This window comes from Microchirus variegatus (assembly GCF_963457635.1).
Source record: "Microchirus variegatus genome assembly, chromosome: 10".
Lineage (NCBI taxonomy): Eukaryota > Metazoa > Chordata > Actinopteri > Pleuronectiformes > Soleidae > Microchirus > Microchirus variegatus.
In genome coordinates, this window is record NC_139811.1 from 4,658,357 (window position 1) to 4,802,535 (window position 144,179).

The 144,179-nt window shown below is 38.8% G+C and overlaps 4 protein-coding genes across 6 annotated transcripts; 1 reads left to right on the forward strand and 3 right to left on the reverse strand.

The window, feature by feature from the left end:
- Nucleotides 1–26,599: 26,599 nt before the first annotated feature.
- prr15la (proline rich 15 like a) lies at nt 26,600–26,944 on the forward strand (the record flags this gene model as incomplete). The annotated part of the gene is made up of 1 exon (XM_083896503.1): nt 26,600–26,944. The coding sequence occupies one exon, from the start codon at nt 26,600–26,602 to the stop codon at nt 26,942–26,944; it is 345 nt and encodes a 114-aa protein (XP_083752629.1).
- An 11,799-nt stretch (nt 26,945–38,743) lies between these two features.
- igf2bp1 (insulin-like growth factor 2 mRNA binding protein 1) lies at nt 38,744–94,189 on the reverse strand (the record flags this gene model as incomplete). Its single annotated transcript, XM_083897084.1, has 15 exons — nt 38,744–38,899; nt 40,155–40,268; nt 40,356–40,487; nt 40,594–40,668; nt 48,324–48,440; nt 49,313–49,432; nt 49,609–49,744; nt 50,160–50,282; nt 50,363–50,497; nt 51,459–51,752; nt 52,607–52,670; nt 53,034–53,085; nt 57,029–57,077; nt 91,950–92,010; nt 94,015–94,189. The coding sequence occupies 15 exons, from the start codon at nt 94,187–94,189 to the stop codon at nt 38,744–38,746; spliced, it is 1,803 nt and encodes a 600-aa protein (XP_083753210.1).
- A 16,198-nt stretch (nt 94,190–110,387) lies between these two features.
- LOC310933288 (uncharacterized protein) lies at nt 110,388–124,411 on the reverse strand. 3 transcript variants are annotated; one of them, XM_083896733.1, is made up of 6 exons: nt 124,217–124,411; nt 122,079–122,341; nt 120,488–120,737; nt 115,274–115,453; nt 113,808–113,990; nt 110,388–111,036 (listed from the first exon to the last, which is right to left on the reverse strand). In XM_083896733.1, exons 1-6 carry the CDS (start codon nt 124,349–124,351, stop codon nt 110,869–110,871), a joined length of 1,179 nt encoding a protein of 392 aa, XP_083752859.1. In that variant the 5' UTR covers nt 124,352–124,411; the 3' UTR covers nt 110,388–110,868. The 3 variants fall into 3 exon arrangements, with proteins under 3 accessions (XP_083752859.1, XP_083752860.1, XP_083752858.1); XM_083896734.1 differs by having other exon boundaries at nt 113,856–114,017; XM_083896732.1 differs by having other exon boundaries at nt 113,808–114,017.
- A 3,790-nt stretch (nt 124,412–128,201) lies between these two features.
- Nucleotides 128,202–143,893, reverse strand: rab11fip4a (RAB11 family interacting protein 4 (class II) a; the record flags this gene model as incomplete). The annotated part of the gene is made up of 15 exons (XM_083897083.1): nt 128,202–129,654; nt 130,500–130,643; nt 131,068–131,214; nt 131,314–131,451; nt 132,237–132,318; nt 132,482–132,622; nt 132,954–133,057; nt 133,486–133,594; nt 133,712–133,747; nt 134,951–135,085; nt 135,233–135,376; nt 135,485–135,642; nt 137,117–137,205; nt 138,796–138,883; nt 143,741–143,893. The coding sequence occupies 15 exons, from the start codon at nt 143,891–143,893 to the stop codon at nt 129,538–129,540; spliced, it is 1,785 nt and encodes a 594-aa protein (XP_083753209.1). The 3' UTR covers nt 128,202–129,537.
- Between the last annotated feature and the right edge of the window lie 286 nt (nt 143,894–144,179).

Consider the following 144,179-nt stretch of genomic DNA (forward strand, 5'->3'; position numbering starts at 1 on the left):
GCATCATTTAAACCAGTGTTTCCAAACCCTGGTCCTCAGGGAGCACAGCCGTGCCATGTTTTACATGTTGCTCTGCTCCAAAAACACCTGATTCAAATAAACCGTCAGCTCATCATCAAGCTCAACTTTCACTTTTTTTTTTTTTTTTCACATGTTATATTTCAACTTTTGTCATTCTTTTTTCCGAAAAATGTTGTGTTAACTTTTGTAAAACAGTGGGAAACACTGATTTAAACTAAATTAGGCCATATCACAAAGTATTTAACTGGTCATTAATAGTCATTTGATAATAGTCAGCTTGAGGTCTGTGTGAAATCCGTCTTATAAATAAATCTATTTCTATATTTATTTGAGCAGTGAAAGTGACGTCATGTTTCTGGCCCGATTTACAGCCAACTTTTTGAATAAACCTTAAGCACCACAACCTAAACCTTAGCATTTATATTTCATGACATGTTCCTTGTGAAGACGCCGTATTTTACTGTGTTATAAATGAAGAAAATGAAAGGCCACAAATAAAAAAATGTATGTATTAAAGAATAATAATCATTATACTCACTAAACTCATCATAGCATTCAAATTGTAAAATGTAAAAATGTTTAGCTGTGACATCATTATCAATAATTGTTGTGTGTGTTTGTGAAAAAATAACTAAAAATAACAAATTCTTATTCTAAATCTAATTCTAATGCAGCCTCACTGATACGTTTCCTTTCCTGTGACATTTCAAAATAAAAGCCTGCCCCGTGAAAACACAACATCGCAAAGCAACTTTTCATTTTTCTGACGATGTTAGCTCTGATGTTATCGACACAGCTGCTGTTATCACATCTGTTCATGTCACTGAGTGAACTGGTGAGGACTCTGAATTCAGTGATATTCATCGTGTGGTTGTTATATTTACAGCTCCCCCTCTCTGTCATAAATAACACTACACCCCGCACCTCTGTGCACTGTAATATATTATTACTTTGACATCTATACCTTTATTTTTGAGAGGCAAACGTGGCCTTTGACCCTCGCTGTCAGCTATATTTCCTCCTCTTCTTCTTCTTCTTCTTCTTCCCTCGCTCTGATTTACAACATCATTACTAATCCACTTATGTCTCTTATGTCAATTTCTCCTTCTCCCACTTGGAGGATTCTGAAGAGATGGTCATTGATCTGCAGCAGACGTCAATGCACAGGAAATGGTTCAATATTTTTCATAAGAACAGCCGGATGAGCGGGGGCGGGGGGGAGGGCGGACTGAGAGGCTTTTACGCTTTAAATCAATGTTTCAGATGAAAATATTACATTTTTGAATCTATACGTTTAAAAAAAATGTTTTGTACAAAAGTTGTAACATAACATTTTTTTTTTTAACAAAAGTTGAAATATTAATTTTTTTTTATTTTTTAACAAAAGTTGAAATATTAAATTTTTTTTATTTTTTAACAAAAGTTGAAATATTAAATTTTATTAAAATTGGCATTTTTTTAACAAAACTGAAACATTACATTTTTTAAAAATTTTTTAACAAAAGTTGAAATATTATTTTTTTTTTTTTTTTTAACAAAAGTTGAAATATAAAATTTTATTAAAATTGGCATTTTTTTTAACAAAACTGAAACATTACATTTTTTAATTTTTTTTTAACAAAAGTTGAAATATTAAATTTTTTTGAAAATTGACTTTTAAAAACAAAACAAAATTGAAACATTCATTTAAAAAAGAAATTCCTAAAAAAAAAAAGTTGAAAAACATTTTTTAACAAAAGTTGAAATATAAAAAAGAAAAAAATTATTTTTAATTTACAAAATGTTTTTTTCAGGTGTTTTTTGAGCAGGGCAACATGTAAAACATGGCAGGGCAGAGTTCCCTGAGGACCAGGGTTTGGAAACCCTGTTTTAAATGAGGGTTTCTATTATTATCTATTATCATGATTCTCTGTGTTTGCATGTTCCGTTCTATTTTGACTATCCATTGTCAACAGGTATATTTATTAGAGGTGTTTTTTCCTCACTGTCGTGGAGCTTTGACCATAATATTATTAGAACTTTGTAATCTGTCTTCCTTCTTAAGACGAAGGTTTTTTTTAGCTCCTGTGTCTTGTGATTTGTGATGTCTGAGCTCCTGTGATGCTCTGCTCTTACAGATGTTCTTCGTTCCATGAATTTACTCACGTTTTTATTTATTTACACTGTTGTAATAAGTATTATATCTTTTTTTACATATTCATATTTGATTGTGTGCGTTCGTTTTGTTGGAAAGAGCTCATCACGGTATCTATTCTGGATTCACAGCGTGAGCGATCTCCCTGGGTTAATATATATATTGATTGTGGGAATCAATAATAATAATAATAAAAAAAAGGGTAAGGAGGGGATTGTAAGAGAACATTCTAATCTTTAAATTAATGACTCAGATTATAGACCATGCTATAACAAACTCCCACTTCAAGGGCCAATTCCAATTCCTATCTTAACCCTCAAGCTCAACCCTTAATCTTAACTGGCCCTCAAAACCAAGTGTTGAGGGTTATTTTGTCACTTAGAAATGGGACACCCCTTAAATGCAGATACGTCTTCAGACTGTAGGGGGCAGAATAACGCGAAAGCTGCGTCCAGTCTGTCAACTCCAAAAAAGAAGAAGAAGAAGAAGAACACATTTACGTCAGGATTATTTATTACGATCCTTTTGTCAGTCAAGTTATTAGGTTGTCAGTTAGTTATAAGATGATACTCATACAAATATTCAGCTGACAGTTACCACACACCACGACTTATTGAAAAGTAAACCATAGCAAACCATCGCTTGTCCGCACCGGCCGACTATTGACAAAAGATCGGGAAATAAAAATAAATGTTACGCAACAATGACGTCAGTAATCCATAATATGGGCCTAAACTAAGATAATACAATGGTTTTCATCATTTTTATATTTCTATTAACAAAGAAAATACTTCATTTGTAGCGTACTCTTTGTTATGTGAAAACATGCAATTAATTCTGGGTAGCCCTTGCTCCCAAGGGTGGTCTCGGAAAATCTCAATATTGAGGGCGATACAGCCCTTAAACTTGGCCCTCAACTTAATTTTTCTGAGAATCGGGACAGCACTTTTGAGATTGAGGGTTAAGCAAGGAATTGGAATTCACCCCAAGTCTCTGTGTAACCTTGTTTTTCATAAATTCTCGACACAAAGATCTGAGAGGAAAGCACGTCACTTAGCTATACTTTAACGCTGCAGAATGCTTAGCTGTCAGCATCTCCAGAGACTTCATCATCGGTCATCTCTGATCATCAAAAACATTTAGTTTTCCACATCATGACCAAAAATCTAATCCTTTCCTCCTTGGGTCATAACCCGTCATCAAAATCCAAAGTTCTGCTGCGATCACAGACACCACTTCCTCTGTGAGAGTCATTAACAGAGACGTTTGTCTCTCATCGTGTCCTGCAGCTCTTTACTTCAGTAAGCCTGTTAGCTGTGGCTCGTGGAGCAGCTCTGCAGGAGTCCTGGTCCTGGTCCTGGTCCTGGTCCTGGCTGAAATATATAATAATATATTGTCATGGCTTTGGTGCCACCTCATCTTCACCAGCATCATCTTCACTGGAACAGTCGTCCAGAGGATCTTAGTGATACTGAAAATGTTGATGTTTTTAAAATCTCTCTAGTCTTTAAAGTTGACATTTTTAATGATTATTTATCTTATGGAAATATATGTTTATTGAACTTTTACGACAATTTAATTTCTTTTATTATTGACATTTTTTTGTATATTGTCTGTTAGTGATTGTTCTTGCATGCATTCGTCTCAAAATCGTTGTCAAACTTATTCCTTATTCAATATTTGTGTCAGTCACATTAGGAAAGGAAAGAAAATATATATTTAAATGAAGATCATGTGGATTTCTTCTTCTTTTGTCATGTTTTATGGCAGTTGGCATCTGTAATATAACATTCTAGCCTTCTTCTTCTGCTTCTTCTTCTTCTCTTTTTCTTCTTTCCTCATCATGCGAGGTTGAAGTTCTAGGTATTTTTAAAAAATCTGCAAAAGACTGCTAGAGTGTCAAAAATGTTGAAATAAGGTTCAAACGTTCGCGCTCCCATCAGAATTAAATGTAAACGTCTGTTGACGCGCGTTTCTCTTGCAGTGATCAGGTCCAAAAATCAATGTTTATGACTAAATTCTTGAAAAAGACAGTACTTTCAGTTCCCTGATTATTAAACGTTAATATCTAACATGCTCCAACAGCTAATGTTGGTCAATGTGAAGGCGTTTAACTCAAAGCAGTGCTGTGCTAACGCGTAGCCTCCAAGGTTCAACAGCACAGCTGTGACTCTTAGTCTTCTTTAATAAATAAATATATATATTATTATTTTTTTTACTGAATAATTCAGTGTGAAACATAAAATCATCACAGTGCATCATATTTTCCTCCGTCTCTCTTTGTCCGTCTTTGCTTCTCAGTGACGACGGCGTCTTCCCTGCAGGAAGTGGAGGGTGTTTCTGCAGCTAATGACTGGAGGCTCTTTATGTCTCTCAGTCTCTCTAGACTTTACTGCTTTTCTGCTGCACACACACACACACACACACACACACACACACACACACACACACACACATACACGGACAACTACACACACTACACCCAAATCTCCCTCTGACATCATGATGGAGTGTCAGGTGCTGCTGGATAATTTCTGCCTCAACGTGTGTGCACAGGAGGGGAAGAAAGGATGGCTATGAATACTAAACAGCAAGCTAATGATACCTTAGCGTGTGCGCGTGTGTGCATGTGTGTGTGTGTGTGTGAGTGTGTGTGTGTGTGTGTGTGTGTGTGTGTGGCACCTCACTAATGATATCTATTTTCTTAGTGAACAAGCCCACTGTGCATCTCTGCAGTGGCTTTCCCCCCTCTCTCCTGCTGACTGAACACACACACACACACACACACACACACACACACACACACACACACACACACACACACACACACACACACACACACACACACACACACACACACACACACACACAGAGTTGTATCTCTGTGAGGACGCGTTCACATTACAAAGCTGAAGTGACTCATATCCAATTGTTTGCGTTGATGTGACTCAGATCTGATTTTTTTCTTTCCCCCCCAGAGACGTGAGGACACAGAGATCTGATCGTCCTTTTCTGATTTTCAAATCACATTTTTATGACGTTATCCTCAGAAAACAGCGAAACAATCATTCACTCTCACACCTACGGCGTTTGACCTCCTACAGTCAATTTCAAGTCACCATTATACCGAATTCCCATATTGCATGTTTTTGGAGTGTGGGAAAACATGCAAACTCCATGCAGAAAGGCACTTGGCCCCAAACGGGGGGATCAAACCCTGGGTCTTCTTGCTGCAAAGGCAAGAACTCAAACCACTACACCGACCGCGTGGCACTGTTGAGGACACATGAAAAAGAGCATTCGTGCCATTTCAGAGGGCCGTGGTTTACTTTATATACGTATACGAGGTACGCGTCACATTGCTCGCTGCGTGTCGCGAAACCTTGGTTATACCCGTTAGGGTCCTGTAGTATCCAGCTTCACCATCGGGTGGCGGTGCAAGTGTGGAATCGGGGTGTCAGTCGGTTTTAGGGTTGCCAGGTCGAGGCTCGGATGACGATCCTTGGCGACGATTTCTTCTTAGGTTGTAGGATTTTTGTTCTGCTTGGTGAGCGGGGGATTAATTCTCCACCTACACTCTTAGAAATAAGGGTTCCAAAAGGGTTCTTCTGCAAGGGCTGAGGTTCTACCTGGAACCATTTGCCTCGCATTTTGCAAGGGTTCTTGGTAACACTAATGGTTCCAGTAAGAACCATTTTGATCCAGAGAACCCTTTAAAACCCCTTTTCTGAATGAAGGGTTTTAAAAGGGTTCTTGGTGGAACCCTCCAAAAGGGTTCTACACCACAGCTCAATGACTATAACTATTACAATATATTACATTATAGCTTCCATTACTGCTAACGTTACTATTACCCTCGTCCATTCTTCATCGTTGGTTTTGCCCTTCTTTGAGAGTCACATGATGATCTGGAGCCATTGGGTCAAACCTACTGTTATTATCCTTCAGATTATTATTATATCCGTGGATTTCTGGTCACTTTTGAGGCGGTTAACGTGCATAAAAACCCCTGAAACTTGACATGGAGGTCAGGTCTGGGCTAAAATGCGATATTACCATAGGTCCCAAACCTGTGCGTTGCTCAAGGGCTCTATAGCGCCCCCCCTAAGGTGAAAACATAGGCAAAATTGGTTTCACCAAATTACCCTTAACTTGGTGAGAAGGTGTTATCGACCGAGACGAACAAAAAAGTCGACCGTAACTATGGCCTCAACTCAACAGGAAGTGAGCAAAAAGCAAATCTTAAAACTATGACTTAAGACTATGATATTTCCCCTCAAATCATCAACATCATCTTCTCTATTAAAATCACACGTGAATGATCTCAATTAAAACAATCGTTTGTGAAAGTATTTGCTTTTTTCGTGACAGGAAACAGATCATTTAGCCGCCGCCGTCGACTCTGTCGCTCACTGTGCCTGCTGTTAGCTAATGTACAGGTGCAGCCGCTCTGTTTATGTGGTGGAGTTAATAACCGACTATAAACAACAACAACAACAACGACGACGACGCTGCTGCTGCTGCCGCTCATAAAACAAACACAACACGCAGAGCTGATAAACTTCTGCTAATCGTCTTCAACAATTAAGTTTATCACGGGTACAAAAGTGATTTTCATTAAAAAATAAATAAAAATTACACAAATTAAAAGCACATTATAATAAAAGTACAAGTAGTAAAAAACTAAATGTAGAACATAAGATAATAGGCTAAACCAGATATTCAAGAAACAGTTTTTAGCTGTTTGATTAACTGATCGATTCTGATGTCAGCCATAAAAATCTGACCTCTCATTGGACGATATCAGCTGTCAATCACACTGGCGTCCAAGCATACATTACGTGTCAAACTTTATCGCCTATTTTCCAGAAATGATACAGGAATTTTGCATCGCTGCCAAAAACGATGATGCAAAACAAGAAATGAGAGTTATCTGTTATCATTCAGGTTCTGTGTTCCTGCATCAATCCTGATCAGACGCAAAAACAACAGAAAACTGCATTTAAACCCACTTTAAATGGCTTTTTTCAACAATGGGAACATGATATGAGAGAATGTGTTTGGGCTCACTTAGAAATGTCCTTATTTTTTAAGGAAAAGCTCTTTTTTTTAACTATTCTAGCTGCAAATGTCTGGTTTTTAATGGAATATGTACATAGGTGTATAGAGAGTGTTTGCTAATGGTGTTAGAAGGCTATTGGATGATTAGAAAACCCTTGTGCAATGATGTTAGCACAGCTGTTATTATTTGGAATAAAAATCATTATTTCTAATCTTGTCAATGTCTTGACTATATTTTCTATTCATTTTGCAACTCTTTTGATGAATAAAATCTGACTTTTAATGGAAAACACCAAAAAAATTGTATAGATGAGCCCAAACCTTTTAACGGTAGTGTAGATTTATTTGATTTTCTATAATCTGTACATACAGCACTGTTGTCCTGTAGTTTGTTGACTTCTGATGTCATTCCTCTGGCCTTAGGACAAACCTAGAGGACATTATGGACACAAGGAGCCTCTGTTTCGACGCTTAAATGTGTGTCTCACATGTTCTGTTTGAGGTGTGTGTGTGTGTGTGTGTGTGTGTGTGTGTGTGTGTGTGTGTGTGTGTGTGTGTGTGTGTGTGTGTGTGTGTGTGTGTGTGTGTGTGTGTGTGTGTGTGTGTGCGTGTGTGTGCGTGCGTGTGTGTGTGTCTCTGTGTGCACACAGGAGCTGCCACTGTCCCATAATCACATTGCGACATTCCCAAAATCAAATTATCAGACTTCTATTACACATTATGACTAATGGAGAACAAAGTATCTCACACACACACACACACACACACTCCTCAGGATGCCGTTCAGCGCTGTGGCAACAGCAGTGAGGCTGGGAGGCTGTGACCTTTGACCCCTGGCAAAGGTCAGGTCAGCCTGGCAATCATGTCCATTGATTGAAAAGGATGACATGAGGACATCTGGTCTGAAACAAGCACTATGGAGGACCAAAAATTACAAAATAAATAAATACATAAAATATAATAGGTGTACAAATACAAGAATTTTTCATGATGAAAATGTATTGTTTTTTTTTATTTATTGATGCATTTAAATATTTATATCTGCATTTATTTATTTATTTATTGTTTTGTCATTTTCGGTCCTCCATAGTCCACATGTTGTGCGAACATAAAGATACACTCTAATATATATATACATATAAATAATATAAATGTATGTATGCATGTTTGCATGAATTGGCTGCGTTTTGCTCATTAGCAGCACCCGGTGGCCGAACAAGGCAACTGTCTGACCTCGGCAAAACTTCAAAAAACTTCTCATTTTTTAGGCAACAATCAAATAGTAATAATAATAAGTAGAAATCTGAGTCTCAGTAGAAGCCCTGACCTGTTTGGACACACACACACACACACACACACACACACACACACACACACACACAGAGATGAAGAGATGAGAGAAACAGAGAAAGAGTGACTTTTTTTTTTTTTTTTACCAAAATGGTGTCAGTGTAAGAAGTATCCATCAAAGTGACAGACACAAGTTATACAACACACACACACACACACACATACATAAATGCATACACAGACACACACTCTGTCTCTGTCTCTCTCTGTCATGCACCCATGCAGACATATAATCACTCCCACCACCTCCCAACTGCACAAGACACACACACACACACACACACACACTCTCTCTCTCCTCTCTCTCACATATATACACACACACTCTCTCACAGACACACACACACACACACACGTGGAGGCAGGCAGTGTGAGTATGAGTGATGGCCGCGGCTCGTGTCGATCCATTACGAGGGTCTGGCTGCAGACAGGTGAGCAGGCTGATACATGAGGAGGGTTTTATCTGCACTCACCGACTCCCCACGCCGTCTCATTCAGTGGCTCGTAGCATTAACAGCCCCTGACCACCTCCCACCCTCCTCACACACACACACACACACACACACACACACACACACACTTTCACCTCCACAAACAAAAGAGATTTTTTTTTTTTAAATGCTGCTACACTTTAAATATAATTTTATTGTCAGGATTTCATATTAATGGCAGCAGCGGGGGTGAAACATGAGGTGGGTGTTATCTGCGCTCCACACTGGTTCCCATCGCTCACCGCTTCTTTCTTTAAACTGGTAATTAAACGCAAGCGACAACAATATATATATATATATATATATATATATGTGTGTGTGTGTGTAACTAACTAAAAAGAAAAGTGTGTTTTAAAAAATCTATTTGTGTGTGTGTGTGTGTAGTTTGGAGGAGGGAAAAGAAATAAATTAAAAACGTATTAATTACCGTCATAATTCAAAGGAGAGTTGAGTGAATACGCTGCAGCTCACCTTCATACGTCAAAGAGGAAGAGGAGGACTTTTCATTACTTTAACAAACTTTCTTTCCACTGTTATTATTATTATTATTACTTTAATGAATAAATTAGTGAGGGATTAAAGGTGCCATATGTAAGAATGTGGCCAAAAACTACAGTTACTACATTCAAATTCAAAACACAGAGGTCTTTTAGGTTTCGTTTTCTGACGTAACTGGCAACCCGTGGTTGCTCGGCAGCAGAGACTCTACTGACTGCAATGACTGGTAGACGGCGGTAGGTGGCGCCACATGCCAAAACATGATTTTAAAACATAAACATGATTTGCAGTCTGCAAAAAAAAAATTTAATGCAAATATTTTATCTGTACTGTTGTTGTTGGTGAGTTCAGTTTGTTATATGAACATTATTCCTGAGTCTCTGTGACATATTAGGAGGATTTTATGGCCAGTTGATTTAGATTTATTACATAATGCACCTTTAAGTTTCAGGATATTTACATTTATTGCAGTTTTTGTGCAGGAGGAAGTCAGAGGCTAAAATAAAGGCACTTTTTGCAAATAACATTGTTTGTTTTTTTTAAAAAAATAACACACTAACATGTTATTAAGAAATTAATTAAGAAAAGTCTTTCAACTCGAAGGTGGTGGGTTCGATTCCCGGCTCGGGCAAGGCACTTAAAATAAAATATAATAACACATATATTATTCTCCATATTTACAGTACTTTACCAGTTCTACCTCATGTAAATGCTGCTGACGCACTTCCTTCCTGTCTGGTCTCCAACATCTACGTCTGTGATGAATACTTCTGTAACGACAGAAAGAAGATGCTGAACATTAAAGTAAGGCTATAAGATAATTAAGAAAAAGTTAAAAAGAAAATGTATCTAAACCTAAAATATTGAGAGAAAATCATTCAAATATTTCAAAATACTTTACTTCCTGTCATTTGTAGCTAACATTTTACCGATGTGACAAACTGCACCACATCCTATGCATTACAACACAAACTCTCAACTATAGCACCACATGTACGACATGTATTACACAGTATATGTGTATTATATGGGAAATAAACCCTGATGTCGTACATGTAAATTAATTATTTATTAAGACATAAAATCATTAGTTTCACTGATAAATTTGCAGGCCACAAGCTGTGTATATATATACAGGTTTTAATGTGGTGTTTAGGTTCACACCGAACCATCATCTACCACATGTTTATGCCAGCAGAGAGAGCAGAGAGAGGCCAATAATACCAGAATACTAAAAAGCCTCAGTACCCTGCTCATAATCATCTGGACCAAAGAGAATAAAAAAACTATGAACTGCAGCAGAAATGCATAAAAATGTGGACGACTGAAGTTAACACGTTTATTGTCATTACAGTCGTTTATTGTCTTGTGATAATTCTACGCTGACGTCACTGCCTGATGCTAACACGTGAAAAAACAACGGTGTATAAAAATAAAACAGTTATGTGTGCAGTATTATAGTGTTTGTGTTCCTGTGGCAACCACAGTCCTGCAACTCTTTTTAAACTGAGCTGCAGTAACTGTTTTAAAAGCTAAAGGTCGCTGTTTTACACATTTTACATAAATCACTTTAAAATAAATAACACAAGCATTTGCCATATAGTGTATTACACCCTAAATGCTACGGTTAAAGGTGCATAATGTAATAAATCTAAATCAACTGGCCATAAAATCCTCCTAATATGTCACAGAGACTCAGGAATAATGTTCATATAACAAACTGAACTCACAAACAACAACAGTACAGACAAAATATTTGCATTAAAAAAAATATTTTGCAGACTGCAAATCACGTTTTGGCATGTGGCGCCACCTACAGCCATCTACCAATCATTGCAGTCAGTAGAGTCTCAGCTGCCGAGTGACCACGGGTTGCCAGTAACGTCAGAAAATGAAACCTAAAAGACCTCGGGTATTTTGAATTTGAATGTAGTAACCGTTTTTTTGGCCACATTCTTACATATGGCACCTTTAACAATCCAGGCCTAATACAGCTTTAAAAACTTTCTTTAAATGAGCGGAGGAGCTGGAGGTTGATGGAGAGTCACACACACACACACACACAGGCAGGTAAAGCAGGTAAAGTAGGGGGCGCTGCTGAGGAAACAAGGAGAAACAGGGAAAGTTCAGTCACAGCAAACACTCATGGAGATAAAGTGTGCAGAGCGAGAGTTAAGATTAGCTGAGCTGTGCTAAAGTAGACAGAGTTTGTTTTATCAGAATCAACGCAGCTATTTCACATATTTACTGTTTTTGAACCATGAGAAATAAAGTTCTGTAGATTGTGTAGATTGTGTAGAGGACAAACAAGTCTTAGCAGATGTTTTAAGGCCGTGTCTCACATTGTGATTCACATTTGCAAACATAAATAAGGTCATTTTGGTGGAGAAACTGCTGTGATTTTTTTTTTTACGTCTCTCCAGGTTTGTAAAGCGTTAAGAGTTAAGAGGCTTCTTCACTTTAATCTTCATCACAGACACTAAAGAGGACTAATGACACTTCTCTTCCCTCCTCCCATCCCTCCTTCATCCCTTTGTCCTTCCTCATTTCCACACCCCCATCTTTAACCCCCAGACCCTTCTTTTCCTTAATGCTCATCCAACTCTCTCCTTCCTTCCTTCCTTCATTATCCACCTTGTTCCCTCCTTCCCTTCTTGCTTCACTTCCCTCCTTACTCTTATTCTACCTTTTTTCCCCATTTGCATTTATCATCCATTTTCTGTTTGGACACAGAGACAAATGAGTATGGAGCTAAATATTGTATGTACGTCTGTGCATCTATATCTATACAGGTGTGTGTGTGTGTGTGTTCTTGTATTTGCGGTATACTGAGGACCAGTGAGGGTTTTTAACCAACAAAGTGAGGTCATTTTTACAAAGTGAGTACATTTTAGCCGGTCTTCACTTTGTTTTCACTGAATTCACTTCCTTAGGTTGTAAACATGCTATACTCCTCAATTTGTTACAAAATCCCGTTTTCCAGCCCTGGTGTTTCACACACTTTTTTGCTCTGGGGCTCCACCTGCAGACATTTTATGGTACTGCACCCAGTAGGTCTTTTTAGATGTCATTCATGAAGTAGATATTTGTAATTGTGTTGATTTTATAAAGTGGAAATGCTGGTCCTCACTTTGTCAGCAATTTTACCCGGTCCTCAGTGTGCACCAAGTACAAGAATGTGCGTGTGTGTGCGTGTTCATATACTTGCGGCATACTGAGGACCAGTGAGGGTTTTTAACCAACAAAGTGAGGTCATTTTTACGGAGTGAGGACATTTTGGCCGGTCCTCACTTTGTTTTCACTGAAATCACTTCCTTAGGTTGTAAACATGCTATACTCTGTTTTTAACAGAGCTCCTCAATTTGGTACAAAATCCCATTTTCCAGCCCTGGTGTTTCACACACTTTTTTGCTCTGGGGCTCCACCTGCAGACATTTTATGGTACTGCACCCAGTAGGTCTTTTTAGATGTCATTCATGAAGTAGATATTTGTAATTGTGTTGGTTTTATAAAGTGGAAATGCTGGTCCTCACTTTGTCAGCACTTTTACCCGGTCCTCAGTATGCAGCAAGCACAAGGATGTGCGTGTGTGTGCGTGTTCTTGTACTTGCGGCATACTGAGGACCAGTGAGGGTTTTTAACCAACAAAGTGAGGACATTTTAAGCCGGTCCTCACTTTGTTTTCCCTGAAATCACTTCCTTAGGTTGTAAACATGCTGTACTCTGTTTTTAACAGAGCTCCTCAATTTGGTACAAAATCCAGTTTTCCAGCCCTAGTGTTTCACACACTTTTTTGCTCTGGGGCTCCACCTGCAGACAATTTATGGTACTGCACCCAGTAGTTCTTTATAGATGTCGTATATATAGATGAGGGAGATATTTGTAGTGGAAATGCTGGTCCTCACTTTGTCAGCTTTGTTACCCGGTCCTCAGTATGCAGCAAGTACAAGAGTGTGCATGTGTGTGTGTGTGTGAGGGCTGTAGCTCTGCGGCGACAGTGACTGATAGCCACTGGTGCTAAACGATGCAGAACTTTCCTTAATAGGACAAGAGGTGGTTAAAAATCCTAACGCCTAATGGAGAAATATGACGAGCAACACATGTGAGGGACATGAGCGGAGAAGGGAAGGACATTGAATCAAAGTCAAACGTCATTGAACAAGCAGCAGATTAAAAATTATAATCACTTATAATCTATGAAAACAACAACAAAAGTCACCAACAATGATGCGCTGCAGCTGTAAGCTATAGTGAGACATTTGACCAGACATTTGTTATTAAAATAAAAACCCTCACGTCTTATATCTCAGTGTTTCCCCAACAGAAGACTGTGTGACCTGTGTGAACTAACCTTAAGTCCACGGTAATAAATAATAAAAATGCATCACCTGGTTATCAGTGTGTGTGTGTGTGTGTGTGTGTGTGTGTGTGTGTGTGTGTGTGTGTGTGTGTGTGTGTGTGTGTGTCATCTTATCTGTGACCGTGTGAATCTTTTACTGTCAGACTTATTTAAATACAGGAAATAAAAGAGCAAAGAACAGAGAGAGGAAAACGAACCTTAAATGACCGTCAGTCATCTGGATTATATCAGATCATATGGATTAGGATCACAGCAGCGCTTTTGTTCTAGATTTGCATCATGCACTGGTGACACACACACACACACACACACACACACTTGTTTTTATATCTTAGTGAGGACACATCATAGATATACACTACCGTTCAAAGGTTTGGGCTCACCTATACAAATTTTGTGTGTGTTTTCCATTAAAAGTCACACTTTTATTCATCAAAAGAGTTGCAAAATGAAGAGAAAATATAGTCAAGACATTGACAAGATTAGAAATAATGATTTTCAGCTGTGCTAACATCATTGCACAAGGGTTTCCAAGGGTTTTCTAATCATCCAATAGTCTTCAAACACCATTAGCAAACACAATGTACCATTAGAACAGTGGAAATGGGCCTCTATACACCTATGTACATATTCCATTAAAAACCAGACGTTTGCAGCTAGAATAGTCGTTTACCACATTAACAATGTATAGAGTGTGTTTATGATTCATTTAATGTTATATTCATTGAGAAAAAAGTGCTTTTCCTTCAAAAATAAGGACATTTCTAAGTGAGCCCAAACTTCTGAACGCTAGTGTAGCCCCCGACACTAACCTTAACCATCACAACTGAATGTTTAACCCGAAAACCAAGTGCAGCGCAGACAAAAATGTCCCCACAAATATAGGTTTGTACGTGGTTTTTCTTGGTCCTCACAAAGATATAAAAACATACACACACACCTTTCCTATCAGCAGGTTCATTAGCTCCACCTGCAGCACAGATTCACACGGAATAAATGTTCTACTCAAAGCACAAAACACACACACTGTCTTCAGTACAATATATATATATATATATAAATATATATATATATATATATATATATTATAATATATAATATCATCAAAAATAGAAAATATCCAATAGAAATCCGTCTCTACGCCTTTAAGGGGCCCTAAGCTGAATTTGGAGCCCCCCTCCCACCACCTATTGACTATTATTGATAGAAATATAACTCTGTAAGTTGCATTAATTATATTATAGCTGCGTTATTTACTACTTTTTACTATTAGATGGCAGTAAAATCACAACAATGGCCATGTGTTAATTTGCTCTTTCATAGTCAAAGCTCTGCTTTTATTCTTTTCACAAACCTACAGACGATGATGTGTGTGATGTCACTCGTCTGATTACAGGTTATTTCTTTACAATGTCTTTATGTCTGCGACACAATAGTGTTGACGTTTTCTTCTTCCTCGTGAATCGGACACCGTGACGACCCAGACCTTTTTTTTTTTTCTTATTCACCAAAACTTTAAACAAAAGCTCTTTGTGTCAAACACAATGTGAGGGTGAATCACAGCCACACCACAAAACCACCGCTCTACTATAAAGTTACACACACACACACACACACACACACACACACACACACACACACACACACACTTTGGTGCTGATAAAGGTGTAAACCTCAGTGTTGGTGCGTGACGACAGGGCGGTAATAACAACAACAGTCGTGGTTTCAATGAGGTTTGAACTCTGGACTTTGATGGAAGTGAGACAGACACGAAGAGGAGGAGACTGTGTCAACGCAAATATTTACTAATATCTTTGTCTCCACAGAGATACAGAGGTTTTAAGGGTTAGGATTAGAGTTTTAGATTAAGGTTAGGATTAGAGTTCTAGGTTAGGGTTAGGATAAGAGTTCTAGGTTATGGTTAGGATAAGAGTTCTAGGTTAAGGTTAGGATTAGAGTTCTAGGTTATGGTTAGGATAAGAGTTCTAGGTTAAGGTTAGGATTAGAGTTCTAGGTTAGGGTTAGGATTAGAGTTCTAGGTTAAGGTTAGGATTAGAGTTCTAGGTTAGGGTTAGCATTAGAGTTCTAGGTTAAGGTTAAGATTAGAGTTCTAGGTTAGGGTTAGGATTAGAGTTTTAGATTAAGGTTAGGATTAGAGTTCTAGGTTAGGGTTAGGATCGTTTTTGTCAGAAAAATCACACATCAGTGCAGGAGAGTGACATTTTCTTGTTAAATCTCACCCACAGAATCACTGCCATCACATGACCGTCAGATGAAGACAGTTTCAGTTATTGAACATGAACTGTTGTTAAAGGTGCATTCTGTAATAAATCTAAAGCAACTGGCCATAAAATCCACCTACCGCCATCTACCAACCATCGCAGTCAGTAGAGTCTCAGCTGCCGAGCAACCACGGGTTGCCAGTTACGTCAGAAAAACGAAACCTATAAGACCTCGGTATTTTGAATTTGGATGTAGTAACCGTTTTTGGCCACATTCTTACATATGGCACCTTTAAAACTGATCGTAGTCCAACAACATGGCTGGAAATCTGAGACCTTCTTCTTCTTCTTCTTCTTCTTCCTCCTCCTTGTTGACACATAGAGAGCTTGTTTTTTTTAATTATTATTGTTCAATTGTGTTGTACATTGTTTATCAGACTATAGTTATATCGCTTTATTGTATATCATTGTTTGACTCTCCCTCGTGAAAGTAAAGTGGTCGTTTTCAAAGGTGACCACAATTAAAACATGTTATTGTTGTTGTTATTATGCTGTTGTGTATGAACAAAGGCAGAGGTGTGTGTGTGTGTGTGCGCGCGTGTGTGTGTGTTTGCATTTCTAGTTTTTCCAGTGAAGATCATAACTTAGTTACTCATTAACTCTTGTCCTCAATCGTGCAGCAGATATGAAAACTGTACAAAGAGCAACACTGTCATTCATTTACAGACACACAGTCACATGTCTTATCCATTATTATTATTATTGTTATTATTATTATTATGATTTATTTAAAAAAAAAAAAAAAAGATGATCAGTTGTTGAGGTTAAGTTGTATTTTTTATTATTATTATTATTGATGTGAACTTTATCTATTTATTTGGTCATCATGAACATATTAAACCATATTATAGCCATCTGCTAATGTATCTATGTTGTTACTAAGCATTTATAATAGAAAACAAAGTACATACATTAAAAAAAATGAAATGTTTAAGTTCGTATTACAGTGTAAAAATGATTTGCTAAGCGTTAAATAAACTTTATTCTGTAGAAATAAACATCAATATTCAGTGTGTGTTATGTATATACAGATAAAGCATAGGAATCAATAGCTACAGTATATACATATATATATATATATGTATATCTAAACAAGTATTAACATAATTATGGGATGGATCTTTCTGCTGATGGTGCAGTGTGTTTATTTTAACTGAAGTGAAAGTGTAATGACGGTCGTCTTGGCCGAACTCTCAGGGACATTCCTGCTTAAATAATCGCTCACTATAATAAAAACTAATCTTAGAATAAATGATCAAACTCATTTATTTCATCATTCTCTTATCTTTCAACTGTCTGTCAAAGACTTTTTTTTTAACCCTTAAAATGTGTTGTTATTACAAATGACTTGTTTGTCAATCTTCATACAAAAACTATGTCGACAAAAGGAAATGTGTTGCATTCTGATGACGTCAGAAGTCAGAACTATAAAAGCAGGGCCGGCCCAAGCCTTTACGGGGCCTTAAGTTGAATTTGTGAATTGAATGACTTTGGGTTTTTTAAGAAACTAGCAGATGTAAAGATGTGCACTGAATGAGCAAATTTTAGGCCGTAAAATAAAACCAAATAACTTAAGCTCTACACTTTTTTTAGATCTCTAAAAAGCCTCCGATACAGAAACACAAACGTGCTAACCTTCAATAACGACGCTATACAATGATATTTTTATTACACACAAACAGCGTAGAAAACACGGCTGCGGTTAAAACTGAAACAGAACTATGTGTACGTCTGATTTACTGTCATACACATATGCTATTGCTATGCTATGCTATTAACAGTAAAACTAGCAGTGTCTGTATCTGAGGGGCCCCTGTTACCTCAAAAATTCTAAGTTCCGACTACGAATGGAATGAAATCAACAGCTTTTTAAGTGTGTTTTATTTGGAAATGACCCATTGTCTCTGAATTTGGTAATGATTTATGATCATGGAATAAAAGTTAACAATTAATCACACCTGCAATATGATTGTCACACCATGAAACCTGGGCTTGTTTCCAAAAACTAAGGGTGTCTCAGTTTCAGCAACACTTAAGAAAAGGTTGTGGTTGAATGTGTGTCATTGCTGCTCTTAGTTTGGTTCAGAGAGACAAAAACACTGTGGTTTCAGTTTTTACAGTTTCAGACTGTAAAAAAAAAAAAGTTCATCCAAATCTAAACCCTTTAAAATCTGTGATTCCACATTTGTAAAAAGTTTCAAACGATAACCTCACACCGTTCTCGAGATATAATGATTTTTTTTTTTGTTATCAGTGATCTCGAATCTGTGCCAAATTAGAATCGACTCTCTGTTGACATTCTTCAGATAGATCACATGTTCACATGAAACCAGATAACGTCTCAAATCTCTCCCGTCATAAAAGACGTCTACGTCTGTTTCGCTTATCAAAAGCACCAACAGCCGTCAGTAAATACAAATGTTCCTTTTATTAACAGGAATATGTATCTGACAGAACTACAGATGAGCGGCATCTGCCTCAAGATAGATAGATAGATAGATAGATAGATAGATAGATAGATAGATAGATAGATAGATAGATAGATAGATAGATAGATAGATAGATAGATAGATAGATAGATAGATAGATAGATACTTGTTAGATAGATAGATAGATAGATAGATAGATAGATAGATAGATAGATAGATAGATAGATAGATAGATAGATAGATAGATAGATAGATAGATAGATAGATAGATAGATAGATAGATAGATAGATAGATAGATAGATAGATAGATAGATAGAACACCTGGAGGTCTCCTTACCACCTCAACAGGCTTCTTTCCCCACAAAGGAGCAGCGGCTCTACACTCTTAGAAATAAGGGTTCTTCTACAAGGGCTGAGGTTCTACTTGGAACCATTTGCTTCTGAAAAACCCTTTTCCGAAGAAAGGGTTTTTCAAGGGTTCTTGGTAACACTAATGGTTCCAGTAAGAACTATTTTGATCCAGAGAACCCTTTAAAACCCTCTCCTGAATAAAGGGTTCCAGGTGGAAAGGTTCTAACTAGAGCCAAAAAGGGTTCTCCTATGAGCCAAAGAACCTTATATGGTTCTACTTACTCAGTCCACCCTCCTGCGAGAACCCGTGATCTTGTTCTTTTGGTCATGGCCCATCACTCCTGACCATAGTTGAGGGTAGAGACGAAGATCAACCCTTTTGGTCTACAACACAGTGTGGAGTAGGAAACACAATATCGCTCCTGGTTCTCTGAATTATTCTCCAGCTCAGTGAAGCTTAACTTAAAGTCCTTCACTTTGGGGGAAAGAGTCATTCCTCACCAGGAGAAGTCCTCTCCATTGGCGACTGAGAACCATGTCCTCCTGACCTGATCTAGAGGTGATGATTCTCATCTCTGCTGCTTCACAGAGTTGTAGATGATGCGGTCGTAGTATTTTTGCATTTCCACTTCCAAAAGAGTTGTAGTGGAGGCTCTTGGATGGATGGAGGTTTTGAAGTAGACAATAACATGATGACTCTCTGTTATTATGGAGGACGTTTCATCACTTCTGTTGTCTATATCTGCTGCTGAGAGTGACATTTCTGGATTGAACCAATCCCAGAAAGCTGCTGAGGAGGAAAAACCATAGTCTGAGGCCTCAGGTTGAGTCTAAACATCTGAACATCTGAACATCTGAACATCTGAACATCTAAACATCTAAACATCTAAACATCTAAACATCTGAACATCTGAACATCTAAACATCTGAACATCTTAACATCTAAACATCTAAACATCTAAACATCTGAACATCTTAACATCTAAACATCTAAACATCTAAACATCTGAACATCTGAACAGTATCAGGTCAGGTTTGGTGAGGCATTGAAATTTCATTGAAAGAATCACGCAGCGCTTGATTGGACGTAATCTTATAATCTTATTTACTCCCCCGCGTCCACGCTGAGTCATCACAAATCTCAAAGCCGATTTTTTTGGAGCAAAGTGAAACCTGATCTTGATCTGCTGTGTTCACAGTTAACCTTTTAACAATCCGCTCTGAGCTTGTAAAAAAAAAAAAGAAAAAAACACGACTTTCCACCCACTTGTTCTATATTTTAAACACACTTTTATGACTCAACACACACACTATAAGACTCTACGTGCTCTGCTTTGACAGGTGAAAGTGCCTGTGATTGATAACACGCTGAATGAACCATATTCATAGGGTTTTTTGAATCATTGTTTGTCCAGGGCGAGTCTCCGATTGTAAAAAAAAACGCTCCTCACAACTATCAGTGTTTCTCTTCTGTGTGTTTGAATGAGGCTGCGCTCAGATCTGACCGAGCTACAGAAGTGACAATGGAGAGCGAGGGTGGAGTCAGCGGTTGCTATGAAGGGTTAGAGATAAGAAAGTGAGGGAATTGTAGTCAGTGAGTTGAATCAGGAGCTTCGCCATCACAGGGTGTGTGTGTGCGTGTGTGTGTGTGTGTGTGTGTTCTTGTACTTGCGGCATACTGAGGACCAGTGAGGGTTTTTAACCAACAAAGTGAGGTCATTGTTACGGGATGAGGACATTTTGGCCGGTCCTCACTTTGTTTTCATTGAAATCACTTCCTTAGGTTGCTATAACATGCTATACTCAATTAAAAAAAAAAAAAAAAAAAATTTGGACGACATAGTATAGTTTGACGTTTTTGTCAAATTTTGGACCAAAAATTGCTGGTTACATTTTTTTTTTACTTTTGGACCAAAAATTTTGGGTCAATTTTTTTTTTTTTTTGGATGACATAGATATAGTATGACGTTTTTTTGTCAAATTTTGGACCCAAAATTTTTTTTTCCCAACTTTTGGAGGACAGTATAATATGAGTTTTTGTAAAATTTTGGACCAAAAATTTTGGGTAAACAATTTTTTTTTTTATTATTTGGACGACATAGTATAATATGACGGTTTTGTCAAATTTTGGACCAAAAATGATTTGGGTTTTTTTTGTTCAACTTTTGGATGACATAGTATACTATGACTTTTTTTGTAAAATTTTGGACCACAAAGTATAGTATGACGTTTTTGTCAAATTTTGGACCAAAAATTTTGGGTCAAATTTTTTTTTCAAATTTCGGACGACAGTATAATATGAGTTTTTGTCAAATTTTGGACCAAAAATTCTGGGGTCCAATTTTTTTTTTCACATTTTGGACGACAGTATAATATGACGGTTTTGTCAAATTTTGGACCAAAAATGATTTGGGTTTTTTTTGTTCAACTTTTGGATGACATAGTATACTATGACTTTTTTTGTCAAATTTTGGACCACAAAGTATAGTATGACGTTTTTGTCAAATTTTGGACCAAAAATTTTGGGTCAAATTTTTTTTTCAAATTTCGGACGACAGTATAATATGACGGTTTTGTCAAATTTTTGACCAAAAATGTTTGGTCAAATTTTTTTTTTTTTTCTTTCAACTTTTGGACGACAGTATAATATGAGTTTTTGTCAAATTTTGGACCAAAAATTCTGGGGTCCAATTTTTTTTTTCACATTTTGGACGACAGTATAATATGACGGTTTTGTCAAATTTTGGACCAAAAATGATTTGGGTTTTTTTTGTTCAACTTTTGGATGACATAGTATACTATGACTTTTTTTGTCAAATTTTGGACCACAAAGTATAGTATGACGTTTTTGTCAAATTTTGGACCAAAAATTTTGGGTCAAATTTTTTTTTCAAATTTCGGACGACAGTATAATATGACGGTTATGTCAAATTTTTGACCAAAAATGTTTGGTCAAATTTTTTTTTTTTTTCTTTCAACTTTTGGACGACAGTATAATATGAGTTTTTGTCAAATTTTGGACCAAAAATTCTGGGGTCCAATTTTTTTTTTCACATTTTGGACGACAGTATAATATGACGGTTTTGTCAAATTTTGGATGACATAGTATACTATGACTTTTTTTGTCACATTTTGGACCACATAGTATAATATGACGTTTTTGTCAAATTTTGTACCAAAAATTAAAAAAAATCCAGTCCATTAAAAAAAACAGTTTTGGATTGGGGCTCCACCTGCAGACATGTTATGGTACTGCACCCAGTAGTTCTTTGTAGATGTCATTCATGAAGTAGATATGCTTGTTTGTAGATATTTAGATAATTGTGTTGATTTATAAAGTGGAAATGCTGGTCCTCACTTTGTCAGCACTTTTACCCGGTCCTCAGTATGCAGCAAGCACAAGAGTGTGTGTGTGTGCGTGCGTGCGTGTGTGTGCGTGCGTGATTGCGTGTGTGTGTGTGTGGGAAGGGCTAACCGCTGCACCTGTAACACACAACACTCACTGGCGGAGACGGAGAGCGGCCGTACACTCAGAGGATGAGGAAATATTGAAAAGTGAGGATGCACCAGATTAAAGGATAACAGAGGCCTCACTTTCACTGCTGAGGGTTTTCGTGCGTTTAAAGGCACGCTGAAATTTGCCGGAGATTAGAGCTGAAATCAATCCGGCCGGGAAAGGAGACGCTTAGGAGCTGCTCCTAATCTATATTACACAGGTGAGTCGAGCTCAGCAGGTACTGCACTGTTTATGTATTACCGTGACCCTGTGCTGTTTTTATACACCAGATTAGGATTATTTACACCACAGAACATGTACGCGTGTAAATGCAAAGCTTCGTTGAAGATTAAACCACCTGCTCGAGAATTTTAATCTGCAGTAGTTCGGGCCTCAGAGTCGTGAAAATAGCTATTCAAGGCCCCATATAATTAAAGGTGCCATATGTAAGAATGTGGCCAAAAACGGTTACTACATTCAAATTCAAAATACCGAGGTCTTTTAGGTTTTCTGACGTAACTGGCAACCCGTGGTTGCTCGGCAGCTGAGACTCTACTGACTGCAATGATTGGTAGACGGCGGTAGGTGGCGCCACATGAAGCCAAAACATGATTTCAAAACATAAACATGATTTGCAGTCTGCAATATATATTTTTTAATGCAAATATTTTGTCTGTACTGTTGTTGTTGGTGAGTTCAGTTTGTTATATGAACATTATTCCTGAGTCTCTGTGACATATTAGGAGGATTTTATGGCCAGTTGATTTAGATTTAATACATAATGCACCTTTAAAAAATAATATCCCAAACACTCTGTCACTGATCTGAGTTGTTTTAACCGCGTTCCACAATTATTATCTTCTGTAACTTATAAACTACATTTAATGGTCAACCACAGCAAAGACATGTTTGTCATCGTTGAGCTCCCATGGAGACAAAAATGCTGATGAAACGCCATTTTTATTCGACTTTATCATCTGGAGTCTTCTTTATTTCCCTATAATCATGGAATTAACGTAGTTTAAACTGCCGTCTACCAATCATTGCAGTCAGTAGAGTCTCAGCTGCCGAGCAACCACGGGTTGCCAGTTACGTCAGAAAACGAAACCTAAAAGACCTCGGTATTTTGAATTTGAGTGTAGTAACCGTTTTGGGCCACATTCTTACATATGGCGCCTTTAAAGTGACCTGTGCTGAAGTGGTGAAGTCATAAAGAGTTAAGAACGTTGGAACCTTTCTGTGTAAAGGTGTAATATATTCAAAGTTAATATGTGAGCGTACAGTGAACTCATTATAGTCAGAGATGGTCACAGTTTTCCCTCACTTTTAAAACAGCATCAGGTGACTACAAGTGCGACTGTATATGTAAACACATAAATATATAAAAGTATATTACAATAATTACCCCCATGTCCCTGACACGTGGAACTGTCCCGGTCAGCAGGTGATCATCATTCTGTATGAAAGCACCACACCTGTTAGATTACATCAAGATAATGTGTTGTAGTAGATTAGATAGATAGATATACAGATATATAGATATACATATATCTATATATATAGATATATAGATATATAGATATATAGATATTATAGATATGACCGCAGATATGTCGAAGTATTCAGTTCAGTTTAAAAGTGATTTTAAAAAGTTTAAGATGCATTTTAAAAGGGGCTTTGAGTTATATACACCTCATCTGCATAAAAGTGTTTAAAACTGAGTATATATATATATGTATATATATATTAGGGCTGTCAAAAGATTAACATTTTTAATCAGATTAATCACAGGGTAGCTGTGGATTAATTACCATTCGTAAATGAAAAATTCAAATTTTCTCTTTATATTGTTGTAGGAACAGAGAGATAAATAAAGTATGTGAAAATATAAATGTAAAGAACAATAAAATACTGTAAATAACTATTTTTTAAAACCTATACAAACTTAGTAAAAAATAAACATTGAAGAACCCACATTATATGATAATATAAATATATAGAAAAAATCAAATACTGTAAATAACTAAAAAAAAAAAAAAAACTTTAAAAAAAGTATACAATGCACTGTGAATAACTCACATTATAAAGAAAATATAAAGTATAGAAGTTAAACAGTTTTCTTACTAAACCCACAGCAGGAAATTCCTCATCAGCACCTTTGAAGCACTGCTTCTACGAGTTAGCGTTAGCGTCAGCTAGCATTCTGACGCTAATGTTAGCTGCTGTTCAAGTCAGCAGCTAACATTGCTGTGTCCCCGTATTATGACACGTGATTAGTGATTGCAATAGGATTGACGATATCAGAGGTGTAATGGTCGTGTTTGTGCAGATCTGTGAGAAACAAAACTTCAGTCTGGAGAAAAAGAATAAGTGTACGGACCAAGACAATAATTCATTTTTCACCTCCTGTGATAAGAAAACTTCAGTAAAGGCCACGTATTGTGATTTTGTTAAGATTTCAATGAATCGTTCAAACTGTACACAAACGCAGAGCTGGCTCAGCTACTGTCCTGCTCTCTGTCGCCCTCTCTGTCTATCAGTGGTACTGCAGCCTCACTGCAGTCTTCATAATCTTCAAATCGAGTTCTTCAGCTTCTTAAATGTGAATATTTTTTCCCTCTATTTAACAAAAAACACCATTTAAACTGAATATTGTAGAAAAAAAACATTATTTTTGAGGTTTTTGGGGAAACTGATCAACATTTTTCTGTCATTTTATGGACGAAAAAAAAACAAATAATCCCCAGAATAATCCCTGCTGTGATTTGACTGTGTTTTATCTCTCTGCACAAAGTGAAAACCACAAAGATGGCCGCCATCCGCACCACAATCCGTCGATACTGGACGACACTTTAAAGTCACACAGAGGCTACATTAAAAACAGACAAAGGCACTCACACAACAATAATAATCTGTTTAAACTGAGCGACAGATACATGTGTGTGTGTGTGTGTGTGTGTGTGTGTGTGTGTGTGTGTGTGTGTGTGTGTGGTTTAGTTTCTGTTTGCTCAGCTGCAGAATGAAGACTGTGACTGTGACTGTGACCTGTGGACACTTTTCAGAGCTCTTTAAAGGAGCTTTAACAGCTGCTGCTTTTATTGTAGTAGAGAGGAAATGATGATGCAGCAGCTTCTCCATTGAGTTCATTGGACATTTTTTAACTTACATCCATGCAGTTGTTCTCCTCGTGCTGCTGCCAAGCCCAGATAAACAGATCCTTCCCTGTATAAAAAAGAAAAAAATAAATAAAAGTTAGTATAGTATATATTAGAATAAAACGTTAATTTGAATGTTTTCTGTTCACAGTTCTGATGACGTTCTTCAACCAGGAGAGATGAGCGTGGAATTAAAGCTGCGCTCAGTGACACTCGTCACATACTCGTTAATAATCGATAATCAAAGCCTCCGTCTTCACAGATTTCCCTCCAAAAGCTTTACTTTAAGGGACTTTTCAATGACACTAAAACAACAAATGCTCAAAAAGTTCAAAATGACATAAAGTTAACTCAAACTATTCTCTGTCTTTTAACTTTTTTGACAAATTTTGGGATTTTTTTTTTTACCTTTTTGTCAAATTGGAGACTTTTTTTTTTTCAAATTTTGGAAACTTTTTTTGGTCAAAATTTGGAAACTATTTTTTTAACCTTTTTTCTCAAATTTCGGAGATTTTTTTTGTTACCTTTTTGTCAAATTTTGGAGACTTTTTTTTTTTTTTACCTTTTGTCAAATTTTGGAGACTTTTTAAAAAAAAACTTTTTTGTCCATTTTTGGAGGACATAATAACCTATGACTTTTATATTTTACTTTTTTTTTAACTCAAATTCAGGACAAATCTTTTTATAATCTTTTTGGATGACATGCTATAATATGACTTTTTTGTCAAATTTTGGACGACATACCAAAGTATGACAAAACAATTTTTGGGGGGGAAAAACTTAACTATTAACTCTAACTATAACTATAAGTCTTAACTATAACTATTGACAAACTGATTTTTAAGAGACAAGGCTACATTTTTACATGTGCACAGTTTTCATTCATTCAAACCTTGTTTAAAATCTCCTCTCCTTAGCCCTCCATCATCCATCCATCAGCCCTTCATCCATCCATCATCCATCATCCATCATGACAGATTCCTCGTCTTCCAGCTGGTGGAAGCTGACGTTCCTGAGGAGACAGAAATCCCAGCCCAAAGTCCTGTATGAAGACTTTGTTCAGCACGGCTCAGAGGCGGCGAGCGGCGCCGCTGCCCACGCAGAGGTCAGCGTTCACGGCTCGCAGCTGGACGCTCGGCTGGAGAGGATTGTGGACAAAACGGCGGCGTCCAGGGGACGACACGTCAAAGTGTCGAACTCCGGGAGGTTCAAGGAGAAGAAGAAGGTTCGCACCACGCTGGCGGAAAACCCAGAGATGTTTACGTCAGGAGCTCATCATCCTGACACGGACGAGAAGCAGAGGGTGAAGAAATGACACAGAGTTTTAAAAAAGTTTGGGATTATGGTGAAGAAGATGATGATGATGGTCGATTTATGGAGCATCAAATCCAAAGATCTGAGGGAAGGAAACTCCCGCAGATACGATGAAGATCTTATGAAGACGTGTGTTTAAAAGACGAAAGTGAATAAATCAATATTAGCCTTGGAAGACGGCCTTTTCTTACAATCTGACATTGTTGGGCTTTGTTTATTTGTTTGTTTGTTTTTTAAATGTTCGTCAACACAAACAGGAAGTGAAACACGTCAGCAGGTTGTGGTTATAGTTAGTTATCATTTATAAATTAACCTCAGGTGCATTAATGTGTATTTCTCATGTTTGGCTAATGCTACTTAGCCAGTATTAGCATGAAGCGCTAACTTGCTGCAGGAAATCATTCCGTATAGAAAATGAAAGCAACGATGACTGGACTGCTTCAGGACGGAGGTTCAGGAGGATCTGTTTTAATGTTTTTTGGGGAAGGTGCCATTTATTTCCTGTGCATATTGTGTTTTTTTTGAGTCTTTGTGAAAAGATATTTGTCTGGTTTAATATTAGCTCTGTGTTGGACATTACAAATTATATATACCATCCATCCAAATCCATACATCCAAAGCCGGGGTCACGACCATTCACTCTCACACCTACTACGGTCAATTTAAAGCATTGGTTCTCAAAGTGCGGCCCGGGGGCCAATGGGGGCCCGCAGGAAAATTTCTGGCGGCCCGCAATGAATTTACAGTTGATAGTTTTAATACAGGAGCAACTAAGCTTGTTAAATGTTTATTGGACATGACTGGATACAGACCAATAAGTGTAAACAAAAATACTGGGTATTTACCTGGTTTCTATATGGTGAATTTTAGTGTATTATTGTGTTATTAGCTGGTAATAAGCAGGTAGCTACAGCCCCCAAATACTAGCTATTTACCCAGTAAATATATAGTAACAGAAATGTGTTACTTGGTATTAACCTGTAATTAGAAGGTAAGAACAATGGCCAAAATACTGGGTAATTACCCAGTAAATTATAAAGCATTATTATATTAATGCTTAAATTACATTATATTACCACTTATATTACTTAACGCTAAACTGTAGAACTGCAATCTGGTCATTAAAATCATTACAAATGGGATTTCCTTTTTTTCCCTTTGGCGGCCCTCAGTCCAATGTTGGGTTCCTAAATGGGCCCTCAGGTATCAAAACTTTGAGAACCCCTGATTTAGAGCATCCAATTTAATCTAATCCCCACATTGCATGTGACATAAAGTACAGCTAATCCATAATCCAATAACTTTAAAAACAAAAAAAACAGCTGTACATCAAAAAGAAGATCCAAAAACAGTAAAAAAAAATACTTCCAGGAAACACTCGTAAAACCTTTAGTCCCACAATAAAAACATGTCAAATCAACGTCTCAATAAACATGGACAGTGAAGGGGCGTGTCTCAGATGAAGGGGCGTGTATCAGATGAAGGGGCGTGTATCAGATGAAGGGGCGTGTGGGTCTGCAATAATCCAGCCTGAGACGTTGGATTAGCATCTCATAAAGTATTGTACACATGCGTTTACAGACATTCTCGTCATGAACGGACACAATAATGGCTGAAGATTTGAAGGAGAGAAAACTCACATACAGCAGCTTTAATGAGCCTGGATTATTCCCTCGTCTCTTCAAATTAGGACATGTCTGTGCATGTCCACACTCTTCACTGCTGATATATAAAAAAAAAAAAAGCTGCAATGAGACTGAAGACTGTGGACACCACAGCACAAAGGTTCATCTCTGGATTCATTATAATAAAGTTTAGATTAAGCACGTATCGTCTGCTGAATGTGTGATAATCTCTCCTGAAATTAAAGTGTCTTTGTCATAAAATGTCAAAAGAAAGAAACATTGGTTTGTGTTGTGACTTTTGTGATTAGATCTTTTTTTTTTGTGCGTTAGTAAAGACTGATGTGGCTTTTCTAACACTGCACAGAGTCTACACGCTGTTGGCAGTAAAGTCCAGCAGAGGGCGACGTCCTCACTTCACATCACTGTTATAATGTGATAAATGACTGCGTCTTATTCATATTTTCTTTTCACTTTGTTTCATGACTTGATTTCACATTTTCAAATGACAGTATTTGGCTAAAAAACATTAAATATGACTTATAACAATTTCTGTTTGGATTATGTTTTAAATGAGTTAATAAATACATATATATATATACACGTATATATGTATACACACATATATATGTATACACACATATATATGTATACACACATATATGTATACACACGTATATACACACACGTATATACACACATATATATATATACAAATATATATATACACATGTATATATATACATATATATATATTATCTCGCTATAAATGCTGAAAAGCAGCAACTATACAGTATGTATTGTACGTGTTTTATTCATTCATTAATTGTGTAAATATGTCTTACATGAGAAGTCATCAGCAGCAGTGGTTCATTCAAACCACAAGGGGGAGTCCTCACTGTGTAAAACAGCTGCCATCTCACTGATGAGTCTTTACTAAAGGTCGCCATCTAGTGGTCAGATACAGATTTACACACAGGAAGCTTTTCAGGTCTATGGCGGCTGAAAACAAATGAAAGGAGAATAATAGGAAAGATAAACTTGTGGGTGAATAGACAGAGTCTAAAATAAATAGACAGTAAACGATTGAATATGATTAAATAGCAACTAATATCAACAGCTGCTTTTTTGTTCATCTTTTGGGCAAATGTTGAAATTGAGCAGGAAGTAAAATCAGATTCATAAGAAAACCTTTTTTTTCTGTCATCCTACAACAGCCCATATATAATATTTCTGCAGTAAAGGCACAAATCATAAATATAAGTGATCTCACCTTAGAATAAATAAATATGATGCATCACCAGGCCTGAAGTGAAAGGGAGGGTTTCTGTCAGGAAGGAAACAAAACATCTCTGCACACACTGTAAAACATGACATGTTAAAGTTAAACAGTTACAGAGAATAGTTAAGTTGATTCTGTTTCTGATTCTCACATTATATATATATATATATATATATATATATATATATATATATATATATATATATATATATATATATATATATATATATATATATATATATATATATATATATATATATATATATATATATATACTAAGATTTATTATACGTATATATATACACATGTGCATGTATATGTATGTATATATAGATACATATATACACATGTACATGTATATATACATATATATAGACTAAGATATATTATACATATGTGTATATATTATATACACATATATATATATATACACACACATATATATACACACATATATATATACACATATTTATACATATATACACATATATATACATACATATATATACGTATATATATATATATACATATATACACATACATATATATATATATATATATATATATATACACATATATACACACATACATATATACACATATATATACACATACACACATATATACACATATATATACACATACACACATATATATATACACATACACACATATATATACACATACATACATATATATATATATATATGTATATATTATATATATATATATACATATATATATATATGTATATATATAATATATATATATAGACTAAGATTTATGATCTCACCTGCACCATGTTGGTTGCTTTTTTGACCCTTAGTGCTCACGTGGCACAGATGCTAATTTACCATGGGAATAACACACAACTCCTTATATGGGCATCCTAACAGGCGTGTGTTTATAGGGCACATCGTCAGGCAAAGTTCTATCTTGACAGTCTATGATTTAAAACACATTTCTGTTTTGTGTTTTTTTCCTGTTTAGCTTCATGTTTATGTACAAAATGACTTGAAAACACATTAAAAAACAAACGCGACGCCAGGCTCCGTTTTCTCATCTTTTAATAACACATTCATATCTATGCTCTGTTTTGTTTACAAGGAGTTTTAAAACAAGTGTTGATGAGGACTAAAGGAATCAGGCAGGCAGAAGGTGAAAAGTCCATTTACAGTGAAGACCAGTGAAGGCGCCACCTGGTGGACGGAGGGAGGGATTGCAGGCTTCAGGTTCAGGTCGCATCTGGGACACAAAGAGCCTTTAACGGTCACTGCTGCGCTTTAAAAAACATGAAAATGTTGTTGTTGTTTTTGTTTTTCAGATCGAAATCATTCCCTCCTCCCGCCACAGGGCGGCGCCAGCGGTCAGATAAAAACAACAGGTCCTTTTTTTTTTTTTTGCTTTTTCAAACAAACTCATGAGAAGAGAAAATCGATGAGTGAAGCAGGTCCTCGCAGGGCGCTATAACTGTAGGCTTTTCACAGAGAGAAAGAAAAAATACGCTAAATGCACCCAAACACTATGGATACAATCTGCTGTCATCAACAAACAAACAAACAAATAAACAAACGGAAAAATAAAAAAAACAACAGAGAGAGAGAGAGAAATTAGAAAATGAAACATGAAGAGTATTGAGATTGTTTCATGAAACGAGGGGGAAATAAATTGGATGAAGAAATCGTGTTAATGTTGGGATTTTTTTTTATTATTATTATTATTATTATTATTATTATTAATCCATTTCATAATCTCTTCAAAAAAAGAATCAACTAAGAGTGGAGAAAGAAAAACAAATCATCTTTGGAAGAAGTAAAAGATTTCTCCTTTAATAGACTAATCCACTACAGTATATGGAGATGCCGCTACCCAAGTTATTCATTTACCTATACTTCTTTCGAGCAACTGTTTATTTCATTTTTTTTTTCAGCAATTTTGTTTTTTTTTAATATTTATTTTAAGCCTTTTTCACACACACACAAAAAAAAAAAAGATGCCTATTTTATTTCCTAAGAGGTAGATCAACAAAACAATGACGTGGTTACAGGGCGTCGCGTAATCACAGGGAGGGGGGTGAGAGCCGGAGAGGATTGTGGGTAATCGTAGCAGTCGGATTAGGAAGATTTAGAAGAAAAACGACGACGACGACGGTGTTAATTTGTGATACAGAGCGAGATTAACTGAGGACGATCAGCAGATTTGTGACACACATAGAAACTGCTCACACCTGCGTCTGGTGATTTCTTTAAAAAAACGTGATTAAAGTCCTCGTCGTCGCTCCCACCCTGCACCACCGTGTGTCCATATGGGTGGTTTATCTTATTTTTATTATTATTATCATTTTTTTTTTGTCATTTTATTTATTTAATTTACTCATTTTATTTATTTTTACAGTCCCACCTCTATAAGCTGGAGAGGTAAAAATAAAGACAAAAAAAAAAATAGCGGAAAATAAATTAAAAATTAGAGGAAGAAATAAAAAATAAAAATAAGAATAAAAATGAAGCGGACTGTAACAGAGACTGTGATCTGTGCGTTTTCTACATCAGTGACTGCTCTCGTCTGGTTTGTAACTGAGGAAAAAGATAAAATAAGGAAACAATCTTCTAGCTGAGTTTGCTTATGTTCTGAGGTAGCGTTCCTAGTTATGTGTCAAGAGGTTGTTGTTATTGTGTTGTTGTGTCTCTTTAGTGTGTGTGTGTGTGTGTGTGTGAGCTACAAGAAACTGAGCGTGATGGTTTTACCCTGAAGATTCTTCAAAACAAAAGGTCATATATAGATTTATCAGTGGGTTGTTGTCACACTGAGGCCGACCACCGTCTAAATCACTTCACTACAGTCGAGATTTTAAAGGGATAGTTCGGAAAATGCCATGCTAGCGTGTACCATTGACTTGCGCTAGCCATAGCACCAGCGAACTCAGAAACTAGAAGAACTGAATGAAATTCCTTGAAAACGTCTCCAGATGTCTCCATCACACCGGCTGAGTTGGAAAATAGGTCTTATGTCCAAAATTCCGAACTTTCCCTTTAAGAGCTGCTATTTCACATGACAGTAAAGTTGCCATTTTTAAGCTTCTGAAATGAGAACTACAACATTTTTCTGAAGCGATGGAGTGAGTTCACGTGGAGGTGAAGCTCACAATTGGCAACATTTGATCCTCAGCTCATATTTTCTTTTGCCATTTAAAAGTGGATCAATTAGCCTTATTAAAGGCGCCATATCTAAGAATGTGGCCAAAAACAGTTACTACATTCAAATTCAAAATACCGAGGTCTTTTAAGTTTAGTTTTCTGATGTAACTGGCAACCCCGTGGTTGCTCGGCAGCTGAGACTCTACTGACTGCAATGACTGGTAGATGGCGGTAGGTGGCGCCACATGCCAAAACATGATTTCCAAACATAAACATGATTTGCAGTCTGCAAAATATTTTTTTGAATGCAAATATTTTGCCTGTACTGTTGTTGTTGGTGAGTTCAGTTTGTTATATGAACATTATTCCTGAGTCTCTGTGACATATTAGGAGGATTTTATGGCCAGTTGATTTAGATTTATTACATAATGCACCTTTAAGTCACTAGAGAATAGAAGCTAGTAGTAAAATAGACGGAAACCAGCAAATAATTGTCACTGTGACATTTTTTAGAAAATGGTCGGCGAGTAAAACTAATGAGGGGTTAACTTGAATAAAATTGAATCTAGCATGTGGCAACGGTATATAAGTTTAATTGTTTTCATTTATATATATATATATGTATGTGTGTGTGTGTGTATTAGTACACTGTGTGGAACCACACACTGACAAGTGTGAAGTGTGTGTGTGTGTGTGTGTGTGTGTGGGGTGTGTGTGTGTGTGTGTGTGCCTCAGTTGCTTCTCATGTCACAACAAGCCTAAAACATGTGTTCTCTCTACTGTACATACAAACAAAAACAAGAGTTCAGTTCCAAGAGTAGATATTTAAGCCACCGACTGAATGTTGTAACTTAAGAAGTCGTCAAACGCTACTGAAATTATAATTAAAATTTTAAGACCTTAAAGTTCCGCAATTATCAGAATGGATCTACTGTTTTTATACTGCGGGGCTTATTTTCCTGTGTGTTTGGCACAGTTATGCTCATCGTACTGAAACGTAACGGCGTTTTTAATAGAGTTGTGCATTTAAAAAAAAACAAAAAAAAAAACATCATCTATTTTCAATTTTGTTTTGAAAATTAAAAAGACAAATGTAAATGATAGTATAAGGAGAGAGGGGGGAATAAAAAGGAAGGTTAAAGTAAAGAAATCAAAATAAAGGTCTTTGAACAGAAGTGAGCGAAACGAACACGGTGGAGACCAGCGCTAAGAGAGGGTGAGGGACCCTGGTGTTTCCCCCCCGCTCCACAAATGAAATTACTTTGTTTTTTTAAATCAACGAACACTTCTGTTCGAGTACAGAAGAGAAGAAATCTATATTTTTTTTTAAAAACCATGGTGGGAGACACACACTTCCCTCCATTCTTCTTTACCCTCCTTTAGCTGAAAAACTGGATTTTACACAGGAGGGGGTTTTGTTGTTGTTGTTGTTGTCGTTTTTCCGTAGTTTTTGCTGTCAACGACTGAGAACAGCACGTCCAAATAAAGCTCGCTGTATTATCATAACGAAAAAAATTAAAATAAAAAAAAAAACACATGAATCCTAACCAAAATCCAAAAGAATAGCGAATATATCCTTAAAAATAGGGGCCGAGTCGTATTTATCCACCAAAAAAGAGCCGCAAACTTCAGCGAGGCTTTCGCCGCGTTTGGTGTTAATCGCGATATCGGTGATTTCGCAAAACTCAAGTTTCCATAGTTACCATGATCAAAAAACACAAGGCCACATTACCAATGTGGACAGAGTGGAATCAAAACCCGGCACGGACTAGCGTGGATAAGTACGACCCCGGTCCCCGTCTTGGTGAACAGAGCTCTATGGTTCTGAAAAAGAGGTGGAAAAACGCGACGCGTGAAAACAAGCTAGCGGTTAGCTGCTGTGAACGATCTCGATCTCGACCTGGAAGCAGAAGACGAGGACAGAGTAGATATTTTTTCGACCTGTATGACGGCACCAACAGCTGCGGGGGATGGCGGTGTACTGTAGGTGGCGGTGGTGAGCAGGTGAGACAAGAGAAAGACTGATGTGAGTGATCTGGCAGTTGTGGCATCTTTGCTTTCTCTCTCTCTTTCTCTTTTTTTACCCATTCGTTTCGTACTTTTTTTTCGTCCAAAAATACAAAAAAAAAAGCATCGCGGTTACAGGTTTTTAGATCCATGTCAATCAGCTGACTTCCTGTTGTGTTTAAACTCTCTCTCTCTTCCGTTATTATCTATTTATTTTTTAAAAAACAGGGTTCAGAGGAGGAGGCCATAGGTTCTGCTCCTACTTTTTTTAAATCCTTTTTTTGTTTGTTTTGTTTTTCCTAATAAGTTTCACCCAGCGACATCACCTGACAAAAATGAACATTTGAAACCAGTGAACACGCACACACACACATACACACACACACGCACACATGTGCGCACACACACATAGCCAACAGGGAGCATCTGAGGTGTCATGGTCAGTGCACGGGTAATAAATATTCACATTCAGAGAAGTCAGAGCTAGTTCTGTGTGTGTGTGTGTGTGTGTGAATGTGTGTGTTCTTGTACTTGCGGCATACTGAGGACCAGTGAGGGTTTTTAACCAACAAAGTGAGGTCATTTTAATGAAGTGGGGACATTTTGGCCGGTCCTCACTTTGTTTTCAATTAAATCGTTTCCATAGGTCGTAAAACATGCTTTAGTCTGTTTTTTTTTTAAAAAAGAGGTCCTCAATTTTGTACAAAATCCGGTTCCACCTGCAGACATTTTATGGTACTGCACCCAGTAGTTCTTTATAGATGTCATTCATGAAATAGATGTTTGAAATTGTGTTGATTTATAAAGTGGAAATGCTGGTCCTCAGTATGCAGCAAGTACAAGAGTGTGTGTGTGTGTGTGTGTGGGTTCTTGTACTTGCGGCATACCGAGGACCAGTGAGGGTTTTTAACTAACAAAGTGAGGTAATTTTTACGAATTGTGGGCATTTTGGCCGGTCCTCCCTTTGTTTTCATTGAAATCACTTCCTTAGGTTGTAAACGAGCTATACTTTTTTTTTTTTAACACAGGTTCTCAATTTGGTACAAAAACCCGTTTTCCAGCCCAGGTGTTTCACACACGTTTTGCTCTGGGGCTCCACCTGCAGACATGTTATGGTACTGCATCCAGTAGTTCTTTATAGATGTCATTCATGAAGTAGATATTAGTAATTGTGTTGATTTATTAAGTTGAAATGCTGGTCCTCAGTATGCAGCAAGTACAAGAATGTGTGTGTGGGCTGTCTGTACAGTTACGCTGCTGCTGCTACGTTCAACACACAACTCTGAGATCTCGCGTCTCGTCTCGCGTCGTCGCGTTTGAACACTTAAAGCCTCGTTACGTACGTAATGTTTTGGCGCTTGATGATGATGATGTCATCACAGTAAGGCAGGAGAAGTGGGCCCCCCTCTATAGGTCAGAGACACGCGCAGTGACTTCATGCGTCCTGAGGATGCAGCGGTCTGAATGTGTCATAGCATAATAAGCTAAGTACCCAACCACCCCCCGCCCCCCCAAAGTGTGCACTTTAAGGACCCCGCCCATCCCTTCTCTAGAGTTAATACCACTCCCCATTGGCCGACTTCCTGTCTCAGGCAACAGTTGCACCAATCACACGTCAGGAAGACAGAGAGCGTGTTTTTCTCGCCTAATAAAACAACAACAAAAATCGCACTCTAACTCATTCAGCCTGTGCGTTTCTGTCTCCTCTAGGCTTTGAATTTCAAACAAAAACAAACAAAAAACATCGCCTCCTTGTCGTCCTGAGCTCATTCAACCAGCATCACACCAAACAAAAAAAAAAAAAACAAAAAAAAAAACAGAAAAAAATAACCAAAACAACGAGACAATACCTAAAAAAATTAATTTTTCCTTAAAAAAATAAAAATATTCAGGACTATCAGCTCTTATCTTCTTCTTTTTTTTTTCATCGTATATAAAACACCAGCAAGCGAAAAAAAGAAAAAAAAAAGGTTAGGAATACTGAGGTAAATTTACCCTGAGGTAGGTTTTTTTTTCTTTTTTCATTTCTTCTCTAATCTGTTCTAATCTTGGCGAGAGCGTCCAGGCGTAAACCCCGCCCCTCATTATCATACGTAGGCAGGGTTTGGAGGCTCCGCCCACAGGCCTTTGGCAGATCGGGAGAGAGAACGAGGAAGCTGCTTTCCCTTCGGTCTGATTTTACCTTCTCTGAGCTCAAGGCAGGGAGCTTTTGGAAGACTTCGCCTTTCTTTCTTTTTTTTCCACTTTTGTCTGTTTTTGGTTCTCGGGGCCAAAGCTAACAAAGACGAGAGCGCCACCCTGTGGCCTTTTGACTTCCAGCGTTTAGACGAAAGAAGAAGAAGGCGGCGATGAGCAGAAAGTCTCACAGACACACACCTCTGTCTGTCTCGCACCTGAACTCCCTGCCTTCAATACATTCACCAGAGGGGCCGGGTTAACTCACATATCATATATATATAATATATATAAAATATGCCATTTAGGGTGCAGGTCGCTGGTCAGCAAGCATAGCTGCTGCCTGTGTTTGTGCGGTTGTTCTTAGAAACGCCGTCACACACCTGTGTGTGTGTGTGTGTGTGTAAGCTAAGCCGCTGCAATAGAACTGCAGGACCAGCTGCAACCTCAGCTCCCCTGACTGTCTCTTGCTGCGTCTTCCGCCACACAGATAAATGTGGGAAGGGGGGGTGGGGGTTGGGGGGGGATCTCAGTGAACTCCCAGCATCCTTTGCTCGCTGTAGACGACATTGTGCTACATGTCATAGACAAAGTGTCTGGGAAATGTACATTAAGCCCCGTTTAAAGAAAGGCAAGACGGCCAGACGCAGCATTTTTTTTTTTTTTTTTTTTTTTTTACTTTTACATGAAGATTATATTTACAACCTCACATCTTCTTCCTCTCTTCTTTTTTTTTTTCTTCTTCTAATCTCTCCGCTATTCAGAGAGGTTTTTAAAAAGAGCAGTGTTAACATCTACGGCCCCTCTTCTAGACTCTCATTGGCTCAGAGGGAAAGGAGTGGGTGTGGCTTAAGTGCCAGCGCTGCGACCTCACCCTCTGTGCCGCCGCAGCAGTTTTCCCCGCTCCCTCTCGCCGAACGCTGCCCGACTGCATATTATCAATAATAGCTCTGAATAAAACATTTCTATACATATATCTCTATGTTTGTTTGTTTTTAAAAACCACCCCTAAAATATAAGACTGACTGCAGATGGCTGGAGAGGTCAGTAGAGGGCGACAGAGGGGCAAATGGGCCCCCCCGTGCTAGCATGTCCCCAAGGAAAACACAGATTGGCTGACGCCAGCTTTAGCCCCGCCCCCCCTGCCCAATGCACTGGATGTGAAACCATGCGGAACAGGTGTAAACAGTGTTGTTTACGTTTAAGATGCAGGAGCTGCTGAGGACGAGCTGGCTACAGCCCGACTAAGGCACACTAGGAGGACGTCACCCGTCCCTCTCTCCGTCCCTCTTTTCCTTTATCCATCCATCCTCAATCAGTGTCTCTTCTGGCCTGGCATCTGCTCTCAAGTTTTCTTTTACTCCTCTTTTTTATTCATTTCATCTTTTTTGATTTCATTAATCTCATCTCTCTCTCTCACTGGTTATCGGGCGTACTCCCTAACCCTAACACACCCCCCCAACCCCCCAACCCCCCGTCTATCGCTGGGTCCGTATGTCGCTCTCCTGTATCCGTCCGTCCGTCTATCCGTCCATGCACGTCTTTTGTCTGTCAGTCAGGTCAGGCAGAGGGTGGTGACCTCACTTCCTGCGTTGCTGGTGGTTCTGGGTCAGCCCCTCCGTGGGACTGTCCATCTCTGTGAAGCCCTGGGGATTAGGGTTGGGGTTCATGCCCATGCCGCCCTTCTGTTGCATTTTGACCTGGTTCAGGATGTCGCGGATCTTCCTCTGAGCCAACTGAACCACACAGGACACAGAGAAGGGGTTGAGTGGCGAGTGAGAAACAAACGAAGGAAAGCTGCATTTATTCATTTAAAAAAAGGTCAAATTTGTGACATTTTAGGACGTTTTATTAACAAACATGAGGCTTGTTGTTGGACGAAGCCTTTTCTATGTACTTTAGGAGGTCCAAAATCTTGGACAGAGCATTTTTGTGTTCACATAAATGTTTGAAGATCATCTAACGGTGGTTAGCGGCGCTAACGTCGTCAACGACCGGAAAAAGACACACGTGACTTCATGTTTTACGTGACTCCCATTTGATAAATTGAGTCTCTAACGCTAAACTAGAAAACTAAAGTTCAAATCTCCAGTTCGACTGTAGGCGCGCTAAAGGAGCTAACGGAGCTAACTGGTAAACGGTGCCTGGACTCCGGTGCCGCGGCACGTAAACATGATGTCATGCACGTCTTTTTCCGGTTAGTCGCACAAGGTGCCCAGCAATAGTTTATATCCTCTCTGATATGTAAAGGTATCGTCGCAGATTGTTGCATTCGTTGCAATCTGTAGCCTGACCATTAGGTGTCACTAATTCTTACACACTGGACATTAAGATTTCCAAGTAAAAAAAGTTGCTAACGCATAATAATAATAATATAGCTGTCAAATGTTAACGCGGCAACGTCGTTTAACGCAGTCAATTTTAACGCATGTTTCCATGAAAAAGACGCGCGTGATGTCATGTTTACGTGACTCCCGATTGTTAAAGCGAGTCTCTACAGTAACGCTAAACTTCAAAAACAGAGGCACACATGCGCAGTACACCATGTACGCTGGTTATTTGTAGCGCTGCTCTTTTCGTTTAATAAACAGACCGCTCCAGTTTGACTGTAGGCGCAGTAACGGCGCTAAAGGAGCTAACGCAGCTAACGCAGCTCACTGGTAAACGGTGCTTGGACTTCGGTGCCGCCGCACGTAAACATGACGTCACTGGCCTTAGAGTCGTCATGCTAATGTGTCGTGCGTTAACATTGACGCTAGATTATAATCTAGTACTCTCTGGTACGTAAAGATATCGCAGTAAAAGAAAGTTGACTCTTTATAGCAGTACCCGTAACTTTTCAAAGGATATGAACGCGTTTTTGCCCATCGTAGAAATGTGTGACGAAAGAGTACGAAGTGATTTTATCCACATAGGAAAATACACTAAGGCATAATAATAATAATAATAATAATAATAATAATAATAAAGAAATGAGAGTGGAGGGAGAACCTGGCTGGCGTAGAAATGTCCAATGATCTTGACGATGACTTGGTCATTTTCGTCGGGCGTCTGCTCTCTGGGGACGACCACCTCAGCTGCCGTCAGGTTCTGCAGATCGTTCACCTGCACACACACACACACAATAATGTCTTATTGATCGTCATGACGCTGACAGTCATTTGAGAGGTGTCGTCGGTGCACTGAACTCACAGTCTTGCCTCCTTTCCCAATGACTCTTCCCGCAGCGGCGGCGGCCATCTTGATGTGAGTCTCCAGCTTGACCTCCTCCTTTGGCCCGAAGAAGTTCTCCTCCTTGAGTTTGCCGTAGATTCTGCCCTGAGCCTGAACGACACAGAGATTAGAAGAGATTAACCGTAAAGTTTTTACTATTCACCCGAGACGAGACACCTGTTGAGCTCTTGTTAATAAAGTCTTTCTTCGTGTTTACCTTAAACTGAGCCTCAGGAGGACCGGTCAGGATCACCATCCTCTGTTTGGCATCTGGAGCTTCAGCTGGAGCAATCTGAGAGAGGAGAGATGGTTAAGAGAAGTTAATTCACCTGTGGATGTCCTAACATCACATAACAGAGAGGGAATTGTGGGTAGAAATGATCGACATCCTTATTGTTTTCAACAACACACACATGGTTTACTGAGCAGAGACTGACGAGAGTAGAGATCAGCGAAGAACAACACAGTGCTTTCATGTCTTAGAAGACCCGACCCATAATCCTTAGAACCTAGGATTATGGACTTCAAAATGTGATTGGGCACTTTGAACTATGGAGGTGCAGCGTTGGAAGAAGACCAACTTGAATTTAACTGCTTTGATAGAGTGCTTTATGGAACATCGAGTACTTCGCTGAAGGAACTTTTGAGGAACTTTGAACTGCAGACTGAAGACCAGAAGAACCCAGAGAAGAAGAAGAACCTATAAACAAACAATAAATAAAAAAGGGACCAAAATAGTACCAATTTAACCGGCTTCAGCCGTTCCATTTTTCAGTACTAGAGTAATGATGGAGTACTGATGGAGCTGGACCCACGTCAGTCAGCTGACCGGCGACGGAAAAGCTTCTTTACGACCAGTGTTTCTTCAACTGTTTTTTTTTTTTTTTTTATTACAAACAAATGCCAATAATGTTTAAAGCTGTAGAGTGTGATTTTTTAAACATAAACACAAGTGTCAAAATGAGTTAATGCACACACTCAGCTCTCGTGTTTTGTTTTCATGTCTGTGGAGACACAGAGTGATGGGTTTTTACATCATAACATATGGAGGGGAAGGTGGAAGCAGAACAGCGATGCTAGTAAAACAAACACAAACAGCGTTTCCATGATGACGGACAGGAAAAAGAACTTTAGGTTAAGGAACCATCCTGTGGGTCTCTGAAACATGAGTAACGGATAATATTCAGATGCATCCATGTTGGCATGGTAACCTGCATACAGATCAAAGGAAGGTGAGGCTCGCTCAGCGATAGATCCGTTTCATTTGTCATCCAAACGCCGCTTGTGACATTTAAGGACGTTTTATTAACAAACGTGAGGCTTGTTGTTGGAATAAGTCTTTTACATGTACTTTAGGAAGTCCAAAATCTTGGAAAGAGCATTTTTGTGTTCACATGAACTTTAGAAGATCATCCAACGGTGGTTAGCAGCGCTAACGTCGTCAACGTTAAAGCATGATGCATTTCCATGACAACTGGCGGGAAAAAGACGCACGTGACGTCATGTTTACGTGACTGCCAATTGTTAAAATGAGTAAAACAAAAAATGTAAAATGAATATAAATGAAAATTAAAGTAGAGTGTAGTCGAGTGTAGGCAGGCTAAAGGAGCTAATGCAGCTAACTGGTACACGGTGCTTGAACTCCGGTGCTGCGGCACGTAAACATGACGCCATGCACATATTTTTTCCGGTTAGTTGCCATGGAAACGTGCGTTAACATTGACGCAGTGTTAACGCACAACGTGCCCAGCAATAGTTTATATCCTCTCTGGTACGTAAAGGTATCGCAGTTTGTTGCAATCTGTAGCCTGACCATTAGGTGTCACTAATTCTTACACACTGGACATTAAGATTTCCGAGTAAAAAAAAGTTGCAGTTTTTTTGGACGAAAAGACTACGAATTATGATTTTATCATAGGCTATCATAGGCTCGCTCAGCGATAGATCTGTTTCATTTGTCATCCAAACTCAGCTTAAGTCTGCACTGCACATAAGACGTGAAAATAAAAGATAATACTAATGATTAGAATATTGCTAATAACAATAACAATTGAGGAACTTCAATAAAACCGATTATAATACAAGACTGATTCAGTCTCGTTAATATGGTTCTAAATTTGGATTACAGTTAACAAAACTTAATAATCGATAAGCCACATACATGTATGAAACATTTATTGAAGGGACATCAAAGTATATAACAACAATATCTACCAGTGTTACTATATACGGACGTCTGTGAGAGTGTGTGTGTCTGTGAGACCGTGGACCAGAGGTCAAGTCAGGTCGACGAAGGAATCTTTGACCACATACATGTCGGCTGCTGCTGCTGCTTATTTGGTTTGACCACTACGTGTAATAAGAAGGGACGTTCGGTGTGTAGAATTCTAGAGCTAAATGTGCATCTCTTAACATTTAAAAAAGGTGAAACAGCTTGTTGTGCTATGTTATGCTAGGCTATGCTAGGCCCTAGTGTCCTTGTGGGCTGAACTCTCAGGTCCAGATGCTGTCGTTTTGCCGTCAGTTGCTTGGTTCCCTTCCTCGCAGCCGATCGCTGACTTGACCTAACTTGGTTCTGGATTCTTTGACACTGAGAAAGTTCTCTTCTCTGTATCTTCGTGTTCTTTATTAAAAGTCAAAACGGAGGTGGTTTCGACCAACAGTTTGAAGGATCTTCAGTTTTATGGCCATCTGTCTTTGAACCAAGCTGCCATGTGGTCTCCATCCAGGAATAATTTTGACTCCAACAATAAAAAAAATCTATCTATGAATCTATCTATGATATATTTCTATTCTCTTCTATGATATATTCTTCTTTTCTATAAGCTATGCTTTGACAGGAACATAAAACTTCACGCAGTCTTTTTTTTTTTTATTTTAAAAAGGCACGTCTGCACGCCGTCGTATCAAATCTGGTGTTTTATCTGTACCTGCAGCCAGAAGTGATCTGGATTCTTATTATTACAACGTTTGGTGAGACGGTGCCAGAGAGAAGCCACGTCTTATATGAAGAACATGTCTACGAGGTCCTCGTCCTCCGCGCTTTTCCACGGATCCGACCCGAGGAGGAAACTCTCTCCTTCGTCGATGATGTCATAAGGGAGCGGATAACTGGACTTTTTCCTACTGGTGGACGCGTCGCCCTCGGGGCCCGACATGGTGCCCGCGTCGTCGTCCTGCGCCGACGGCTCGCTCGCCGCAGAATCTAGAGTTGCGTTACTGTCGGGTTGACACGGGTGCTCGGCGGCGTTCCTCGCCGCTGCGTTACCGTGCAGGACGCTCGGATGCTCCGGAGCGTTTCCCGCCCGAGCCTCTGCTGCTCTGTCGCTGCTCAGCTGACCCGGATTCTCTGAAATGTTTATCTGCTGAGCGTCTGCCGCTCTGTTGCTGTTCATATGATGCTCAGAGAACTCTCTGGTCTGCGGTTGCCTGTTTGCGTTCAGGTTACCCGGATGCTCCGAGACGTTTATTCCCTGCACTTCCGCCACTCGGCTGCAGCTCAGCTGACCCGGGTGCTCTGAAACGTTTCTGGCCAAAGCCTCTGCCACTTCTTTGCCGTTAAGTTGACTCTGATGGACATAGTTTCTGGCCAGAGCTTGTGCCGCAGCAGCCTCGTTGGTTTTGAATTTCTCCACCAGCTGCTGGACCTTTTGTTCGTACGACTGCTCTTTTATTGGCTTTTCTATGGGCGGCATCAGCGTGGAGAACGGGACCTGAGCGTTAACAGACGGGCAGATGTAGCCCTTATAGATGAGGTTACTGTTGGGTCCGTTGTTTGTGTAAACGGCGATACTGTTGGGATGTGACAGAGGCTTTGGACCGCGGTGTACGGGCAGGACTTCCCATTGTGTCGGCAGCTGACACAGCACAAATTTTTGTGGTTTAGCTTTAAAGAGAGGGGGGAAAAAAACAGAACGTGAGGCTCCAATTTCAGTGACAAAATAATAATAATAATAGTGGCTCAAAGTAGAGGGCAAGAACCCTACTAAACACTAGCAAATGTCACCGAGGGTTTTCGTAATCTATTCAAATCATATTAATACTTCACTTTAAGCATGTATGTCTGTATGTTTCCTGTAGGGGGCGATGTAGAGTCACAAGAGATATTTTAAAAAGTTGTGTTTTTTCTTTGACATCTATGCTTTCACTCGGAGGGTTTCTGTTAAAAAAAAAAAACCTGAATGGAAACAGAAAATCTGGAAAAAGGTTTTGAAGTTTAAAGAAGTTTGGAGCGTCGTTAAAAACGGATTCAGCGAACAGGACTTCTTTAAACGTGACCTAGACTTTGGAGGATCTGGATGTTGCGCCACAATTTTTGGCTACTTTGTTGTTGTTCTTAGTTAAAAGGAGAATTTATGTTGATGCTTTATGTCGAGTCTGTCAAAAAATAAAAGAGAATAGCAATTACACAACTTTAACATCAGTTGATCAGAACGGCCGGCAACTGTGACTCACTTATATCATTTTATACTAAAAGAGCTTGTTTTCAGGCTACGATCATTGAACTTTGAGAGAGACAGAGGGGAGAGGAGGGACTCTAAAGCTGCGGTGATTCTATCAAATCCATCTACTGGACCAGTTTTTACATTCATGTAGTAAATCCCACAGCTGTATGGTCATGAATTCACTTCACAGTAAATCTCAGCAGCTTTTTTTAGATGCTTTGACAGACTAATAACTAACTTGATGACTGTTATTTGCTCTGGAGTGCAGTTCCTTCATGGTGTCTGTAGAGAGGTAGGTCTACATGTGTGCTACATGTGTTCAGCTCAGTTCTGTTCTTGCTAACCTTTGGCCCATTCATTGCATTGGTTCATTGTTGTGATAAAGATTGGCTGCCAGGAGGTGCTCTTGCGCCATTGGGAAGTAGGAACGCTGCATACAGTAACGTTGCGTTACTACCACCTGGCGTCCATGAAAGGCTCGCGCCGACTCAGATGAAAGGCCTCAGCGGCTGATGTCACCTCTTCGACCGCGTTGTTACTGCTAAAGTCGTGTGGATGGAGTCAGATTGCGTGTGCTGTACTTTGGTTTATGGAAAGATTCCTCTGGTGTGATTCTGCTGCATGTCGGGCAGGATCAGGGGAGGGGAGACGGAGAAGGAAGGAGGAGGAACATGATAGATGCTAACTGCTGTGAGGTAGAGGACAACTATGGGCTATATACACTACCATTGAAGAGTTAGGGGTCGTTGAGAAATTTCCTTATTTTTGAAGGAAAAGCACTTTTTTTCAATGAATATAAAATTAAATGAATCAGAAACACACTCTATACATTATTAATGTGGTAAACGACTATTCTAGCTGCAAACGTCTGGTTTTTAATGGAATATGTACATAGGTGTATAGAGGCCCATTTCCAGTGTTCTAATGGTACATTGCGTTTGCTAATGGTGTTAGAAGACTATTGGATGATTAGAAAACCCTTGTGCAATGATGTTAGCACAGCTGAAAACAGTTTTGCTGGTTCTTTGACGAAAGGGTAAAATTATTATTTTGATTAAAAATCCTTATTTCTAATCTTGTCAATGTCTTGACTATATTTGCTATTCATTTTGCAACTCTTTTGATGAATGAAAGTGTGACTTTTAATGGAAGACACAACAAAAATTGTATAGGTGACTCCAAACTTTTGAACAGTTGTGTGTGAAAAATGGAGTATGTATATATACATACTCCATTTTTCACATACTTGTTTTGCAATATATAAAACAACAATATCAGTAGTTTATTTGTTTTAAAGGTGCCATATGTAAGATTGTGGCCAAAACAGTTACTACACTCAAATTCAAAATACCGAGGTCTTTTAGGTCAACCGAGGTCAACCCGTGGTTGCTCGGCAGCTGAGACTCTAATGACTGCAATGATTGTTAGACGGCGGTAGGTGGCGCCACATGCCAAAACATGATTTCAAAACATAAACATGATTGCAAAATATTTGCAGACTGCAAATATATATTCTTTTAATGCGAATATTTTGTCTGTACTGTTGTTGTTGGTGAATTCAGTTTGTTATATGAACATTATTCCTGAGTCTCTGTGACATATTAGGAGGATTTTATGGCCAGTTGATTTAGATTTATTACATAAGGCACCTTTAAAACTAAATTTAGTTTCCTTATCATGGGTTGGTAAAACACGGATCATATTTTCCGTAATTTTAAGGACCAGACACGTACTACTCCTTCAGATTAATCAAGAAAATATTCGACAGATTAATCGATAAAACTGCAAAACATTGTCTTAAGATCTGGTGTAAATTTACTAGACAAGCCTTTAGGTAAGTGGCTAAAATCTGATTGTTTTCCTTGGTTTCCATTCGCCTGTTTTAAGTACATTTATAAAAAACTGGATGTAAAGAAGCTAAATGTGAATAAGTGCATAAGGGGGATGTTCTCGTTTGTGATTGGGTGTAGGCACAGAGCAGAGCACTTTAGACTCCTCCCCTGCGTGAACACCTGTTCGTACGACAGTATCTGACATACTAGGAAGGATAACGACACGTTGCCGTGTATTTGTGAAACCTGCTGGCAAGAGATGAGGAAAATCCTAAAGGAAGAGGCAAATGAGACGTGACTACTACTGTGAACTAGAAGGAGAAGATACCAATTTGCAATTCTTGGGTGGTTTCTAAACTGAGAGTGTTGCAGTGATGCAGTGTGATAAACATCTAGACATCTGTGGATCTGACAGATAAAGAGCAGAAACTCACCTTGTGGGTCCCATACTCCATACTTTGTATTAGATTTAATAATCTCCATTCAGGTGAAAGGGCTCAGTATTGTCTTTCTTTTAATAAGGGCTCCAGGTGCTGGATGATGCCGTGTTGTTGTTGTTGTTTTTTGAATTGTTTTTATTATTGTTCTGAATACAGTGCAACGTCACATAAAAGGACAATGTCACATAAAAGTACTTTTAAGTGATGTTGCATTTGAAAATGCCGAGAAATATCAGGAGCTGAGAAATGTTCAGGGAGATGAGATGAAAGTGTAGGAGTCGTCTTGCGCCACAAGAGGGCGGTAATGCAACAATCAACCCATAGGAGAAGAAGGAGAAAAAGGGCCTTTCCTGTCATCCAGGGTTTAGTATTCACTCTAATTTTCATTTATATAATGTCAAATAAGATGTTCATTTTGATGATATCTTAGAGAGCTTACAGCCTTACATAAAAGGAGTAAATATCCTTCTAATATTATTATTTAGAGAAATATTTTTGTATTTTAAAGACAGTTCTGTGCATGTTCAGTGACTGATGCGAGACAATCACAATTTGTCAGCTGTTCTATTAAACTACAACAAAAGACTCCCCAAACGTGGCTCGATTTCTGCTACTTCCCTTGATATAGTTACTGGTGGTTCAAGCTGTAATGCATGACATTTAAATAATAATAATAATAATGTATAAACAAATGTCTGTTTCATTCAAATGGGTTCACACACAGAGTCTTCTTCATCTTCTAATAAGGTGAAAGGTAAAATAATTTTTAAAGAAAAACATGAAAGTCCCAGGGTCAGCTGTTGACCCCGGTTTTCCTGTAAACAAATAACCAGATAATCCACAATGCTCCAATCTCAATCTGGTTAGAACAACCTACCTTTGTGCGTCGCAATACAGTGAGACTGACGATGCATATAGTGCATATATTCATGCAGCAGTTGAAAACTAGGGCTAAAAACGGCAAAGAAACATCTATGAAGTGGATTCTACTGCAAAAAGAACAGGTAAAAAAATGAACCCGGAGCATAATATTCCTAAGAGAAAGTCTGAGGACCTCCAGCACCGCTGGTACACGATTACACAGTTTGGACAATCAACAAGTGGATTTAAATAGCCTCTTAGCGACTTAATATTTATGCAATCCTCCTGTAAATTCTGCAACAACAAAAACAGCAGAGAGGTGGTGTAGCACGTTACTGTTGTTGGGGTCTTAAGTGAACTCGTACAGACCTTGATGGAGGCCCCGGCGAAGCGGCTCAGCTGTTTGATGTGCTGTCCCTTCTTCCCGATCATGGCTCCCACTGCCTGTACTGGGATGTAGACATAAACCGTCTCCTGTTCTGGAGTCTGCACACACACACACAGAGAAAAAAGTTACTAGGGCTGTCAAAAGATAAACATTTTTAATCAGATTAATCACAGGGTAGCTGTGGATTAATCACGATTAATCAGGATTAATTACCAAAAACTTTAAAAAAATTAAACATTGCACTGTAAATAACTCACATGATAAGGGTTAGCGGACACAGACTTGAACAGCCGCTAACATTAGCTTCAGAACGCTAGCTGACGCTAACTGACGCTAACGCTAACCTGTGGGTTTAGTACCCCCAAGAAAACTATTTAACATCTATACTTTATATTTTGTTTATAAGTTTATAATGTGAGTTATTTACAGTGTAATGTATATATTTTTTACGAAATTTATATAGTTTTTTTAAAACCTAATTACAGTATTTTATTGTTATTTACATTTTCGCATACTTTATTTTCAAAATTACAAGGTTTTTTTTCCATGTTATTCATTTTTCGTCTGTCTTCCAGGTATTAGTTTATTTTCAGATAAAAGCAGTTGGAGAAAGGAGAAAAAAATACAGTTTTAAGAGACTGTTTAGTATTTATGTACATAGGTGTATAGAGGCCCATTTCCAGTGTTCTAATGGTACATTGTGTTTGCTAATGGCGTTAGAAGGCTATTGGATGATTAGAAAACCCTTGAAAACCCTTGTGCAATGATGTTAGCACAGTTGAAATCAGTTTTGCTGGTTCTTTGACGAAAGGGCAAAATTATTACTTGGAATAAAAATCATTATTTCTAATCCTGTGATTGTCTTGACTATATTTTCTAATCATTTTGCAACTCTTTTGATGATTAAATGTCTGACTTTTAATGGAAAACACCCAAACTTTTGAACGGTAATGTATCACAGTATTCTTACCCCAAAGCCATAGGGGGCGCCGGATCCAGAGTTTCCAGGCAGCGGTAGGGGCATGTTGGAGGAAGAGGGGAAGAGACCCAGAGCTCCCAGGTTGAGTCCAGGGATCAGGTGTGTCTGTTGCTGTGAAGAAGAAGAAGAAGAAGAAGAAGAACGTAGGTTAGACACCAAGACGTGTCAACAGGAAATAAACGCCATGCAAAGAGTGTCATCGTCATCTCATCGTCTTCTGCTTCATAAATCCAAAAGAATCCTTTTAACTTATTAAAGGTCACCGGGGAAGACGGTTTCAGACTTACGTTCATAGCAGCGACGTCGTTCTCGTAGGACTCTCTGAGCTTCTTCGTGATCTCAGTCTCGGCCTTGCAGGACTCTGTGACGGTGCCTTTCACCGAGATGATTCTCTCCAGGTTGTACACGGTCATATCTTGCAGACTGTGGCGACAGATCACACGAAGCATTAGTGTCAGTGGCAGTGCCAAGTGGACTTTCTCTGTTTCTTTTGTTTTTCTGTCTAGCGCAGGGATCGTTGTTCCGCACTGGCCGTTTTAGCAGACGCACACGCCGCACTGCCGGATTTTAGCTGACGCGATGGCGGAGACGGAGAGAGTGAAACAGCCCGTAAAAGGCAGGAAATGTCCAAAGTGTGGGACACTTTCACGCTTAAACAAGAAGCTAAGAAGGTGCAGTGTAACAACAGCACATCCTCAATGATTCAGCATCTGAGCCGATGGCATCCAGTTGCTAACGCTTCGGGCGCATGCTAACGTAAACATTGATGTTCGCTGATATGATGTAGCTTACTAGGGCTGCAGCTATGGAATATTGTGTGTGTGTGTGTGTGTCTTACGGGGAGATGGTGATCTTGGTGTTAGTGTCCTGCTCGATCTTCTTCAGGTTACGTCCCTCCTTCCCAATCAGGCGTCCGACTAAGTTGTTGTGAGCGAGAATCTTCAGCAGAATCTCTTCAATACTGCGAGCAAAAACAAAAAAAAAGTATGTCAGTATTTTTCGCTCAAAAGATCAAATAAAAAAAAATAATAAAAAACCTACGTCTTGATGTCTTTGGCCTCCTGGTGCATGATTTCTAGGATCATGCGGCAGGCAGACGAGCAGCCCTCTGGGGTGGAGTGGATGCTGATGGGCTTCTCTGCAGCACCGGCGTTCTCTTTACGGTGCACGTCGATCCTGCAGTGACGAGAAAGCAAGAGTATTTTTATTTTCAATCTTCTTCTTTATTTTACTGAAATTAAATCAATGTTGTGCGTTTTTCTTCCTGATCTTATCTTATATATATATATATATATATATATAATATATATATATATATTATATATGGGGAAAAGGAAAATCTGAGGAGCATATCCATTTTATGTCCAATTGTGGTTTTTGGACTGTGGAGCCCAATTTCAAACATTTTAACCAAAATTCAAGCACATTTTACAGAAAAAAAACCTTGAAAACACAAAATTAAAATTCAAGCATTTTTTAAGAAAGAAAAAAAACTTGAAAAAAACTGAATTAAAATTCAAGCAATTTTTTTTATGTTAAGAGAAAAATACTAAATCATAATATTCAAGCACTTAAAAAAAAAAAAAAGGAAAGAACTTGACCAAACAAAATAACAATTCAAGCATTTTTATTTTTTTTAAAGAGAAAAAAACTTGAAAAAACAAAATAAAAATGTAATCAATTTTTATTTTATTTTTTTCTAAAGAGAAAAAAACTTGAAAACACAAATTAAAATTCAAGCACTAGTATAAATATACTTGCACTAGTATACATATACATACACTCCTCCTGGAATTTTAACATCCTAACCACCCAAAGTAACTAAGACGCTGTTAGGACAGGACACTGCACTGAGTCTCACTCAAGTAGGCAGCCTTACCAAAGCAGTAAAAGCTTTTGTAACCACACTTCCCATCCTGACCTTGACATTGACCATCAGAAGTGAAGAAGTTAGGTTCTGCCTCATATCGCCTAAAAAGGGCAGTGTTTATACCAGAAAAGAACCCATAAAGAGGTAACTAATGCTGTGTTTCCTGATCATTTTGGTAACATTCCTAATGGAAACAAAAAATCAGCAGAATGCTGTGAAAACATGGCTAAAAACAAAGTACAAACACCAGATGAACTCCACACTCACTTGCTCTGCGTCTGCTTGGTGATGTTGCGAATGGTGGCGCCCTCTTTGCCGATAATGGCGCCGACGTACTGCGTGGGCACCAGCAGCCTCAGAGGGATGTCGTTGTGCGGAGGCTTGGAGGACATCCCCGAGCCTGGGGGGCCGCCGCCGCGAGGACTGCGAGGCCCGTAGCCGGAGCGCCGGCCGTTGTCGGGCCCCCGCTGGTCGCACTCCAGCTCTGAGTTCTCGTCGGGGATGTAGGAGACGTGCAGGGCGTTGTTCTCAAACTGGTAACCGTTCAGCTTCTGGATGGCTCTGAGGAGACACAGCAGACAACAGTGTTGGTGAGAGGAAGGTGGTGAACACGTGAAAATGAAAGGATTCATGTTTGAAAGATGGATATATTTATATTTATTGATCCTGAGGGGAATTCAAGCATCCAGGAGCAGTAACATACATTGAACATACATACATTCATACATACATTAGAATAACATAAATATAAATAAATATGTACTGACGTGTAAACATTTGCATCGTGTTAAGTTAACCCGTACACAAAAACTACATAAAAAGTAGAAAGTGACTAGAAATAAAAAAAGTTTTATACAACTATAAAAAGAGCATATAAGGTTATATTAGGCTGTCCAATATACATATTTTTAAATTCACGTTTGACTTAAAGAAGTATAAAATTCAACCCAAAGGCACTTGCACTTTCTTTAATTATATATATATATATATATATATATTTATTTTTTTTAAGCTCTGCAGCGCTTCATTTTAAAGTCTAATTGTACAATAAAACATAGTGAATAAATTATATTTTATGAAACAATAATACTTGTATAGATCTGCTTGAATTTACTCTGAGTTGAAGACTCGCTGAATCTTTTTTGTGCCCACATGAGAGGCACAGTGCAAGTTTTACATTGTAGTTCCTATAAATGTCCACTAGGTGTCAGTAATGGGGCAGAGAACTCACAACTTGCTGTTTCAGGGGCATCAAAGATGATTAAATCACCATCATTTATATTTTTCTGTACTTTTATACTGGGTCTTTTTTTCTACATACACCTTAAAAAATAATAATAATAATTAAAAATAAATAAATAATTATAGTTAGACATAATAGAGACATAATGTCAAAGGAGGACAGAGGAACTTACTGTCTGGCGTGCTCCTTGGATGCGTATGTGACGTTAACCACTGCAGTTTCACTGTCTGTATTCACTGAAAAAGAAAGAAATACAAGCACACGAGTAAGTTTCAAAATGGATTTTAAACAAAAAGACAAAGCTGTGGAATAACGACTTCATTTATACACTGAGTGAAACATACATATATTAAATTTTTGCATACAGAATCTGAGAAATCAACTTCCAAGAGTGAATATAGCAGTTGGACGTCTGCAGCCACACGGGGGCAGCAAACAGCCACATGTTGCTGCAGAGGATAATTAATCCATGCATCGATAACATTGCGCTGCACTGTTTCTTGGCATTTGCAGCCTCTACTTGACTTCTTTACTGTTGTTTTTGTAATGTAGAAAATTAGGTGGTAGGATCCTCAGACACGGGTTGGAGTTGTGTTTACCTTGTTCACAGTTCTCCACAGTTCCACACTGAGCCAACAGTCCGTCCAGCACCTGAGGAGGAGAAGAAGAGGATAGAAAAACAGTTAGTTCACAAGGAAGAGGACATAAGACTGGTGCAACAAGAAGATTAAATAAGAAAGTCTTCATTTTACACTACAGTGATGCATACAGATGAGGTTAGGATGGAAATTAAGGGCAAAAAAGACTTTAAATTTACTCGCATTAAAGAAACCAGAAAATATCCCCTTTCAAAATAAAATATCATCAAACTTTTACTTTATTATATAAATTAACTCTCAAATAATCGCTATTTCATTGAGTAATCAGTAACTCCATTGATTAATCATTATGTGTGAGCAGTTACACACGTTTATCAAATAAACGAATGCAGAGTTTCCTAAATATGGTCTGAGATCTTTCTCTTTGTTTTTCATTCATTCATTCACAACAAGAGTGGAATGAATGAAATATTCCCTACACTTGAACATTCACACAACACACACGTTGTAAGATGTAATAAGAGGTTGAAAATGCAGAAGAAAAGACGATCTACTGCTGACGGATCCAGAAAAATCACATGACAGGGAGGCCGTGTAACTCACTACTGAAGATCCTGTGTGGTAAAAAAAAATATAAAAACGTTTTTTTATTTTGAAGTAAGGGGAAAAAAATATATATATTTTTCTTTCCTGTCTATCCGTCTCCCTCACAGTGAAGACATCCCATCATATACACTCGTCCACTTGTCTTCACAATGGCCTGACACTTAACCCTCTTCATTAACTTCATTACTTTCTTTATTAGATTTGGTCGGGCGAGATGTCGCCCTCCTGTGGACACAGTTGGCAGCAGCAGAGCAGCGGAGAAATGAAGAGCGACACACACACACACCCCATGCCGATTGTGCTGTGTATTCCTGTATGTATGTATATATATATATATATACATACATACATATACACATGTATATATATAAAAATATATACATGTAAATACATATATATAAATGTATATACACACATGTGTATATAATAATAATAATAATGCATTACACACATATATACGTATATATATACACATATATACACATACATACAAACATATATGTATATATACACATATACATACACACATATATGTATATATATATACATACACATATACATATACACATATATACACATACACATATACATATACACATATATACATATATACATATACATACACATACATATATATAGACATATATGCACACAAATATACGCATATGTATATACACATATATATATATACACACATATATACATATGCTTATATACACACATATATACATATATATAAATGCCTTTTTTCATGATTTGTCAGCATACGTGTGTAGATGTAAATGTAGCTCGACAATATTGTTACAATCTGGAACACTTTTCCACACATTTATTCCCTTTAATGCAGAGATGATGTTTCCGCTGGCATCTATTAGTGCGTTACACAACTCTAAATCTTTGCAACGCAGCTCGGTGACAAAGGCTTTTTTTTTTTCTTTTTCTGGTGGTGATCCAGACACGGAGATCCAGATGATTGATTTTCTTTTCTTTCAACATTATTGTTAACCCTGGCAAAGGTTTTTGCTCTTTGAGTGCTTTCTCTAGAGCAGGAGAACAATAATCATTGTTGATTATTAATGTCTGTGAAGCATTATGAGTCATAATCATCATTAGAGGAACCAAGTTTTGTTCAAACAATGTCGCTTTTTCCACGACACAGATCGAGCTCTACTCGTTTTTTTTGGTTAAATTATTTCATAGTACCTGCTCAACGTAGGCGGGGTCGTCATTGCACCGCTGCACGAAACCGCCGTGATGTTGATTTATATGCAACACAAACACACAAATTAGTGACGATCAAAGCACTGAACTGAATCATTAAAATCAGTTCATTAAAAAAAGAGATTAGTTCATTATTTTTACTGCAGTCACTGAGATGGTAACCTGGTGCCGTTTCTTTTAGCACCTGCTCTGAGCTCATACTCGGCCACTGATTGGTCAGAGAGTGTCGTCACAGGAAGAGGCACGAGCTCGGCGTCCCGACACAAATATCAAAGCCCAACTGTAGATCAGTTAAAAAGATTCAAAACAATCCTAAAAATGTGGGTTAATCTCCAAGAATTAGACGGGAAATGTCTTAAAGCGGACCTAGACCAGAAGTTCGAATTAACGCCGTTGTTTAGTGTGTATCTGCGTCATTTCCTTGTTTAAGAAGCCCTGAAATTTCGAAAACAAACAGTTCAGCCACTGCTGAGAACGCTGTGTTTTATTGTAATCCCGGGCTCAGCATTTATGTCTGAAACGCCGCGGCTGAAGACAGCGTCAGTAAGGAGAGATTTCTATCGGCTCGTTTACAGCAACTAGGAGGTTTTTGACCATAAAGGGCTAGGACCAAACAACCATCCACTCTCACACTCACATTGTCCAATTGACCTAATGACCTAATACCTAATGTTTTTGGACTGTTAAATATTGAGATTTTTAGACATTTCCTTTGCTAAATGAAGGAGATTAACACTAAAGTTTTCAGGATTTTAAAGTCTTTTTAAATGAGGTATCATTCAGTTGTTGATTCTCGCGTCGGACGACGCGCTCACGACTCTTCCAGTGACGACACACTCTGAGGACGTTACATTTTTAGTATGGGCTCAGCTCGCTTTGAACCTCATCAGAGCAGGTATATATAAAATAAAAGCTCCAGGTACCAGGAACTATCACTGATGGGGAAAACAAAATAAAACGAGTAGAGTCGAGTGTAGCCGTGCTACAACTGCATAACGGAGAAGCGCCATAAGATTAATCTACTACACAATACATTGTCAACTATTTAGATTTTTTGGTTAATCAGGTTGAGTTTATTATAATAAAATAGATATAATAAAACCAGCTCTGCTGCTTAAATGAGAAGATTTTCTGACATTTATTATTGATTAATTGGGAAAATAATGGACAGATTAAGCGATTGGCCCCTCACCCTACACTCTCATCATTAGCGTTGCATTAGAGACCACGTTCTGTTTTTATTTTACACTCAGGGGTTTAAGGGACTGCTGCTGTCGCTTTGTCAACTGTTATGTGACCATGGCAACTATGAAAGGGGAGGGGCTACAGGAAGTGGATGTACCCGAGCGACACACACACACACACACCCTCAGTGGAACATGAGCTGAAAGTTTGATTATCTACGCTGTGAGAAAGTGTTGAACTGATTTGAATTTAAATCAAGACTGATCAATACACAAAACTAGGATCTATAATTCACACACACATATATATATATACACACATATACACATATGCACATACATATATTCACACGTATACATATATATGCATATATACAACGCAAGTGCGTAATTATCCATCAACATAAATAACAATTTTACTAACACTGGATAACACATGGGAAAGGTCAGCTAAAAGAAAAATAACATTATTTAAATGCCCTGGCTTTGTTTTATACATTCTAACAGCAATTCAAAACGTGTTTTATTTATTTATATTTAATAGCTTTGTCTTTGTAATAATCAGACATAAATCCTTCAGAATGCCTATATTTCCTTCCCATTCCATAACGGATGTAAACACACTTTCACAACTCTCTCTACCCCTTTCCTCCTTCTTCTTCGTTGGTTTGCGCAGTGGCCTAAACATTTTTTTTAAATTATTAATGTTTTTTTTTTTAATCACGGTGAAGCAGGCAGCTGTTTATCCCGCGCACGCCTTTTTCTCATTTGAATAAAACTGAATATTGAACATTTTGTCTATGTTGGTACAGTCAGTGAGGATATTAGGCGACAGACGTGCATCGGGTTTTAATCAGGCCCATAACTTGCAGTGTTATTATGCATCTAAAACTAAAATCTTATGATCAAATGACACTGATAATAAAATAGTTTTCAGTTGTTTCGATGATGACTGTGAGGTCACACAGTGACACAGACTCTTACCTCCCACTGTAGATGAGGCGGAATGTTTCTGATCTGCAGCTTTCTCGTCCTGCGGAGACAAAACAGAGGACGACGTGAGCGAGTTTGAAAAAGACTCGAGGCAGAGTGTCAAATTATGATGCTGAGCGAGGGATGACAGAGAGCATGAAATCAGAGCGTGAAACGGGGGGAAAAGAGGGAAAGGAAAGCATGGTTTTGTGCACAAATAATGAAGTAAGAGAGCTGAATTTCAGAATTCAGGTATGGATTTAGGGCGTCACCGCTGTCAACAAACCACGGCCAAACAGCCGCGTGCTCTACTCAAACAGCTGCTGCGTCAGACGGGGCTGCTAAGATTTATATAAATGGATGCCCCGGAGCTACGTTGGAAACAAAGCTGCTCACACACACACACACACACACACACACACACAGGCAGCAGGGCGGGGATTGTGTGTCTTGTCTCTTGCAGAGATATCATCGCTTTTATCAACAGCCATAAGGTGCTGGGCGTGTCGCCATCACTTTGAGCCCAGGTAAATCAACAGTGAAGACAAAGGGATGTGAACTATTTCAACACCACACTATAAAAAACAGTTATGTGTCTTAGTGGTGTAATCCAGCTAGAAACAGACGTTTTTGATACCAGCAAATCCAGGTTCATAAAAGTCACGTGATGTTCCGTGTGAGATGTGATCAATAATGAGCATATCTTTATAATTCTTGAGAGTGAGTGAGAAAAATATCAAGGTAGAAATTTGACATTGAATATATACACAAATAAATAATCTTTAGGTGTGTGGATCTTCTTCTTTTTGTCGGATTAACAACTGTCGTTTACTTCTTTTAAACTGTCAACGTTATTTATTAACCGATTAGTGAGTTGGTCCTTGGTTAAAATTTCAGTAAATGATGAAAAATGTCTCGTTTTGGCCACAACAAAACATTCAGTTTGCTCTAATACAAGACCAAAAACACCAGATAATAACCAGGATCCCATTTATTATATTAATCTCGAACTATTTTGATAATCAACCAAGTGTCTGGATTAAAAAAAAAAAGGTTGGGAGGTTTACAAACATTTTATTCGTCATTCTTTTCAGGTTTTTTTTTAGTTGAGATGAACCTATTAACAGATGAATTGGTGATGAAAACAATCGTTAGTCGCAGCCCTTTTGCACTGCTCACATCTGTCGTATTATTAGCGCTGCACCTTTGACCCTTTAGCCTCCATGCTGAAAGCAGAGCTGGGCCTCACTGGATACAACTTCCACTTCCTTGTGTCAAACAGTCTTCGCCTACACTTCTTCTTACCCCCAGCCCACCCGACTCATATGAGCATCAGTGGCTCTAAACCCCAACAACAACCGACCCCCATCTCCATCTCCATCTCAATCTCCATCTTCCCCCTGAATAAACCCCACCCCAATCCCCCAGGAGGCTCCAGCACACATGAATAGTCTTTTGTGTGCGTCGAGAATACCTGACGCCCCCCCCAACACCACCACCACCACCGACCATCAAAATAAAAGCTCTTTGATCCTCAATCAATGCTGAGCTATATCACAGACTCCACCCCTCCAGCCCCCCAACACACACACAAAAACAGCCAGAGAGTCCACAACCACACTAACTTCTACCTTATCATCACATCTCACCATTCCAAACCATAAACACAAACCAACCCCCCCATCAAGCCAAGCCAACGTGGATGAACTGGGCTGACCCTTGCTCGTCAACCCAGGGACTACTACGACGACTCCCATTGGCTGAAACCATAGCAACAGGTTAAGAATGGACGGGTGTGGAGAGAAGGTTGGACGCGGACAACAAAACTGGTTCACTCGCTCTGTCACAGCGTGCCATCCAAGGAATCTTTGACTGAACTGAAAATATATCGAAATCGCAAATATCCTCACAGGATATCGCAATGAATATTCACCACATTTTTTTGGTGTTTTCCATTAAAAGTCAGACTTTTATTCATCAAAAGAGTTGCAAATTGAATAGAAAATATAGTCAAGACATTGACAAGATTAGAAATAATGATGATTTTAGAACCAGCAAGTGCTAACATCATTGCACAAGGGTTTTCTAATCATCCAATAGTCTTCTAACGCCATTAGCAAACACAATGTACCATTAGAACACTGGAAATGGGCCTCTATACACCTATGTACATATTCCATTAAAAACCAGACGTTTTCAGCTAGAATAGTCGTTTACCACATTAACAATGTATAGAGTGTGTTTATGATTCATTTAATGTTATAGTCATTGAAAAAAAGTGCTTTTCCTTCAAAAATAAGGACATTTCTAAGTGAGCCCAAACCTCTGAACGGCAGTGTATGAGTTACAAGTGTAACAGCGCTCTGCTTTGTCTGGCCTCTCATCATCCATTCAACATAAACATCGTAAGCATCATAATGTCATCATAATCACAACATTGTAAGCATCATAATCACGTGAAGCAGTTATCAACAAACCGAAAAAGCCTGTAAACACCTGATGTTGAGCGTAAGGACAAGCCTTCCCTCAGCTGTGGGAAGGACAAGCATATATATATATATATATATATATACACCCCATGTATGCACCTATCCCAGTTAAGTACTAGTTAAGTACTAGCTGCCTTGAGCATTAAATAAATTACTTAACTGCTGTAAACGCTGCAAGAGCTGAAACAATTACTCGATTAATCGATTACTAAATGAATCATCAACTATTTTGATCATCAATTAATTGATTTGAAGCTTTTTTTCCGGGATTAAAACAAGATTTCTGATCGTTTTAGCTTCTTAAATGTGAATATTTTCATTGTTTCTTTGTTTCACGTAACAAAGAAATCATTAAAAGTGAATCATTGTCGACAAGATTTCATTTACAGGTTTGACACTGGGCCACTGATCAACAATTTTTTATGACATTTTGTGAATATCACTGATATCATGATTACTCAATTAATCAATTGTGTAAAATAATCGTTAGTGAAGGCTCTAAACACAGCAGAGTTTCACGAAATGTCTTCATATACACAAAAAGTGTTGATCAGTGTTTCCCAAACTTTGTTTGTCCTTCCAAAAACTAAAATTAAACACTTATAATTATTATTTTTGTGTTATACGGAGCAAATAAACCAGAAAATATTCACATTTCTGATAACTAATCGATTAGGTGTTGCAGAGCGAACAAAGCAAACAAACTCTGACAAATGCAACACGTGGTAAAAAAAAAAAACATATGTCCAATTCAAAGCTGCAGGTTAGATCTTTGATCGTTGTTGTCCACAGTAAAAACATGGAGTGTGTGTGTGTTTTGCACCAGAGGCCACAAATAAACAAAAAAACCCAGGTTTATTGATCATGTTGTTGCCCCCCTCCCCCAACACTCTGTCCGGACAGTAAAAACAATTGAAGCTGCTTAACTGTGGTTTACAGGCTTTCCTATAAACGTATAGATTCAGCCACCAGCTTAATGAGTACACCGCTAACAAGAGGCTTTCTGGGAAAACTATGGGAGTGTCTGCCCTGCATGTGTTTGTGTGTGTGTGTGTGTGGTTAGTCGTCGTCGTGCTTCTTTTAAGATGATTAAAAGCTGCAAAGTCGATGAAAACTGTTCCCAGTGATGTACTAACCCCTCACCATGCAGTGACACGGACACGACGCCACTCACGGCCACAGTTCTCAATGTGCTGACATCAAACAAACATGCAGCATTCATATTAACGCAAAGAGAGAGAGAGATATTCCGCTTTCTTCTTCGGTTCTTTATACTTCACTGAGCATTAACCCTTCCATTATTTCTAATCTTGTCAATGTCTCGACTATATTTTCTATTCATTTTGCAACTCTTTTGATGAATAAAAGTCTGACTTAATGGAAAACACAAACAAATTCTATAGGTGAGCCCAAACTTTTGAATGATAGTGTATACACCAAAAGAGGTTCACTCGGAAGCGTTTCAACAACAAACTGAAACAGAGACGTCATGTGAATCAATGTCTTCAGCGTTTATGCTACGATACTGAGCTGATTTTTCCCCCAAACTCTAAGCAAAGACTTTCATCTAAAAACGGTGAACTGCGACACAGAGAGAAGCAGTTCAAAGATGACGTGACATCGTCATCGACGCACATGAGCCAACATAGACAGTGTGAAATAGTCCTTTTTATTCACTGCACGTGACATAAAAGCTACTGTACGCGGCCACCAAAAAACCAAGAAGCAACCAAACACCATCGTTCAGTATCAACAGCCAGATAAATATCTTGTCGAACCTCCCCCATCATCATCATCATCATCAGCCCGTCTTCCCGTCACCGCTCCCGCACTTTAACACCCTTCCAATAAACACCCCCCCCCCCCATCCCCGACTCATTTAATACGTTAAATTAGATAGAGAGGATGAATGATGGAGCAGAGAGGAGCTCAAGTCCTGTCAGGAGATATCAGACAGGAAAGTCACAGCCTCAGTTTGATTCTAACGCAGGTCAATAATATACAAGTCTCTAACATCATTATTTATTCACAACACACTGGTTTATCATTAACCTGCTCTCTAATTTACCTGTATAATCTATAACCAGCATAGTTAATTACCTTAGCAACAGCAGTGTTTCACTACAACACAGTGTACACAGAGTGAAGGGCAGTGCCAAGCTCCCGTGTTCATAGGTGATGTTGTTGCGCCCCCTCCTGAGTACTAAGTGTAATTAAAAAGTGATATATACATACATACAAATGTAATGAATGTTCTAAGGATTAGGGCCACACAGGAAACAAATATTTGAGTTCTGACTTTATTCTCAGAGTTTATAGTCAGAATTCTGAGAGTAAAGTCAGAATTTTGAGTTTAAAAGTCAGAATTCTAAGTTTTAAAGTCAGAATTCTGAGTTTAAAAGTCAGAATTCTTAGAATAAAGTCAGAATTTTTGGTTTAAAAGTCAGAATTCTAAGTTTTAAAGTCAGAATTCCGAGAATAAAGTCAGAATTTTTGGTTTAAAAGTCAGAATTCTAAGTTTTAAAGTCTAATTCTGACTTGAAAGCTCAGAATTCTGACTTTAAGCTCAGAATTCTGAGCTTTCAAGTCAGAATTAGTCTTTTTTTAATAGGTTATTATGCCATTATTTTAGCCCTGAACTAAACCAAGTTTGACAACCCTGCCTTAAATAGTTATTTCAGACTAGTTAACATTATCATTTTTATTTAAAGTAAAGGATTAGGTCAAATTGGACGCTCTAGATTGACAGTAGGTGTGTGAGAGGATGTTTGTGTCTCTGTGATGGCGATCTGTCTCGGGTGTGGCCCCGTCTATCGCTGAGCGATGTCAGCTGATGCAGAAGATGGATGGATGTCTGGATTATAATTTACAGACAAGCCACTTTTTCCTCCTCATCACTGATCTTTTAATTTATTACAGTCTGTAATCTCTACATATTCATTCGTCCAAGTTCCCATGGGAGTTTTAAATAGAGAGGAAACAAAAGAAGCCATGATGAGAGGAAGAGGAGGAGGAGGAGGAGGAGGAGAGTCAGTGAGGGAGGGAGAGTGTGGTGATGATGATGATGGTGGTGGTGATGATGGTGGTTGTTGCCAGCTGTGAATATGATAATATGAATATAATAAGTGTGAAAGAAAAGAGCAAGTGTGTTTTCACACTCCTCTGCACACGGTGGACGCTATAGTTACTTTTAAAAAAACTAAACAACAAATACAGATGTTAAAATGTGATAAATATGAAATTAGATGTTTAAATAATAACAAAAAAGTGACTTTTCTGATCTTACTGTGACGCCGTTTCAGATATTTTATCTGAAAAGCAAATATTTGTTTGCTTTTTCTTTAATTTACGTCCTGGACACTCGTCTGCCTTCTCTTTCAGGTGAAGGTGAGCTCCTCCTCCTCCTCCTCCTCCTCCTCCTCCTCCTCCTCCTCCTCCTCTGACGCTATACGAGCAGTCAAACTGTCAAACTAATACATGTTTCCTCTAACTGTAAGAAAGAGAGTTCCTTTATTCCATACGAATAATGTCAAATTGACAAAACGGCAGACATAAGAATTAGGAAAAGGGGAAAAAAAGCAAGGCCCCTGAACAACTCCCTACAGGCTACTTAAGGGTCATTTTTATCCAATCAAAATAATGAAGCGAGCATGACCATAGGAGAGCAACGGCACAGATGCCATCTACAAAGCCACTCAAGTGTGTGTGTGTGTGTGTGTTTCTATTTAATTTCATTACAATTCAATAAAATAAAGGTTTTCAGACAGAGTTCAGTGTCATGGAGGCCGACTGGGACAAATGAACACCCTTCTTTACGCCACACGACGTAGAAAACGTAGATTATCACTTAGGACAGGGGTTCTGCAACCTTTAGAATGAATTTAGAGCCATGTTGTCACTTCTCCACCCAAATACTATTAATCTGGAGCCACAAGATAACCTATTTGAATCTTAAAATTAAGTTAATATTATGTATAATGTTATATATATATACTATATTTAAAGAACTAGAGTTTGTCCCATTTTTGACAGTTTAGAACTACAACAAGAAAACTGTTTACATTTCATTGCTGCTTATACCCCACCTCTTATAAAGTGTAGGGGAGGAAAAAAGACTTTGAAATACGAATGAAATAAAACAAATTTCTGTAGTTTATGCCTGGCATATGTACATGGATCTAAAAATGCACACGACTCCAAATGTGTACTTCGTGTACGCATTACTCTGCTCCGAGTTCTGAGATTAAACTCAGAATTCTGACTTCAAAACTCCCAATTCTGACTTTATTCTCAGAGTTTAAAGTCAGAATCATGAGTTTAATCTCAAAATTATAAGTGTTAAAGTCAGAATTCTAAGATTTAAAGTCAGAATTCTGAGTTTTATAGTCAGAATTATGAGTTTTTTTTATGGAAAACACAAAAAAACTGCAAAGGTGACCCCAAACTTTTGAACGGTAGAGTAATGTTTAACTTACAAACAAGAAATTTCAGGTTGATCATTATGTGTTTTGTTAGAAAAAGATACTTCATTAAATATAAAACAGAGGGGAAAACATTTGCATTTCTTGATTTTTATTTTTATAGGATTAATTAAGCTATTATTTTACCCCTGAACTAAAACAAGCTCGTCACCCCTTAATTTAATGGCTTTTCAATATCGCATTTGAAAGTAATGAACAAAATATCGAAACACTTATATGAGTTCAGGGGTAAAATAATAGCATAATAACCTATATTTAAAAAAACAAGAAATGCAAATTTATCATTTATCTCTACAATTAAGTGTCAAAAAATATGAAAATATTAAAAAAAAAAAATAAACATTGTTTTTGCTTCAAAGCTACAAGGAGCCACTGGAGAGAGACTGAAGAGCCACGTGAGGCTCTGGAGAACTGAGGACAACAACGTTCATACGAAGCAGCGAATGTAACAAACGGAAACTAGTGTGGTTTTGACCTAAAATGGCGGTTTGTTAGATTATATTTGGGACGTTACGATGTAACGCGGGGTGGGCGACATGTTAGAGAGAGAGAGAGAGAGAGACAGAGAAACACAGAGAGAGAGAGAGGCCTCAGCTCTGGAATTCATTTAGGGAACATGGAGGAGGGGGGGGGGGTAAAGCGGTTTGGGTCAAAGTTCACGCTCCGTTCTCCACTCTGACCCCGCCTGCAGCGGGTGCGACACACACACACACACATACATACGAACACACAGACCTCCATTTTGGAGAGGCGAGGGTCTCCATTTTGGAGAGGCGAGGGTCTCCATTTTGAGAAAACAAGGTGGAACTGAGTCGACTCGGAGCGGCCGCGCTGTGACAGTGAGTGGGCGTGGGGGGTGTGTGATGGTAACGTGGAACTAACTCACCTACGTCACAGCTCACTCGTCCACGCCGCTGTTTATATGTCATGTGTTTTGTCTTCTTTTAAATCCCGTCAGCGTCAATAAGAGGACGGGGAAATGGCGCTGTAGTGAGTTGCCAAATTTGTTTCATTTTCTGGCGTTTGCGTTGGAGTGGAGGAGCGATAACGACCTGGCAACCCCGCACCACCACAACCAGCAGCAGAAGCAGCAGAAGCGGATAGTTTAAGCAGAAGTGGCGCTGATTTACAGCTTTAAGGTCCACAGACCAATGTAACGACCAAATGGGCTCATCTTTTATTTCAATTATGTTTAATTGGTGACGGTTCGTAAATGTGTGAAAAGGAACAAGAAGGAAGAATGGAGTCATGTGATAATTAACTGCATTAAAACCAAGATCTATAATCTATAGGCAAAACATTTTATTATTAATAATAATAATACATTCTAGGAAATCATTTTATTTTGAAAGTCCGGTCAGCAGCAGTCAGGTAATCAGTTCATTGTATCCGTGTGTGTGTGCGTGCAGTACTTATTTTGTCATGTCATTGTGTCATGAAGGGGACAAACACGTGTGTTAACCCTGACTGACACAAGGTTTCACCATTCACAATATGTACATACGTAAAAAAAAAAATAATAATAATAATAAACACGCCGTTAACGCTATACTACACCAGCCAGTAGTGTGTGTGTGTGTGTGTGTGTGCCATGTTGTGCTGCATATATAAGCCACTTCATATATGACCACGCTGCAGGCAGGGGGGAGGGTTGAGAGGGGGGGCTGCATGCCCACAGGAAGGCAGTGTAATGAAGCCAAGGTTCTCATTTTAAAAAAAACGGAACTGGGCCTTAACGAGTCATTGGCTTTGGGCTTGTTGAATGTATTTTATTTTGTTCATGCCTATACACTAAAGCTCTGGGCTCCCTATCAATAAAGCTGTAAGTTTACACTTTATAGAGTCATTATAACATTATAAATACACATTATTATTATTATTATTATTATTATTATTATTATTATTATTAATGCGAGACAGAGTGGAGTAATAGTAATGCTATACTAGGGATTAAACATGTCATGTATGTGTCGGTGATGGAGCTCCGTGTTATCACACAACACACGTCTCACTTTGTTTTCCTATAGGTTACTGTGCTTTGTTTCCATAGTTTCCACAGGTGTGTGTGTGTGTGTGTGTTTGTGTGTGTGTGTCCAAATTCTGATTCTCCTGCACCCTCGTCTTTACAACACACACAAACACACACACACATACATGTGAGAACCAATACGCGGCCATCTTGGCCAGGCAACGCCCATTTACTACAATGAAGCGCGCGGCGGTCACATGACAGAGGAGAGAACTCGCCAGAAGAAGTGGGAGCATCAGCACATACGAAGGAGGAAGAGGAAGGGAAGGGGGGGGGGGGGGCATATGCATGCGCCATTCCATGAACATGTGTCAAGTCTTTTATATAATGAGCGCGAGGACACAGTTGTAATGTAATGTACTGTATCCTCTCCATAAGGGAGTCACATTTACGCAGGAGGGGAAAAAAAAGGGAGACACACCTCCCTGCGTGCGCGCTCACAGAGGCGCGCGCCATTTTTTTTCCATAAGTATAACATAACATGAGCGCGCGCACATTCACATACATACATACAAGTACAAGTATAATCATAAGTGTTTTTAATTATCTTAAGTCACCTTCCCCTCGGGAGCGCGCGCGCCCTCTGCGAGTGGAGCGAAGCGCGCGAGCGGCTCCATTCATGAAGTGCGTAAAAACTACTCTACTCTGGAGTTACTACAGGAGGAGGAGGAGGAGGAGGAGGGAGGCGCGGCTCTCTGCTCCACACAGAGACGGAGGATGAGGAGGAGGAGGGGATTAGCTGCTGTATTCTACAGAATGTGTGCCATGAGCGCTCGCGCCTGAAAAACACACCCGTGCTGTAGTTTCCATATGGCGCAGAAGAGGAAGACGCACACATACGTGTGTGTGTGTGTGTTTCAAGTGTCCGCTTCATTAAAACAGCGGGAGTCTGTTTGCCGCGCTGAGCAGAGACAGCAGCGGCAGGTTTAATACATGTTTGTGGCGTAAATATAAAGACTTTGGTGTTTTCTATACGAACAGTGACGCGGTTCACGTGGAAACCACGCGTCAGGGAATCAAAGCCGACGCCGCTGGAGGAGGAGGCGACATTTGTTTCCCGTTTAGAGAGAGAGAGAGAGAGAGAGAGAGAGGCTCTAATGTGATAAAAGTGCCACGTTCTCAAGTTTAACGTGAATGCTAATTATCTGCATCTTATAAAGACACTGTTTATCCACGGGTGTAATGATATATATATATATATTTAAATATATATATTTAAATGTATACAGTTATTTAAAGGCTGGGGCTGAACACGTCACACCCCTCAGGACATGACTGCAGTACGGCGGCTCACGAGGAAACTGACTCTCACTATTCTTAAGTGTAAAAATGTCGTTGTTCTTAAAAAGAGATCACTTTTAGGGATGTTGTAGCTCGTGGCGTCATTTTTTAAAAACATATACAGTCTTTAGTCGTGGCAAAGAAATGAAAAGTGAGTTAATTAAAGCACAGAGATGATGAAGAAGAAGAGATGATGAAGGCCACTCCCTGCTGCTGATGTAAGACTGACATGTTCAGATTAAATCACATTATCACATCTCTACTGTGTGATTTACGTCATAAATGCTTCCTTTAGATTATTCATAATATTATATTAGAGGATAACAGAGTCCCGAGGCTGCTCTCAGCTGATGAGCAGCGTTTCTCACATGTGTTTCAGTTATGTTACTCGTGTGTGTAGGTTTGTGTTGTTTGATAGAATAAAACAATGATTTAATAGTTTAACCTCTTTTCTAACTTTATCTCGTTGTTAAAACAAAGTGAGAATGACTGATAAAGAACAGATAATAACACAAAGGCTCAGACAGGGATGAAAAAATGAGAGCAAATATCACAAAAAAATGTTTTAAAAAGTGAATTTTTAGATCGGTTATTAATCTACTTGTTTGAATAATAATTTAAGACAACGATTAAGTTGATATTTCATTTATAAAGCAGTTTTTTATTTATTAAGTGCCCACAACTTATCATAAAAGATATAAATACTCAAGTCAATTCCTAAGTTTTGGAAAAAAAACGATTCAAAACATTAGATTTAGTTTTTAACTATATTTTTATTGGAATTTATGTTCCCTGATGTGAAGGATAAGTACATAAAAATACATATAAAAAGATTGCCAAAAATTGTATTTAAATTAAATTAATGAAAGAAGAAACACTGAAAAAAATTAACCTTTTTTTTTAACCTCAAAACAAATATAATAACATTGAAGGGATGTAATAAGAATAACAAAAACTATGATTTTAACCTGAGGCCTAGTTTCTAAAACCTTAAGAAACAATGTCTCAAATGTTTTTAACAGATGTAACAACAAATACATTGTTACCTATAAATCATTTGTAGAAATTAATATTATCATCTTCTTCTTTATATATTCAAGTCATGATGGAGGTTTTTGAGCAAACAGATAGGGATAATTGCTCCATTTAATTATATTATTTTAATGTTAATCTGTGTGTACAGGCCTCAATTATTTCATACCTTGGTTACAAGCTGCTGTCTTCACCTATAACTGAATTAAAGTTATATTAACATTTACAGAAGCAGACGATAGGAACATTAATTATTAGAGTGTAATTCTTTAGTTTTTCTACATAATCTTTCCCCTCATACTAACCTCACGTTATGGATTAAAAACATTATTTTTACAGTTTCACAGAAGCACATGCTACGACGACCAGTTATTTATTACGCTGTGATTAACAGAGACCAATTCTCCCAACTAAAGCTCACATTTTATGTTTTGAAATCATGTGACATGAACGTGGAATTCAATATAAATAACCCTAACCCAGAGTCTAAATCTTTATTATTAATAATAAGAATTATTAGTGCTTTTATAGTCTCTTTTTTTCTCCTTATACCCGCTCACATGTCATGGTTTAATATATCGCTCAGAGGCATTTTTTTTTTTTACATATATAGTTTTACAGAAGCCACATTCCACAATGACATTTGTATAAATCTTGTATTTAATAGGTTGTAATGAACACAGACCTGAATAAAGACCAATTATCTTAACTGGTTCACATGATGTGGATATAATAAATGATATTAAGGCTGATTCTGCCAGTTTTTACACTACTTAGCGTAATTATTAACGCATCAACACAGTCCTATAAGGAGCTCACATCATATGGATAAAAGGGGGAATGTACGGTTTTCTGTTTAATATTTATTATGTTGTCATTACAGCAGGGAGTTCAATCCCACTAATTCTGTAATTTCTGGATTATTCAGGCGATTACGACACGTCGGTCGCCGTCACGTGACCGCACAGAAAAGTTAATTCTTTAAGACGTTTACGTCAACGTAAAGCGAGCAGAGGCCCGGCCTCACAAAAACAAAATGGGGGAGAGGGAGAGAGAGAGGAGGAGGAGGGGGGAAGGAAGGAGGGGGGTTCCTGCTTTGTCTAAGATGACGTGTGTGTGTGTGTGTTCCTGCTATGGGTGTGTGTGTGTGCGCGTTTCTGCTATGTGTGTGTGTGGAAGTGATGTCAGCCTACACTTTGTTTTGAATCAGCGCAGAACAGGGCGGGACCGACGGCAGCCTATAGAGAAGCAGGATGTAGAGGAGCTGTCTCTATACCACAAACGCGCACACACACACACATATACACACATATACCCACACATACACACACAGAGCAGCCGCGCCTCCTTGGATATCATTTCCTTGTTTGCAGCTCTGAACAGCAGAGGGCCGACTGAGTCACCCTGGCTTTTCCTCTTCACTAAATCAAACCCCGTTAGATCAGCATGTCCTCGGGAATAATGAGAGGGGAAATTAATACCGACGCAGAAATGTTTCCCAGAGTTCTCCGAGGGCCACTTTGGCCTCTGAGGAGTCTGCTTTATATCTGGAAAAACTACGACTAATAGTCATTTAGGTAATAGCATAATAAAGCGTCACAGATATGAGTGTACACAATAAAAAGTTTGGGGTCAGCTATACATATATTTTTGTTGCGTTTTCCATTAAAAGTCAGACTTTTATCCATCAAAAGAGTTGCAAAATGAATAGAAAATATAGTCAAGACATTGACAAGATTAGAAATAATGATTTTTAGAACCAGCAAAACTGTTTTCAGCTGTGCTAACATCATTGCACAAGGGTTTTCTAATCGTCCAATAGTCTTCTAACGAGATTAGCAAACACAATGTACCATTAGAACAGTGGAAATGGGCCTCTATACACCTATGTACAGATTCCATTAAAAACCAGACGTTTGCAGCTAGAATAGTCGTTTACCACATTAACAATGTATAGTTAGTGTATTTCTGATTCATTTAATGTTATATTCATTTTTTCCTTAAAAAATAAGCAAATTTCTAAGTGAGTCCAAACTTTTGACCGGTAGTGTAGTTTAACATCGTGTTTTGACATTATTGAGGTCCAAAAAAGTCCATTTTGTCATAACTTATGTACAAAAGGAAATCAAAAAGGAGAACATGCGACTGACTTTCTTCATGTTTGACTTTTATAATCGTCTGTTTAGTTCCGTTCTGTTTTTCTGCAGCCACAGCGAACACAAAACAGGTATTTTCTCTCTCTACTTTTGTCAATTTAAATCAATCACATTTTATAGCCCACATAGCAACATCCTCTGTCCTTAGACCCTCGATCAGGCTAAGGAAAGACTACCAAGGAAAATACTCTTATAATAGGGAGAAAGAAAGAGGTATATAAACATTTAAATAAATAAAACAATATGGACATATAGCCTGCTTTACCAAAAATTGTAACTTTCAATTTAAATTTCGTTAACTCAAACGCAACAAATACACCTTTATGAAGGAAACAATGGATAAACACATGGTGTCTTTCTTCTTTTTTTCTTATAGAAACACTGATGCATTTATTTTCCATGAACAGGAAGTGGGCGGGGACACATTACTGTCACACACACCTCAGTCCTGTGTTTACATTTGCTGACCTTTACGCAACAAAACACATGTGACATTTTATATGACCAGGATCTTTAACCAACATAATAAAAGTGGTGCAAACCTTATTATATCGATATATAAAGTCATTTGGTGTTATTAGTGGTGTGAGTTCAGATTGTTAATTATTTAAATTAATAACATTCATATGTCATTTTCAGCAGATTACAGTTAATCTGTACGTACAGGCCTAAACTATTTCATAGTGATACGAGTCCTATACTATACTATTTGTAAGTCGATCATTTATGCAAACTAATTATTTAGTGTCTTGTCTTCAAATAAAACGAGGATCTGTGACTTACAGCAGCAAAGACAATAAAGATAATAAATAATAATCACGCATTACCCCAAAAAAGAGGGTTAGGGTTAGAGTACAATATATAAAGATATTAACACTCAGACTATTAAAAAAGTTAAAATAGAAATGCATAGTTTCCAGTAAATAAACAAGCAATAAGCAATAATACTAAAATTAAATCTTTCAAGTATCTGACTCAAATGCTGCCTTCATCACACACAAATTAAATTCTACACAGTGAAACTGTGAGGAAATTAGGAAACCTAACAGTTAAATGTATCTTCTGGAATTTAAATGATTATTTTAAAAGGTAATACAGTATTATTATCATATTACAGTCACATGTCAGAGATTAATTGCCGCCCCAGACTTGAATGTTGAACTTGCATGTTGAAAATGTGTATGAGGCTGTTTTTATTTATAGTGAAACTCAATAAGAAGATTTTAAATAGTGCAGAACATTAAGGGAGCGGAGCTGAGAGAAAGCTGGAGCTGGGATTTAAATAAATTATAAATAAATGAAGGCTAATAAGAATCTAATAACTTGTTGATCTAATCCAGTTATAATATTTTGGTGTTAAACATTAGGGAAATAAATACACAAGAAATATACAAATATCAGTGTTAATAGATTATCTAAACAAAAATGAGGTGCACACTAACACTGATATGGACACATTTGAGAGAAATCAGCGTTTTCATTTACACAAAATAATAATTTTTTTCTCCAATTCATAGAAAAACAAAACAAATTGTTTTATAAATTTGTTGAAAAACTCATCAATCATTAAATAAAAAGCCCAGAGGAACAAGTGCCAGTGTCGATTCTTCTTATTTATCTTATTTAACCACCACATAAAGCTCAAATCTGAACACGTTTAAAGACTTAAGTGTGAAAGTAAAGCTTCCTTTCTGCCATTCTGTTAAAAACCTGGCCTGAACTAAACCTTGAATATGTTGTCGACGGACTACACTTGCTAAAAAACACAGTTTTTTTAAAAATTAAAATTCCACAGCAGTAAAACTGCCTCACAAACTGCCTCCCCACCATCACTACTGTATGTGCAGCCGCTGTGGCTCCGCCCCTGTTCGCACACACACACACACACACACACACACACACACACACTCGTGCCTCCCAAAACCACGTGAGCATGTGCAGTGGATGTGATACGGCACACCCACCGCTCGCTCACACACCCACTCCGGGTGGGGGTGGGGGAGTGAGACATTACTGCGCTGGGGGAGGGGACTCTCTCTCTCTCTCTCTCAGTCTCTCACCGCCTTCTACTTCTTCTTCCCACTCTGCAGCTCATACATGCCTGCATGTGTGTGTGTGTGTGTGTGTGTGTGTAGCACATGCCAGTGTGTCAGACATGTGACCAGCAGGCAGAGCCTCCATTTTAACTCTTTGAGATTCCGAGCAGTGGGAAGGAGAAGGAGGAGGACGGAGGAGGAGAGGATCATGGGAGGAAAGTTGACACACACACACACACACGCACGCACAAACAATAAGATAATGAGTAGCCATTGTACTGCGCATTCTAAAATTAAGCTTTTTCTTTTTTGTTTTGTTTGCCCCTTTTTACATTATCGGTTTTAAGAAGAATCGGCAGCGTCCTCTGAGGGAGGTGGGTACCATGCCTAACAATCGTGAGAGGAAATGCTATACTATACATTACAGTATTTATCACCAACCACAACACAATTATCCAAAAATATATATATAAAGTATATTATATGATTCGATGTAATATTACTGCCTAACTCCAAATACACGTTTCATTAAGGACCGGAGAATCCTGACAAATTAATTATTTCAAAACACAACACGCATTCATTTTAAACAAATTGTGTTAAAATAAAAGGTAAGATTGGACTAGAAAAATATTATATATAATATAGTGCTATAGTGTAATATATATATAATATATTTAAGTAGAATTTAAAGCTTTAATTACCCAAAACGAGTCAAAACAATTGTTTGAATGAAATCCCAACTGCTCCTGGTTTATGTGATCATTATTAATAATGGTTATTAATAATGGTTATTAATTATGTGTAATCTCTGTGAACATGTAAGGAACCGTAAGCTTCTTAAAGTCGGCTTAATCAAGTACAGGAAAAAGTGGAATGACAGAATTTCTTTTGCTTGTGATTAAGTACAGCTTTCTTCTTAATTTTGGCCTGTTTTTCCCTGGTTTTAAAGAACAATACAGTCTGACAGTGGCAATAAACAGATTTAGAGGCTACTTTTAAGATTTCTAGCTTAGTAAAATTCAACTCCTCACCCCATTGGCAGATTCTTTTTTCTTAACACACAAAAATTGAAATCAATTTCATAATATTTGACATTGAAAATATAAAGTGAGGTTTATCTAAAACCCAGACACGAGTGCCTCAACTATTCTAACAATGCAGTTTGTTAACTTTTACAAAAACCACAAACAAATTGATTGATAACAATTTATCCAAATGCAAAAGGACAGGAAATAGGAGGGGGAAAATGCTGAATATGGAAATATATCAGCTCAGGTAAAGTCATAATTGATTTATCTGCCGATTATTTTTTGTACTCTTTTTGGTCCATAAATAGTCAGAAAATGTGTTAAAATGATTATCTCAAATGTCAAAACAAAATGATTCAAGATTTCTTTGTAATATGGAGCAAAGAAAATATTCACATTAAAGAAGCTGAAAAATCTGAGAAACTTGTTTTGATTATTGAAGGAAAAAAACACTTAAATGATTAATCGATTATAAAAAGAGTTGATGATTAATTTAGTCATCGATTATTAATAATAAAAAATGTTCAAGATGTTCAGCCATATTATTTGGACTTAAGTGACCGTAATGTACTGATTAAATATCAAGTCTCACTAGGAAGCTAGCTGCTAGGAAGCTAGCAGCTACTTGCTAGGAAAAAAGGGGAAAGATTGCTCTCAAGCAAATATCTTTGTAAGAAAAACAAGTCTCACTAAAGTTCTTGATTAGGAATGTGAGTTTTTATCCTTTAAGTCTTTATCCTTAAAGGGTTTGAGGATGTGGTGAGACAGTAAGCATGTAGCAGCTAGCATAGTGGATAGTTAGCATAGTAAAACACCTCATAGCATGAAAACCACATTTAAAGAGTGGACACCGACTGGTTCACAGTGCATTTACAATGCCACAGCATATTCTTGACTATATAACCCATCAAATGATACGTACTGTTTTTTGTTAAATCTGAATTGTGTACATATTTGTGCTAATTGTTGGACAAAGAGCTTTAAAAACAGTGTAGGTGTTCTGCCAAATCAGAAGCTTCCAGAAACAAACAAAACCAAGCTAAGGCAAAAATAAAAGAACATTTCTGCACACTTGTTTTTGTTCTTCACATCACATTTACATATAATTTGCACGTAGCACCAGTGTTTCTCCGTCCGCCCTGCCTCGTTCATAGTATTTCCTGTCACTAGGCAACGGCTAAGTGTGCCGCGGCCAGCGTACATGTACCGTCATGTGATGTGTGCGTTTTTAACGGGTTTTTTAGTGCGAGAGAGTTTGTGGGTCTAAAAATGGAGCCAAGAACACATGTTTTCACACCTCTGGAACAATAAATCAACACAGTGATGATGAAGAGAAACCAGCACTGGATAAAGGCTGAATATACTGAGTATTTAGCAGCGATAGCGAACGCGCGTACTCTGCCGTCTTTTGAGGTTTTTCACCCACATTGAAAAAGCCGAGCAGCATCAGAACTAAATGCAAACAGGAAACGGTGAAGCTTTAATAATTTAAGTCAAGTGTCCCAATGTTACGTGGCTCTGGAGACGACGAATATGTCCTCAATTATCTTCAACTTGGGACAAACAGTTACACCACGGGGGGTTATGGGAAATGTAATATGCAACGTCTTTCACGTAAAGATTGGTTCCTTTAATTTTAAAACGGTAAGATTACTATGGCTGCTATATAATTAGAAATAAAGAAGCTGAGGTGTGTTGTTTTTGTTTATGACTGTAATCCATACAGAACTGTCCTTTTTTTTTTTTTACATCTCAGCTGCCCTGTGATCTGATCCACTTCCTGTAATGATTGATTGATCTCGTTCAGTCGCTGCCGGTTCCACTTCCGTTTTGGTCAAAAAGGAAAGATCAAGCTCCACGCACTCAACGTCTCACTGACCGTATACTACAACACAAGTGAATTTCAATACTCTGTTCTCAGCTCAACACTTAAAAACACACGTTAACCATGTTTTCTTTAGGTTTCTACAGATTATAAAATGGTTTTCTCTCTCTCTCTCTCTCTCTTGTTGGACAGCAGAGTTTTCCACTCCTTTTCCTTCTTGGGTTTAGCCACAGATGGACAGACTCGCAGACAGATCTGAATGCACCGACCCCTGCACCATTTTCTCAACTTTAGATGTTTTAAAAAACCACCTCTAAATCTAGAGCAGCCACGTCTGTCCAGTACAGACGTGGCAGTACACTGACAGTTCAATGCATTAAATGAAGACATCGACATGGATTCACTCCATAATAGAATCAATGGACTTAACTCAAGGAGCAGCGTGGAGAAGGGGGGAAAACGGCAATATAAAATAGTAAAATATCTAATCTATTTAAAATAAGATGGAGCATTACTACAGGACAAACCGTCACAGTATGAACTACCACACAATACAGTGATGAAACTGCGATTTTTGATTTTAACGTCATCATCAGGTGATCATCAGGAGAACGCGTTTCTGATCCACACACGGTAGTTTATGTCTGAACAAAGCAGTCATTTTGGATTATTTTTGTTCCATCAGGAACATTTGACAAAGAGAAAACACAAGCGGGGAGATGAGGAAAGTGCCTATCTTTAAGAAATAAAAATGAATGGGTGCCTTTATGTCGTGCTGGAGTTCTATTATCACTAAAAAACAATACATTTTTGTCCAGGCTTCAAAGCAACCGGATGGAGTACATTTCACAGAGTGACAGGAAAGACGCTTCTTTTTCGCAATATCGATAAGGTTTACATTAGGGGGGCTTTAAAAATGTACGATAAACACAAAGAACAGGTTTACACTTTCAATGAGATATTGATCTATAACGGCTTGTTGCAGATGAAGAAATGAGCTGATCCAGTTGGGTTAGGTTTGGATTACATCCAACATCTGACATCTAACATCTGACGTTCAGTCACATCATTTGGACTTCAGAAGTGATAGTAAATGTACTAATTAAACACCACGTCTCACTAGGAAGCTAGCAGGTGACGAGTGACGAGTGCAGCAGCTAGCACAGTAAATAGCATAATGGCTAGTTAGCATAGTAAAACACTTCATAACATAAAAACAACATTAAAAGACAACGCCACAGCTTTCGGCACATCAATGTATTATTATCCTTTACCTTATAACCTATCAAATTATATATATTTATATTGTGTTTGTCAAATATGAATTGCTGTGCTAATTGTTGGACAAAAAACAAAAAAAGACTATGCAGCTAAAGCTACATGCAGTGGATTCTAAAGATGGGGCCACTGAAAAAGCCATTATGGTCAACGCTTCACTCACAGACCCATAAAATACCTTTAAAATGCACGAGCGCCGCGGTGTTTAACCAACGCCGGGTGTGACATTTGGTCTCAAACTGTGGTCAAGTGACCCGACACTGTTGCATTACATCACTGTGCCTTACTGACGCGAGAATAAGTCAAAAACAGAACATCAGCTGTCATTTCAAAAATGACTCAAACCTAATAATTCCACCATCGCGGCGAGTGTTCCTCTTTCTTTTTGAGTGTGTGTGTCTCAATCTCAACACAAAAAAAAAATGGTCTCACTTTTGCTTTGCATATTCTTACAGCGCTCCAGTGATTCCACACAATAGTTCACTTGTCAGTATGAGGATTTCTAATCCCATTAAAATACATGTAGAGTTTCTTCTGTGACACAGGAGGGAGCTTTTTTTTTTTTTTTTAAATAAAGAGAGGATGTTTCCTATGTTACACATTTAGGGACGTGGAAAATGACCTATATTGGTGTTTGTGTGGGAAACCGAGTCCTTTTCCCACTGTCCCCTTAATTTAAATGAACAGCTGACAGCACGGAACGTTTTATTATTCTCACAACAACAACATCGGCCATGAAGACGTCCACCATCACTCACAGTTACACAGCAGTTCCCTCTGAAGATAGAACGTCCTGAATTCTGAATCTACTTTTCACAATAAGAGCATAACACTGTATTTTACTATGGAAAATCCAACAAAAAAATGTCTGTTTAAAGAACACAATCAGGACTTATTATCCACACCGACTCCAACACTTGTCAAACAACATACTCGACAGTGATATGTGATATTTAAATGCATGCATTTTCTTCTGAGATTTCTAATAAAGCAGATATAGCCGAGAATACATTTTAAAAACAAGTTTCTTTAGGCGTTGAAACTGTTCTTTTAAAGGGAAAAAACACAAATAATGTCACAACCATATAGGTTTAAATGTGTTAAGTGTCAGAAATTGGTTCATTTCAAACCAAATGAGTGAATATTGTTGAAGTCTCAATACTTTAAAGGTTTTTGCTCTTCTTCCAGTAACAAGTAAAGCAGAGTATTTAGCGGTTAACGATCTGTATTAAATAGTTAAAATATAGTAAATGCCTTTATTTTTCTACCGTGGCAGAAAAAAAATCAGGTTCCAAGATGAATGAAGTCCTATAATTTGACGCATTTGTCACTAATATTAAATATATTATCATGAAAGTCATAATATTTGACTAAATGTCTAAAAGACCAGTGCTGCAAATGACTTTGAAACAAGCACAAGACGTCATAGATTAAATAAAAATGTACAATATCTTACCGATATATATATTGACCGGTATTAAGTAGTAGAGCTTTTTCTTCACAAAAATGATGATTATAATGCACTGTTACTGTAAATCATTAGAGTTAAAGATCGTGAACAGAGGACATACCACCAGTCGTCAGGAAACTGAAGGGATCGATGGAACATATGGAAACGTAAACGGAGACACACTGGCTGTCAGTACACACACACACACACACACACACACACACACACACACAACCAGGAAGAGGGCAGCACAGGAAGTGCTTTCCATTGAAACCAAAGAACAACAATCTCACACACACACAAAAAAAACCTTCTCTCAGCCAATCGGAGAGCATGAGAAAATACCTCCTGGTCAATCACAAGCTGCACCACGACCTATAGGCTCCTTCACCTCTACTTTCTTTCTCATTAGGTTGGAAATATGTCAAGAATTTAGGGAAACACACACACACACACACACACTTCTCCCCTATCCCATTCCCCACCAACCTAACACACACTTTAATCTCGTGAAGGTCAAAGGTCTTTTTGGGAAAAAAAACCTAAATAATTAAAACAAGTTAAAAAGGAGAAAGAAAAGTGTTGAAAGAGAAAAACAAACAATAGCACAGGAAGGCCTGACGCGGAAGAAAATACGGAGAGAGTGAGTCATAATCTGTAATAATCTCACTTTCAAATGCTTCCTCAACAAACAAAAAAAAAAAGAGAGGATTTCTGAGAAGTAAACAAAGCCAGGAGATGAGATGACAACATGGAGTAAATAAGTCTCATCCTGTCTGTACTTCAGAGGAGAACAGTGGACACGAGGAAGCTCTTAAACTGTGTCCACATGTGTTATTTTATCTAGAAAATCTGTGTCTTTAAAAAGGAAAATATTACTTTTTACAAGACGGACACATGAAACACGACAAGTACAGATTATCTGACACGTTACAAGTGTTTAACTCTAACATTTTAAATGTAATCCACGAGCATTGCTGTTAGGATTTCTCATGTTAATTTAGTCATGGACTTTTTGAAAGTCCAAAAACTTGTTTTATCCAATTTTTTATCCAATTTTGTTTGATTAAAAATAAAATAATTAGAATTAAACATGCGTATTTGAGTGTAGAAACACTTTGAAAAACCTTCACTTCCATCTGATGTCATAAAATGAAAAAAGAACAAATACTATTATTTATACAATTAAAACACAACATAATATATAAACTGATTTTTCCAATGTCAGCTCTGGATTCTCACAATAAAACGTTCTCCTGGATCACAATTAGCCATCGTAACAAATAACTTACTATAAAAAGGTAATTCTTTATCCAAAAATGTAACACACCCAGAGCCAGATTTCCAAATTCAAGTTACTGCATCAAACTCTTCTATTTTTAAAATAACCAGCAAAAAAATCAAAAAACAACAACGCTGTTGCCAATGTTGGTTATAACTTCCTTTGTTTGATTTAATGTAAATAAAACATTTAGACCCTAACCCACATTTTATTCTTCCACCAAACTAAAAGCAGGGTTTGTCTGCAATTATCTCGTGATTTAAGCAAATCAGGAGTAAATAACGTTAGAGCCATAAAATAGCATTGTACTCGGAGGGAAAAGCTTCCACATGTGCAGTATTAATACTTAAAACGGACGCATTAGAAAAGGGAACGGTCTCTACACACAAAGTAAAAGACATATAATAAATAATAATATTTTTAAACCTAGTACGTTTAGCACAATAAGTTGTACAATTGTCAACAACTGTTCCATGACAACTAAAATCCCATACAACAGAACAAACTAATTTAAGAGGAGAAAGCCTCAGTGTTTTTTGGTGGTGGATTAAGTCTTTAAATGTAACCGTTAACTTTGAAACTCTAAAAAGGCCAGTAAAAAATAAAGGAGGCTTTTGAAAGTGGTTTGTCTCTTTCTTCTTTCTCTGGTTTCAGCTTCAGATTGTGTTTTAGCAGAAAAATGACTCATCTCTGGGTTTTATTTGCTACTTGATCTTGAAACGTCTTGCAATGCAAGACAAACGCGGGAACTGGAGAGAGAGAGAGAGAGAGAGAGAGAGAGAGAGAGTTTGCATTTGAATCACACGACGACTCCTCCTCCTCCTCCTCCTCCTGCTGCTGCTGGAACAAACATGAAGTTGTTTAAAAAGCCAAGGTTGAAGAAGCTACAAAGGGCTAGGTGAATTTTAAAAAGGTGTAAAATGCTGATTTTAACTCAACCTCTCATACCCTGAACACCTGCTATCACACAAACACATGGCACCTCTGTAGTGTTTGTTTCAAAGTCAATCAGTCGTACACCAAGTAACTGCTTAACTTTTAACTATAGACATGTTGCTACACTGCTAGCTATTATTTATGTGCGTCCATCTCCAGTTCCAACTCCCAACTTACTATCCGTTATGTTTTAAAACGCACCGTAAAACCCATTTTTACCCAGTATGAGACGTCGGTTTTTATCTCGTTTTATAGTTTTATTGTATGACCTGTTTATTGTGTATTGTCTAAAGTATTTTATTGTCTGCTCTTCTAATTTATGTATTTATCTCCGATGTTTCAGCTGTTGTTGTTTTTAAAGCGCTTTATAAATAAAGTTGGCCTGGATTGGATACGGGTTAGCCCGACCAACATGCTAACATTTCATTTTAAAAGCCTTTCTTATATGGAGTGTCATGATGTTATTATAATATAATTTTTTATGTTAAGTATTTATATTCTTACCGAGCCTGTAAACATATATATATTTATTTACGCATCTACCTGCAACAGTTCTATACATATTTCATTATTTCAGTGTGCGTCCATAACTTATTCTATACATAACGCACACAGACATTTTTTCTGTTTTACCTGACTTTAATCCCTTGCTTGTTTTTGTTTTTGTGTTGTTTTTGTGTGAATTTTCCCCTTGATGGGATAAATAAAGCTAAGTTTTGTTCTTATGTTTTGTTGCACAGTTGCTACGCAGAAGAAGCCTGTAGCATAAACATGGCACAATCCATACTGGACGTTAAATATATGCTCTGTCAGCTTAAACAACGTGATATTTTCAAGTTAATGCATGGTGTAAAAGACACCAAAGGCCCAATACGTGAAAGAATAGATGACATATTTCATTCATTCATTCATTCATACACTGATTTCCACAGCGAGTGCTTATTAAAATGGCGTAGCTCGACTTAGCTGTGCATGGAAAACGTAGTGAATGACTAGCATAATATCTCTATACCACACACACACATGTGCACGAGAGGCCCCAGCAGACCCTGACCCCTAGGCCCCAATAACCAGCAACCCCACCCCCCAAAAAACAACCCTCCCATCCCCCCCCCTTCATCCTCCTCCACCTCCTCTCTTTCCGTCTTTTTTATTTTTCCCGATCCTGACGCTCTTGTGTGACATATCCATGTATGTGTGTGTTATTTTTAGTGAGATGAGGCAAAAGAGAGAGAAAAAAGAAAAAGAGAGAGAGAGAGAGAGGGGAGGGACAGATGGTTTGAACCAGAGAGAAGAAACAATCAGAGAGAGAGATGGGGGCGGAGCAGAAGGAGAGAGAGAAAAAGAGGTGGGGGAGGAAGGAGGTGTTTCCTTCTTAAAGAGACAGGACTCATTTACCCCTTCACCTACATTCAGCCTCCATGAATCTCAAATGCAAGATAAGACAAGAGCTTTGTCTTCTTTTTGGGTTTTAAACGCAGAGAGAGTTCCTCTGTAAGCAGCTTATTAGTAGTAGTAGTAGTAGTATTAGTATTATTATTATTATCACATCTTTATTCTCCTTAAAACAACTAAATCTAATTACACAATTATCTGTCCCTTCATTTGTTTTAGCTATAACCCAGTGATTTATCAAGACTTCAGACTCGTTTTCCTGACTCACACACACACACATATATATATACTACATTACCCATAATGCATCAGTCAAATAAAAAACCGCCCAGGCCCCCTTTTTAACTTTCATGTCTCCATTTGTGACCACGGTGGAGTTGTGTTGTTCTATTGTCTGAGCAGCGACGTCACTGCGAGCGAGCTCGTCGCCCTAATTGATGTGGAACAGGGTCAGGACGTCGTTATAATAACGCAGCCGCAAAACGGGCTTTGCCGTCCGTTTGTACGAAGAAAAAAAACACCTCCATTCAAATGAGATCGCTTCAGTCTTCACCGCGGGGAAGAGAAAAGAAAAGAAAGAAAAGAAAAGCGAGAGGAAAAGGAGCTTCCATTGCAGCGGAAACGCAAACGCGGCACACGACAGACTTCCTGGAATAATAGGTTTAACTGCACTGAACACGGAACTGACTGAATATAATTTATCATTTGACTGAGATGAGTGTCATGATGTTATATTATATAATCTATACACACACGCATGCATATAGCCTATAATGAATACAAATCCAGTATTTGTAAATAAATGAGCAATAAATTAAAATTAAAAAAGTACTAAACAGGCAGAATTAACCCATTTGCTGTCGTTCTGAAAGCTTTACACCTTCAAAAATATGAGTTTATTGTGCTATAATTTGAATTGTACTATTATAATAGTAGTCCCTTTAGCAGCTGTTGAGCTGGAGAAAGGTGAAGGTGAAAATGTCAAGTTCACCTTCAATAAATGTGAAAAATAATTCCGTGTGAAATGTATTCTAATATCTTTTTTTCACCCTCCTCAATCAACAGATTAATTATGAAGAAATAATGACAACTACCACTTTTTAATGTACGGTGACACTTTGTATTAAAAGGAACATATATTCACCATTAACACCTTATTTAGGAAAAATCTTAATTCATGTCGAATAAGGTTTTAATGCCTGCTTAATAATGACTAATAAAGGGCTAGTATGCTACATATATGTTTAGTATAGTATGCACCTTATAAAGGGCGAGCATTAGGGGTGGGGGAAAGAAATAGGAATCGTGATTCTAATCCACGATTCTGAATCGATTCGTAAACTTAAAAATCGATTTTTTAAAAATACATTTCTATTTTGTATACAGTTTATTTTTGTAACTTCTGGGAGAAAACGGCAGCTAGTCTAAGCTATTATTTATGCGTTATTTTTTGTACAGTAATTAAGTTTTTATTTGTTTTGAATGAATAAATGTTAACATTTGTCTTAAGTTTGTCTTTGTGTGATCACATTATCTTATACAAACTGTATTGTTTTGCTGCCATAATTTGCCTTAGCACACTATGCATTGTATCATTTTTTGAATCGAGAATCGATTTAGAATCGGAATCGAATCGTGAGCCACCCTAAGATTCACATCCCTAGCTAGCATGCAACGTATATATGTTAGTAAGCACCTAGTTAATGATGAGGTGAATATGTGTTCTTTAATATAAAGTGTTACCAAGTGTAATGTAAGGTTTGGTGGTTCTTCAAACTTCAAAACAATGAAAAACATTTAGCAGAGAGCAAAGCGCCGACTCGCTGCCGTTCTAAAAGTAATGGATGAATACATGCTCCTGATTAAAGCTCTAAAACTATGTCTCACCGCTCCTCCTCCACCTCCCTCCCTGCAGAAATGCAGTTGAGCTTGAGTCAAAATTCAAAACACATGCATCAGTGTGTGTGTGTGTGTGTGTGTGTGTGTGTGTGTGTGTGTGTGTGTGTGTGTGTGTGTGTGTGTGTGTGAGTGTGTGTGAGTGCGTGTGTGCAGTCATTCTCCCTGATCTCCCTTCATCTGTCTGTCTGTAATTCTGCTGCTCACTCGTTCGCTCGCCGGCGTTTGGAAAAGCCTGGAATGGTGCAGAGAAAATGGCAACACGCCAAGGGAGGGAGGGAGGGAGGGAGGGAGGAAGAACAGACGAATAAAAACAACGAGAGAGAGAGAGAGAGAGAGAAGAGAAACGAACATACTGTACCAGAGAGAGAGAGAAGAAAGCAAGGGAGGAGGAGGGGGGGGGGCAGTGAAGGCATGAACAGAGAGAGAAGAGAGGGGAGGATACAGTCAGACCATGTCTGTGAGTGAGTGAGCAAGGAAGGAGGGAAGGAGGGAGGGAAGGAAGGAGGAAGGACCTATTGACTTTTTTTCTTTTCTTTTGCTGCTTGCAGGTGCTGCTGCCAGATGATTGGTCACACCCCCCTCGCTGTCTCCGCCCACCATCCCCTCCTCCTCGCCATAGCCATGAGAGGAGATGAAGACAGCGAGTGGTTTGGCTTCTCTGAGCCTCCCTCGCACTCACACACACGTTTGCACAGCTATTCTTCTGAGGACACTTCCACTCATTCAGACCGTCTAACAAACAAAGACCACTTTATGTCCAACGTATATATATATGAGAAATAAAAGGTGTACGTCTCATTTGGGTTTTTTCCGTCTCAGTGAGGACGACTGGGTCCTGACAAGGTCTTAACACAAACACACACACACTTCAATATGCATTCAACAGCCTTGAAAGACAGAAAACCGAGTGTTATTCAAGTAATAAAACTTCAGACATTGTGTGTACATATTACAGCAAATAAATATCTGTGATTTGATATTAATTGGCAGGGTTTATACGCCTTTTTCTAGGGTTAAAACACAGAGAGAGAGAGAGAAATTCACAGTATTAAAACACTCGATAGCTTTAAAATTGTCCAATTTTAAGGGAACATTTGAATTGAAAGGTGACAGAAAACCTACATAATAATACAATTAATTAGTAATAATACTTCAATCTGTGATTTCAGCTTCAGAAGTTGTGTGCACATATTACGGCTGGGCAATATGGGAATAAATATCGGTCATTTGATATTAATTGGCAGGGTTTATACGCCTTTTTCTAGGGTTAAAACAGAGAGAGAGAGAGAGAATTTCACAGTATAAAAACTCTCAAAATCCAAGGTGAAAGGTGACAGAAAACCTACATAATAGTACAATTAATTTGTAATAATACTTCAGAAGCTTCAGAAGTTGTGTGTACATATTAAGGCGGAGCAATTCGGGAATAATTATCTGTGATTTGATATTAATTGGCAGGGTTTGTTTACTTTATACGCCTTTTTCTAGGGTGAAAACATTTACTGTGTTATCCTTTCTAATCAGAATTAGAAGAACAGATGCGATTTACCAACTGTATTGTTTTAAATTGCAATTTCGATTTGAAAATGATAAAATAGTCTGCCCTAATTTATATAAATACATGTATATATATATATATAGAGAGAGAGAGAGTATGTGATTGAGAGGACAGAAAGAAGAACAAGGAAGGAAAAGTTTGCAAGTTCACTCAGAAATGATTGAATTTAAAGAGTTCTGTGACGACGTCACCTGTTACATAATCCCCGTGTCATCTCTGTATGAACGCATGCGTTTGTTTTAAAGGTTTGGACGCGAGTCGACGCGAGGCAGATTCTATAGATCCTATATTAAAATGCCACACCTGAGCATCTGCTCTGCTCAAGTGTCCTTGAGCAAAAAAACAAAAAAAAACAACCAAACCCACACTAGCTTCAGTTGGACGGTGGTGACCTTGCTGCTCAGTACAGCTGTCACACATGAGGACGGCATCCATTTTAACCAAATGATAAATTTATTATAAAGCGGCCTGTGTGTGTGTGTGAATTCACACAGCACATTGTTCCATAAAAGGTTAAACATTACACGTGTGAGAGTTCAATCACATTTACATCCAAACGTAAGGTCAGGGCTGGACAATGTGGTCTAACATAGCTGCCATAATAGAACTCCAATATCAGTAAATACCAATAATTATATATGCGAGAGCATTAAATAAACATACAGACAGAAAGCATGAAAAAAAATGAATAAAAAAAGAGAATTAAACACTCAAAATAGCTTTTAAATTGAATGAAGTCCCATTTTAAGGGCACATTTCAAACAAAAACAATCTAAATGCAAACCTGGAACACTTCCTTCCTTTCACTGCACATTTAAAATAATGTCTGCTAAAGATTCAGGGTGCGAGAAGGACTATATGTACGTAGCCGCCGTCGCTCACTGGGTCATGTTACATAATTTAAAAGAAGAAAAAGAAGAAGAAGGGCGGTGGTCCAGATACAAAGTGAGCTGCTTTAAAGCATCTATAAGAACAAATACAGTGAATTCTCTTTCTCTTTCCACTGCGAGGTCGCGTCAGAACTGCAGCGCCTCGTCATTTCCTGTCTGCTCGTCGAGACTCGTAAAGGTTTCAGGATGTGATCGCGCAAGAAAACCCCAGACGTTAATCACGTGTGAAGCCTTTTGTGCGTTTGTGCGTGTGTGTGTGTGTGATTTAATGCTTTAAACGATAAGTAAATACGTGGATTTCTGCAGCACACTGGAATTCTCTGTTTCCTTGAGTGAAGGCCAACACAATCATCATCACCTGAGCAACCATTTTATCAATGTTACCCACAATACACCTGTATATATACACAAAAACAGACCATATAAAAAATCTGATTCAGGAAGAAATATTAGATCTAAAGCCTGAAAGGAGTCTGTGCAGCCATTTTTAAATAATGTTTCACTGTCATTTATTTACTTATTTATTTATAATTGGTTTATTTTATTGTTTAATCCTTTTATCTTTACTTTAACAGGCCCAAACCAGAGGTAGGTTCTGACAGAGGTGGGTGGATAATTAGATAATGATAATGAGGCTGCTGGAATATTATATAAACTAAATAAATGGTCATGTCTGAAAATTAAAAAAAAAAAACAATTTTAAAAATGCTTCAATGTCTGAAATAATAGTTAGAACTCAAACTTCGGCCATTAAATTAAAAATGTTTGCTAACCTGTTTGATAAATAACCGTTTACAGCCAGTGCACGACTTCTGAACAGGGATAAATCATTTGGGTAAAATGTGACTTTATATTTCGATTACAATTTGTATTTTCGATAAAAAGTCAATAGTCAGTTCATTATTTATCGTTATAGGTTTAAAACAAGATGGAGCATTAAGAGACACTACAATGCTCTTAAATATACAGATAAAGCCATTAAAAAAGATAAATATCACAATAAACTGTGGCCTTTGTTGGCTAGCTGGATTGTTTCAAACTGCAATTTTGATTTGAAAACAAACAGGATTATAGCTCCCACTGTGTTGGTCATGTCACATCATATGGATCAGGTTTAAAGTTCATTAAAGAGAGTGAACAACAGTAGATGACGACAACAACAAAAGTCAGTTTGAAGCTTTTCTCATGATTGAAACAAGATTTCTGATTGTTTTAGTTTCTTAAATGTCAATATTTTCTGGTTTCGTTGCTCCGTATAAACTAAGAAATCATTAAAAACTGAATTTTCCAGGTTTGACAAAATAGCGATCAACGCTTTTTCCTCTTATGGACCAAACGATTACTTGATTAATAAATAAAATAGCTCTACACTCAAGAGTCAAAAGCAGTAAAAGGATTGTGTTCACACACACAACCGAGCAAACTCCACCCACACATTTTCTTAATAGTTTCTGGAGACTTTCTGCAAATGTATCAAACACACAATAATGGGCCAATTTATAACATCAAACTATGTCAATCAGTGCATTTCCATGTACAGACAAGTCAAACTATAACACAGTAGCTTGATAATGCTGTTCAATTGCACTTTCCTGTCCTTTTCCCACTACACGAGCACTAGTGAGGTCAATATTTTCACTAAAATGGGTCTGCTTCTGCTACACAGGCTATCAAAATATTAAATTATCCAAAGAAAACATATACTGATGTGTTCTTCTTCTCAGCTCAACATATACATGCAGAAATCACATTATCTGGGTGTGTTAGTGTGACTTTGAGGATTCAGTCAGACTAACATGTTTAAATGCATTTTAAACCCACTGTGAAGATGTCAGATTAAAAAAAGCAATGCTTTTCTGCGACTGCTCAGTCCAGACAGGCTCATTACGAAGGACATGGACGTAAATATGAAGACAAATTCTCTGACAGTGATGACACCGGGTATAATCTGACATGGCCCACATTCACAAAGGCTCCAGAGGAGGAAACGACCAAGGATCAGGGCTCCACTCAAATGTTCTACTAATAATTAGACGGAAGCTGAGGACATCGGTCTTCTTATGAATATGACAAAGCTAAAAACCAGCACTTTAAATAACAGTGACCAATTTATGAAACTGAAACGTGAATGTGGCAGGGGATTAGGCTGGAAATAATGGAGGGGGTGACGAAGTTAACAAAACAACGACGTTTCACAGATTAGGACTTCAGTGAATAAAGTCAGTTATTGGCCTCTTCGCCGCGTCCTAATCCCAGCGCGACCTGTGGCGTCGACGCTCCTTCTGTACCGCGAGATAAAGCCGATATTAAGAAAAAAAAAAACGATTGGTTTGAAAAGTCTGGAGGAGCAACATTATCTCTGACTGCACAACAGGTTTGTGTCATATTTACAGCGAGGTTTATTAAAGGGGAAAAAAAGAGAGAGTTTACACCAACTCCATTCACCACACCGCACGTCAAATCCTCTATTCATGTTCGGGGCGAAGAAAAATCAGGAAATGTTTTTTGTTTTTTTAATCTGTATCATGAGGCCCCCGTTAGTTTCCCCTTTTGTGCCTGTGTGTGTGTGTGAAAATGGAGAAAAACTCAGATTAAGAAGGGAGATTATCTAATGTGAAGCATCTTTACAGAACATTGGGGAAACTCCTCATGGGTTCAAATTGTTTCAAGGTGGATTTTTTTTTTTTTTTTTTAAATCTAAGTTACATGGTGATGATTTATCTTAAAGAAAAAAAACACACAAAAACAGGTCCACTTTTGCGTCAAATTAATTCTAATTCCTTTCTCCCCTGAGGAAGCCAAGTTTCTGTACAATACAATTATGCTGAAACTGAAAAACAAGTACATTTGGGCTTAGATCGTGGGGCTAGATACACAGGGTTGTTTACTTACTTTCTGTAAGACTGGGCCTTTTACTTTTTACTGCGTGTGCTTGTGACATTAATGAAAAGCTATAATGCAGGCGATGATAATAAAAATAATAATAACAATATGAAAAGCATGAGCAAATATCTGCAAACAGGTCAAACGTACGAGGATCCAGTTATGATCCGGACTTCTGTGTCTGCATTGGCTCAGTGTGCATTCTTTGAATGCTTTCTAGTAACAGTCATCTGATGAAAATGATTATCCTGCTGCTATACTTCTGCAAATAAGTCTCAGTCAGTCCAAGAAAATATATGAGAATATACGGAGTAATACATATATATATATATGTGTGTGTGTGTTTGATTTTAACGTGTTTTTCGATCAATTAAAACCTGAAAACACTACAAACAATTTGCCTTTTTTTGCCATTTAGCTTCGCTCATTATGGGCGTAGCACACGTTTGTGTCTTTACAGACAGGAAGGCTTGTTCTCTTTGGGCACCCCCCACCCACACACACACACACACACAGTTCAGCCCCCACCCCCACTCCCACTCCCACACTCCCTCCACGACTCTTCCACAGACAGCGCCCCCTGCAGCAGCCTATCCCAAGGCAGTGACGCCTGGAGAAGGAGTGGAACCCTAGAACTTCTACTCATGAGACTCAACCACCACCACCAACAACACCACCCATCCCCCCGCCCCTCTTTCCCCTCCCCCCACGCTCAGAGCCATCCGTTAAATAAAGGGTTCAGTTCCCTTTGAACAGCGGCCCCTCCCACACAAACACACACCTCCAGTGGGATTCTATGTCAAAGTATAAACGACACACACACACACACACACACTCTGCACAGCAATGACAAGCAGCTCAACTCAAGACCTCCATGACCACGTCGTAGACAAAAATCCACACCATATATAACTAGAGCGGTTTTAAAACTGAGTTATTTGAACACATTGTACCACTAATAATTATCTTGCTGTGAAAAATAACAATAAAGTGTCACCACTATTTCACAGCTGGGATATTGGAAACATTTACTATTAAAAATCAAGCACATTTGTGTCGACCCGTGTGATTTGAACACGCAGTGGTTGAGCAGATGTTTAATATAAATATTTAAACAATCATTTCGGGACTTCGTTTGGCTCCCGTTAGCTTCCAAAAATGTGTTATTTGTTAATAATTATGTACTACAAGTGAATTATTTTCTGTTTCTGACACACCAGTGACAGTGTGTGCAGTTTTCCTGCTTCGCCATTCTCCCCCCCCCCTCGCTGGCTGACGTGTAGTGACTCCCCAGCCTCACCCCCTTTAGCCGTGGAGGACCCACGTGTTGTGGAGCCACTTGAAGACCTTGGCTCGCCCATGTTGGCCCAACCATCTCACTAAATCACCTTTATCATTACGGCTCTTCAAGGTTATCACACAAGGAGGTTTCCGGGGGACGCTGTGCACAACACTAGCATCAGAATACATTTACAGACTTGCTGAGAGATTAGAGGGAAATTACAGCCCTGCTGCCATGTTGGTTCCCCAAGCATGACGACGAGCGACCAGTTTTCTGCACTTTCCAACGTCACTCAGCTACACCGTGAGACGCAGCCATGTTGTGACATTTCTGGTTGCAGAATAGTTGCTCCAAACCCAGCACAAATCAAAAAATTTGCAAAAAAAAAAATTTGCACAGAAGTTGATACACAAAGAGTGTCAAATGAATTTGAGGCAAACAGTTCACTCAAAACAGCAAAAATCTACACCCACCAGCTTCTCTCACATTCTGAACACAAGCACACATGTATGCACGCATGTGGCCACACAGCAGAACATGGAGGAGAGCTTTGCTCACGGCTCACCTCGTATCTGTGCCAAAGGTTACAGGCATTGGAAGATGGTCCATCGGCAAATTCCACAATGCTGTTTAAAAGCAGGTCAAGTCTGGCTATTGAAAGATAAATAAATAACAACAAAGCAGCTGATCTACAATAGACACCAGTTTATCACTGGACTCAATGATGGGCTATTTAAATAATATTTTTTTTAAAGTACAAGTTTAAGCTTCAGCTCTATTGTTTAAGCTTCAGCTCTACTAAAATGTACACTTCTGTTTCACTTTCACATCTGGCTGCACAAGAAGTCAATGTAAGTAAAATAAACAATGCCATTTTTGTCTGTTAATAAAAATAATTTTTCATCAGATGTCACCGGTTTCCTCTCCAAATTTGTATTTAAATGCTTTTAAATAATTAAGTCGATTATATTAACTTGTCGAAAGTTGTGTTCAATGATTTCATACGTGTTTATAGAACATTTCTCAAGTAATTTACAACCAGGGACACCACAATCCAACACAAGTGGACAAATTCAAATGTATGGCCTGAATGCTCATGTGTTGAAAAGGTCACAGTGAAGAACACACACACAGACACAGACACACGTCAACTGAAGAACACACACACAGACACAGACAGACACACACACACACACACATCAACTGAAAATTACCCTGTGTAATTTTTTTTAATCCTGTCATTTTCCAGTGGGGCTGGATTAACGGGCAAGGACCTGAGGCATGGAGGGGCTGTGTGTGTGTGTTCCTAGACTAATGAGCCTGCACTGACTATTACACACACACACTTTCTGATATTTACCTTTTGGCCCCCAACCACACACACACACACACGCACGCACGCACACATACACACACAAGGCAGGCAGCCAGCAAAACCTGTCACATGTCAGTTTCACAGCAATGGCGGACAAAAGTTCAGCTTCCAACACGCTAACAAAACAACAACCACCACCAAAAAGAACCCGGGTCACCGTGCTGCGTTCACGGTCACTCCACATTACAACAGTAATACTGAGCAAAGAACTCATAGCAGTAACCGTCACTTAACGCTTATCGAGAGAGACAGAAAGAGAGAAGGAAAAAGGCCAGGACTACGTGATGCAACACGTGAAAAGGGGGTTAAGAGGAGAGAAGAGGGGGTGTCAGTGCTCTTTAGTACCTTTGCTTCTTGGGGACGGAGTGCTCTACCTCAATGCGTTTCCCATCAAATTCCACTTTACCTGGAAACGGGGGAGAAAAAAAACACACACGTCAGAAACGGCTCACATGCGACATGCTAACCGTTAAGCTAATGCATGTAAAGGAGGTGCTATTTGAGTGAGAAACATAAAAATACACACAAAGAAAGTAGATAACGTAAGTAAAGTAATAAATAAATAAAAATGTAACGCCACAGCTGAAGATGGGTGGAAATTCTGAGTTGGGGCTCAAAAGGGGCCCAAAACACGACACCATCCTGGAGTGATTAGTTAATTAATGCCTCCTCAATGTAGCCTAGCATACAAGTGGATATCAACGTTAGCCTCTTTACGTGTTTTTTTAAAGTGCTCATACAAAACGCTAATGCGTGTGAAGGAGGTGCTGTTTGAGTGCGAGGAGAAACATACAAATACACACATAAAAAAAAGTAGTTAACGTAAATAAATAAATAAAAACTGGGAAGCCAAAGCTGAAGGTGTGTGGAAATGCTGAGGTGGGGTTCAAAAAGGGGCCCAAAACACGACATCGTCCTGGAGTGATTAGCTAATTAATGCCTCCTCAACGTAGACAAGCATACAAGTGGATATCAATGTTAGCTTCTTTACGTGGTTTTAAAAAAATGCTCATAGACAAACAGCTAATGTGTGTAAAGGAGGTGTTGTTTAAGTGCGAGGAGAAACGTAAAAACACACACAAAAAAGTAGTTAACGTAAATAAATAAAAACTGTGACTCCACAGCTGAAGGTGTGTGGAAATGCTGAGTTGGGGTTCAAACGGGGGCCCAAAACACGACACCGTCCTGGAGTAATGAGCTAATTACTGCCTCCTCAATGCAGCCTAGCATACAAGTGGATATCAACGTTAGCCTCTTTACGTGGGTTTTAAAAAAGTGTTCATAGACAAAAAGGTAATGTGTGTAAAGGAGGTGTTGTTTGAGTGCGAGGAGAAACGTAAAAATACACACAAAAAAGTAGTCAACGTTAATTTAAAAAAATGTGAAGCCACAGCTGAAGGTGTGTGGAATTATGGTTCAAAAGGGGCCCAAAACACGACACCGTCCTGGAGTGATTAGCTAATGAATGCCTCCTCAATGTAGCCCTAGCATACAAGTGGATATCAACGTTAGCCTCTTTACGTGGGTTTTTAAAAAAAATAGAAGTGCTCATGTTGTTGTTCAATAGTGGTAGTGAGTGCGGCCCTGGGAGTTTGCTCATGTTTCTCATGAGGCTTTCATGAAGACTAGAAGAAGAAGAAGAGCTGACTACCATGACGACCTTGCTTCCTCACGTTACAAAAAAAATGCAGGAAACCATGAGTAAAATCGTAATAATAAATACAAAAATGGGACTCAAAGCGACGGTGAACAACAACGGAGACACTGTCCGTGGGTACGTGTGTGTTTTGGTGTAGTGTGTGTTTTTGTTTTCAGAAGAATTAAGGTTGAAATATTTTTGTTCTATCTTTATCATAGTGTCGACTTAAAGAGGGGGGAGGAGGAGATCCAGGCAGCGAGGGTCTAATGCTATATCACCATGCTACTCATTCACCACAAATAATACACAACACTAACGAGCAGCATGGGTTATGTTGTTCAAAAATAAAATGACCAATACGAATAATGTCACACTGGTTCAATAGCAACAGTGCAGAGTAATGCAGGCTACTACGAGCTATAGCTTTACGTTCACTCTACTCGCGTCCCTCCCCCTTTAGCAAAACTTGAATGGCTCCCCAGGGTATGTGGCTCTCTCTCCACACACACACACACACACCTACTCTTTAAGCTAGCGTCGATACAAATGATTGTTTTAATTTATTTTTTGGTGTGTGGTGCATTCGATTCGTGGAGGCGGAGGTGAAGCTGCAGCATGCCGCTGAACGAGTGCGTGCAGCCGGGGGACGTGCGCTGGCGTTTACCGCTTCACTTGAGAATGAATGAAACCAACAGTGTGTGTGTGTGTGTGTGTGTGTGTGTGTGTGGTGGGGGTGTTGGTGGTGGTGGTCGTTACTCCACCGTAACTCACCGGAAATCGCCTCGATCGCCTGCATGGCACACTGGTCGTCCGGACAGTCCACGAACGCGTAGCCGGTTTTCATGAGGAACTGTCCGGAGTAGGGGATCTTGTGTTCGTCGAAGGTTTTCCCCAAGTCCTCGGCGGTCACGCTCTCGCTTAGATTCCCAATGTACAGCTTGTGCATGGTGGAAAAAGTGTGTTTCTCCCAAGTCCACAAGAAAAAAATACAAAAAAAAAAAAACAACCCAGAAGAAAGAAAAAGTTGTGTTTTTTTGGTTTTGCAAAATAGCGCAACAAGACAGCGTCACACTTGCCTCACACACACTGACTGAAAGTGGAAATCACGATTGATCGCAAAAGGAGTTTTTGATAATAATAATAATAATAAAAAAAACAATGCAAATCAGGGGGAAGGAAGGAAGGAAGGGAGGGGGGTTAATATAAATTCAACGCGATGAACTAAAAATGTAAATTCTAGAGGGGGGAAAAAATGAATATAGTTGTAAATCCAGATGAAGAAGAAAATGAGATCCTGTGACTTCAGTCGGCCCCAACAGACGAGTGAAGCAGCTCTGCCTAACAGCCTCCGTACTGCACTGTGGAGGAGGAGGAGGAGGAGGAGCAGGGTTTGGTGATGGGTCTGTGGTGGAAGGGAAGGGTGCGAGGAAACTGTGGCAGGAACAAGTCAGGGGGAATGTTTTTGCGCGCTCTCTCTCACACACACATGCACACGCACACATGCACATGCACACGCTCGTTTTGCCAATAACTGTTTTCTGCTGATAGAGTGGTGACGTCGCCCATGCACTGACACACACACACACACACACACACACACTCTCTCTCTCTCTCTCTCTCTCTCTTTGTGTTTGCAAAGAGGAAACCACGTGGTCTGTTGGGAGGAGGAGGATGAGGAAGGCGAAGGCAAAGGGAGGAGGAGGAGGGAGGGGGGCTCCCCATCGTATCCTAGGGTATTCACCAGATGATGTGTGCGCGCACAACACCCCTGTACAGTACGCGTGCACGGGCGCCTTGTTTGCATGACGTACATATATATATATATATACACATGTGCACAGTAATGTGTTTTTATTTATTGCATTAACCCACTTTCTCCCGTGACACCTGTGAGCAGTGGTCAAAAAAAAAAAAAAAAAGGCGTCACATTTAAATAACAAGGCACCGCCTACTCAGCACACACCCCCTCTGTTCCCGCCCATCTGATGATGATGATGATGGTAGTCTTCTGAGTGGTGGTGGTGGTGGTGATGAAGAGTTTTAGTTGTTGCATAAATGACCTCCAAGTTGCTGAGAGCCATTTTGGCTCCAGGGGCCTTGTTTCCTTCTGCACACGGCTGTTTCCACACACACACAGAGAGAGAGAGAGAGAGAGAGAGAGAGAGACCCATTAAGTGAAACTAAGTCTTAAACATGGCGGCGACACAGTCCAGGCATGTAGATAGGCAGGTGGGAGGTCCCTGAAGGGTTAGGTTTGAGGTTAATTTACACCGCCTCACCGCTCCTGTGACTCTTTAATAGCAGCAACAACAACAAACAACAAAAATGACCGGCTCTCAAAGGTCACGGCGACACCCCAGAGTGAAAACACAACAATACGCAGCACTGTTAGCTTCCAGCGTTTCCCCACATGCTCGCTCTCCGCGTCCTCTTCTTCGCACAGGGAGAGCGAGCGGCGCAGTTGCTTGGCTACAGCACTGTGTGCGGTGCTGTAGCCAAGCAACTGCGCCACTCTGTGTGGAAGAAGGCTTCTCAAAATGGAGGCAGGCAGGGACTGGTGCACACAGGCCTGCCTCTCTCTCTCTCGCTCTCTCTCTCTCCCCCACCAGTTTGGCTGTGGTTCACACTGGTGCTCTGTGTGTGTGTGTGTGTGTGTGTGTGCATATCTCACACTCTCCTGTTTTGGTCGTATATTTCTTGAGTGTGGGCTTGGGTTTTAACAGGCTCTATGAGAGGCTCTATTTAGACTCCACTGCACAGGCCCACAGGCGACGTGTGCGCTCGCCTTGTTAGAAAATGGCCTCTATCCACAAAATGGACCCAAAGCCTGGAAATTGTTGTACAGTAGCCTAACTGTTGCCTCGCCATGGTTGACCTTATATAAGCGAGGGCTCTCTCGCTGCAGCATATGTCTGAATTTTAATCACAACAAAGTGGCCCTCTTACACACAAATAGAGTACAATGCATTCAAAAGATGTTAAAACCCTTTTACGTGAAAATAATAACATTACCGCGTTTTTCTTCGTGGATTTAATAGCCTTAAGTCTAAGGATTACGTATAAGAAGGAAAATCCTGTAATTATGCAATAATCACAGCTTCCAGAACATTTATTTTTCATTAATTAATTATTGAGCATAATTGTTTAATAGCACACATCAACAGTCCAGGGTCACTTTGGATTGTTCCAATTAAATGTGTCCCTCTTTTGTGTTTGTCATTGTCTTGAAGTGGCTTGACCTCAAACCACACACACACACACACACGCAGGTTTAGTCACATGAAGCTGCTGAGGTCACAGTTTCCAGAGGTCAAATAACCACATAGGATGATATATATTAAGTGTGTGTGTGTGTGTGTGTGTGTGTGTGTGTGTGTGTGTGTGTGTCCTGGACCTTCAGAACTCGGTTTATCTTGTTGTGTTTCTTTACACTCTGTAAAAAACATACATCTGCACATAAGTGACATATTCTGAAGTGTATTTTAATTACACTGATCCAATAAGCTCCAGCAGTAAATCATATCAATATTTTCTATGTATGTATAGCCATTATTTTCGTACTTTTTAGTCTCTTTCCTATGATGTAACTTGACATATCATGGAACATAAAAATCACTAAACGACAAAGGTTTCATAGTTTAACGGCTAAATTAACTGCAATAAATGTGAAAGATTGTGCCTTTAGTCGTAGATTTAGTCATTTTTGCACACACACACCAACCAGTTACAAGCCAAATTCACTTCCTGTTGACGATAAAAGTGTCTGTAAAGTTGGAATTTAAGATTATGCATCGTCATGCATTAATCTATATTAAATTATAGTGTCTGTAGATTAGGAAACGACAAAGTCGTGAATACAAACGTGGGACATATACCTGGTGTGTTCGTGAAATCCTCCTCACGATCACCTGTGAGAGAGAAAAACACACTTTTATTAGTTATTTTTTCTTTAAAATTGACATGAAAGGTATCAACAGGCTTCCTCTCTGTCTATGTTATGTTTAAAAGTGTGTGTGTGTGTGACCTTCAGTGTGACAGGGAAAAATAATAAGTTGTTCAGCAGAAACTTTGAGATTAAATTATATTCTGAAGTGTATTTTAATTACACTGGTCCAATAAGCTCCAGCAGTAAATCATAGCAATATTTTCCTATGAAGTTTACATGTATAACCACCAGTTTAAGTTTTTCTTATTATAGTCTCTTTCTTATGCTGTAACTTGACATATTATGGATTACACACATAAAAATAACTAATCGACAAAGGTTTCATAGTTTAACGGCTAAATTAACTGCAATAAACGTGAAAGATTGTGCCTTTAGACGTAGAATAAGTCATTTTGTAGGATATATACCTGTTATGTTCGTGAAATCCTCGTCACGATCACCTGTGAGCGAGAAAAACACACTTTTATTAGTTATTTTTTTCTTTAAAAGTGACATGAAAGGTATCACAAGGCTCTATCAACAGACTTCCTCTCTCTATGTTATGGGTAAAAGAGTGTGTGTGTGTGTGTGTGTGTGTGTGTGTGTGTGTGTGTGTGTGTGTGTGTGTGTGTGTGTGTGTGTGTGTGTGTGTGTGTGTGTGTGTGTGTGTGTGTGCTGGGGGGAGGGGTGTATAGGCAGAGGTCAAAGGCTGCAGAGAAACAGGGTGAACTGGGCGGGAGGAGACAAACTGCCACGGGAAACGCTAAAGAACAGAGCTAATGTTCAACTTTTTTCCCTCGTCTTTCTCTATATTTGTCCTCTTCATGTTCCGGTTGGTTCACGATCATATTCTCTGATATGGCTTTGTAGTGAAGGTGAAGGTATCGATGAGCTTCTCTGACTGAGAATAAAACCCTCTCTACTCTCTACAGAGAGTATAGTTTTATTCCATTGTCTTCATTCAGACCTTTTCGTGGGGCTAAAGTCCAAAGGGTAAACACACACACACACACTAACAGAGGATATTTATAATCCCCTCCTCTTCTTGGTATTTTTACGAGAAAAGGGAAACCTTTTGGCTTTACCCTGTGGTTTGACCTTCAGGAGTTCACCACAGGTAAAACTCTACGTTAGGTTGGTCGTCTTCATTGTGGCAGAAGTCCATAAATCTGCATTAATCGGGCTCGTTTATGGCTGTAAAATGTTGATTAGACATTAGAAACGATGCTCTTGAAAGCTTTGTTTTGTCCACAAACAGAATTGATTCAGTTTTATCACTCAAATGCATCATTTAGTCACCGATTAACAATCGAATAATTGTTTTAAAACACATTGTTTTACCAACTTCTAACTGCAAGAAAACTAGAGCTGCAACTAATGACATAAGAAGTGCGATTCTAATCGTCCGCAATTCTGAATCGATTCATGAACTTCAAAAATTCTTCTTCAAATTTTTTTTTTTTTGAAGTTTGTGTGATGACATCATTGGAATCAGTTTATTTAAAAATCACATTATCTTACACAAACTGTATTGTTTTGATGCCATAATTTGCCTCAACACACTATGCATTGTATCAACTTTTGAATCCAGAATCATTTGAATCGAGAATCAGAATGGAATGGAATCGTGAGACACCCAGAGATTCACATCGCTATTATTGTGAACACATTTTTGGTTTAACCAAATTCTAACTGCAAGAAAACTAGATGCATTTCTTTTTTTTTTGGAAGTTTCTATATTGAAAAACCACACAAAATGTGTGTAAAGTTTATTTTTTAAGTAACTTCTGGGAGAAAAAGGCAGCTAGTCCAAGCTTTTATTTATGCAAGTTATTTTTTTATGTACAGTTAGTACGATTTTATTTGTTTTGAACGAAAGAAATGTGAATGTTTGTCTTAAGTTTGCCTTTGTGTGATCACATTATCACATTTTCTTATACAAACTGTATTGTTTTGATGCCATAATTTACCTTAACACACTATGCATTGTATCAACTTTTGAATTGAATCGTGACCCTAAGAATCGGAATCGAATGGAATCGTGAGACACCCAGAGATTCACATCCCTATTAAATGATAAAACTATGGTTTACTTGAACTATATCAGTGTTAGAGATGTAATTGAATTTGGACATAGTAGATTGGATAGAGAGGAATTAAATTAAAGCTTTGTTTATAGGTCACATCTTTACAGGCTTTTACGAAATGTGTCGAGTCACAAACTTCTGATCAATTTTATATCGCTTTTATTTAAAAAGAAAAAGAGGGAGTAGCCATAATTGTGCAGAAGTCACAAAACACACAGTTTTTCAACTGAGATGCATTTCCAGATTAAAAAAAAATATATATATATATATATATATATATTCTCACATTCTTACAGCCTGTGTATATATGTTTTAACAAAACCACAGGTGAAACTCAAAGTTAGCTTGGTCGTATTCAGGGAAAGTAATACTGGTGCAGAATTGAGCTTCAACAAACGTCACCTGACCTGTTTCCTTTGTTCTTCCATCAAATTATCCACATTCTCTGGAATGTGAGGATTGTTGCTCGGGGACAAACAAATGATGTTGCCTCACGAGATGGGGACCATGTGCTCACATTGGCCCCCGGGTGACAAGACAGGAGAATGTGAATGTGTGAAGGTAAACTGCTCGTACAAATACAAACAACATGGAAGCCTGTTTTTTTTTTTTGAGGACTTCTGTCTCAGAAATGTCGGATTTTGACTTCTTACATGTGAACATAGTCTGGTTGCTTATATCACAAAGAAACCACGATAGTTTCAGCTGTAGACGTAACTCACGTGGGCCAATTTATAGCACAATTAACTTAAACTATAAACAAAATATGAGACAGAGCATACATTAAGAAAGGGTTAGGCCCATAATTGATATCATAATCCCAATTTTACAACTGATCTTTGGCTGCTTCTCACAAAGATTCTGATTCTTGGTCCAAAAACATGGATTAATTTATTCATTTTGATACGACACTAATTTAAACTGTGCAGTTTTTTTTGGTTATCTCTATGAAAATCATGAAGCATATGTTTAATTACATCAACAAATAAATAAATAAAGCTTGAATTGAATGAATCTCTATCTAATCTACTACGTCTAAATTCAATTACATCTCTAACACTGATTTAGTTTAGGAAGGAGAGAGGGAAATGAAGTATCTCTCCGAGTGATGGTTGTTTACCGCAGGACTGCTTAATTCATTATTTTCTCGACGAATCGGTAAGTTGGTTTCCGTCCATAAAATGTCAGAAATCGGTGTTTCCCGAACCTCACAGTGATCAACTATTCAGTTTTCTACCTAAATATCCACATTTAAGAAGCTGAAAAATCAGAAAGAAAACACTTTTTAACAAAGTAATGGAAAACAGTCATGTCCTCCTGAGGGAGCCTCAGAGTGTACACTCTTAGAAATAAGAGTGTTAAGTAGAACCATATAAGGTTCTTGGGCTTGTCCTCATAGGAGAACCCTTTTTGGCTCCAGGTAGAACCTTTACCCTTTCTTCGAGAAAGCAAATGGTTCCAGGTAGAACCTCAGGCCTTGTGGAAGGAGCCTTTTGGAACCCTTATTTCTCAGAGTGTATGAAGCCTTTTCTCCACAGCCGTCAGTGGTGCCTCATGTCTGACTGTCTAACAGTATCTGTTTGTTTGATTTTGTTTTGTTTTTTATGGATAAATGTTTCGTGAAAGTTTAACAATTGTCTTCTGAAGTTGATCATGATATATGAGAAGGGGAAGGAAGACGTGCATCTCTGTTTCTTCCTCCTTTCTCCACCATTTACCTACTAATCTGTTTTTAATTTGCATATTTATTTATTTTTGTGGCCTTGTCCTTGACTTTTACTTTACTTTGGATTCATGAAATAAAATCATTGCAGAATGTGCTCATACTCACTGGTTTTCTACTATATTTTGGCATTCATTCTTGTTTATTTGGGGGCCCTCGATGTGTTCTTACGTAACTCTTGTCATATATCATATGTGGATATACTTCTCAAGCCTAATCAATAAATTGGTAACTAATTGGTATTTCACAATTTTAAAAAGAAGAGCCTAAAAGAGCCTTGAGTGTCACTGATGGCACTGACCTTTGTCCTCTTCCTGATTGACTTCAGCAGCTCTGTGTGTGTGTGTGTGTGTGTGTGTGTGTGTGTGTGTGTGTGTGTGTGTGTGTGTGTGTGTGTGTGTGTGTGTGCCTGCAGCGTCTCCACACTCACTGCTCGTCTTCCTGCACAAGAGAACAGTCGAGTGGACGAGTCACTGAAAGTGAAGAGAAAAGAGAGAGAGAAACTATAAATACTTATACTCTGTATGTCGTTAATTCTGATTTTCATCAAGACTGCAAAGATAATTATTTACGGAGCACAGCTGATCATGTAAATTCACTGATAAAAGAATATTTAACCACATTTTTAATACTTTTTCCCCCCTTTCCCTCCCTCAGATGGTCAACAGTGTTCTTCTTCCTGTCTGCAGCTCTCTCTTCACCTATTGTGATTTTTTTTACAGCTGATTTCAAAAGATCAAGTTCCAAGATCTGCTTAAACTGTTTATTTATGTTGTTTTTATATATATTTTCTACAGTATTTTATTGTTTGTATTGTTGTTAAGTCACACGTTTGTATGTTTTATTTATTCTATGTACTCATCTCTGATGTACGGCACTTTGTTTCAGCTGTTGTTGTTTTTAAGGTGCTTTATAAATAAAGTTGGATTTGAATGGATAAACTGCACTTGCACTTGTTGGACTTAAACGAATAGGTTTGCAGTCATTTTAAGTTTAATCAAGTTTTTTATTTCAACAATTAGGGATGGAGGTAGGTAGGAATGTGTTAATTGAAATGGTATTTATTTATTTATTTAAAATGTAGTAAAACTAAAATAAAAGGGGACCTTTATTATTCTGCTAATAAAGATCACGTCATATGATTGAAAAGCAGCTGAACGGTAAATAAACTTTGAGTTGTGGACATTTTCTTTTTGTCAACTGTTTTCACTGTTCGTACTTTTTCATATAGTGTGATGTGTTCAAAAAGAAGAACTTGACGTCTGTAAAACAACAAATAAATACACTGCTTCATTGATTTCTCAGTGTTAGTTCACATGCACTAAGATGAAAAACACACACAGACAGTTAGAGGAGCAGGAGGATGTGAAACAAGCTCTTCCTGCTTCTGTCTTTGCACAATAATCAGAGATCTGTGCAACCTGGAAACGGAACAGTATTTAAATATCAAAAGAGAGTCCAGATAAAATGTTTCTTATATGTATGAAACAAAAAAACAACAACAAAATATAACCACAGCAATATTTTCACACAGTTTCTGAGAAGAGAAATGTGTACACGTCTATTTTTAAGTGTGATTTATTACATTCACGTCCACTATCTGAGCAGTATGACATTATTGGTACTTTGTTTTTATTGCTGCATAACTAGAAGTAAAGAGTATTTATTACATATCTAAACAGTGTGAAATATTAAAGGGAGTGAACTTACATTATTTATAATAATGACACATTTTTGCTGATATTGAAAATGAAGAGCAGGAAATCTGCTCTAAACACTTGCTCACTAATGTTCTTAAAAGCTGATTTCAACAGACAAGAGTACAATCATAAGACAACATTTAATGTGATCAAAGTGAAGGCATAACTTAAAAGTTGTGGCCATCTTTCTATAGCTCATTGCCTTCCTCCACTTCACAAAATTAGTGAAATTTTAGTTGTGTTATATTTCTGTCAAACTTATATTCAGGCTTTGAAATAAACATCAAACTAATTTTCCACTTTTTTATTTTATTATATAAGCTAGAGTTAAAACTATTTTCAATAAAGATAATTCTGAACTATGATAGCTGCAACTAACGATTATAATAAGTAAAGATTTGGCCCATAAAATGTCAGAAAACACTGAAAAATAATGATCAGTGTTTGTCAAACCCAGAAATGATGATGTTCTCAGATGTCTTGTTTTGTCCACAAATCAAAATGATTCACTTTTTAACGATTTCTTTGTTATGTGGAGCAAAGAAACAAAGAAAATATTCACATTTAAGAAGCTAAAATGTTGTTTTCATCATGAAAAAAACGATTAATCGATGATCAAAATAGTTGACGATTAATTTAGTCTGATTTATAATCGAGTAATTGTTTCAGCTCTGTGAACTCTATGATTGGTTCATAAGAAACTATTGAAATTGAAATGGCCAAAGCATTTATTTTAACCCAGAGATTTGACTTCACACATGTGTTCTTTATCTCCAAGAGAACTACAGTGGAGACTGAAAAACAACCGCCACTCAAATCTATGTTTGAGAGGAATGAAACGCATCATATTAAGAGATTGGGATTGTGAGCTCGGTTCTTCATTTTAAAATCTGCAGTAATAGTTCCATATCAGGTTAAAAATCAACGATTAGGCTGCAGGATAATCAGGATACATGATTTTTCTTCACAGATTTTCAAGGTTAGACAGAAGAAACAAGTGTGAAACTGAAAAGAATCAGTGTATACTGTACCTTAATGACACGGCGGTGTCACTTCCTGTTGTGACATCACAGAAACAGGATGTTGTCCCTGCAGCAGCAGAAGCAGCAGAAGCAGCAGCTCCACATACAGAAGTCATGTGAACAACAGGTCATTCATGTTTTCTTCTCAGTGAAACTGAAAAGAGACAAAAAATAAACAAATCAGACAAAAAGGACAGCAATGTTATAAAAGCTATGAATAACCTAAATTGTGTAAGACTATTTGTTTATTTTATTTATTGAAAACAGTTAAATGCCAGTTAGAATGACATCGATTATATACTGTGAAATGACAAAAAATGTGTACATACATTGCAATATGCCTCAAAAAAGTGATACATGTTAATATATTGTTATATATATTGTTCTATGATATAATGTGAATAAATTTAACTGTTTAACTGTTTCAGAGTCAGACTAAAGCGACCACATGCTTTTACTGCTGCTGCTGGAACAAAGCTGACAAAATGGAGAGTGGGGGTGAGGACACACACACACACACACACACACACACACACACACACACACACACACACACACACACACACACACACACACACAGTGACAGGAAACTGGAGAATGTGAGCAATGGCCCTTTAATTTTCAGCTCGTTTTCCTTTTGCTATAAAGAAAATAAGAAACTGTACTACTTTTGAACTACAACATAACGTTATTATCTTTTTTTTTTAATCCCCTGGAGGTTGTTTTTCTTTTATAAATATCCTTTATTTCAGTTCCAACGTTCAAAAAAGTAAATGAATAAAGTGTCGTTAGAAAACAAACCAATGCTAACGCTGTGTTAGCATAAGCTAAAATGAAGTCGATCGTACAGGTCATGACGTAATTAAAGTTAAATGTCCATACTTGTTTATGGTCTACGTTTTCCATAGTATAGTGTGTTTTTAAAACATGTTATTTTGACCTAGTTTGGAGCCTAAAAGGGTTTAAAAGTGTCCACCGAGGCCACAAAAGTGAAATCACTTACAGTCAATGAATGAACCGTGAAGGACGCTCCTTCTTCTCCGACAGGCTGAGCCGCCGCCGCCACCTAGAGGCGGAAGTGGAGAACTGCACCCCGGCGTGCACTGAAGGCCTTCAGAAAAGAAGAGGCCCGCCGCCGACACATATAAATGATTGTATTATTACAAATATAGACAATATATTTAAAGTACATGGCTTAAAAAATCGGTTTAATTTGTGTGTTATGATATAGGGTCACGTGCGAGCGAAAGTACGCCGTAAAATGTGTTAAAAACTCTTTCATTTGTGTCAAAATAAAAACACAAATTAAATGATTGAAGCGAACAACAAACATTAATTTATGCTACTTGAAATTAATTATCGTCATTTTTTTACTTGGTTCGCTTTTTTTTTTTTTGGAGAGAAAGTGTCATTTTATTTTTTAGGAAAATAACATTTCCGGGTGACGTAGTGACGCAGCTGTTACTAGTTAACCTCCGAGTGCGTGAGTGAGCGCGTGGACAGGAATTCCTCACCGTGTTTGTGTATTGATGTGTGTGTGTGTGAGTGTGCGCGTGTCCGCTGTGACGCCGAGGCCCGGAGCCGCCGCGCGCCGCGGCCCTCTGACGCCAGTGCGCGAGCCTGCCGGGGCGCGCATCGAAAAGGCAAACGATTTTTCCACGGTAACCGGCGGCGGCAGCGAGCACGCGCGCCCACCCGCGGAGAGTGTAGATTAATTCACGGTGACCGGCGGCGCGGTCTCGCGCGGCGGCGCTCTCTGACGTCCGCAAATTGGAGCCGATGGAAGCGCGCGAGCCCGCTCTTCCCCCTTCTATAAGAGGCGAATTATAATGCGCGTTCACGACGCTTCTGATGAAATGTAGCCTGGTAATAAGAGCGAGAGTTTAAAAACTGGACACCCGGACACTTTAGGGTGACGCACAGGAAACTTCATCACTATTATTATGATGAATATTATTATTTATCATAATAATAAGAGTGAGTTTTGCTAAATTTAGTGAATGGAAAAGTTTTCTCTGTTCACACTTAAAGATCCAGTCTGTCACTTCCACACTCACTTCCACCCTAGATAATCCGGGATAATCCTGCAGATTATTCTGAAAGGACGACTCCCAAATCCATTTTCCAACACTTCCACACTTTTTCAATGTTCCTTTCTGTATTTTAACATTACCTGTCTCATGTTTCAGAGAACCAGGGTGAATTCTTTAACATAAACTCTCACTGCCATCTTACTTTAGTAGTAGTGTAGCTGTAATCTCTAATCTCAGCAGCTGCGATGCAAACATTCATACACAAACATACACATTCAAACACTGAGAGTCGCACAGAGAGAGTTGTGTTTAACTGTTAACTTTTCAGAATAAAACGACTATACTGTGTGAATTAAATTAAATGAAAGAACGTTTAAATTTCTAAAAATTACATTTAATCTCTTCACACCCTCACCGATGTAAATTTGGTTAGAGTTTTTTTTTTTTTTTCGCATAATCTGATTTAATCCATAAGGAGACAAGGTTAATCTTACATTAAACGTGGCTTTATTTCATCACGTTTTGCAGGGAGTCAACTTTTTTATTTATGGCTGTTCAGACATGGAGATGATTTCAATAAATGTACTTTTTTTTAAAAAAAAGCAATAAATTGCATTAATTACTTTCATATTCAAAATGAAGCACCAAGTTTGGTGGATAGTGAAGTGAATTAAACAACTGAAGTAAACCAGTTTAATAACTTGTTTTTTAAATGTTCTATCTACAAAATACAACACAACTTAGATATTTAAATACATCCAAATAATAATCTAGATTTGTATAATATGTTAAAATGTTTGTCTATGCCACAGAGAGCTCAGTTTGTCTTCAGTATTCTGTTCAGGATTTTTTAGGCGTGTCTAAAATTATGACTTGATGATGTACCAGAGCCACAGTTAGCAGAACTCCACCTCAAACACCAACGATATAAAAACCCTTCAGTGCAGCTTTATCAGCTTTATCAGCTTTATCAACTTTATCAGCTTTATCTTACCTCTTCACTGAGATGTCGTCGTCTCCTGAAAAAATCCTGTTTTACCCGGTGGCAAAAACACACACGAAGGAGCTCTGCAAACTTTAACTTTAAAAGTAGAGAAGAAGAAGAAGAAGAGCGGACTCCTCCTGGCTGTGAGGCTGCAGTACCACTGATGGAGAAAGAGGGGGCGACAGAGGGCAATACTTTTAAAAGAAGTGTCAAAGAAACAGCGATGTTGCATTAAGGCCACATTATACTTCACCGACTGCGTAACCACGCGAGACCCCTCAAGCCTTCGTACTTCTCCGTCGTGGTGACGGATAAGCACTGCAATTCCAAGCCCGATCAGTAGGGGTCGCTACGCAAGGTTGTTGTGCTTTTGGCTACAGTGAGCAATTGCGTCCGAGAGAGAAAGACTGTTGTTGTTGTTTCAGTGGAATGACATTAAAACAGTGGTCGTTTCTTACCTGAAATAAATATTTTTCTGTCCCGGGACGCAGTTTTAAGATCATTTGAGGCGAGAAAGAAATGAGCCATTTAGATTCTAAACGTGTATCAAGATATGACGTATTTAAAGTTTGGCAGCGACGTTGTCGGCGGTGACCAGCTCCGCCTCTGTGGACGCAGCGTTAGCTCGGCCTGTTCTGAGGACCAATTGCAGCTCTTGCCGTCTCCGTTGTCCCTTGATGGAGTGACGGACACTTAAAAAATATTTCATGCAGCCGGAGATGACGACGCAGAGGCGTAGGAGTATAAATTGGGCTTTACTTTGTCCCCGCTAAAGCACATATACACTAAGATATCCCTTTATTTGTCCTACAATGGAGGAATCTGCAGTTACAGCAGCTAAAGTGGCGGGACGCCGTCACTTTGCGGGTAACGCAATCGCAGTGCATTGTGGGAAATGTAGTTTATGGTCAACGCATGCCTTAAAGCAGCATAGACCTATTTTGACACAGATTTTTAAGACCAATTAATCACTCGCGGGCCACATAAAATGACGTGGCGGGCCACATCTGGCCCCCGGGCCTTGAGTTTGACACGTGTCTTATGATGTCAGAGAAATGACAACAGAAGACCACATTCAGTGTCCTGTGTCCCTTTAGAATATGCCTCCTATTTTAAAGGTGCCATATGTAAGAATGTGGCCAAAAACAGTTACTACATTCAAATTCAAAATACCGAGGTCTTTTTGGTTACGCTTTCTGGCGTAACTGGCAACCCGTGGTTGCTCGGCAGCTGAGACTCTACTGGCTGCAATGATTGGTAGACGGCGGTAGGTGGCGCCACATGCCGAAACATGATTTCAAAACATAAACATGATTTGCAGTCTGCAAAATATATTTTTTTAATGCAAATATTTTGTCTGTACTGTTGTTGTTGGTGAGTTCAGTTTGTTATATGAACATTATTCCTGAGTCTCTGTGACATATTAGGAGGATTTTATGGCCAGTTGCTTTAGATTTATTACATAATGCACCTTTAATTCAACATCCCTGTTCGGTCTTGCTCCATTTCTGTTGTTATTGTACTGTTTATTTTTGGAAGAATGTCCTCCCTGAGGAGGAAAGAAAGCATCCACTTTACGTTTGTTCTCTTCCTCTGTCACTCGTTCTAAATAGGTCAAAACTAACATTATACCATAATAGCAGAGGTGATGATTCGCCATCGCGAGCCGAGGACAGACGGCGATAATGATAAAACATTTTTATTTTGTATAGCACTTTTCTAAATACTCAAAAGACACTTTACAAGAAGACGGAGAAACAAAACAAAACAAAAAAGCAACAATGAAAACATGTCATGAATAAAAATAGAGACAACTTTTAAAAAGAGAAAAATACAATGTCAGTAGAATCGTGTGTGTGGGGTATTTCAATGAGCACCGTGTTAGCGACGACAACCTAAACATGACTAGCTATTATCCCATCCATGGTTCAACTGTTATTCAATCGACGAAAGGAACCCGTTAACGGATAAAACACTTGTGAAACTTTATCTTTTAAACGAGGACACGCTGCTTACTGAAACACCCTGAAGGTAGGCGTTTGAACTCAGGAGTTAGGGCTGTCACTTTTTAACCAAGGAATTCAAAAATCCCTTTGAACATAGAGTGGGTAGAAAAAGTCTAATTCGAAACCTTTTTTCTTTAATACTTGAATTCAAAACTAAACAGCCTAGAAGTGCAGTCGGAAGTTGTCCAGCAGAGGGCGCTGTCTGAGACGACGTCGTCCGCGGCCTGCGAAAATGGAAAACGGACACGAGCTAAACCGGCATCCTGAGTGGACGTTAAAGAGCGTGGAGTGGAGTGTGGACATGTTTTGTTTTTACGGATTCTACACAAAAAAAGGCGGGAAAAATACTGAACAAATCTGGGCGCTCACCTCGGACCTCACATACGGGGGGGGGGATGCGACCTTGCGTGACTAAATATTACGGATAATTATAATAAATAATGTCACAGTTGTGTGTGTTAAACTGTGTAAAAAAAAAAAAAGAAAAAAAAGTGACAGCTCTAGCAGGTGTGACGGTTTTCTATAAGAGAACGACACTGGAGGGAGGGGCGGGAAGGAAGTCCACACACACACACACACTTTCTTGTACTTGCTGCACACTGAGGACCGGCTTCATAAATCAACACAATTACAAATATCTACTTCATGAATGACATCGATAAAGAACCACTGGGTGCAGTACCTTAAAATGTCTGCAGTTGGAGCCCCAGAGCAAAAAGTGGGTGAAAACACCAGGGCTGGAAAACGGGTTTTTGTACCAAATTGAGGACCTCAGTTAATAACAGAGTATCGCATGTTTACAGTTTAAAGTGAGGACCGGCCAATATGTCCTCACTTGGTAAAAATGACCTCACTTTGTTGGTTAAAAACCCACAGTGGTCCTCAGTATGCCGCAAGTACAAGAACACACACACACACACAGCAGTGTTCGTGGGCACGAACCAGGCACCAGTTTCTGCTGCTAAGTCACCGGCGTTCATGTTGTGATGATGGGAGGATGAGGAGGATGAGGATGATGAGGAGGAGGATGATGAGGGTGGGGTTGATGTAAGGCAGTGTTACATCTTTACAGTCGACACAGCTCTAGACAGAGACAGTAACAGTAACAATTAGACCGCACTCGTCTTCAAGTGCTTTTTTTTTTTTTTTTTTTTGAAAAAACGTGAAAAGGAAACAAATGAACGAGTTTTAACGGGTGAGTGTGGAACGACAAATAAAACAAAACAAAACAAAAAAAAGGTGTTATCGTCTAGATTTGATTCCCAGCCAACAGACCAGTTTAAAAACTACAGTAACAACGTGCCACCAGTCACACGTTTTAGGAAACAAGTGAGCGTTCTGTCGCGTCGTCGTTGTGGTGGTGGAGGAGGAGGAAGGGGGGGGGAAACTGCGCCCGTTGTGTGTCCGTCGTCGTGTCCTTGGCAGAGCGCAGAAGAAGAGAGGACGTCCCCCCCCCCCCCCACCCTTTTTATTTTCCCCCCCAGCAGTCACTTCACTTTACACAGAAAAGACCGTTTTTCTGAAAACGCGTCGCTCTTCTCATCGTCGTCATCGCCGTGGTCCTCGGCGCTCGGGGGTGGGGTGGGGGGGGGGGGGGGGGGGTTGTGGTCAACGGAGGAAGAAAAAAACGCACAATACACACACTGTTCATTCTGGAGCATCACAAAGGACGGGTGGGGTTAAAAAAAATGGCGGGTGGGGGGGTGGGGGGGGAGGAAAATTGTTTGTTTCCCTTTACTTTCCAGAATATTAAAAAATTATGTTCAAAAACATATTAGAATGAGCGTAGAGTGACTTTAACTTCAGGGGGTGGAGTCTTGATAAAAATAGCCTCTTGTTTTGTTTATATGGAGAAAAGGGCGGCGGGGGGGGGACTATTCATAATGGGAGGGTCTCATAACTAGAGACGGGATATTAACTTATATTCAGTACATGAGGGTCAAGGCAACACATTTTTTTTTTTAACCTAACTACTCAGTAATCAAATCTCAAACTAGTTGTCAGTTAGTGCCCTGTAGGTGGTCACTGGATCCCAGACGGTGTGAGTGTGAGTGTGAGTACGAGGGTGAGGCGTCAATGGGGGGGGGGGGGAGCTGAGGCGGCGGCGACAGATGTGTGTGTGTGTGTGTGTGTGTGAGAAAGTGTCATTGATTGTAGAGCGAGCGCTGCTCCCACGGCATGGTCTGGATGGTGCGCGGCACGGGGGAAGGCTTGAGCGTGGGCGCTCCGTTCGGATGGAGGACGTGGCCGATGGGGTTGATGGTGGTGAGGGGCCGCTGGGGCGCCAGGGAGAACGCTTCCTGGTGTTTTGGCTGCAGGAGGAAAGAAGGAAGGAGGGAAGGAAGGAGGGAGTGGGGGAGAAAGAGACGGAGAAAGAGTGAGTGGGATTACGTTTGAGATTTAAAAAAAAACACACAATGAAAATATACTGTGAAGGTGGTGAATGAGGCGAAATAAGTTATTGTTATGATTGAAAGTTAGTCCTTTTTCTGATATATCAGACACCAAAACACACTTATTTTCTTCCAAAAATACATGATTCAAGAGTTTAAGTTAGAAAAAAACCTCAATGGCCCTTCCTTAAAATCATTAAAATGCCTTTTATATGATAACAGTCATGTTCAACCCCTTTAAAAACAAATAAAAGTCCTCGTTTTAAATATTATTGACTCATTGTGAACGTATTGTGAAAGTAAACGTAAAGATGAACTATAAACAATAACAATATACATAAATATTTATAATTTAATATAATATTAGTATATTAAAGATATGTATAATGTAATATAAATTATAATAATGTATAATAACATTATAACTATTTAATATCTAACCCTATATAAATAATATAAATAACAATAATAAAGTAGATTACATTGAAAATATTGAGGAATTTAATCTGTAATCTGTACACACACACAACAAACGGAATTTTTTTATAACTAAAGCTCATTATTCTGTTCAGGAATGAAAGTAAATCAATATAATTTGACCTAAAATATAATTTTAATCTTTATCAATAAATAATCATGTGCTTTACTGTTTTTTTCATGTATTTTTTCCAGGTATCATTAAAAATATCCCTCCAGTTAAAGAGCTTCTACATAAATAAATAAAAATGATGATTTTGATCATAACCAGTGCTGTTAATTTAGGGCAGCTGTAGCATCAACCTGTTGGTCTAATAAATGTTCTGCGAGTTCATGCAAAAATCCAGCAGATGGCAGCAAATTTGGACTCAAAGCCAGAACATATTGGTGTTAATATGAGAGTGACCTGTAGTTTTTTAAAAACGTTAAATGAATAAATAAATGGCTGAATTTAATCTCAAAATCCCCGCGTTCTGTTTCCCTGTGACATTGCCGAACATTTGAGCTTTACACCTACAGACTCAAGATGTTCTGTTGGTGAAATATAAATATATATAAATATATGAGGAGAAGCACAACAGTGAGATGTGTAACACAACAAGCGCAGAGAGAGTGATTAGTATGAAAGAGTGAAAGCCACGACTACAGTAAGAGTTAGTGATGTTAGAGGTTTTTCCTACCGCCAAGAGTCCATCAACACATTTTTGCCCAAGGTGAGAGAGCAGTGACAGTTTGGTCTGTTGGTTTTACTTTATATTCTTATTTCGTTCTATTCATATTTTCTTGTATTAAATAAATCATTTATTGTTTATTGAAAGAACTTAAGCATTGATTCTACTCACACTTTGCATGTCTGCTTATTGTATATGACACGGTTTCTTTAAATGATCCAGAATTCCAGTTAATTGGACATTTAGTGGGACTTTTTCCAGCCTTGTGTAAACCCTAGTCCAGATTACTCTCCTTGAGTCTCAGATTAAACGATTTTAACCCTCACATTTGCCTCTTTTAGTGATGATGCCGGCTTCATTTCGCCGATTACATACGTAATGTCAGGTTCATATTTTGTCTTGAGACCTCACAAGCCGTTGAATTTACGATTTTTACCAGCAGAGGGCGCAAATTAGCAAACCAAGTAGACAAATTGAAAAGGTAATTAAGACCAAAGCTGCTTTTAAACTGTCATGTGGAAAATTGGTTAATTACAGATTAAATTATTTTATATGTATATATTTGATTTATAAAATATTTATGTATATAGATGCATATATGTATGTATGTGTGAATATATACATATACACACATACATACATGCATATACATACATATATACACATATATAGATGCATATACATACATGCATATATACACATATATACACATATACATGCATATATACATACATAAATACATGCATATATACACATGCATATACGCATATATACACATACATAAATACATGCATATATACACATGCATATACATACATATATACACATACATGCATATACATACATATACATACATATATGCATATGCATACATATATACATGCATATACATACATACATATATACATGCACATACATACACATATACATGCACATACATACACATATACATGCACATACATACACATATACATGCACATACATGCACATACACACATATATACACATGCATATACATACATACATATATATGCATACACATACATACGTATATATGCATACACATACATACATATATATATACATACATACATGCATATATATATACATACATACATGCATATATATATATACACATACATACATACATATATGTGCGTGTGTGTATATATATATATATATATATATATATATATATATATGTGTGTATATATATACACACGCACATAAAATAATTAGTAAATAAATTCCTTCATTGTGCATAACTGTCCTTTTCCTAGAGCAGAGACCTATTTCAAATCAGTGCTACAATAATATTTGAAATAAAAACAACAGACCAAAGTCTAAAAGATTTCAGAGGAGATCAGACAGTGTGTCGATCATCAGGCCTCTTCTACGTAGAAAAGTAGTGAAGTCCTGGTGGACACACTAGAAGCATTAAAGGTATGAGACTCTCTGTCCTGGTGTTAGTAGGCAGACAGGGAGAAGGCAGCGAGCCAGCAGATAGCGGAGGGGCGAGTGTGTGGCTGTTTTCTCTCCTACCATGGAGTTGACGCTCAGCCTAGTGTATCCCGAGCTCATCTCCTTTACCTCAGGCACCAGGGGCTGGAGCAGAGAGTAGGAGGAGGACGGGGCTGCGCTGGAGGAGGACACGTGTTTGTTGGAGGACGAGTTCCTCATGCTCTGCTGGCTGCTCTGGGACGACACGGAGCTGGGACGTCCCTGCTGGAACACAGACGTCAAAACACCTTTCTTAGGAGGGACATAAGAAAAATGATTGCGTTTTAGTCATTCATTCGTTACATGGAGCAAAGAACACAGAATTATTCACATTTAAAATATCAGGAAACTTTGTTTTAATGATTTAAAAGAACATTTAAACCAGAACCATAAATATAGCAGTCATAACACGTTGATGGTGGTGAGTTTTCAACATCAAAATAATCTCTATTTTTGGAAACATACAGTCTGTGTTATTCTAGTCATTCAAACTCCTGTCAACACGGCTAAACTCTCAGCTTAATCACACTTCCAATAAGTTTGTGTATATATAATCATTTTAAAATAAGAATCATTTGGTTGTCATAGGCTTTTGTGTGTACTTTATTATGCAAGTCATTGTGTTACAGAGGTCGTCCATCTTGCATTTCCACAGCAGCCTAGATTCACCAGACATGAATGTAGTTTGAATTTTGCAGGAGAACTTTACGCAAAAGCCAATGTTTTTTTGTTTATTTTTTACAATCTGTAGAGTCACCACTAGATGTCACTCACTCTTCTTCTTCTTAAACGGACGTTTAAATTGGACATGGAGAAACTTCAGCTTCATTTACCGACCAAAAATCAGTAGTGAAATCAGTCGCAGATTAGTTTAATTTGTCGATATTTGTCAGTACTGTGGACCTCAACAGCATCTCTTTTTTTAAGTGCTGGTTAACTCCAACTTTAACGGCGTGAACGTTTACGCTCGTCAACACATGTTAACGCGTGACGTGTTTCCATGACGACTGACCGGGAAAAAGACACGCGTGACGTCATGTCTACGTGGCGCTGCACCGTTCACCAGTTAGCTCCGTTAGCGCCAGTTAGCGCGCCTACAGTCGAACTGGAGCTGTCTGTTTATTAAAGGAAAAGAGCAGCGCTACAAATAACTAGCGTACCTGTGTACTGCGTATGTGCGCCCCTGTTTTTAAAGTTTAGCGTTACTTTAGAGGCTCATTTTAACAATCGGGAGTCACGCAAACATGACGTCACGCGTGATTTTTTTCCGGTCAATCGTCATGGAATCGCAGCGTGCGTTAACGTACGTTAACGTTGCCGCCGTTAGCGTGCCCAGGACTACTCGTTTCCCCTCTATAGTTGACAGTAACATTAATTTGGCCACGGTCCCTTGTGGATCGAGCCTGTTACACATCAACGTTAACATAAATCACTGTAATTGTATATCATGTATAATTATTATCGCTGTTTTCATCATTTAAGAGTTTCACTGATAGGTCAAAAGTTACCTGGTGGGGGTCTCCCTGAGGCATCGGTGACACACAGTGGGAGGGGAGAGTGTCTTGCTGGCCGTGACCACTGTGCTGCTGCTGCTGCTGCTGCTGCTGCTGCTGCTGCATCATGGCGTTGTTTTGTCGCTGCTGCTGGCGGCGGGCAGTGTTGGCGTAATTGGAACGACGGCTGCCGGACTGGAGGGACGAGGACGAAGAGGAGGACGAAGAGGAGGAGGAGGGCGAACAGAGAGAGGAGAAGACGGGGGGGGGTGAAGAGAGGGTGAGTGTTCGGTGTTTGTGCAGCAGATATTTCATGAGAAATACAGATCAGACACAGTGAGGAGGAGACGTGACAGATGAATGTGATGACCTGCCGTCGTTTTTTCAAGTTTCAGTGTAAATGTCTGTGTGTTGATGTCGTGTCTGAGGACTCATCACCTTTCACTAACCTAACTGACTTTAAACCTATTGATATGACTGGATGGGGTGATCAAATCCAACACACACATACACACACACACAAATACACTCAAACACAGATATTTACCAAATCTAATCTGAAGATTTTCATTCTGTTACCATGACAACAGATGCTTGCCCTGTCCATAACCCACAGTCCTTTTGTGACTCAGTGATAAACCAAAATAGATCAAGATTTAGAGCAACAGATTGACCTCAGAGCTTCGTACAAGGAAATTCTTTCTTCTTTATTGGACAATTTACAACTCGGGTCTCAACCTTTTAGTTTGGACCATCATTCACAGTCAGTTTATGGCCTAAAAAGCGCTGCTGAGACAATGGGATAGATGAGATTAAGAGTCTGTCCACACGGAAACGAGAGTTGACGAGACGGTGTCCCAGAGTGGGGAAATTTCAAAACGCCACCTTTGCTACAACGCTACGGATTAGTTCTGCAACGGTTAGTTGACGTAATCCATTAAGTTCACGCTCATCTGTAACTGCAGTGTAAACAAACACACGGGATGTTGCTCGTTGTTTACATCCCGTAAGGAAGCAGAGAAGAAGAACGCACGAATTATGGCGGAAATAGACGAAGCTCGCAAAACTCCGATCTAAAGTTTCCAAAGTTTGGGAACATTTCACTGAACATAAACCAGCGAAACGTGAAATGCAACCTCTGTGAACTCTCATTCCACGGCAGCACTACGGCGATTCACAAACACCTGAAACGCAGACGCCGCAGCGCCGCTGTATCATGAGCTGAGAAGCGAGTTCACGAATAACGACACCTCGTAGATATTTTTAAATCACATGCTTGTTTATGAATTAACCATCAGCCTATCGTACGTCTATCAGTCGGAAAATCATGGAAGAAGCTAGCTTAGCGAATGCTAGTTCAGTTACGTTAATGCGTACTTTACGGCAGTTATCAGTGAGAAAACTTAATTTCAGCCCCTGTCGATAATAGGGTTTATAATGAACAACTTTCTCTAATCAACTGTGTGATTTGGAGAATATTCATTTGATATTTAAACTGTAAGAAATCTGTGATCATGTGTTTCAGGTATTTAACAGAGATAAATGTTGTGTTATTAAAGCACACGCGAGTCCACTGTATGTAGGTTAAACACAAGTCCAAAATAAGTGCTGTTTTGAACGGAGATGATCGTGATTAATGGACTAATCGAAAAAATAATCGATAGATTAGTCGACAACAAAAAGAATTGTTAGCTGCAGCCCTAGCTACAAGGTCAACATACCATCTCTCTCTCTTGCACGGATACTGACCATGAATAGTAAGTAAAGTCAACCCGAAAAGACGTTAGATATCGCAAGAACACGTCTTCAGACCAGAGACTTCAGACTGGGTCTCCACCCACACAGCTCACTCGTCTCAGAGACATTGGTGAGAAAATGGGTCCCAAGTTGTGGGTTTTTCTGTGATTTCTGTGCATGAGATTCGATGTTAAAATCCATCAGCGTCGCGTCTTAAATCCCTTGCACAAAAGTTGCCAGTCCTCTTCCTTGCAGCTAAACCTCACCTGCCTCACACACACACGCACATACACACACACACACACACACACACACGTACACGCACATACACACACATGTACACGCACGCACGCTCATGCTCAAACCAACCTGGTGTTTGGCCGCGGCGCTGCAGCGGTGCTGGGCCAGGTCCAGCATGGTTCGGTAGCTCTTAAAGCAGGACGGGCAGTTGAACCGGTTCTTATGAACCAACCCCAAGTGCGCACACACACACACAGACAAAAGCACACACACGCACACGCACACACAGACACACACACACACATCATTGGATTACTATACTTGTGTATTGTGTGTCAGTTTTGTGGCATAACTTTAGCCCTTGACCCTAAACTTAGCCTAAGCCTGGTCTAAGCCTAGCTCCACAGGCCCCGCTGTCGTCATGACAACAGAGCTGTGATTGTAACTGTAGCTGAGGAGAGGACGGAGAGTCCAGAGAAATGGGCCACAACATGTGTGTGCATGCACATTTCAAGAGCAGACCATAACCACACACATATATATACACGGACATGCATGCATACGCACCCACACTCCAGATTTTCTCTTAAAGCCAACCATCTGTGCAGCAATGTTACCACAAAAATACACAAAAACACACAGATTCCACTGTAGAATTAAATCAAATCTAAAAGTCAATTAAAAGTCCTAGAAAATGTCCTTTGTTACACACAAACAGTGCATTATGTTTACATGACACAAAAGGTACATTTGGAACATCAGTAATGTGTTTTTATTTACCGTTCAAAAGTTTGGGCTCACTTAGAAATGTCCTTATTTTTGAAGGAAAATCACTTTTTAAAAAATGAATCCAACATTAAATGAATCATAAATACACTCTATACATCGTTAATGTGGTAAATGACTATTCTAGCTGCAAACGTCTGGTTTTGAATGGAATATGTACATAGGTGTATAGAGGCCCATTTCCAGTGTTTGCTAATGGTACATTGTGTTTGCTAATAGTGTTAGAAGACTATTGGATGATTAGAAAACCCTTGTGCGATGATGTTAGCACAGCTGAAAACAGTTTTGCCGGTTATTATTTGGAATAAAAATCATTATTTCTAATCTTGACAATGTCTTGACTATATTTTCTATTCATTTTGCAACTCTTTTGATGAATAAAAGTCTGACTTTTAATGGAAAACACACAACAAAACTTGTATAGGTGAGCCCAAACTTTTGAACGGTAGTGTAAACCTGAACATTAAACACTGAAAAAGCCGCTGCCTCTCTCTCTCTCTCTCTCACAGAGTCCTGTGCGTCTCCTGAAGGCCGACACACAACTCCCTCCAAAACCTGAACATCAATCATCGCGTTTTCATGAAGATTTGTTGGTTTGTTAAGTCTAACAAACGCTGGGCTGGGGTTCCCTGCACAAGGAGAACGGTTCCCACACCGAGGAACAGAAGCCGCGACACGGAAGAATAAGACGATAGCTAAAGAAAATCATTCAGCCTAAAGAAGTAGATATTTTAAAGTGCATGGATGCTCAACAAACTGAAGGATGTGTGTGTTTTGGCCCCTGTAGCAAAGCACAGGTGGACGCATTTCATTTCATTCAATAAATCCACTACTCTCTGGTGCTCGTACACTGGAGGACACACAAAAGGCACCTGCGTCTTGTGAGAGAGACACACAACCCTGCAGTGTTTGTGTGTGAAAAACAGCGTGACCGCTAAAGTGTCATGTTCATATCGCGGCCAATCAGGAGCTGGAGTCGTCTTGTTTTGTAAACATGGGGAGGGAGGTGGGGGAGGAGGAGGAGGAGGAGGGGCGATGGACCAGAACAACAAAGAACCAAGACGCTCGCATCAGGACGCAGGAGTGCCACGACTTCACTACACTTTTCCCTTGTTGCTATATTAACGTGTAAACTCTGCTATGCTTAAGTATTACAGAAATAGTCCAGGGTTATTAACGTGGTGACCAGCAGGGACAGAAGCAAAATCAGCAGTTTGAGCTCAAACTCTTTTCACTACGGACTTCAGTGTGGGAGAGAGAGAGTGATTAAAGACGTGTTTGCAGTCAGAAACTGCGAGAAAAGCAGCTAACACGTTGATAAATAGGTGTCAGAGTTCCTACACATTTTCCATTTCAAAATTCCATACTTTTCCAGACTTCTCGGAGGATTTTCCAGTCAATATTAAACATCTGAATACCAGTTGTTGTAGATGCTTATTATGTTAAATAAATGGTTTTAAAATCCTTCACTCATTTCTCATGAAGCCAGCCCTCGGAAAACTAGCGCCGACCCATGACACTCGCGGTCAGTAACGGTAACCATGGTAACTCTTTCTACCCCACTGCCATCAGAATCCTGAACAGCTGAGCAGGACTACAATCGTCACTTTAAATCTGTTTGCACAGCATCTTGCACAACCAGTGTGCACTTTATGTACAGTTCTTCTTGCTTGTATTACATATATTTTTTGGTAATATATATATATTTTTTTTATCTTATGTATATTATACTTTTTAAAACATTTCTTTCTACTTTATGCTGGTATTTTTGAGTGGACAGCAAAGTATGAATTTCATTGTACAGGGAATCTTGAATCGACACCATTCTACAGCAGCTTGATTAGTTTCATATCATCTACAGTAACGTTATGTTGCGTTAGTAACTTGTTTTGATTTCTATGTTAATATATTTATTTTTAGAAAGTGAGAGAATAGTCTGGAAACTAATCGACGTCATTTTGCCGTTATCGATACATTTTGATAATTAAAAGTAAATAAAAGTTGTTTTTGGCTGTGTGTGTTTGGGTAGGCAGGCTACCTGTATGTTCATATCTCTTTAAGACACTCAGACACTTATATCAGGTAAATTATGCAAATTAGGCAATGTGTCATTTAGCAACTTATCGTTCATTTATCGTTATCGAGGTGAGCTGCTCAATATATCGTGATATTGATTTGAGGCCATATCGCACAGCTCTACCTGGGAATTCCTCAAATTAAATTCCATACTTTTCCATGCTGCGTAGGAACCCTGTCCATCTGTCTGTGCTGGGTGATAATTTGTCAACACCTCATACACAAGCATCCTTCAAAAGAACCAAACTGTTCCCTCGAACAAGGCTGCGAGATTCCTTGATTCTTAACGTCACATTCACGTTTTTTAAGAAGCCGACACAGCCCCAAATGAAACAGAACGTCGACGGCAGCCCCCGCAAACATCATCATCATCATCATCATCAGACTCACTTGGCTAGTGCTGCCGGCATTCGTGCAGCGGTGCTGGGCGAGCTCCAGCATGGTCCTGTAGCTCTTGCAGCACGAGGGGCAGTCGAAGCGGTTGGGCCCGTCGTCGTGGATCCGCTGGTGGTTGCGCAGGTACCGGGCCAGACGGAAGGCCTTCCCGCACAAGTCGCACATGTAGCGCTTCTGACCGTGGATTCGCATGTGGTTGCGGAGCGACATGTAGTTGGTGTAGGGTTTGCTGCAGAAGTCGCATCTGAGAGTTTTGGAAAGAAGAAGAAAATGGTGCGGAGGTTAAAAGGTGGAAATGGTGTTGTGGCAATTCAGGGATTTAAATGCATACGTTTTAAATAATATGCACTGCTGTAAATGAGTCGCTTCAGTTTTAAAAAAGAGAAAAGTGGGTCCACAAATACGAAGTTTGGGAAACACTGGTTTAGAGAATCGATTATTAAACTAATCGTCAACTATTTTGATAATTGATAATAGGTTTGAAGCTTTTTTAATGAATAAAGCAAGATTTCTGATTGTTTTAGCTTCTTAAATGTGAATATTTTCTTTGTTTCTTTGCTCCACATAAACAAAGAAATCATTCAAATTGAATCATTTTGGTTTGTGGAGAAAACGAGACATTCGGGAACATCGTCATTTCAACGTTTAACGCGATATCGGTGGTTAACGACGTCAGCGTTAACGCATGACGCATTTCCATGACAACCGGCCGGGAAAAAACGCGTGTGACGTCATGTTTACGTGGCCCCCGATTGTTAAAATGAGTCTCTAATGTAACGCTAAACTTTAAAAACAGAGGCACACATACGCAGTACACAGGTACGCTGGTTATTTGTTAGCGCTGCTCTTTTCCTTTAATAAACAGACCGCTCCAGTTTGACTGTAGGCGCGCTAACGGCGCTAAAAGGAGCTAACTGGTAAATGGTGCCAGGACTCCGGTGTCACAGCACGTAAACATGACGTCACGCGTGTCTTTTTCCGTACTATTTTTTATTTATTTTTTCTAACATTTTATAGACCAAGCGATTCATCGAGAAAATAATCGGCAGATTAATCGATTACGAAAATAACTCTTAATTGCAGCTCTACACTGGTTAACGTCATATGAAAACCAAGTGGTACGGCGCCGTTTTGACATGTTGCAACCTGGAAGTTCAGGTACTGGACTCATGTGCCATACTTTATCATTAATTTACATCATGTATGGTACAGAACTTATAAAACAGACATCATGTTCTACTGAAAAAGACAAATTTAAACTAGTGCTTCAGTCCTTTAACCTATCAGGAGAATGTTTACTGAAGTTATAAATCAATTGAGAAATGGGCTAATTTCCCATCGACTTCCATTCAAACAGAGTTCTCATTAAAAAATTTTAACCTTACTCTTACATATTGGAACAGCGCTCTATATCATCTTACTTGATTTTCTTAGTGCCTAAAACAGTTCACTCGCTGTTAAGTTTGACCAAAATAAAAGTTACAAAGAAGCTTAGTAGTAGTTTTCTCCTTCCTCCAACTTTCTAAGGTTCAAATTCCCAATATACACCCCTTCGTTTTAGAGCGAAAGATGCTTCATAACATACTTGAAGTCGCCCGTCCTGTGTGTGAGCTTGTGGTTGAGCAGGGAGCTGGCGTGCTTGTACGTGCACGTGCACAGGTCGCAGATGTACGGCCTCTCGTCCGAGTCCTCCATGTCGTCCACCGCCGTCGTCGACGCGGACGCCACCGCCGCTCGGGACTCCATGGAGAGGCTGGAGGTGGACAGCGACGTGGACGAGAGACTGGAGCTGGTGAGCGCTGCCGACGACGAGGGGAGCTGGTCGCACCAGTTGATGGTCGAACTTGGCTGCGAGAGAGAAAGATAGTTTAACACCAAGCGCAATGTCAACAACTGCTTATTTCAATTCTGATTTTTGAAGCGCTACGTTAGGCTGTCACACTTTATTTTTTTTAACCATAATCCACAAATGTGTCAACCCACTGATACCACTACATGGATATAAACTACATTTACTTACATGCCTGATTATGCTGAATCACAATGTGGTTGAAATTGGATTCAAATTAGCTATACAATTATTTAAAATCACTTTTCTGATTGTGTTCCATCTCTTTCAACAATCCAGTAAGCAAGAGATGTTAATTCATGTCAATAAAACCATCTTTTTGGAGTTAAAATGATGCATTTCTTTCAGCGTGTGCCTAGTCTACTCACTGTTTGGCTCTAAGTTAGCAGCAAACCCCCCAAAAACAGAACAATATTAACACTGCATGTGTCATAACAACATCAGTAAACAATGATAACGGACACCATGCAGCCCTAGTATAAGATCCTCTCACATACAGACGTACTTTTACCAGCTCTCTACAAAAAGACAAATGCTTAACTTATAATTAAGTTAAATTTAAACAACCAGAGTGCATCTCACTGCCCACAGATTCTGCTCAGCTCATAATACTGGCATGACATTGCATACACTTCTAGGAAAAGCATGTTTCACCTGTTCTAAACGAAATCACAGAAAGAGACTAGAAATAATCTATAAATGCTATAAAATGACATTGGATTACTATGATTTGTCAGCTTTAAAAACGTGGGTGCACATATAAAATGTGTGGGAAAGACTCATGTAAATGACGATCATGTGTGTGGTATACTGTGTGTATGTAAACAAGTGAAAAAAAAAAGAACGATCCAGCAGGTGAATAAAGCCTGAACAGTTGACATCGACTCTACGAAAACAACAACAACAACAACAACAAAGTACTAAGAGTCAACTTGACTGTGGGAACTAAACGCCGATGTGACCCACATGTGTCACAGTGCTATGAAAATAACATTAGCATGTAGCAAACAAACACATAAGTGTTAAAAAAAAAAAAGAAGAAAAAAGAAGAAGGGTAGAAATGTGAGCGTGGGTTTTCCGTGCGGACTGCGCAGATGAGCGCGACCATGAATGAACCGCACAGTCTGGCATCACAAAGAGCTCTTTCAAATCCTCCGCGGGGCGTCTTCCGCCACCGTTTCCTGTGGGACAGCACTGCTCGTGTTTACTTTGCAATGTTCGCTAACAATATCGCAGGCCGTATATGATGTGTGCACATACTGCGCCGATAAAACCCCCTCCTCCTCCTCCCCAAGAGTCGTAGAATTCACCTTTAATGTGCACAGATTAGTTTGTCTGCACACGACTGTGATTCTGAACACGACAGCGCGCCGCCTCTGATTTTAGCCCGTGGACGGGGCTGTTCAAAACAAGGCAGCCACAGTTGCATGGTGTATTAGCATTAGCTGACCCAGTGTTTGGCTACAGAATTATAAGGCGCTCACTTAAATGTCGGCTTATTTACAAAACACGGCAGAAATATAATTGCAGCGAGAGTGTTAACACACTAATAACGCGGCGCGGAAAAGCGCTCGCCCCATTTACACCACAGGAGCTAATCATCATTAGCCACTTAGCTCTGCAGCAGCTATTTAGCCAGACTAGGCCAGGAGCAGCTCAGCATGACGGGGGGGGGGCTGTGTTTGTTTGCATGTAGCAAATTAGCATTTCTGGATGCTAACTTGTAGCCACAAATATCCTCCGCGAACAACCAGGTGCAAATAATAGCTCCCTCAACCCCGCGTCAGTGAGATGTAGCTCCCGTTAGCCGCGTCGCTGCAGCTATGTGGGAGCTAGGCTCGCTAGCTAACAGCGATGGTAGCTGGCTTTCTTACTCCGGAGTCGTTGGGATCCTTTTTCCAGAACAATTGAGAGCAGTGAGCGAAGGACTCTGTCGATGTCACATAATTTACTCCGTTTCGATCTTGAAAGTCTCCATGTGAGCTGCCGGTATTTGTTCGGGCGTACATCGTCGGTTTTTCAGATTCTTCGACTGCTTTTTTTCTGTCTGAAAAGAAATCGGGCCGCTTTGTCGGGATCTTCTTCCGAAAAGAAAAATAATTCTTCTGTGAAATGAGTATTTTGGTGGCAGACATATCGAGGCGTGCGCGGCATTACTGCCACCTGCAGGACCGGAGTGCAACAACATACAGGGATACACACAGGGGCACCCCCAGGAATGTACCATGTGAGGGGCTTACACGCGTGTTTCACAGCACAAATTAGACTGTGTTGTAACAGGAAATGCATAATATAAAGTGATACTGAGGAAGATAAATGGAAAATCAAGCCTCCTTTGATTCATTCTTTGTGCAGAATGTGCAAAACCATTTTCACTGAGGGCCACATCAGCATCATGGTTACCCTCAAAGGGCCAATAAATAACTGTCAATGTAACTAAATATAATGTAAACTAAAGGTAACTACTCCATAATATATTGCTAAATAACTTTCTGTACTTATTACTTATTCAAGTTGCAAATATGATGCATTATAGCCACAATAAAGCTAGCTTTCACTGCCTCATCGTGTTTTGTGAACACATTCTGCTGCGATCACAGTCTCAATCTCAATTTCACTCGTCCCATGATGCACATATTAGGGATGTGAATCTTTGGGTGGCTCACGATTCGATTAGATTCCGATTCTTAGGGTCACGATTTGATTCAAAATCGATTCTCGATTCAAACGATTCGATTCATACGATTCTCGGTTCAAAAATGTATACAACGCATAGTGCGTTAAGGCAAATTATGTCATCAAAACAATACAGTTAGTATAAGATAATGTGATAATGTGATCACACAAAGGCAAACTTAAGATTTAGAAGACATTTATTCATTCAAAACAAATAAAAACTTACTGTACAAAGAAATAACTTAAATTAACTTAAAATAAATAAAAGATTAGGCTAGCTGCCTTTTTCTCCCAGAAGTTACAAAAATGAACTGTACACAAATAACACAAACTGGTGTTTTGTGTGGCTTTTCATATATTATATATTATATATAATATATATATATATATTTTTATCGATTTTTTGAAGTGTATGAATCGAATCGTGGATGATTAGAATCGCGATTCCTAAAAGAATGGATTTTTTCCCCCACCCCTAGCATATACAATTATGGGAATGTAGTTTATGGTCAACGCTTGCCTTAAAGCAGCATAGACCTATTTTAACACAGATTTTTTAAGACCAATAAATCACTCGCGGGCCACATCTGGGCCCCCGGGCCTCGAGTTTTTGACACATGTGGCCAGTCAGAAGGGTATGCGTCACCAACATAAACAACATTCAGACCTTTCATTAGAAAATAAAATAGGTTTGTATAAGAACACCCAGCCACAATCTGCAGGTCAATATGTGTCATGTATTCCCAGCAGAGTTCATCAAAAGCAGAAATAATCAGCAATTATCAGTGATTTTTCCTGACTTTGCTGGTGTCAGACAGAAATATTTGGCTTCTGTCGTCTCACAGCAACAGCGTTCCTCCAGGTACCGGATTTCCTCCAACAGTCCAGAGATCAGGTTGTGGTTAAATTGTACTGTACGCAGGTGTGAATATGAATATGAACATGAATGTGAATGTGTGCTAAATTTACTCTGCTTCTCATCCAATGTCAGCTGGGATTGTGTCCACAGTTCTCTCCTGTCACTCACACAGGATGGGAATTATAGAATTAATTGATAATAAAGTCATGTATACAGTGTTTTCAAAGGCACCAAACATACTAGATTATTATTAATAATAATAATAATAATAATAATAATAAACTGGGGAAAGCAAAACACATACTAACGTATCATGCCAAAGCGACTTCGTTTTATTTACAGTACATGTTTAATTTGTACAACATTATCACCTATAGTTCAATGTGCAATAAAACATAAGAAAGAAACGCGATGTGAGCACGTTAAGATGCGACACTATCACTATCGTTTAAATATCAGGTAAATACGTCGACACTTTCCGCGTGTGCTATATCATGATTATTATAATCTACAACACATAGTTTGAAGTGTTCTCCGATCTCTCAGAGAGAGACTTTGTAATCAGCCGCACAAACAAACAAACAAACAAACAAACACGCAGTAACGAGATTGTGTACTTTTAACAGCGGGACACCACAAATACTCAGTGTCGAAATCAAAGTCTGTATATAAAAAAACAACAGAGAAAAGCGTCATTCATTCATTTATCATATGTAAAATGTACAAAAAGATTAAATAAACAGTCAAAATAAACAATTAAGTGGTGATTTTGTGAAAAGCAGCAGCAAAACTAGCTTCGTTTATTACATATGACGTAGTGCTCACATTAGCAGCTCACTGCCGGGACACTTACAGTACGTGGAGTAGCCTTTTTTTTGGCAGCTTCTATAGGTTATAGATCACAGCAGTGATGGAAAACAAGAGAAATATTAAAGGTGAACTCAGCGGACGTGACGCTAACTTACGCTGGCAGAATATTACAGTTTCGCTCCTCAGATTTAAGCTAATTCACGACGATAGCAAAAACAATGAACCGGTGGGATCAGTGCTGTCCTTTAAAACTTTAACATCTGTGTTATTTAGCTCTATATTCTCCGCTCAGACAAAAGCCACATGTCAGTGTGAGTGAGTGAGTGAGTGGAAAAGAAGCTTCACTCACAACATTATCACAACGTTAGATGGCATTTCCACGACACTAGGTGGCGCTATGAACTCCCTTGGCTTTATTAGTATTAGGAAGTAAATTGGCACCACAACAGTGTCAGTCCATGTATAATAAATACAGAACAACAACGATTAAATTATTAAATTACAAATGATATCCCTGGACACAATGTTTCAGGAAAACAACTCTTATTTTCTTTAAACTTAAGCATTCAAGTAAAAACGGGTAGAATTCATCAGACCTTTAAGACCAGATTTTGTCAAGGTAACGAGCTGAAGGGACGTCCACTTTTTATTTGATTTATTTTTCTGGGTTTCCCAATGTGTCAAAAATGAACCACAAAACAACTGTAAATCCATTTGTACACATTCTGGGAAAGAGTGGAGTTTCATTGTTTTTTTGCAGCAATTTATTAAGACTCGAGAATGTCAATTAGCAAATCTTCAAAACAACAATCACAACGTTATCTTAAATGATTTATCTTGCCCACCTTTATCTTTACGGAGACTTCCACATATAAATGTAAGACAGATTGACCTGGAAATCTGGTCTCCACAGAGCAGCGGCGATTGCTCCAAGACAAACTCTTAAGAAGAAGAAGCTCGACTTCCTGTTAAAATGTCGTCAAATAATGCCGAAGCAGCCTCTGCATTAAAACCACTTGAAGCTCAGCTTCAACTGTTCTCTATGTCAGTGTTTCCCAACCCTGGTCCTCAGGGAACTCTGTCCTGCCATGTTTTACATGTTGCCCTGCTAAAAAAAACCCACCTGATTCAAATAGTCAGCTCATTATCGAGCTCTGCAGAAGCCTGATAACGAACTTCAAATAATTAAATGTTTCAATGTTTTCTAAAAACAACTTTTGTCAATTTAAAAAAAAAAAAGAAAAAAACAAGTTTTATGTCAGCTTTTGTCATTTTCTTTTCTCCAAAAAATGTAATATTTCAACTTTTGTTCAAAAACATTTTTTTTTCAGAAATGTAATGTCTCAATTTTTTTTTTTTTTTAAATGTTTCAACTTTTGTTTATTTTTTTTCAAAAATGTAATGTTTCATCTGAATCAGGTGTGTTGGAGCAGGGCAACATCTAAAACATGGCAGGGCAGAGTTCCCTGAGGACCAGGGTAGGGAAACACTGCTCTATGTGACAACACAGAATAGGTATTTTTTTCACTGCGTAAGGGTGAACTTGACGCTGATTGGACGAATATGTGAAAAACGATTTAGTGGAGCAGTGGGCGGACGCGAAAACTGGGCTTCTGTGTGATGATTGGAGGAAGTGGAGCCAGTTTTTGATTGTGAATGAGTGAAGTCTGGAGATCGTTGTGTGTTATTTGCTCAGCGACATATAGACCATTTTCATTTGAACGTGAGAATAAAAACACTATTATAGCATTCCAGATTTACATAATTATTGCATCGTTCGTTTGCCGAATTTATGTACAAATTTACGTATAAATGACTGGGCCTCTGTTCCTCTGTTGTCTTATTTCATGATTAAAACAAGATTTCTGATTGTTTTAGCTTCTTAAATGTGAATATTTTCTTGGTTTCTTTGCTCCACATAACAAAGAAATAATTAAAACTGAATAATTTTGGCTTGTGGACAAACCGAGACATTCGAGAACATCGTCATTTGCAAGTTTGACAAACACTGATCAACGTTTTTTGGACCAAGCGATTCATTATCGATGAATCGAGGGATTCTTATCCCATCGTTAGATAACAACAGAAACAAACGGCTGCCTGGGCGATGAATAATTCCACAACCCTATGAACAGCTTTGGCAAACAGTCTTGTCGTAAACACGTTTAAAGTAAACACTGGTGAGGTTCTACGTTTGGCACCGAGCACTCTCTTTAACACTCCTCACATGTGGCTTCTGTTTTCACTCTCTGACGCGACAATCAACGCAATTTAAGTGTCTTATTTAAGGAATAAAGTGAACTGTGGCAGTTTTCAGTGGCTTCAAAGATGAAATGGTGTTGGATGGAAATAGTAGTAAACTGCCAGTACTGTGGAGGCGACTCCCAGTAACAGCATTCATGTTTGAATGCATGCTCCTTCAAAAGAATGTAGTTTTATCTGTTTAATTTGTGTTCAGCGTGAATTTTTTTTCCCAACGATACTTCTCCAAACCTCGAGCAGAGAACACACACATGTATTTAAACTCATTTACAGCCACAGTCGTTAAATATATGACACTATTCTTCATTTGCTGGAACATGGCAGGTGTCCTTGTATTTTTTCTTCTTCTGTATTTTCTGGTGATTGTCACAACAAAGTCCAGCTCTTATTCAAAAATGTGAATATTGTGCGTCTGAGACTCGCCACTGCAGTATTGGCAGCGCCTCTAGATGGCGTAAAAACACACATATGTTGGTCGCTGGGTTCATCTAATATAAACAAACAACTGCTGTGGTGCTGAAGGATATACAATACTTTAGTGTGTGTGTGTGTGTGTGTGAGTGAGTAAGTGTGTGTGAGTGTGTGTGTTTAGCCTTTGATCTCCAGTATAGAAGGGTTGTGGTCGAGAATGGCCAAAATGATTTTATCCATGTACTGCCTCAGACGCAGGTTGATCTCCTCCTGCTCCTTCAAAGCGTCGACCAGCTGACACACACAGAGAAAAGAGAGGGAGAGACACGTTAAAAAAGGGCAGTTCTACGAAAACACATACATACGTAACACATACACACTACCGTTCAAAAGTCTGTGCTCACTTAGAAATGTCCTTATTTTTGAAGGAAAAGCACTTTTTTTTCAATGAATATAACATTAAATGAATCAGAAACACACTCTATACATTGTTAACGTGGTAAACGACTATTCTAGCTGCAAACGTCACCAACGTTAACGCACGTTAATGCACGACGCGTTTCCATGACGACTGACCGGAGAAAGATGCGAGTGACGTCATGCTTACGTGACTCCGGATAGTTAAAATCAGTCAAAAAGTATAAAGTTTAAAAACAGGCACACATACGCAGTACACAGGTACGCTGGTTATTTGTAGCAATGGCGCTAAAGGAGCTAACGCAGCTAACAGGAACCTGGACTCCGGTGTCAAGGCACGTAAGCACGGGTCTTTTTTTCCGGCCAGTCGTCATGGAAACGCATCATGCATTAACCTAGCAACCCAGCACTCTTTTTAATGGAGTATGTACATAGGTGTATAGAGGCCCATTTCCAGTGTTCTAATGGTACATTGTGTTTGCTAATGGTGTTAGAAGACCATTGGATGATTAGAAAACCCTTGTGCAATGATGTTAGAACAGCTGAAAACAGTTTTGCTGGTTATTATTGGGAATAACAATCCCTATTTCTAATCTTGTCAATGTCTTGACTATATTTTCCATTCATTTTGCAACTCTTTTGATGGAAAAAAGTGTGGAAAACACAATACAAATTGTATATATGTAGTGTACAGTAAATTCATCCAGCAGCAGCAGACTGACCTCGTCTCTGGATGCGTTGTCGATCTCTGCAGCCAGACACTGGGCCTTGGTGTGACAGGCAAACAGGTTCTTGGCCTCGTACAAACTCAGACTGAGAATCTGGGCGTTCAGGTCGTCGTTCTGATCGTGCAGCTTGTAGTTCTCCTGTGGGAGCAAAGGCAGAACGTTACACCCCGGGTTGAGTTTAAATACTAGAGAAAGCACTCTCGGTACATCTATCCCGCAAAGGTTAAAATATGAAAGAAAAATAATCCTGAATCTTTTTGAATCATGCTGCTCACACGGCCAAAAACAACATCCTTGGCAGGGGCAATAAAACTGAGTCTAATTTGTAAACAAGATAAACATTTGGAGCCTTCATCATCATCTGTGTACATACACAAGCGATATTTACTCTACAGTTTCTCTCTTTAGTTTTTGTAGAGAGTGTAAAAACACCTGCAATACTCACAGTAAGAAAAAAAGACAATGACCTTGGTGTATAATTCATTCTGTCAGTGTCTGTGCAGTCGACGAGTATTTTGGAAATAAATAGAAGGACACGTAAAGTGAGAGTGTGTGTGTGAACCTGTTTCAGCCTCCTGACTTCATGCTCCATTTCACTCTCCCTGGTCTTGGCGTTGTACTCCGACAGTCCCTTGCCTTTCCCCGGGTGCTCCATCTCCAGTTTGAACACCTGCAGGTAATCCACCTCCCGGCGAAGGTCTTCAATCAGCTGCAGGGTCGAGGGGTGGGTTGGGCGGGGGGGAGACCAGAGTCAATAAAAAAACCCCCCACAAAGTTACTCAGCGGTTATCTCGAGCGCCACACATACCTCCTGCATGGACTCCTTCTCCTTCTGAAAGGCGTGGCGGTTGTACCACAGCTTGTCCAGTATCTTTCTGTAGAGATCCATCTCGTCCTTCAGCCTCAGACTCGTGTCCTCCAGTTTGTCCGTCATCCTCTGCTTCTCCTGCAGAGAGAGAGAGAGAGACGAAGACAAACAATGGTTGCTGACCCATTTACAACACTGTACTCTCGCCTTAAGGTGCAGCATGTAACATTTCAAGGAGGGTTTACGGGCAGAAATTGAACTTAATGCCCACAAAATACAGTAATAATTACATTAAAACACATAAAATAAAGATAATTTGGTTTTTGTAGCATGTTTCTATAGCAGAGTTTACACTACTGTTCAAAAGTTTGGGCTCACCTATACAATTTTGTTTGTGTTTTCCATTAAAAGTCACACTTTTATTCATCAAAAGAGTTGCAAAATGACTAGAAAATATAGGCAAGACATTGACAAGATTAGAAATAATGATTTTTTAAATTCAAAATAATAACCAGCAAAACTGTTTTCAGCTGTGCTAACATCATTGCACAAGGGTTTTCTAATCATCCGTCTTCTAACACCATTAGCAAACACAATGTACCATTAGAACACTGGAAATGGGCCTCTATACACCTATGTACTTATTCCATTAAAAACCAGACGTTTGCAGCTAGAATAGTCGTTTACCACATTAACAATGTATAGAGTGTATTTATGATTCATTTAATGTTATATTCATTGAAAAAAAAATGCTTTTCCTTCCAAAATAAGGGCATTTCTAAGTGACCCCAAACTTTTGAACCAAGCCACATTCCTAAAAACTCAATAATCACCATACACACACCCACACAAAGTGTTTATTATTACAGAACAATGGCCAAAAGTACAGGAGAATAAAAAGTATTTTAGTAAGTCACACTCACCTGGTCCAGTTTCTCTGTCTGAGACTTGAGTCTGCACACGTTTATCTTCATCTCTCCGTTCTCTTCCTCTAACTGTTGTACTCTGTTTAACACACACATACACATCATGATGCTGCTATGAAAGCAACAACCATAACCAGTACGCTGAAGTATATAGACGTAGATAGACGCATGACGTTTAAGGATATAATGATAAGTTACTGATGTCTGATGACTTGACTCCATGGCTGATAAGGTAAGGTTACCTGTTATGGAGCATGTCCAACTCTTGGTTTCTGTCTCTCTCCATCTTGCTGTAAACCTCGCGGTGCCTCCTGGTCTCCTCCTCCAGACACTGGTCTGCTCTCGCCTCCGCATCCTTCACCTGCTCCTCCAGCTCATGGACCCTGGAGTGTGGACACAGACAGACGCACAGTGAGGGGGAAAATAATAAAACACACTTTCAGCGATGTGTTGAATGCATTGGCTATGAACCTGCTTTCAGATCGGACTGGATGGAAGGGAGATGCCGAGATGAGGGTGAGCTAAAAACCTGCAGAGCCTTTACTCTTACGTGCAAAAGCATAATGTAATTTTGAGCAATTCACAATTAAAAAGTAATATTACAGATGAAAATGGGAATTTTCAAACAAAAATGTAATTTAAAAAAAAGTGAAAGTGATGACTGTTAAGCCTGCATTGAGAAATATGAGAGTGACTCTGTGTGTGTTTACCCACCTGTGGACCAGTTGAGTGTTTTCCTGTTTGAGTTTAGATTTCAGGTCACTGTTGGCCACACTGTCGCTTTCCAACTCTGTCACTTTCTTCTCCAGATAACTGACCTGAGGGACAATAATCCTGGTTTTATATGTGACTAATGAAAAAAAAAACACTACAGGAGGCTGTTTTTATACAAATTAAATCACATGCATATCATAAAAACAAGAGATTAATTTAGCTTTAAGACATTTTCTTTTCCTCCTCTGACTTGTATATATACACATTATGTACATAGGCCCGAAAAAAGACATAACTGTAACGTTCTTGTCTTTACTTTGTTGCAGCTCAGCTATTTAACATAAATAAGAAAACACAAAAACAGTGTCGGTATAAAACTACAGTGCAGAAAAAGTCACAGTGGTATTAAAGCACGAGTCTCCGCACCAGAAAGTGAAAACGCGTCCCTCATCAAACATTAAACTGTTTTAATAATTAACCGAGGTGTAAAGTGTGGTGGTTTGTGTGTTTGTGTAAATGTTTGTTTACTGACTTTCTCTGTGATGTCGAGGTCACAGGAGTCGATGCTGTCTGTGAACAGATCCTCGGTGCTGCTGCCCTGACTCGAGCCAAACACGCTGTGGTTGGCCTGGAACAGCTGACTGCACGGGGAGAAGGAGGAGGAGGAGGACGACAACGCTGTTATTACACTGTTAAATGGTAAAAGCCATTATTGTGATTAGATGTTCTCCTCTCCCTATGGAGTTGAGGTCACTCACCGTCCAAACGCAGTGCTGGTAATCTTTCTGTTCGGGCTGAAACGAGAGAGAAAAGTTTCTCCGTTATGTGATTTCAAAGATATAAGAGTTGTTTTCCGCTTGGTGGTAAAAATGCAGCAGCAGCAAGATGCTGGTGAGGATGTACTGTAGGTAATTACTCTTAAGAACTGGTGTTGTGTTGTGTCATAATATGCACACCCCCACACCCCCCCACACCTACATTTACAGCACAAGAAAAACAGCAGGGATGCTAATTACAGCACAACACTGGCTCCTGAGAAGTTATCAGCACCAATTTGGAGACAAAGAGGGTGGTGACAGACACCACGTGGACACTGTTCTCTTCATGGTCGTGGATATTAAGGTAGAATCGCATTTCCTCTGTGCTGTGAATCAAGTTTTTTAATGTATTTATCAATGAAAACTGACTGTGTCCCGGGCGGGTGCCAAGAGAATAATGAAAGTGAAATAAGACTTAGCAGGGATCAATATAAGCATGGCGTCATTTCTCGTTCACCATTATGCTGTGCAATATATATATATACACATATAGACATATATGCATACATATATACATATATATATATGTATATATACATACTTTCGAATCATAATGATAAATCTAAGACAAAAGTTGTCCATTCCAGCGTTAATAATATTCCATTCCACGTTCCTCCTTTAACCAAAAGAGCTCTGCTCTTACTGCTTCTGTCATTTCTAAACACAGTCTATTCTGATTTAACCCAAAGATAGCGTTGCTGCATTGTACCGGCCTCTCAAAACCAGACACAGATTTGGGATGCGGTTGCTATGGCAACCACTTTCACCATTTGATATGGATACAGTGTCTGGTGCCAAGAGAATAAGAGGGAGGGATTAGGGATTAGATGTTCTGTGTGTGTGTACGTGTGCGAATATACAGTATATACACTACCGTTCAAAGGTTTGGGGTCACCTATACATATATTTTTTGTGTTTTCCATTAAAAGTCACACTTTTATTAATTGAAAGAGTTGCAAAATGAATAAAAAATAAAGTCAAGACATTGAGAAGATTAGAAATAATGATGTATACAATGTATATCGTGTGTTTCTGATTCATTTAATGTTATATTCATTGAAAAAAGGTGGTTTTCCTTAAAAAATAAGGTCATTTCTAAGTGACCCCACACTTTTGAACAGTAGTGTATGTACAGTATGTGTGTGTGTGTGTGTGTGTGTGTGTGTGTGTGTTGTTTACCTGTTACCCTTGAGGTTTCGAAGTCGAGCCTCCAGGTCATTGAGCAGATTCACTTTCTTGCAGCACTGAGAGCAGTAGATGTCCAGCAGCTCGCTGTTATAGAGCTGCCTCATCTTCTGAGGGGTCTGGCCAGCACTGCAACGACAAAGAAGAAACAACATTAGCGTTAAAAAGCAGTAGGGGAACAGTGAATAGAGCCACCGTACCATGTGAAGACTTTTTCACCTGGAAATCCTACAAGGGGAAATACATTTAGAAAGTGTAATTAGTCTGCCCACTGACCTACAATCTGAGAAGCCATTAGTTTGGTTGTCTTCCTCGGGGCACGGGCTGCTCGGAATGAACTCCACATCCTCCCCCTCGCCGTAGTCCTCAAACTGCTCCTCTCCAGAGATGACAGACGCAGACGCAGAGCCAGCGAGGTGGCTAGAGAGGTGGCCGTGGAACAACAACAACATTTTAGGATATGTAATAACAACAACAACAACAACAACAAGGTCTCGTCCTCATGAATGTTGTGTCACTGTCACCGACCTGTCTTTCCGTTTTGGATGCAGAGAGTCAGAGCTGTGTTCGGTGCTGCTGTCCATGTCGCACTCCCCATCGGCGCCGCACACCTCGCTGTTGGCGTTGCATTCGGGGTAAGATCGCGTGCACAGGATGATTGGGGTGCGCAGCCGGGCCTCGCCGTTCTAGAGGTTAGACACATTTGTGTGTTGTGTTACCAACAAAGTAATATGCAATCTCAAATGTGTCAAATGTGTTAAAAGGTCATATTTTCTGAGCAACTTCAACATGAAACAACAGCAGAAACTAAATATTTCAGGGCACTCGGGGTACTGGTAGTTTCAGGTCTTTTTCAATACAAACAAAAAACACCATTGCACCATTATACCATGAATCTGTCACGTTACTATGTGCAATATCATAAAAGTGCAATATCTCCCGTTTGTCACGTGCAATATCGTCCCAAGTGTAATTAATATTCATATTTATCGATGGATAACTATCAATACCACAGAAATGCAACCACACCTCTTCAATCTCCTCTTTTCTATCCATATAGCTTATTTATTCTTGTACTATGACATTGCTTTAATTGTCATTAACCCTAGAACACTATCGTTCAAATTCAAAACACCATCACTAACGCCGGGTGATTTTTTTTACCCGAGATAATAAATACACCCAATAAAAAGTACTAACATGACACATTTGAGTAATGTTCTTTTATTTTAAACTGTGTCATGTCTAACAAAATGAAAGAAAAGCATCATGAGGGGACCATATAAAAACCCGGCAATGGTGTTCTAGGGTTAAATTGTTAATTTAAACCGTTTCTTATGTACCAAATGGGTTGCACTCTATTTCCGTTGTATGCAATACAATAATAATAAAGGCTATTCTTATTCTTCTCCATTTTTTTGGCAGAAATAATAAAAGAAATAAACCTAAAACATGTCTCTCCCAGTATTTCACCTGAAGATGTGAGGACAGAGTGGGATGTAACAGACCAGTGTGTTGAATTATGCATGTCACTGTCTGGCTACACCCAACTGTGGCAACTGAGGTACACAACCACACACACACACACACACCTGGACGGTCTAAACAACATTAACCATAACCACTCATTACCTAACCCCAACCTTAATGCAACCTTCTGCCTCATTAGGACTTGGTTTTGGTCCCCGTGAGGACGACTGGTCCTGAAAAAACTAGGGTTAATTACCAGGAAAAATGTCCTAAAGAGGAAAAGGGTAAAGGTTTTTAGAGGATAAACCTTTACCCTTTTCCTCTTTAGGACATTTTTCCTGGTAATTAACCCTACGCACAATTGGTTGGATGAAGACTCCCTCCCTCCCTCCCTGCCTCCCTCCCTCCCGTGTGCTTGCTTGCTGCTACGTAACCAGCAGTCAAATCTCAAGCACAGCAGTCTGTGGAACAGCAAGGCCGAATCAAGAGCAGTGCTCTCTTGTTGCTTAGCAACCGCTCAGTTGGCCTAATCTCTAGCGGACGAATGAACGGTCATACACTGCAACAAACAGATACTGGGTATCATGGTATTTAGCACAAATATCCGTTTGTAAAATCCTCTTCCTCCAAGTATGAGGTTGGTGATCATGGTTTTTTCTTGATAAAGCATCACAAGAGAAGACCTGGTACCTGGTAAATGTAGCCGTTGTCAGTCACGGACGGTTGGTTGGACGAGGCGCTGCGAGGACCCACAGCCATCTTCAGGATCTCCTCACAGCCTAAAAGACAGAAAGAGAGATGAAATTACACAATTGACGCTTAGTGGGAAATCACCTTCACGTCACAAGGTCGTCCAGTGCTGTTAAGCTCTGAGAATAAGCAGTAGATGATGCAAAAGTCTGGGCCAGCACAGAAGGATGAGAAGATACAACATGAGGATGTCAATTAAAGAGTTAAAACGTGTGCGCTGAATCTATTATTGTAGGAATATTTGATTTATTGCACTATTTATTTGGAGGAACGTTGTGCTTTCTCCTCATCTTATCCACCATTCCACTGTTTTTCCATTACAGAGAAATGTAGATGTTCGGTCACATGGTTTCCACACATCATCCTTTATAATAGGGGTGTTTAATAGGGATTTTAATAAAGAGGCACTTTTGTTTTTGTTACTTATGCACAACAATTCCATCTAAGCATGGATAAATGTTTAATAAAGACACTTTAATGTCTCAATTTGTCATTCTGTCATGCAAAGCAGACTGGAGTAGATCATCCTTTGCATCGTTTAGAATCGATTTTGAATCGAATCGAATCGTGAGATAATAAAAAAGATTCTTACCCCTACTTATTAAACTTAAAGCGACCATAGAATGGTCCTATCGCACATATATGTGAGTTATGGATGTCTACTTCCATACATCAACTTGTTTTTATGGTCATAAACCTCCTAGTTGCTGGAACCGAGCTGCACACACACGGCTCTGTGATCGATGGGTTAGTTGCCAAACAATACTATGCAGAAAGGTGTAATATAACGTGGAAATACAGGTAAAATAAAACCAAAACAAAAGGAAAATTTTACAGTATCTGTCAACCATTTCTAGATTATTTTACTCATAATGCACAGTTGGCTGGCAAGAGCTAGAAGGACACTTAACTTTTTAATTTTTATTAATTTCTTTGTTTGGTTTTTAATTTCTTTGCTTTACCTAATGCTATTATATACATGCAGTGTGTATATATATGTATATATATTAATATTTCATTGTATTTTCAAAATTAATCTGTCTTTATTCAATTTTTTATTTTATTTTAATTTTATTGTATATATTTATTTTATTTAATTTAATTTTTTACAGTATATATGCATACCCCCCTTGTCTTGTGTATTGGTAAGAGTGTACGTATGTGAGGTTTTTATATGGCTGTACTGCATTGTTTAAAGTGTCAGAAAATTAATAAAGAGAGTTTAAAAATAAATAAATAAATAAATAAATAAAACCAAAACAAGTCCGATTGATGACATATTACACCCGTATGTCCATTTCGTTTTTAGTAGCTCATTTTTTTTTTTTTAGCTAGAATCCACAATCCACTTCTTGAAAAGCTCCATCTCTTGTACTTTGGGGGTGATAAAGATGATAATGTACCATTCAGTGCTGGAGGAAGATTATCTACAGTTTAAAAAGGAAACCGTTTGTGATGTGTTGCTTTATTGCAGAGAGTTAAAAAAAAAAAAAGACGGCTACCACTCTCGTATCTTTAAAGTGGAAATCAAGCCAACAGCTAGCAGCTAACGTAGCCGAGCACTGTATCGGTCAAATGGACAGGGATGGAAAACAAAAGCAGGTACGATTCTTTCTCACCTTTGATAGCAAACACTCCGTGGCAAAAGTCTTTGAAGTTGATTTTCCCGTGAGCGTTAGGATCCAGGTGCCTGGTCAATGCCTTTACCTGCAGGAGACACAAGTTACATACATTTATTCCTGTTTCTGACAGTTAGTTAGAAATGTCTCGACAAAATGAAGGATAAGTCTGAGACATAAATGCAAAGTAAAACACACAAAGAATTGCCTGATTTTGGCACATGAGTCTACTTTAATGGTCCGGTGTGGAACATTTGGAAGAGTTTATTGGCACAGACTGAATATACTGTACATGTCACAGATTTCACAGCAGCAAGGCCGGATCATTTCATTACTTAATAGCCGACCAATCCGCTCGTAGACTTCTTGTGGAGCTCTCGTTGCTATGGCGATTAAGGATATAGAGATGAGAGGAGGAGGAGGAGGAGGAGGAGTGGAAAAAAAGATGAGGAAGTAGCATCCTTTTAGTGTGGCAGGCCCGAGTTATTTTTAGTGAAGCACTCTGGGCGCTTAGTCGCCATGACAGCCTCAAGGAAAATCCACCTTCACAGTTTGATATCGTTTATGTGAAATCTATCGTTGAACCTAACTGGTACTAGTTAATTGTCTGCTGACAAATTACCCTATTAGAGCAGGGGCCAGTATTTTGGGACTTCCAGTGCAGACAGTGGAGTCCAAGTGAAGACTTGTTTTCTTTTTGCTGTTTACTGTCTTTACCCACAGCTAGTAGTTGGTTAATCTCTTTAATTAGCAGATGCATTTAGGTCAACATGTTCCACCCCTTACCTACAGACTCTGCATATTTCCATGAAGAATCACAGTATTGTAAGGCAAGATTATTTGTATAGCACCTTTCAACAACAAGGTAATTCAAAGTGCTATGTCAAATAATTCAAAGGCAATCAAATGACAAATTAGAGCTAAAGGCTAATCAGATAATTGCACCTGAGTGAATGTTAATTAAAGGTTAATTAAAAGAAAGTTAGTTGTGTTTTAAACACTAATTAAAAGGCAATCAGCTCCATGTATGTCTTCTATCTCAAAGTGTATATTTATTATACTGATAAGATATTAAACATTTTGCTATAGCGCTATAATAGAAGAAAATGATTGCGTGTCAATTATTGTTGAGGAGTTATGGCCCTAAAGTATATCAAGAGTCACTGCTGTACACTCTTACAAATAAGGGTTCAAAAAGGGTCCTTCAACAAGGGCTGAGGTTCTACCTGGAACCATTTGCTTATGGGTTCTTGGTAACACTAATGGTTCCAGTAAGAACCATTTTGATCCAGAGAACCCTTTAAAACCCCTTTCCTGAATAAAGGGTTTTAAAAGGGTTCTTGGTGGAACCCTCCAAAAGAAAGGCTATTCTTATTCTTCTCCATAAAGGTTCTACCTGTAGCAAAAAAAGGGTTCTACTCTGAGGACAAGCCGAAGAACCTTATATGGTTCTACTTAGGACTTTCATTTGTAAGAGTGTAGAGTGGAAACTAACGATTATTTTCATCATCGATTTTAATGATTTCTTTGTTATGTGGAGCAAAGAAACAAAGACAATGCTCACATTTAAGAAGCTAAAAAAATCAGAAATCTTGTTTTAATCATGAAAAAAAGCAATTAATCGATGAATTGTTTCAGTTCTACACTGCAGCTTTGACCCCTGCTGCAGTTTCAGGTTCAGAACCATGGACAGAGCTTTAACTTTTAAACGTCGTCAGTTGCTTCTCCTCCTTCACACGCTGTTAAACCCCCGAAACAACACATCAGACGCAGCATAAAGATGTCACTTTAGAACTAGCATCTGTGCTAATCTGCATTCGTGACATGTTTCCCGATGCTCCTGCTTCACCTGTGCAATGTGGCTAAGAAAAAGTAATCACTTTTAAAGGTTGTAAAATCGCTTGACGTCGATCATAATCGCAAAAATCAATAACACGATAAACATTGTTATTGAATTATGGTGCGGCCCGGACCTGAAGAGGACACTGAAATGTTATTGACAAAATGATTCATATGCTCCAATAACATCCTCGTGTCTTGTTGCCTCTACAAGCTTCTGTAGACCTGCAATATGATGTCAGTTTATCACACTGTTCCTGACAGATGCACTCATTGTACTCGACATGTTCTGTTAGACTCAAGTGATTGAAGTGTGTGTGTGTGTGTGTGAGCCGCCATCTTTAGTGCCTCTCCACAAACATTCACCACATTGTTCATTTTTGAGTTACCAAGTGTAGACTTCCGTCAATCATGTAGCGAAATACAGAGAGAAGAGTTGACTTATTTCACTGTATTTTTCCAGTGTTTTGTTTTAAATGATAGCAAAAAACTATTTACATTTAATTTAAAGTAAGTGTGTACAACTAATAAGTAGAACTATAATGTCAACACCTACCAGGTTTAACACCTGTGATGTTTTATGCAGCTTTAGAATTCACATTTACTCTCCTCAAGATGATGTGTGCCATGTTGTTTTGTGTCTTAAATTATATTATTTAAACATAATACAAGCGTATGTGACATTTTACGTTATTTTAAGTTATGTTTTCTGTTTGAGATATCTGATTATAACTCTCTGTGACAATGTTGTTTGCCTTTTCTTCAGCTTGTTTTTTGACACCTACGATTAGAGCTGAAACGATGAATCGATTACTAATCGATTACTAAATTAATCGCCAACTATTTTGATAATCGATAATCGGATTGAAGCTTTTTTTCATGATTAAAACAAGATTTCTGATTGTTTCAGCTTCTTAAATGTGAATATTTTCTTTGTTTCTTTGCTCCACATAACAAAGAAATCATTAAAACTGAATCTTTTGGTTTGTGAACATAACAAAAATGTTCGAGAACATCATTTCCAGCTTTGACAAACACTGGACGATGTTTTTTGACATCATCTGACATTTTATGGACCAAACGATTCATCGATTAATCGAGAAAATAATCGACGGATTAATCGATTACGAAAATAACCGTTCGTTGCAGCTCTACCTACGATGTTCACGGGAGTTAAATTGCATTTCATTCAGCTCTGTTGAAGCTTCTTTGAATACTAAAAAAGTATGCACCGTATATCATAATAACATACATGTAATAGAAAAAACAACATTTAAATGAGTTATTTTTTGTAAATAAACATGCGGGAATGTTAAAAACACGCAAATCAAGTTGTTTCCTCACAGTGACGATGCTAAAAACAAGCTCTCGGTTGATTTTTCCACTCCAATTAAATGCAGTTCACTGTCATCGAGGAGCAAACAAAAAGAACACTGGATCACATTTATAGATCCAATGTGTAACATTTAGGGAAGATTAATGTGTTGAAACTAATGGAGTCGTGCTTTGGAAAGCGGCCAGAGCAACGATTACAAACACAACTAAATGAACACCATCCTTTCTGGTGTGTAAGGGCCACTGTGTGTTGCAATCTGCAGTGTCAACATTAGATCTATCTATCTATCTATCTATCTATCTATCTATCTATCTATCTATCTATCTATCTATCTATCTATCTATCTATCTATGTGTATACAGACACTTCTCAGGAGAGGCTGGTACTCTGGTTGGTTATCGGTCCAATTCATAATATAATGGCCCATAATAATAATTTCTCTGGGTCGACTATATGTGACATTCACCTGTTCTAGTAGTTGTTATTTTTTTATTATTAAACATGAACAATATCAATCAAATGTTTCACTAATATTTAGTTATATTCACTGACTTCTTGCCTCATTTGTGTCATGGAGGAAAGCAAAAATAACAACAAACCAAATTTACCAAAATGTAATTACCAAATCTATCCATCTATCTATGTGTGTGTGTGAGAAATTCCTTTTTGAGTTAACCTTTAAGGCAGCGGTCTCAAACTGGCGGCCCCTCACTTAATATCATGTTATAATGAAAAACAAGGCCAGCGAGGTGATAGAATTATAATATATGTTTGCTAGCAATGTTATTTTTACAGTAATAATAAGACATTTGGTCATAATTATTAAATTTTTAAACGTATCACATACAACATTGGTTCTCAAAGTGTGGCCCTCAAGCCAAAGGCGGCCCGCAGAAACATTTCTGGCGGCCCGCAATGAATTACAGTTGATATCGTTAATCCAGGGGATTACTAAGCTTGTTAAATGTTTATTGGACATTACTGGATACAGACCAATAAGTGTAAACTGCAGAACTGCAATCTGGTCATTAAAATTATTACATATGGGATTTCTTCGTTTGTTTTTTTTCCTTTGGCGGCCCTCAGTCCAATGTTGGGTTCCTAAATTGTCCCTCAGGTATCAAAACTTTGAGAACCCATGATATACAACATTCAATTACTTATATAAATGCACTTGTTAGGGCCCGAGCCACGAATGGCAGTGTCCGAAGCGGCTCCTGGTACGAATTTTAATTACAGCTGTTCAGACTTTTATTTATGTAATTTAAAATGATATATGATATATAATGATAATGATATTTATACATTAATTTTGCATCATAAATAGTATTATTAAGTATATGTGTGATATCATGATGCAACATTGTGAACACAATGGATGCGCATTGGCCCCCAGGTGAGACCCCTGCTATAAGGTTAGCTTAAAAATACATCGGTTTACAGCGTTTTAACGACAGTCCCCGTGGGGAATAAAAGCAGAATGAATTAACAAAAACACTGTCAGTAATGACAGTGATTTAGTCTGGCTTTAAATAACAGCAAACACACACACGGCTCTAATCACTAAATCAAGTGTAACAGAGCAGCGCAGCCACCGGTCAATAATACGCTGTTGGCTATTACTGTGTAATTAACGAGCCGCTAATGCTAGCACACCTGTGACATTCAATAACATGGGACAGGTTGTCTGCTTCTGTCGGGAAGCTTTTTTATGACGAAAATAAAACGCTTAATAATATGTCGTTTTCCTCGTCATTCGCCGCCTCTCACCTCGTCTCCTTGTCCGAACTGAAGACCGAGGTCCACCAAGTGCTCCACCCGAATGAAGCCGTCGGCGTCCTCGTCGCACACGTCGAACACCTCCTTCAGCCTCCTCAGGAACTGCAGCAGCTGCTCCTGGTCGGGGAATACGTGCCCGTCCATCGCAGCGCGGCGGCGGCAGCAGCGGCAACAGCGGGCTTCGTCGACGCGGGGAGACCGGGGTTTATCTTCGTCAAACGGCCGTCGCCGTCATTCTCAGACCGACCGACTGTGACGCCCGCCCGGTGTAAAGAGGACCAACCGTCGAGTGTGTGTGTGTGTGTGTGTGTGTGTGTCGCCGTCTCCAGTCGAGAGGCGCGAGAAGTGACGGAAAAGAGCGAGGAGTTACGATGTGGAGACGAGCTCGTGCGTCACACAGGCACCATGCTAATTAATAATACAGGTGTGT

Bases quoted from the DNA above. Each gene is read 5' to 3' on its own strand.
- LOC310933288 (XM_083896732.1), bottom strand. From the start codon at position 124,351: ATGTACGCCCGAACAAATACCGGCAGCTCACATGGAGACTTTCAAGAT. The intron at 122,342-124,216 runs GTAAGAAAGCCA...TCTCTCTCGCAG, and splicing joins AGGATCCCAACGACTCCGGA to CCAAGTTCGACCATCAACTG. The intron at 114,018-115,273 runs GTAACTTTTGAC...GTCCCTCCTAAG, and splicing joins CTCAGGGAGACCCCCACCAG to AAAGGTGTTTTGACGTCTGT.